Source organism: Scyliorhinus torazame, chromosome 7 (assembly GCF_047496885.1).
Source record: "Scyliorhinus torazame isolate Kashiwa2021f chromosome 7, sScyTor2.1, whole genome shotgun sequence".
Lineage (NCBI taxonomy): Eukaryota > Metazoa > Chordata > Chondrichthyes > Carcharhiniformes > Scyliorhinidae > Scyliorhinus > Scyliorhinus torazame.
In genome coordinates, this window is record NC_092713.1 from 297,342,767 (window position 1) to 297,486,945 (window position 144,179).

At 48.8% G+C, this 144,179-nt stretch overlaps 1 protein-coding gene across 1 annotated transcript; it reads left to right on the top strand.

Moving 5' to 3' along the window:
• The first annotated feature begins 48,305 nt into the window (after positions 1–48,305).
• LOC140427403 (uncharacterized) lies at positions 48,306–82,854 on the top strand. Its single transcript, XM_072512938.1, has 7 exons — positions 48,306–48,408; positions 48,717–49,049; positions 58,427–58,699; positions 66,775–66,882; positions 72,272–72,379; positions 72,468–72,511; positions 82,777–82,854. The coding sequence occupies exons 1-7, from the start codon at positions 48,306–48,308 to the stop codon at positions 82,852–82,854; spliced, it is 1,047 nt and encodes a 348-aa protein (XP_072369039.1).
• The last annotated feature ends 61,325 nt before the right edge of the window (positions 82,855–144,179 follow it).

The following is a 144,179-nucleotide window of genomic DNA, read 5'->3' on the forward strand; positions in this document are numbered from 1 at the left end:
TTTGAGGGTGACCCCATTCTGTTGGGGATATTATGTCAATAGTTTCACATATCTCCACAGATTAATCAATTTTGGTTTATTGCATGATGACATCATCAATCCCAAAGTGCAATTCAACCAAAACATTTCTGAGTGTCATTTCCGGTGGGTTTGTCAGGGTGTCTCTTGCTGTTTTTTTGGGTGAGATCCATATTGGCATTTACCCATACTTTGAAATGGTGCCCATCTCTAAGTGAGCTTGAGCATCCTCTACAACTCCCACCCAAAGGCGATGTCAACCCCTGCACAAATGGGCATTACTTCACACTCCCCTATGTGAGGACACCCCGCTATAGAGTTGATGAGGGCCCCCCATTGCAAGCCTCCCCAACCACCCTTTCAGCCCTCCCCTATTTTAAGACCCACACCCTTAACACCTCCAACCTTTATGAGGCCCCTTCATACTCGACCTTCACCCCCCACCCTTCATACCTCCACTAACCCCCCTTTCATGGGCATAGCCCCCTTCAGGCCCTGACCCTTGGCACTGCTACCCTGGAAATGTCCCTGCCAGCCTGGCAGTGCCACACAGGCACCTTTGCAGTGGCAGGTTGGCAGTGCCAAGGGGCCAGGCTGGCAGTGCCAATGTGCTGGGTGCCAGACGGAGAGCCAGGGTGTCACCCTGCCCTGTCCCTGATCACACAGGGGTCTCAAATGGCCTGGGAAATTCACCAGGTGCCGTTAGACCTGGTCCATGTTTGTGAGGACCAGTAATTAATGGTGTCAGGACCAGGCCTCACTGAGGAGGCTGTTAATTCCCAGCGCAATATGGCTCATTTAAGTATGTACATCTGGATCTCACTCAGCTTTGGTTCAGATGAATCTCGTGAGGTGTCTTAGGGGTCATGAATCTCGCAAGAGGCCTCTCGCGAGATTCACTGGTCACGTCGCGTCACCAAGTCGAGCGCATTGAGGCCTGTAATTTGCGCCCAAGGTCAGTGTAGTCATACATAAAGTCATGGTTCCACAGGGATGTAAGACAAACCCTTCCTCACTTGACATGAGAGTTACAATGAATAATGAGACAACACTCAAAACTCAAAATAAATATGAATGTTTTTACTAGATTTGAAGAATACAATGCACCAATTACAATACAGCTGTTAACAATATAGTCATTAATGATACAGCTGTTGGTCACAAATATGCACGATGACCCGATGAGAGGTCACCTCACTTTTGATCATACCCTTCAGCAGTCGATCAAACTGCCCAAATTAAGCACCAAATTATTCTTCATAATAATTTTTCTCCTTTTTTTCCCATCTGGACAGGATGTTTCCTTGACAAGATTTTACTGTCCTATCAAAATCCACCTTAAGTTACAATTGCACAGGGAGGTATCTAAATCTTCCTTCAAACTATGATATTGGAGACAGCCTTCATGGTGTTCATCTGTTTAAACTTCCTCCAGTAAATCCATCATTTGTGAACGCTACAAATATCATTAAGTTCTTTAAAAGTAAATACAACAACAGCTTCCTTGCCAGTCTTTTATATTACTGACTTCTTACAAACTGTTGCTTCAATAATTAAAGGCAGAGTTTTTTTTGCTAAAGAATATAAACAAAATATCTACTTTTCCAGTGTTAGATCTCTGCATTTCAAAAGAAAACAAACTCTGTCATTATCTATCAGCGCCACTCTCTTGCATTTTTCAATGCATATTGGACCACTTAGACCAACTGACTTAGTATTTTTTTTAAACATGTTTAATCATGTCAAGCTCTTGTCTTGGTGCTCCTCCAAAGTTCTAAATTGGCATCAAAATAAAACATAGTTTTGAAGTACATCTGTTTATTTGATTCAATCCATTTTCTGACTTTTGTGCTTTTTGCTAAAGTTTCCATAGCCTTAAAATGCTTTTACCAATGACTTATTTTTGTCTGTAATAACAAACTGCAGCTGTTAATAGGCTACTATAGTTTGAAAAGCGATTTTGACCTTCATAATATATGCTGGTCACATTCCATCAGTTTACTTGTGCACTTACATGCAGCCAACAGCATTCTGTATTTCATATTAAATTGTCGATGTTCCTTCCTGGGTTAAATACCTTCTGCAAATCTTGGGTAGAGTCTTATCGAAAGTGACAAAGTATAATTTCAAGCGTGAAAATTGGTGCGTTTCCGATCACGAACTTCCTCCATTTAGTGCAATTAGTGCTCCCCGTGTGAAACACGCTGCGCCTGACTCACCAGGCGTCTGAATCATTCGGTGCGGAGCTCAGCTGAGTACTGTAATCAAGGGGAGCTGTATTTAAATGGTTCCTCAGCACTCACCCCCAGGCAAGACTGGAGGATGGCCGAAAGGGGAGGGTGACCTAAAGAGGCTTTTGGACGGGGTGGTGTGGAGGCGATCCACCACCTCCCTGCGTGTTGGCAGCAGAACCCCAAGGAATGTGACCATCCCCACCTTGGAGGCAGTGGCATCTGCAGTTAGTGCCAGCAGCATGACCAGGAGGATAGGGATCCAATGCCGGAAGAAGATAAACTTACTCTTCGGTGGAGCAAGGGTGAATGACCACCTCAGCCCCAGCTCAGAATCCGCACCCCTCTATGAAGAAAGGGCTGTGGAGCTCACAGGAGAAGGCCAGGAACGAGCCATCATCGACAGCGAGGTTGTCCTGCGCCATTGAAGTGAGGATCCACTGAATCTCCATCCAGACGATCTGTCTCAAGTGAATTGTTAACTGTGCACACCCGTGTCCGTCCCATTCACTAAAATCATGTTCTTTGCTTTGCAGGCTCATCATTTGATGAGCTGGACCATCCAAAGACAGAGCCCCACCCCACCCTCCTCCCGTAGCGTTCAACAGCATCTCGGAGGTGAGCTCCAAGGAGGATGCCAAAAAGCTGTCACAGGTATCACCCATACCATCCACCATCACAGAGACACACACCTTGGTGGGTGAACTTAGCAGACAGACTTCTGGGTCACTATCTGGTGAGCACCACACATCTGCTGGTGCACATCAGATGGAGGTAGGAATGTCCCAGCGATCGTGCAGTCGGAGGTCTGCTGGATCCCGTGACACAGCTGTCCCCCAGCCAGATACTGTGCCTCTGGACATGTCACTAAGGGCAATTTAGCATGGCCAATCCACCTAACCTGCACGTCTTTAGACTGTGGGAGGAAACGGAGTGCCCGGAGGAAACCCACGCAGACACGGGGAGAACGTGCAGACTACGCACAGACAGTGACCCAGCGGGGAATCGAACCTGGGACCCTGGCGCTGTGAAGCCACAGTGCTAATCACTTGTGCTACCATACTCTCTGAGGCAGAGAAAGACAACACTAATAGGCACCGTGGGTACTCAGGCTTGGATTGATATTATACCTTCACACTTCAGACACTGGGCAGGCATTGCATGGCCTATTACTTAAAGTCCAATGCCCCCCCCACCCAACCCCCAGCCTGAACATTACTGTCCTGCCTTCTTCTTATGGGTGACATGCAGCCAGCCCCTTAGGCTAGCAACTTTTAGTCTTATTACTCCCTTCCCCTTAATCATGAGCCCGACCCAACCGGACAGCCAGGCCATTGGCTGCCAAAATCTGGTAGCTTCTTCTCAATTTTCTGGTGCACAGCCTGAACATTTTACAATGGTTGTGAGAAGGTCTTCATCCAAGAACCCTTGCACTGTAATCTCAGAGTGAATTCAGCTGGCTGGATTAAAGAACTCTATCAGACAAGTCTCTGAATTCTGAAATCATTCTGCTTTAAAAGAACACAATTGGAAAAAAATTGAGTTCAGCCAGACCCCAGCTGTGCAATTGTAGAACGTCTTGAGAGTTAATGGGGCATGTAATCTACTGTAAACAAACAACCTCAATGAGAACATGCAGGTTATTTAGTGAAACCACAGAGCCAATTCAAACTTAACGGGGTTTGAGATGCTTTCCCAGGAGACAAGCTACAGAATAGCGCCTTCCTCTGAGAAGGTTTAGGACAGACAGCTTGCAGGTGTTCTGCGGACTGTCAATGGGTGATAAACCTCAAAGACAGCAGGCCTCAAGGTAACAGACCCACCATGACCCCCATCATGGGGGAGAACCCCTACCTGCACAGCCTGTCTAATGCCCAGTGTCCTTGAAAGACCCCGCTCAGCATCTGGCCAATGGTTTCTGTCCCTTTCCACACTAAATGGAAAGTGGGACTCACCTCCTTCCACCCTCTCAGGGTCCCCCTTTTTTTAAGAGCAGTAGTAATTTGCACGTGAGTGACATTCTGCCGGTTGTTGGGAAGATTCAAAGAGGCAGGAACACATGACTTCAATCTCACGAATGAGATTAAAATGGATTCAAATGTGGCAGATCACGCGATGTAAGCGTGGGAGCGGCTGCGTTTTCACTCTGCTCATCCTTCAATCTTTATTTTTCTCTTTGTGCACATCTTTTTTTTCTTTTCTTAATCTGCATGGCTAGTGCAATGTACCAAGAGTTGTTAGTCGGTGTTTCAGCTTTTTTTGAGTCAAATTAAAAGGCTTTAATCCTCGTTAATTCATGGCAGCTTGAAAATCCATAGAAGATGCTTTCCATTCTAAATCCTGCACTATCATTTATGTCTATTTTCTTTGCGTGCCAGTGAAGTGATTGATTATCATAATGACTACTTCCCTTCTCGGTTATAATTCTGGATTTGACTACCTGATTAACATGATGTTGTCTGATAATAGGGTTATTTTATTTACTTGCACATAAATTAATTATTTTGTGGTGATGCCATTCCATGCACCATCAATTATCCTATATTAATCGGGTTGTATCATGTTAAACTAATTTTGTATGCGGGAGTTGTATAGTTTCTTTATCCTTTTGTATTCTTGGGTACTCTAAACTTATTTCTTTTAAAGTCAGTCATAAATATTACAGTTTCTTAAAGGGGGCAAAGCACAGGATACGGGTATGAGATCACTGCTTCTGTTTGTGAATGGTAGGACATGGTGCCTCCATGGCTGTGTCTCCATTGGATTGTGTATATTATATTTGTCGTTCCTTGAATGTCGTAAGGTTCAGGACTGCCTGTATTTACATTTAGTAAGTGACTGGCTCCCTCTGCAGGAAATCAACATAAAGTGCTTTACAACAAAAAAAAGGAACATAAAAACATAAGAGGGGCAGGAGCTTTCTCTGCCATTCAGTTAGATCCTTGGCTAACTACCTACATCAAATCTGTTTTGAACCTAATCTTTCTATCCTTTGATTTCCTTTGAGATCAAAAGCAATCTGGGCGGGATTCACCATTCCCCAATGCCGATTTTGTAATTGTCGATCGGGAGGAGAATTCCTTCTGACATCGAAATCAGGGGCGGCCATGGTTTGTTGCCGGTTTTCTATCCTCCGCCCCCTCCAAAATGGCGTCATTGCGTTGCACGCTGCATGCCATTGGAATGGCGTTGGCGCGTCACCTGAAGGCCCTCCATCAATGCTCGGCTCCCAATGGGCCGAGTGCCTGACTGAACCGGACACGTGTGGTCTCAACAGTCGGGAACCCGGCATGGTGGCTGCCGATTGTGTCCTGCAGTCAGGCAGGAGCCGTGCTGCTGGCTGGAGGGGCTTCCACGAGGGCTGGAGAACTGGTGGAGGATGGCCAAGGTGTGGCCAGGGGGGCACTATTTGGCAGGTCCGGTCCGCGCATGGCCGGCACCATGTTTTATGGTGCGACCGCGAAAGGTCGTCGCCGTGCACATGCGTGCCCACAGACCCGGCCATTCTCCAGGTGTTTATATCATGCGAGCTGGGAGTTTTACTCGGCTCGGCTGCTAGCCCTTCACCGGCCGCAGGATTGGTGAGGGGTCGGCGCCGATTTTGCCATCGTTAAACACTGCAGTTCACATGCCGGCGTCAGCACTTAGCTTCCAAAACGGTGAATCCAGCCCCCTGAGTCCTGAATCTACTCGATGGTTGAACATCTACAGTCCTATGTGGTGAAGAATTCCTACCGTGGATTGCCACCTTGCCGTGGTGGAGGTGTTTGGGTCTTAAACTCCTGGCAGGGTCACTCATGATGCTAAGGTCGGAGGGGATGAACCAGGAAAAGCACAATCCAAAACAAGTCTTCAGCAGTGGATCAGGCAAAAGATACTTGTGTGATATCAACAGTTGCGATGGCGGATGAAGGCTGCAACAGTAGGGAGATCCCCAGTTGTCAAGGTTCCCTTGCCCCTGGAACTGGATCTACCCTCTGTCAAGGATCGTGTGTCTGCTGATGTGCAATGGAAAACCCAAGATGTCCCGTACCAGTCTACCTGGAGGAAATTTTGAAAACCCACACAGACAAGCCTTGCGGCAATTGGTGAGAGGTGACGGGGACAAAGCCATGTGATCTGGAGGTCCCTAGATTCGGACCGGCACGTAGGTGGTGGAGTCTGATTCAGTCATCTCGTTCTTGGAATAGGAACAGCAGAATATTTCAGCAGCTTTCTTCATGACTAAACAGCGCCCTTCATAATAATCTTTATCGTCACAAGTAGGCTTACATTAACACTGCAATGAAGTTACTGTGAAAAGCCCCTAGTCGCCACATTCCGGCGCCTGTTCGGGTACACAGAGGGAGAATTTGGAATGTCCAATTCACCTAACAGCACGTCTTTCGGGATTTGTGGGAGGAAACCGGAGCACCCGGAGCAAACCCACGCAGACACGGGGGGAATATGCAAACTCCACACAGAAAATGTCCCTAGCCGGGAATCGAACCTGGGACCCTACAGCTGTGAAGCAACAGCGCCACCCATTGTGTTACAATGGTGCCCAGTCAGGATCCCTGAATTGTCCCTTGTAGCCAAAGTGTCCGTCTTTTAAACCAGGACTTTTGAAAAAAGATCACTGCAGCAGTCATACACACACTAACCCAGGCTTTTAATCCTTACTGCACCAAATATATATAATACAATATATCTGAAATTCCTACATTCATCATACTCCCAACTTGGAAAGGAACTGTGGGAAAGGAAGGGGTTGAAAATTGGAACTCCAACAGGGTTCTCCTGCTCATCAAATGCACGGAACACCAGTTTGTCATCAGTAACACGCTGTTCCACCAAGAACACAAATTCAAGACTTCCGAGAGACATCCACAATCAAAGCTCTGGCACATGATCGACTTCGTCATCATCCGATCCAGTGAGCAAAAGGATGCCCTCGTCACCAAAGTGATGACCAGTGCAGACAACTGCTGGAAAGACCATCGGCTCATCCACTCCTCGATGTCCATCAAACTCCACCAGAAGCAGCGGAAGATGAACAAATAGCTCAGAAAAAATATCAATGTCGAGAGGCTTCAAGAGCAAGCAAGCCAGTGAATTCCCAACACTGTCTTCACCAATATCTCCAAACGTTCAATTCTAATGGCGTGTAGGAACATTGGAAAGAACTGAAGACAGCCGTCATCTCAAGCTGTGAAGAAATCATCGATGCAAGACCAGGAAACACCAAGATTGGTTTGACGAGAAAGACCACACCAGTGGCAGTTTTAAGGCTGTCCCGGTGCACAAAACTTAAAATGAAAACCTCTCAACACCCCACTATCTACCACCGCACCCTAGTCCCCCACACAACACCCACAAGCAGGCCCTCTTGCACTGCCAAGAGACAGTTCCTGGACAGTTCCAGGGGCAGTGCCCACACAGCGCCAGGGAGCAATTACCAAGCAGTGCCAGGGAGCAGTGCTGCAGCAGAGTCAGGGCGTGGGGCCCACACAGTGCCAGGGAGCAATTACCAAGCAGTGCCAGGGAGCAGTGCTGCAGCAGAGTCAGGGCGTGGGGCCCACACAGTGCCAGGGAGCAGTGCTGGGGAGCAGTGCCAGGGAGCAATGCTTGGGAGCAGTGCCAAGGAGTAGTGCTATGGAAAAGTCAGTGAGAGTGCCCACATAGTGCCAGGGAGCAGTGCCAGGGAGCAGTGCTGGGGAAGAGTCAAGGGGCCGTGCCCCCACAGCGCCAGGGGGCAGTTTCCGAGCAGTGCCAGGACAGTTCCCAGACAGAGCCAGGGAGCAGTGCTGGGGCAGAGTGAGGGGGTAGTGTCACACAGTGCCAGGGGGAAGTTGCCAAGCAATGCCAAGGGTCGGTCACTAGCAGTGCAGGGGCATTACCAGGGAGCAATACCGGTACAGAGTCAGGGGCAGTTACCGGGAAAGTGCCAGAGGGCCGTGCCGGGGCAGAGTCAGGGGCAGTTCCCGGGAGAGCTCCAGAGGGCCGTGTCGGGGCAGGGCTTGAGGGCCGTGACGGGGCTGGGCCAGAAGGCCGTGTCGGGGAGGGCCAGAGGGCGGTACCGGGCAGGGCCCGAGGGACGTGTCGGGGCAGGGTCAGAGGGCTGTGCCAGGGTAGGGCCAGAGGGCGGTGCCGGGCAGGGCCAGTGGGCCCTGTCGGGGAGGGACAGAGGGCCGAGTCGGGGCAGGCCAGAGGGCCTTGTCGGGGTAGGGCCAGAGGGCCGTGTCGGGGCAGGGCCAGTGGGCCCTGTCGGGGCAGGGACAGAGGGCCGTGTCGGGGCAGGCTAGATGGCCTTGTCGGGCAGTTTCCGGGAAAGTGCCGGAGCAGGGGCAGAGGGCCATGTCAGGGCAGGGCCAGATGCCATGTCGGGGCAGTACCAGAGGCCGTGTCGGGGCAGGGCCAGAGGCCATGTCAGGGCAGGGCCAGGGGGCCGTGCCTGGGCAGTTCCTGGGAAAGTGCCAGGGCAGGGCCAGAGGGTGATGCCAGGCAGGGCCAGAGGGCCGTGTCGGGGCAGTGCCAGAGGCCGTGTCGGGGCAGGGCCAGGGGGCCGTGCCTGGGCAGTTCCTGGGAAAGTGCCGGGGCAGGGCCAGAGGGCGATGCCAGGGCAGGGCCAGAGGGCCGTGTCAGGGCAGTGCCAGAGGGCCGTGTCGGGGAAGGGCCAGAGGGCCGTGTCGGGGCAGAGCCATAAGCCGTGTCAGGCAGGGCCAGGGGGCGGTGCCGGGGCAGTTCCCGGGAAAGTGCCGTGGCAGGGCCAGAGGGCGATGCCGGGGCAGGGCCAGAGGGCTGTGTCAGGGCAGGGCCAGAGGGCCGTGTCGGGGCAGGGCCAGAGGGCCGTGCCAGGGCATGGCCAGAGGGCCGTGCCGTGGCAGAGTCAGGGGCAGTTCCCGGGAGACCTCCAGAGGGCCATGTCGGGGCAGGGCCTAAGGGCCATGTCGGGGCTGGGCCAGAGGGCCGTGTCAGGGAGGGCCAGAGGGCCGTGTCGGGGCAGAGTCAGGGGCAGTTCCCGGGAGAGCTCCAGAGGGCCGTGTCAGGGAGGGCCAGATGGCCGTGTCGGGGCTGGGCCATGTCGGGGAGGGCCAGAGGGCGATGCCGGGGCAGGGCCAGAGGCCGTCACGGGGCAGTGCCAGAGGCCGTGTCGGGGCAGGGCCAGAGGGCGATGCCGGGGCAGGGCCAGAGGCCATCTCGGGGCAGTGCCAGAGGCCGTGTCGGGGCAGAGCCAGAGGGCCGTGTCGGGGCAGTGCCAGTGGCCGTGTCGGGGCAGGGCCAGAGGCGGTGTCGGGGCAGGGCCAGAGGGCCGTGTCGGGGCAGTGTCAGAGGCCGTGTCGGGGCAGGGCCAGCGGGCCGTGTCGGGGCAGGGTCAGAGGCCGTGTCGGGGCAGGGCCAGAGGCTGTGTCAGGGCAGGGCCAGAGGGCCGTGTCGGGGCAGTGTCAGAGGCTGTGTCGGCGCAGGGCCAGAGGGCCGTGTCGGGGCAGGGTCAGAGGCCGTGTCGGGGCAGGGTCAGAGGCCTTGTCGGGGCAGGGCCAGAGGCCGTGTCAGGGCAGGGCCAGAGGGCCGTGTCGGGGCAGGGCCAGAGGGCCGTGTCGGAGCAGTGTCATAGGCCGTGTCGGGGCAGTGTCAGAGGCCGTGTCGGGGCAGGGTCAGAGGCCTTGTCGGGGCAGGGCCAGAGGCCGTGTCAGGGCAGGGCCAGAGGGCCGTGTCGGGGCAGGGCCAGAGGGCCATGTCGGGGCACTGCCAGAGGCCTTGTCAGGGCAGGGCCAGAGGGCCGTGCCGAGGCAGAGTCAGAGGCAGTTCCCGGGAGAGCTCCAGAGGGCCGTGTCGGGGCAGGGCCTGAGGGCAGTGTCGGGGCTGGGCCAGAAGGCCGTGTCAGGGAGGGCCAGAGGGCGGTACCGGGCAGGGCCCGAGGGACGTGTCGGGGCAGGGCGAGAGGGCTGTGCCAGTGTAGGGCCAGAGGGCGGTGCCAGGCAGGGCCAGTGGGCCCTGTCGGGGCAGGGCCAGAGGGCCGTGTCGGGGCAGGGCCAGTGGGCCCTGTCGCGGCAGGGACAGAGGGCCGTGTCGGGGCAGGCCAGAGGGCCTTGTCGGGGCAGTTCCCGGGAAAATGCCGGAGCAGGGGCAGAGGGCCATGTCAGGGCAGGGTCAGAGGCCTTGTCGGGGCAGGGCCAGAGGCCGTGTCAGGGCAGGGCCAGAGGGCCGTGTCGGGGCAGGGCCAGAGGGCCATGTCGGGGCACTGCCAGAGGCCTTGTCAGGGCAGGGCCAGAGGGCCGTGCCGAGGCAGAGTCAGAGGCAGTTCCCGGGAGAGCTCCAGAGGGCCGTGTCGGGGCAGGGCCTGAGGGCAGTGTCGGGGCTGGGCCAGAAGGCCGTGTCAGGGAGGGCCAGAGGGCGGTACCGGGCAGGGCCCGAGGGACGTGTCGGGGCAGGGCGAGAGGGCTGTGCCAGTGTAGGGCCAGAGGGCGGTGCCAGGCAGGGCCAGTGGGCCCAGTCGGGGCAGGGACAGAGGGCCGAGTCAGGGCAGGCCAGAGGGCCTTGTCGGGGTAGGGCCAGAGGGCCGTGTCGGGGCAGGGCCAGTGGGCCCTGTCGCGGCAGGGACAGAGGGCCGTGTCGGGGCAGGCCAGAGGGCCTTGTCGGGGCAGTTCCCGGGAAAGTGCCGGAGCAGGGGCAGAGGGCCATGTCAGGGCAGGGCCAGATGCCATGTCGGGGCAGTACCAGAGGCCGTGTTGGGGCAGGGCCAGAGGCCATGTCGGGGCAGGGCCAGGGGGCCGTGCCAGGGCAGTTCCTGGGAAAGTGCCGGGGCAGGGCCAGAGGGTGATTCCAGGCAAGGCCAGAGGGCCATGTCGGGGCAGTGCCAGAGGCCGTGTCGGGGCAGAGCCAGGGGGCCGTGCCGGGGCAATTCCCGGGAAAGTGCCGGGGCACGGCTAGAGGGCGATGCCAGGGCAGGGCCAGAGGGCCGTGTCAGGGCAGTGCCAGGGGGCCGTGTCGGGGAAGGGCCAGAGGGCCGTGTCGGGGCAGAGCCATAGGCCGTGTCAGGCAGGGCCAGGGGGCGGTGCCGGGGCAGTTCCCGGGAAAGTGCCGTGGCAGGGCCAGAGGGCGATGCCGGGGCAGGGCCAGAGGGCCGTGTCGGGGCAGTGCCAGAGGGCCGTGCCAAGGCAGGGTCAAAGGGCTGTGTCAGGGCATGGCCAGAGGGCCGTGTCGGGGCAGGGCCAGAGGGCTGTGTCAGGGCAGGGCCAGAGGGCCGTGTCAGGGCAGGGCCAGAGGGCCGTGTCGGGGCAGAGTCAGAGGGCTGTGTCAGGGCAGGGCCAGAGGGCCGTGTCAGGGCAGGGCCAGAGGGCCGTGTCGGGGCAGAGTCAGAGGGCCGTGTCAGGCAGGGCCAGGGGGCGGTGCCGGGGCAGTTCCCGGGAAAGTGCCGTGGCAGGGCCAGAGGGCGATGTCGGGGCAGGGCCAGAGGGCTGTGTCAGGGCAGGGCCAGAGGCCGTGTCGGGGCAGGGCCAGAGGGCCGTGTCAGGGCAGAGTCAGGGGCAGTTCCCGGGAGACCTCCAGAGGGCCATGTCGGGGCAGGGCCTAAGGGCCATGTCGGGGCTGGGCCAGAGGGCCGTGTCAGGGAGGGCCAGAGGGCCGTGTCGGGGCAGAGTCAGGGGCAGTTCCCGGGCGAGCTCCAGAGGGCCTTGTCGGGGAGGGCCAGATGGCCGTGTCGGGGCTGGGCCATGTCGGGGAGGGCCAGAGGGCGATGCCGAGGCAGGGCCAGAGGCCGTCTCGGGGCAGTGCCAGAGGCCGTGTTGGGGCAGGGCCAGAGGCCGTGTCGGGGCAGGGCCACAGGGCCGTGTCGGGGCAGGGCCAGAGGGCCGTGCCGTGGCAGAGTCAGGGGCAGCTCCCGGGAGACCTCCAGAGGGCCATGTCGGGGCAGGGCCTAAGGGCCATGTCGGGGCTGGGCCAGAGGGCCGTGTCAGGGAGGGCCAGAGGGCCGTGTCGGGGCAGAGTCAGGGGCAGTTCCCGGGCGAGCTCCAGAGGGCCTTGTCGGGGAGGGCCAGATGGCCGTGTCGGGGCTGGGCCATGTCGGGGAGGGCCAGAGGGCGATGCTGAGGCAGGGCCAGAGGCCGTCTCGGGGCAGTGCCAGAGGCCGTGTCGGGGCAGGGCCAGAGGCCGTGTCGGGGCAGGGCCACAGGGCCATGTCGGGGCAGGGCCAGAGGGCCGTGTCGGGGCAGGGCCACAGGGCCATGTCGGGGCAGGGCCAGAGGGCCGTGTCGGGGCAGGGCCACAGGGCCATGTCAGGGCAGGGCCAGAGGGCCGTGTCGGGGCAGGGCCAGCGGGCTGTGTCGGGGCAGGGCCAGAGGGCCGTGTCGGGGCAGGGCCAGAGGGCCGTGTCGGGGCAGTGCCAGAGGCCGTGTCAGGGCAGTGCCAGAGGCCGTGTCGGGGCAGGGCCAGAGGCCTTGTCGGGGCAGGGCCAGAGGGCCGTGTCGGGTCAGGTCCAGAGGGCCGTGTCAGGGCAGGGCCAGAGGGCCGTGTCGGGGCTAGGCCAGCGGGCTGTGTCGGGGCAGGGCCAGAGGGCCGTGTCGGGGCAGGGCCAGAGGGCCGTGTCGGGGCAGTGCCAGAGGCCGTGTCGGGGCAGGGCCAGAGGCCATGTCGGGGCAGGGCCAGAGGGCCGTGTCGGGGCAGGGCCAGCGGGCCGTGTCGGGGCAGGGCCAGAGGGCTGTGTCAGGGCAGAGTCAGAGGGCCGTGTCGGGGCAGGGCCAGAGGGCTGTGTCGGGGCAGGGCCAGAGGCCGTGTCGGGGCAGGGCCAGAGGCCGTGTCGGGGCAGGGCATGGGGGCCGTGCCGGAGTAGTTCCTGGGCAGTGCCAGGTCATAGAGGCCTGATAATAACATGAAAATGTATTATAAATGGAGTTCCTGACATTACATGTTGGTATTTCTGTCCTGTCACTGGTGGGGACTGAGGACAATCACGACAAGACTTCCCGCTGGCGTAAAACATAATTTGGACACTGTCATGATATTCAAACACACACATCATGATGGACACACTAACAGGCAAATCAGAGTACACAACACCACAACCAATCACAGACAAGAACACCAACCACATAAAAAGCACGAGCACGACACCTGGTGGTCAGTAGGTCTGGGGAGAAGGGAACAAGAAAGAGCTGTTAAAACATCACAAGCAGGGAACCCCCCACGTGCAGAGTGCAAAGACCAAACTGTAAATAGTAAGTTTAAATAAAGTAGCGTTGTACCATATGCAACCGTGTTGGCTCATCTGTGTGTCAGAACACCCAACACCACAGACACCTTGTAAGATTTACTGTCCCATCACCAAGCCTGCCCGAGAAGAATGGGAGTGAAAAATCCCCACCAATAGTTCCTGTGCTGCTAGAACAACAGGAGCTCTACACAAGAGGATGTAATTGATCACCTATGTATAAATACAGGAGCAACTGGTATCTGTCTAGCACCTTTAATGGAGTGTTAACAAAACATAATTTGACACTGAGCTACATTAGTGGCTCCTCCCTCCCACCCCCGGGGATAATCGTTCGATAATCCATTCACATTGGTGTGAGGTAAGGCGGGTGTGAATTATAACTGGTCTCTCACTAGTGGGGCCGGAAGACCTGCATCGCTCGGGGGAGAGGGTCATGACGGGGTAGTATTTGGCATACCCTTCGCACCCCAGGCAAAAAGGTTGGTAAGGGGCTCGTCCACGAAAAGGCAGCTACATTGTCACTTTACAGCCAATAAACCATCTCTCAGAAACAGGAAGACCCATCTCATAGAGCTGCTGGCCAATCAGATATCTGTGTGGTCACAGCAGCACCAGATGGGAGAGGCGGCCACTCCTGTGGCTGGGGACAGTTCCCAATCAGCGGGGTCAGTCTGGCAGGCCTTGGTAAGCGGGGTGAGGTGGAATGTCGTGGTTGTGGGTAAAGGGGAAGTATGACAACAGTTGGACGTGCCACCTAGGAGCACAAGCGACCCACAGGTTCCCCTTCCCAAACCCAGCCTGGGCAGCTGAAGCTGCTGCGTTAGCATTTGATGTGGGCCTCACCTTTACAGTGAGTAAAATAGTTGCGGGGCTGGGTTGAGATGCTCAATTAATCATTAATTAGACACTTGACAATCTCAGTTGGGCCAAGGGTGATCCAAAGCCTTTCACATTCTCCGTAAACGTTCATACAGGCTAGGGTGGGTGGGTAGGTGGCAGGAAGGCCATGCATTGATTTACATGAACAATCTCGGCCTTCAAATCTGCCACTGGGAGAGCATAAAATCCAGCTCCCGGTAAGGCTTAATAACCCCATTCTATAATCCAGAAAATTCCAAATTCCAGGGGCTCGATTCTCCGCTCCCGCGCCGTTTCAGAGAATCGGCTGGGTCGCCAGATTTTCCCGCGACGCTGGTCCGACGCCCTCCCGCGATTCACGGAGGCGGCCAGATTGACACAATCGCGTTTTGCGCGGCACGGTCCAGTGAATCGCCCGAGACAGCCAAAATGGCGATTCACCGGTACCCAGGCGATTCTCAATGCCGGATGGGCCGAGCGGCCTGCCCAAAACGGCAGATTCCCCCCCGGCGCCGTCCACAACTGGTCGCTGCCGGCGGGAACAGCGCGGGAACGCTGGGGGGGGGGGGGGGGGGTGGACTGCGGGGGGGGGGGGGGGAGGGGGGATCCTGCACCGGGGGGGGCCTCAAATGGGGTCTGGCCCGCGATCGATGCCCACCGATCGTCGGGCCGGCCTTTCTGAAGGAGGACCTCCTTTCTTCCGCAGCCCGTCGGACATCTTCTTGCGGGGCGGACTCGGGGGGGGGACGGCAACCACGCATGCGCGGGTTGACGCCGGCCAGCCCGTGCATGCGCTGGTGACGCCAGTTATGCGGCGTCGGCCGCGTCATGTTTGCGGCGCCGCCTTTACGCGGCGCCAAAGCCTGGCGCGCGTAAATGACGCGGCGCCCCTCCTAGCCCATTTTCGGGCCCTGAATCGGTCGGGATAGGGGCCGTTTCACGCCGTCGTGAACCTCGACGGCGTTCACGACGGCGTGAACAATCTGTCTCCATTTCAGAGAATCGCGCCCCAAATGCCTTGGCCCCAAGCATTCCGGATGGAGAAGTTTCAGTGTGACTTGAATTACAAACCTGTCTTTGTGTGGATAAGCAAAAATATAAACAATGACTGAAACAGTGTTGTTTCACACCCTGTTACTTCTGTAACAGGATTTTATATTACATGCGGGGCTAGAGTTTCCTCGCAATCTATTTAGAATGCATTTGAATGTGGTAATAGCTGTGGAGTCAGTTTGTGTTTTTTGGAGCATGGTCCACAGGTGTCTGAATCACTGCAGAAGGCTGATCGGAAGATGTTTAAATGTTGCATTTTTAAGTGACTGGCTCCCTCCGCAGGAATTTAACATAAAGTGCACCTTGAAGTGCTTTCCAACAAAAGATCTCCTGATGCAGATGGCACAGTTTACTATGTTCATCTCATACCTAGCGGACAGGTTTTTCTTGCTTCCAGCTGCAGATCTGGTGGCGGGTGGTTTTGAGAGGCACTCCCGGAGGTTTATTAATTTCTATACCATTTAGGAGCTCAAATTCTGCCAATAATCTGGTTGGTTTTCGACCAAATTCAGTAATACCGGGTCACCAACAGTGGGCAGAAAACAATCAAGGCAAATATAAAGAGACAGATTTAATCATTCTAAAATGTTGAAGTGCTAACAAATCTGGGCAGCACGGTAGCATTGTGGACAGCACAATTGCTTCACAGCTCCAGGGTCCCAGGTTCGATTCCGGCTTGGGTCAGTGTCTGTGTGGAGTCTGCACATCCTCCCCGTGTGGCGTGGGTTTCCTCCGGGTGCTCCGGTTTCCTCCCACAGTCCAAAGATGTGCAGGTTAGGTGGATTGGCCATGATAAATTGCCCTTAGTGTCCAAAATTTCCCTTAGTGTTGGGTGGGGTTACTGGGTTATGGGGATAGGATGGAGGTGTTGACCTTGGGTAGGGTGTTCTTTCCAAGAGCCGGTGCAGACTCGATGGGCCGAATGGTCTCCTTCTGCACTGTAAATTCTATGAAATCAAAAGCTGCTAAGAATGTGCCCACGATCATACTGCACGTAGGCATTCAGCATACTTACTGCTCATTTCAATGAACGCGTCTGTATGTTTCAGCAGGATGTTCCTATTCGAGAGATCCCGCACTAAAACCAAACTGTGCCTATTAAAAGCATGATGTGGAGATGCCGGCGTTGGACTGGGGTGTGCAAAGTAAGAAGTCTTACAACATCAGGTTAAAGTCCAACAGGTTTGTTTCAAACACTAGCTTTCGGAGCACTGCTCCTTCCTCACCTGATCCTCACCTGAGGAAGGAGCAGTGCTCCGAAAGCTAGTGTTTGAAACAAACCTGTTGGACTTTAACCTGGTGTTGGAAGACTTCTTACTGTATTAAAAGCAGCTTGCACCTTTTGAAGATAAGGTACATTCTGGCTACAGCAAAGGGTGGAAGTGGTGCAGGAGGAGTTCATCAGCAGGGAGCACCTTGAAAATGCACTTCTCCAGGAGCAGCACAACGTCCTGCAGACTGAGCCAAATTTAACCAACTCTTCAAACACACAGCACTTTCACAATCTCAAACAGGACCAGGAGAGAGAATCAGCAACTAATCTGCAAGATGAAGCATTAAGTAGAGCAACAGGAAACCAAATCAGGCGGGTGTGTAAACTGGGTGACCAATCCACTACCGCCCATTTTGTGTCCTGCCGAGTAGGCTACATTCTCTCTCAAGTGTTTCTGAGGAACCAGTTTCATCCTGTTTTACCCTAAAAGGCAGACCATGTTTGTGAGTATTGGCTATAATAACAGATCCAACCTCCTCCTCTTCTTCTCTTCTTAGAACCGGGGATGACTTTCTTTCACTCTGGGGTCGTGAATCCTGGAGTGATCTGCACACTTTGCCACGGGGTGGGTGGGATGCTCGGACTTTGGCCTCCATCTTGGCCAGTCAGAGATGTTCGAAACGGTTGGCACCTTCACAGATGCTTTGTCTGAGTTGGGCCAATCTCGGGCAAGTGATTCTCACAAATTGGTGGGAATGTTGCAATTTCTCAGCGAGGCTTTGAGAAACATTTCCTCTGCCTACCTGGTAACTGTCTTCCATGACAGAGTTTAGGTTAAAGAGCTTGTTTTGGGAGCCTTGTGTCAGGCATTCAAGAGATGTGTCCCATCCAACATAGCTGATTAACCATAAATAGTGCCTCAATACTGGGGATGTTGGCCTTAAGTGGACACTGTTATGATACCAGCTGACATTGCTACTGGACAAGTCAGATCCCAGAGTGGAACCTGGAAGGATAGATCCTGGACGGAATTCTCAGGTCCGCCAGCAGCGTTTCCCGGCGCGGAGCACTCCCGCCGGCATTGGGATTCTCCGTTCCTGTATCCGGCCAATGGGGTTTTCCATTGTGGCTACCCCACACCGTTAGGAACCCGAGGGCGTGGGTGTGCTGTCGGCGGATCGGAGGATCCTGCTGACAGGGAACTCCACTTTCTAACTTTTATTTTTTAGATACATGGAAGGTGGCTACTGAACAGAGAGAGTCACAAGTGTCAGCTGATGTATGTTTAGCAAAAGAATAAAACATTTATTAAGCAAGAAAAAATGATCAATAATATACTGCTCCTTTACCCCAGCTATACCTTTACAGATATATACAGATTTGTAAGAACACATGTTACAAAAAATCCATCTTAAATTCTAATGTTCACAGTAAGTGCACAATCCATGTGAACCAACAGGCAGATATCCTACGATCTGAAACTAAGTGTCAGACATAATCCAAGCACCTCTAAATTGCTCATCAGCTCCCTCCAAACGAATGTCCACTGTGGCCTCACTGGAACTCAATCTTTCCCACAAGAGTTTCCAAATTCCGCTCTCAAAGATCATGCCTTGGAATCTTCTTCCAACAATGTTTTCTTTTGGATGCCATCACTAAGGGTCCACCTTCAGGGTTTCCATTTCTCTTTCTCTGGTATTCCTCTGCTCTAGAACATCATATGCATTCAAGTTTCCTTTCAATACAGTCTCTCAGATACCCAGTCATGCCAACTGAACACCACTGCTTCACAGGCACGTAGTAAGGAGTCACGAACCTTTTGGTCACCTTGAAACTCAGAATTTTTGTAAGCTTATTGTTTTATCTTTGCTTCCTGCAGCTTTGCCTTTTAACTTGGAGCCTTTCTCTGATCCTCACTGAATAGAACCATTTTTCCACTATCCTGTTCTTTGTTCCTTTGACTTAATGGTTTTCCTGGAATACCCTTCTGTTCCATTCCCTAGTTTTTGGCATTGTTCAGTTCTTTAGTTTGTGACTAGCTTTGTGTTTCTGTGCATTGCTTTGTAACCAGGGACCCACACAGAAAAGGAAGAGCAGTTTGAGTCAGTTGGAACAAGGTGACCCAGAAAGAAGGAGAATTCCACAGACACTGACAAAGCTTTGACAAAGAGTCATCCGGACTCGAAACATTAGCTCCCTTCTCTCTCCACAGACGTTGTCTGACCTGCTGAGATTGTCCAGTATTTTCTGTTTTTGTTCCTAACAGACACTGATGTTGGAGCCCGATCCTGCCATTGAATTCGGAGGATTTTATGGAAACATAGTTGGCGATATTTCTCTTGGGCTTTAAGGTGTCAGCTGTATGTTGTCCATGCATCTGACACATCACATCACAAGCAGTACTACAGCCCTGTCGACCTGTAGATTTTCCATCCTATTGCACACATTTTCTGGTGCGGCTCGCCCCCGACGGCAGCGGGATCCTCCGTCATGCCAGCCGGCCAGTGGGGTTTCCCATTGTGGGCATCCCCACAACGTCGGGAAATCAGCGGGCGTGAGTGCGCTGCCGGTGAAACGGAGGATCCCGCCGACGGAGTATCAGGTCCCATGAGCTTTGTGCAGCATTCGAGGTGTTTGTCATCAAACACTCTTTCCCTCAGATGGCTGAAGGCTGCGTTGGCACACTGGAGGCAATGTTGAGTTTCATTGTCGATGTCTGTTCTCAATGACAGGTTTCTCCCAAAGTATGGGAAATGATCCACATTTTCCAATGTTTCACTGTGGATCTTGGTAGTGATTGGCCAGTGTTTTGCATCAGAACCAGCTGCTCGAGGACCTTTGTCTTCTGAATGTTTAGCTTAAGGCCCATTCTTTCATCTGCCCTGTGAATGTGTTGATGATACTTTGCAGCTCAGCCTCTAAGTTGACACATAAGCAACGGTTGTCAGCAGACTGCATCCTGATGACAGAGGGTGGGATGTTCTTAGTTCTGGGATAGAAGCATCGTAGGTTGAGTAGTTTCCCATTCATTCTATATAGTAGCTCTATTCTATCGAGGAACATTATAGAGATGGGTTGGAGTATTATGGCGAGGAAGATAGAAAAGAATGTTAGTGGACAACAGAGCCTTGTTTGACCCCAGTTTGCATTTGTATTGATTTTTTTGATTGATTTATTTATTGTCACATGTACCGAAGTACAGAGAAAAGTATTTTTCTGCGGCCAAGGGAACGTACACAGTACGTACATAGTAGACCATAAAAGAATAATCAACAGAGTACATTGACAAATGGTACATCAACAAACAGTGATTGGTTACAGTGTGGAACAAGGGGCCAAACAAAGCAAATACATTAGCAAGAGCAGCATCGGGTGTCGTGAATAGTGTTCTTACAGGGAACAGATCAGTCCGAGGAAGAGTCGTTGAGGAGTCTAGTAGCTGTGGGGAAGAAGCTGTTCCTATGTCTGGATGTGCGGGTCTCCAGACTTCTGTACCTCTACCTGATGGAAGGGTCTGGAAGAAGGGAAAAACCTGGGTGGGAGGGGTCTCTGATAATGCTGTCTGCCTTCCTGAGACAGCTGAAAGTATAGACAGAATCAATGTGAGGGTGGCGAGCTTGTGTGATGGGTTGGGCTGAGTTCAGCACACTCTGCAGTTTCTTACGATGTTGGGCTGAGCAGTTGCCATACCAAGCTGTAATGCAGATAGGATACTCTCTGTAGCACATCTATAGACGTTTGTGAGAGTCGTTGCAGACATGCCAAATTTCTTTAGCTTCCGTAGGAAGTAGAGACTTTGTGGGGCTTTCTTGACTGTTGCATCAAAGTGGTCTGTGGCAGATCCATTGGGAAGTCACCATGCAGCAGGTGGAGGTTGGTGATAGAGTTCTGCACTGTCAGCAGAAAGACAGGAGTCAGACTTTAGTAGATCCTGAGGAGCACTGGAGCTTTCAACGGTAGCACAGTGGTTAGCACTGTTGCTTTACAGCACCAGGGACCCGGGTTTGATTCCTGGCTTAGGTCACTGCCTGTGCGGAGTCTGCATTTTCTCCCCGTGTCTGCGTGGGTTTCCTCTGGTAACTCCAGTTTCCTCCTACAAATCCCGAAAGACGTGGTTGTTCGTTGAATTGGACATTCTGAATTCTCCCTCTGTGAACCCGAAAAGGCACCGGAATGTGGTGACTAGGAGATTTTCACAGTAAATTGCAGTGTTAATGTAAGCCTACTTGTGACACTAATAAAGATTATTATCATTACCCCTACCATGACTGTCCCACCTTCTCTCAGTGTGACACCCAGTTGCGCTGGCAAACCTTGCTCTGGACACTCACCCCCAACCACTTTGTCAGCCCCTGGACCCCAGACCTCTGCCGGGAATATTAGGGAGGTCGTGCTTCACTGCCCTCCATTCCTCCAGGCACTTACCCTTTGGCTGTGAGGGGATCCTTGGTGGTGAAGCCCTGCCGTTTACTGTTTGATTGTTTGTAGCTGCCTCTATGGTGTTGACACACCGAGAGTACAGGCACACTCTTCAAGCATCAAAGTGCACTAATCATCCTCTGAGACATTGCACCTGTGCCCTTGAGGAGGCACTTGAGCAATGACCATCTCCAATAATAGAGATGCATGCCATCACTCCTTGACATCCAATGGCATCACCATCACTGAATCCCCCACTATCAACATCCTGGGAGTTACCATTGACAGAAATTGAACTGGACTAGCCATATAAATACTACAAGAGCAAGTCGGGGGCTAGGAATCCTGCAGCAAGTACCTCACCTCCTGATTCTCTTGCTTGCCTATCACCTACAAGGCACAAGTCAGGAGTGTGATGGAATAGATAGAGGGTTAGATAGGGTGGACAGTGAGAGCCTTCTCCCGCGGATGGAAATGGCTAGCACGAGGGGACATAGCCTTAAACTGAGGGGTAATAGATATAGGACAGAGGTCAGGGGTAGGTTCTTTACGCAAAGAGTAGTGAGGCCGTGGAATGCCCTACCTGCTACAGTAGTGAACTCGCCAACATTAAGGGCATTTAAAAGTTTATTGGATAAACATATGGATGATAATGGCATAGTGTAGGTTAGATGGCTTTTGTTTCGGTGCAACATCGTGGGCCGAAGGGCCTGTACTGCGCTGTATTGTTCTATGTTCTATGTTCTAATACTCCCCACTTGCCTGGATGAGTGCAGCTCCAACAACACTCAAGAAGCTCGACACCATCCAGGACAAAGCAACCCGCTTGATTGGCACCCTTTCCACAAACATTCACTCCTTCCACATTGACGTACTGTAGCAGCAGTGTGTACCATCTCCAAAATGCACTGCAGTAACTCATCAAGCTCCTTAGACAGCACCTTCCAAACCCACAATCACTACCATCTAGAAGGACAAGATTAGCAGGTATCTGGGAACCACACTCTCTGGAGGTTCCCCTCCAAGTCCATAAGACATAGAAGCAGATTTAGGCCACTCGGTCCATCGAGTCTGCTCCGCCATTCATTCATGGCTGATATTTTTTTCATCCCAATTCTCCTGCCATCTCCCCATAACCCCTGATCCCCTTATTGATCAAAAACCTATCTATCTCTGTCTTAAAGACACTCAGTGATTTGGCCTCCACATCCTTCTGCGGCAAAGCGTTCCACAAATTCACCACCCTCTGGCGGAAGAAATTCCGCCATCTCTTTTTTAACCCAACAAGTTTGTTTCAAATCACTAGCTTTCGGAGCACGGCTCCTTCTTCATTCACCTGAGGAAGGAGCAGTGCTCCGAAAGCTAGTGATTTGAAACAAACCTGTTGGACTTTAACCTGGTGTTGTAAGACTTCTTACTGTGCTCACCCCAGTCAAATATCGGCATCTCCACATCATCTCTTTTTTAAAGGATCGTCCCTTTAATCTGAGATTATGTCCTCTGCTTCTAGTTTTTCCTACAAGGAAAACATCCTCCCCACGTCCACTCTATCCAGGCCTCGCAATATCCTTTAAGTTTCAATAAGATCCCCCCTCATCCTTTTAAACTCCAACGAGTACAGACCCAGAGTTCTCAACTGTTCCTTTCCTCACACGACAAGCTCTTCATTCCAGGGATCATTCTTGTGAATCTCCTCTGGACCCTTTCCAAGGCCAGCACATTCTTCCTCAGATACGGGGCCCAAAACTGCTCACCATCCTGACTTGGAAATATATCAAGGTTCCTTCTCTGCCACTGGGTCAAAATCCTGGAACTGTGTCTCTAACAGCACAGTGGGTGTATCGACACAACGTGAACTACAGCGGTTCAAGAAGGAAGCTCACCACCACCTTCACAAGGGCAATTAGGAATAGGCAACAAAAATTGGCTTAGCCAGCGAAGCTCACATCCCGTAATGTATTTGTTAATAAGCCCACCCAGCGACTACCCTCTGAATGTCCTCACCACCTGACTATACTGTATGGCCCCCAAAGACCTCCACTCCTAACTAATACCAGACCGCTGACCCATCCTATCCCTGTGAAAAGTCTAACAACACAAGTTTAAAGTCCAACAGGTTTGTTTAGAGTCACTGATAACTGTTGGTGACTCTCTCCTGCTGGAGTTGAAAACCACAACCCAAAGAAGTGTCACGCTGGGACAGCTTCGCAAGAGCGAGAGAGCAAAGCTCACTGTTTATACCTGACAGGTGAACTTGCCCTTATGCTGCCCCAGTTATCTTGACTGCCACCTATGAATGTACGAGTCTCTCTCTTGTAGATCTTGAAATGCCACCCGGAAGTGCCTCACAAGAGAGAGAGAAAGAGAGATCACTATTTATTCCTAACCAGTAGAACCTCTTGAGTGAGCGTTTTCGAGGTGCCCAGATTCCTTTTTTTGGTCCTGTACCCCGGAATTATGTTCTGGCAATGCTTGTGACTCACCAGAGCAGGCAATGAGAGAAAGAGAGGGAAATTACAAGGGTAATTTTAAAAATGACTAGTTTATTCAAGAAAATACAAATCACAAAAAAAACTCATATCACAGCACACAATACCCCACTACTATGGTATGGGAACAAGAAATTAAAGACTGCACAACGCAAATTCTTACTTTTACACAATTAACTTTCCAGCCAAACCACCCCAACTCAACAACCCAACCTAATTGGGCGTTTATAAAGGCTGAACAAGTATACTCACTGCTCCTGGGGCTGGTTTAAAAGACACAAAACGTCTTCTCTGCTCCTTCTTTAACACGGCTGGACCTTATAACAGTGTCTTCCTGTAGTTTTCTGTTGGCCTTAATTCTGTTGAATTCCTCTTGGGATTTTTCGCATTAGCCTTTTCTGGCAAAAATCTGTTAGTTTCTTGTAGACTGTGATGACTGATTACTGCACCTTTAATGTAATGACCCCTTTTAGACCGGGTTTGGAACCTTGGGGGACTCCGCCTCTGGCTCCACCCCCCCAGGGAGCCATATATAAGGTAATGTTCAGTGGGCAGTGTGCAGTGAGGACACTTCTCGGTAGCTGTCTGGCTCTCTGCTAATTAAAGCTTTTGTATTACCATGATGTGGAGAAGCCGGCGTTGGACTGGGGTGAGCACAGTGAGAAGTATTACAACACCAGGTTAAAGTCCAACAGGTTTGTTTCAAATACTAGCTTTCGGAGCACTGCTCCTTCCTCACCTAAGGAAGGAGCAGTGCTCCGAAAGCTAGTATTTGAAACAAACCTGTTGGACTTTAACCTGGTGTTGTAAGACTTTTTTTTGTATTACCAATCATCACTCTCGAGTTGTAATTGAGGGTATTTCATAGCCTTTTCTTCCTTGAAGTCTTTTTGTTGTAATAGCCCGAATCTCCTTTCCTCGTAGTCTGAATGAATCTTCCTGAATGAATCTCTTGAATGAATCCCCTGCAAATAATCTCTCCTCAATGAATCCTGTTATGGGCGAGGTGTTTTCAGAACCCCAAAATGTATGATGGAGTTCAACCAACCTCTCCCTTTAATGGGTTGTTGCTTTTGAAGCACACGACTTGTTCCCCAGGTGTGATATTACAATTATGGACACGTGGTTTTTAACACAAAACAATGTTTATTCCATGAACTCAACTTAACCTGTTAAATAAACATTGGATCCCATAACACCCCTTACTTCAAAGATAACCCCAAAAATAATACAACACTAAATAATCCCTCAAAATGTTCCTTCAAACATCCAAAAGGCTTCAAACCTTCAAAACAGTAACACACCAGGTCACAGTTAATATATATTTTCTGTTGGATGGCAAAGATATATCAGCTTGGTTGACTTCAGCTCCAGCACCTTGCTTTTCTTCCTGCAGCTCTCTGGAAACGCACAGACACACACAAGCTGCTCTCTCAAACTGAAACCAGTTTGCCCATGTGATATCAATAACTCTTTCAGGCCAGTTCGTTTTTCCTCTGGAAGGTAACTTCACAATTCATCCCAATTTTTAAGAACATCCTCATTTTCCAATTTAATTTGAGGTATGTCAAATCCACAGTTATCTGGATTTGGTTTGTCACTTTGAGTTAGAATCATTAAAACCTCCTTTTTCTCTCCTTCCCTTTCAAAGTACCTTTTAAGCATATTCACATGACACACTCGGTGAGTCTTCCTTCTATCTGGTGTTTTTACCACATAATTCACCTCACTTAATTTCCTTTCAATCTGATACGGTCCACAAAACCTAGCTTTTAAAGGCTCACCTACCACAGGTAACAACACTAAAACTTTATCTCCACTGGCAAAACTACGAACTTTGGATTTCTTGTCCGCTACCCGTTTCATCACATTTTGTGCAACTTTCAAATGTCTAGCCAATTCACCTGCTCCATTTAATCGTTCCCTAAAATTTGACACGTAATCCAATAGTGTAATTTCCGATTTCTCACCCGCCAATCTTTCCTTAATCAATTTAAGTGGTCCTCTTACCTCATGACCAAAAATTAGTTCAAAAGGACTAAATTTGGTAGACTCATTTGGTACATCCCTAATTGCAAACAATACGAATGGGATTCCTTTATCCCAATCCTCTGGATAATCTTGACAATACGCCCTCAACAGTGTCTTTAATGTCTGATGCCACCTTTCTAACCTGCGATTCTGGATGGTACGCAGTTGATTTAAATTGTTTTATTCCTAAGCTATCCATAACTTCTTTGAATAATTTTGAAGCAAAATTTGATCCTTGATCCGATTGAATTTCTGTGGGTAGTTCATATCTAGTAAAGAATTTAAGTAACTCCTCCACAATCCTTTTAACTGTAATATTACGTACTGGAATGGCCTCTGGAAACCTAGTAGACACATCCATTATAGTCAAAAGATATTGATTTCCACTTTTGGTTTTAGGAAGCGGTCCTACACAATCAATTAGGACACTTGTAAAAGGTTCCTCAAATGCTGGAATGGGTATTAAGGGTGCTGGTGTTATCACTGCTTGAGGATTCCCTATCACTTGACATGTGTGACATGATTGACAAAATTTAACTACATTTTTATGTAGTCCAGGCCAATAAAAATGTTTCTGGATTTTAGCTTGAGTTTTCCTTATTCCCAAATGACCTCCCACTGGTACCTCATGTGCAACTCGCAACACCTCCCTTCTATACCCTACCGACAATACTGTTTGATGAACTTCTGCCCACTTTTAATCCGCCTGCATATGTACACGTCTCCATTTTCTCATCAAGATATCACTTTTACGGTAATAACACCGTGGTATACTCAGATTCCTCTTCCATATATGCTTTCTGATATATCCGTTTTATTTCTACATCTTTCTGTTGTAACTCCGCCAATTTTCCTGAGCTAAAAATATCCACCTCATCCTCCACCTGTTCTTGTTCTTTTTCAACCATCTGATCAAAAAAGTTTCTGATAATTGCACTTCAACTTCATCTTCACTCTTTGATTTCTCCTCTTGTCTTAATCTGTGACTTTGCGACCTTGTTACTACACAATCCGGAAAAACCCCAGGATATTCGTCCTTCAGCCCTTCAGTTGTCTGATTTTCCACTGGCTTATCAACCACAGTAGGCATCACTCCCACCTGTGATCCAGCTATCTCATTACCCAAGCTAAACTGTATTCCTGGACAAGATAGTTTATCTATTACTCCTACTACCACTTCACCACTCTTCATTGGACTTTCCAACCTTACCTTGTATAATGAAACACTACTCCTCTCACCCTGAATCCACATATCAGCACCTTTTCTGGCAACATTCTTCCCAAACTACATAATTCCTCATCTCTTACCATTAAAGATTGACTAGCCCCTGTATCTCTTAAGATTGTGTCTCCTTTACCTGCTCCTACTGATACACACGAGTAAACTTTACCCACACAAGTAAATTCTTTAAATACACCTGGCACCTTCTTAACAATTACTTCTTGAACAGGCTGTACAATCATTTGCACCTCCTTCACTTCCCTTAGGCTTTCCTTTACCACTCTAACAAATCCCACTGTCTTATCCTGTTTTACCACATCAGCCTTCCCAGTGCTTTTCTTCAACCACCAACACTGTGACTTTACATGGCCTAGTTTATTACAGTGAAAACATTTGAAACTTTTCATTTCTTTTGTACCCTCCTGGATTTCTTTTTTAATCTGAGGTACACTCTCTTTACTGTCTCCCATCAGATCACCTTTACCTTTACCACTTGAGTATTTCTCATGTCCCCAGTTTCTATCCCTCACCTGCTGAAACTGATGTCGGAAACCAATCTTTGATTTATGAACTAATTCAGAATCATCTGCCATTTCTGCTGCTAATCTCACAGTTTTCACCCTCTGTTCTTCCACATGAGTTCTCACTACATCAGGAATTGAATTTTTAAACTCCTTCAAAAGTATGATTTCTCTGAGAGCTTCATACGTTTGGTCTATTTTCAAAGCCCTTATCCACCTATCAAAATTGCTCTGTTTGAGCCTTTCAAACTCCATGTATGTTTGACCAAATTCTTTCCTTAAATTTCTAAACCTTTGTCTGTAAGCTTCAGGCACTAACTCATATGCACTTAAGATGGATTTCTTCACCTCCTCATATGTTCCAGATACCTCCTCCGGTAGTGATGCAAACACAGCACCAACCCTACCTACCAGCTTTGTTTGAATCAGCTTTATCCACATGTCCTGTGCCCATTGCATTTGTTTAGCTACCTTCTCAAATGAAATGAAAAAGGCTTCTACCTCCTTCTCGTCAAACCTTGGCAATGCTTGGACATATTTAAATAGATCCCCACCACGTCTTCGACTATGACGTTCTGTCTCATTGTCCTCATCCATCTCCTCCAACTGTACGTGTCCCTTTGCGTCTGCCAATTTTAATTGATTTTCATGTTTCAGAGCCATTTTCCAAAGTTCAACCTCTCTCTCTTTTTCCCTTTCCTCTCTATCTCTTTCTTTGTTTCTTTCTTCTCTCTCCTTTTCTTTTTCCTCTCTATCTCTATCTCTTTCTTTTTCTATCATTGCATATTCAAGCCGCTTTAATTCTTTTTCATGTTCAAGTTGCTTTAATTCTTTTTCATGTTCAAATTGCTTAATTTGCAGCTGGAGCTTTGCCATATCTAATGAGCCAGAATGTATCACAGGCAAAAGTAAATGTGCAGATACCGCGTTAAGTACCTCATGTTTTCATATTTTGCTAGGCAGTGTTAACTGCAATGCTTTCGCCAAACCTAAAAGCCTGTTTTTACTCTCTGTCCGTAAGGTATCACATGTTACCGCGTCCAACCCCAAAAACTTCTGAGCCTCCGAAAGAGCCATTGTTCACAACACTCTCCCCATTTAAACTAAAATACCACACCGGAAAAGAAACAATTCTTAAAAGCCAATCCAATAGATAGACTTTTATCCCGGACGTTCCCCCAATTGTTATGGGCGAGGTGTTTGCAGAACCCCAAAATGTATCATGGAGTTCAACCAACCTCTCCCTTTAATGGATTGTTGCTTTTGAAGCACAGGGCATGTTTCCCAGGTGTGATATTTGTAGCCAATTAAAATGGCTAACTCCCGATTTAAAATGGCTAACTCCCAATTTAAAATGGCGAACGGCAAAGGTTGATGGGAAAGTCAGCCAATAGGACACAAACAAGCAGCTGCAGGTTGAGTATGTATTTACCTCTGGAAAGGCCAGACAAGATCGATACCAGCAACCATCAGCATAACAAAACACCAGCCATCTGCATATTAATGAGCAATCCCCGGGAACAATGAGCAACATTTAGAAACATAAAGCCAAACCAGACTCTTTGGCGCCAGCAGAAGCCTACACAATGGGAGGTGAACGACCACCTCAGGACCGCCCATCGATCAGGGAACCGCTCCAGCATTGGAGAAAATCGAACCAAGTGATTGGGACAAAGTCCAATCACTTGGAACCAGGTACAGGGCCCGCCCCGAAAGGCGGGAAGCCCCTGGGGACTATAAGAATCAAGCCCAAGTTCAAATCGCTCTTCTTGACCAGGTCACTCAGCAACGCGAACCAACCCTTGACAGTGACCGGTTCAGCCGCCGCCGATATCCAGTAAGTCTTACTTCAATGCTCGCTACGATATAGGCGCTCCTAGCTACCAATCTGTTCAAAGTAAACCCTCAGTTAAGAATCCAGAGGAAAAGCAGGACGACGCAGATATGCAGGCGGTAAAAACACACCAGAACCCCGCATGGGTGAATGAGGGAAAGGACAGCCCCCCACCCAAGTCACAGGATTGTTACAACTGCGGACAGTTGGGACACTTCGCAAGAGAGTGCAATGCCTCTAAAACGCCACAGAGAGCCCAGCAGACAGGCACTCTGAGGAAGAAAAAGACAGAGCCCATTCATAGCGTTAGCGTCCGTTCAGATCAGACGGACTTGACCGGAACGGACTGACGGTGTACGGGCTCCCCCAGTTGGGTCTGCGACACCCTTTGGGATAGGTCCGGACGACCGGTAGTTGCAGCAAAAATTCGGGGACAGCCCATCGAATTTCTCTGGGACACAGGAGGATCCCGCACCACCATAAATTCCTCCACCCTGTTTCAAAAAGACACGTGGCCCACTACAGCCACCATCACCCTCAGCGGCTTTACAGGCCACTCACAGCAGGGATACATCACAGCCCCTGTACCAATTCAAATTGGCACCATCACCACCAAGCACCCCGTAGTTTTAGTTGACCTGCCCCACGCAGCAGAACACATTCTGGGAATCGATTTCATGAATTCCCATAATCTTTAATTCGATCCAGTCAACCAGTGTGTCTGGAAGATGGCAAAATCCGCAAGAGCCCCCGCAGCGCTCAACATAGGAGAGTATGCAAACAAAATTAGCGCAGTAGGCGAATTTTGGTTCAACCCGACCACGCTTAGTATGGACAAGCAGGTTAGGGCAGTTCTGCAAAAGAACAGGGCAGCATTCGCGACCCACAAGCACGACTGTGGACGGATGACTGGCTCCGTACAAATAACAGGACCTGATCCTAGACCCCAAAAACAGTACGGATTTCCCCAAGAGGCAGAGGGAGAAATCTCAAAGGTCATAGAAAGCTTATTAGAGCAGGGCATACTTAGATCAGTAGCCTTCACTAATAATGCCCTGATTTGGCCAGTGAGAAAGCCCGATGGATCATGGCGACTGACCATCGATTACCGGGAACTCAACAAAATCACCCCCGCAGCAGCCCCCACAGTAGCAACAAGTCCCGAGACCATGCTCAAGCAGGGACTCAATTCCCGACTCTTTATGGTTTTGGACGTCAGTAATGGATTCTGGTCCATTCCATTGGCAAAGGCGTGCCAGTACAAATTTGCCTTCACCTTTAAAGCACAGCTGTACACGTGGACATGCCTGCCACAAGGCTTCCACAACTCCCCCTCCATTTTCCACCGACAGCTGGCAAATGGACTAGCAAAATTCTCTCGCCCCGAATGTCTGGTACAGTATGTAGACGACCTACTACTGCAGACAGACACCAAGGAAGAGCACATTGAGCTTCTGTCCAAACTCCTGGAACTCTTACACTCAATCGGTTGTAAAGTCAACCCCAAAAAGGCCCAGATTTTGGAAGAAAAAGTGATATATTTGGGAACAATTATCACACACGGTACACGCGAGATCGAGCATAAAAGGATTGACTTGATTGCTAAGTTGCCCCTTCCCCAGAACGTTTCAGCCCTCCGGTCGTTTTTAGGACTTGTTGGCTACTGCCGAAACCACATTGACGGTTTCGCCAGCAAGGCAGCACCCCTCTCAGACCTCATAAAGAAGGGAGCCCCCTGGGAATGGCTTCCGCAGCATACGGATGTTGTGGACTCTTTAAAACAGGCACTCATAGCAGCCCCCGCACTTCAAGTTCCAGAACCGCTTTCCCCTTACGCCATAGAGGTAGCGACCACAGACCGCACCCTTTCAGCCGTGCTCCTCCAGGAACGGCACGACCAGTTAAGGCCCGTAGTTTACGCCTCTTTAGATGCTGTGGAGCAGGGATTTTCAGCCTGTGAGAGGCACCTGCTCGCAGTATTCTGGGCAGTACAGTATTTTTCATATATTACCGGACTGAACCCCATCACAATTCTCACCGAGCACATCCCCACCCAACTTTTACTGGACGGACGACTCAAGGACGGTACAGTCAGCCAAATTAGAGCAGCGAGATGGACCCTTCTCTTGCAGGGACGGGACATCACTGTTAAAAGGACAAAGGCGCACACCTATTTAGCCGACAACTTACAGTACCCCGGAACCCCCCATGAATGCGAAATTATCTCTCCACACCACAATACAGTCCCCTTTATCGCTAAAACACCCCCCAGAAAGATAGGTAGTTCAACCCAGAGCCCCCAGCACACGGACATGTGTGAGCCCATAAAGATCTATGTGGATGGATCTTCCACAGTCTTGCATGGGCAGCGCATAACAGGTTGCGGTATATATGTCAAGGACGCGCAGGGACGTGCCCTTGAGGAAATATCGTTAAAACTACCCGGACACTTAGGCGCGCAGGCAGCAGAGCTCGCGGCCATCGCGTATATAGTTGAACACCCAGATTCCTTCCCCAGCCCAGCAGACATATACTTGGACAGCCTCTATGTCTGAAACAGCCTCACGGAATTTCCGCCCCTGTGGAAAGCAAGAGGATTTGTTTGCGCAGACGGAAAACCCCTCCCCTCAGCCCCATTGCTCTGTCAGATTTTAGAAAGAGCCCAGAACAGGACTTATGGGATAATCAAAGTCCGCAGTCACCATCGGTCCTCCCCCCCTGGAAATGTGAAAGCTGACGCATTGGCTAAAGCAGGTTCCAGGCATGGATATCTTTGGACACCTGTCGAAAGCGCACCAGTGAGTGCAGTTCAGGTCTCACAGACAAAGATCAAGGACCTAGTGGAGGCCCAGAAGCAGGACAGCGATCGCAGAGAGATTGTAAAAGGACAATATCCAGCGCCCTACGAGAGATTTAGAAATGCACTGGCCACACATGACGGTGTGGTGTTAAAAGACACCCTTTATGTGGTTCCTGAACAGGACAGGGATCAATTGATTTGCTTGTTCCATGACGGTCATGGACATCAGGGAATCGATCCCACTACAGCCCATCTCAAGCAGCTTTGTTGGTGGCCGAATTTGAAGGAAGATGTAAACCATTACATAGAGAATTGTCTTATCTGTGCCCAGAATAATCCGGACAGATATGCCAAAAAGGCTCAACTCAGCCACACCCGACCCGTTAATGGCCCCTGGACTAACCTCCAGATTGATTTTATAGGACCATTGCCCCCTTGCGGGAATGGCTATAAATATGTACTTGTGGTAATTGACACATTTACAAAATGGGTGGAAGCATTCCCAGCCTGCACAAACACTGCAAAAACCACAGCCAAGATTTTGACCCACCACATCTTTACAAGATGGGGACTCACCCGCAGCATTGAATCCGACCAAGGCTCCCATTTTACGGGACGTGTCCTGCAGAACGTCCTCACGATATTTGGCATCACCCAAAAATTCCACATAGCATACCACCCACAGTCGAGTGTATCGTAGAGTGCATGAATCGGACCCTAAAATCCACCCTCAGAAAAATGGTCCAGCAGATTAACACCACTTAGGACTCTGTTCTCCCTTTTGATCTGATGTTTATGTGTAACACAATTTCTACTTCCACAGGTTACACCCCACACACCCTCATGACCGGACGCCCCATGAAAGGCACAGAATATTTGTTAGGTTTGGACTTGACCAGCCCCGAAGTGACGGCCCTCACACACGAGAAAGCAGTAGAACAATTAGTGGAAAATGTTAAAATGGCTCAGCTAGCAGCCGCAGTAAAATTGGGCACAAGGAAGAAACAGAGCAAGGCTTGTTTCGACAAGAAAGTGCATGCGACTGAGTACAGTACAGGACAGCAAGTTACGCTCTCTGTATATAACCCCAGCACATTCCTGTCACCAAAATACTTGGGTCCGTACCCCATTGCGGATAAAGTAAGCCCCTCCGTTTATAAAATAAAGTACCCCAATGGTAAGACTGCGTGGTTTCATATAAACCAGCTGAAGGCATATGGAACACAGTCGAACCACGCACACCACGTCATGCTCGACGTAGCACACCACGCCCCTCCCACAGCCAACGTAACCCTACCATCCCCCAACACGTCCAGCCCAGCCACGGACTTGACCTCGACTCCACCCCCGAAATATGCACTCCGCCCCGGAATGCCCACAGACTGCAGCAGCAGAGATAGCGACTGTGATTCGGACGATAGCCACAGCACGCCTCCCTACTATCCCCATGCAACCGGACCCACACCCAGCGACTCCGACTATGATCCAAGTGATCCCTTCATGATCACTTTCCTAAATAAACCCCACCACCGAACCACACTGACGACCCTGATTTTGTCCCCACACAGCTAGACACCAATTACAGGCACCGAGATAACTCGTTCCGACTCGTCCGCAACGACGAGAGCGACCCCACCTCACACCACGCAGCCCTTTCAGCCCTAATACACTCAAGAGTTTGGCACCCGGGAGAAGAGGATGACCTTGGGTCTGACTCCCAAACCGAGAACCCCTTTGCGACCCTATTCGCAACCGAGAACTGAGGTGTCCAGATGATGTTTTAAAAGGAACCGCTTGGGTGAAGTGTTGTCCTTTCTGATTGAACCTGCAGAATGTTTTCTGTTGTTTGTAAGTTGTTAAACGTTGTATGTCCGACAGGAGAATTTTATTTTCTCACTGCCCCACGCCTATTCAGCAAAAACCTCTGAGAGCTTGCCTGCAGAGACTGGTTAAGGAACCAGACGCCCGTACATAACTGCCCTTCTGGTTCGAAGGTAGAACCACTAGGGCAGCCCCACCACGATGACTACATTCTTGCCCGTTCTTGTCGGTTGCTCAGGCAGTGGAGAAATGGCTTGGGACCCGCCCTGCCTGGGAACCCCCCCTCTGGTCAACTACGCTCGGGTAGGAGAGACACTGCATTGGTAGCCGTCCTACCCGGGGACTCCATCCAACTCTTACCCGTCGCGGCCCATACGCACCTCATTTTGGCACTTTCAGTTCAAAAAGTTTTGTTTTGTTTTAGGTAACCTTTAGGTTGCCAACCACATGCTATTTACATCCTGAAACATTTGGATGGTAAATTGCGCAGTCTGCGAGACGGCTCGCACTGGTTCATTATTGGGAAGTGTGTCTTGTCCTAAAATTCGGCTTTTGAAAAAAAAATGAGAGAGTCACACATGGTGACCAATTATAAAGGGAATAATTGGCACAAAAGGACAGACAGACTATCGTATGAGATATTAAACAAAGATAGTTACAGACACTATGCTTGTTTCCACAGAACTCCAGAAGCTCCAGGACCGGAGAAGAGAAGAAAAGGAAAGGAAAGAGACGAGCCATGAGGAATTCCTTCACATGGATTAGCATCATCGTTATGGACATTTTTTACATAGAATTTACAGTGCAGAAGGAGGCCATTCGGCCCATCGAGTCTGCACCGGCTCTTGGAAAGAGAACCCTACCCAAGGTCAACACCTACACCCTTTCCCCATAACCCAGTAACCCCACCCAACACTAAGGGCAATTTTGGACACGAAGGGCAATTTATCATGGCCAATCCACCTAACCTGCACATCTTTGGACTGTGGGAGGAAACCGGAGCACCCGGAGGAAACCCACGCACACACGGGGAGGATGTGCAGACTCCGCACAGACAGTTACCCAAGCCGGAATCGAACCTGGGACCCTGGAGCTGTGAAGCAATTCTGCTATCCACAATGCTACCGTGCTGCCCAATGCGATTGGTTGCGAATGAACGTGAGTCCCATGACTTCAAGCCCCCCTGCCGTTAATGTTTCACTTCCCTGCAGTACCCAGAGCCCAGTCACCAGCGACACCACATCATCTTGGTGTGCCAGGTTTATAACCTGGTACTCTGTGTCCTATGTAATAGAAATCTTACTGGTATTAGCGATACTCTGCTGCATAGTGCAGACTAAGGGTGTACGGAAATGGAGAAGGAGAGCCTACCGCGCTCAAACCCCGGTGTATAGGATCAGATCCCCTATTTTCAGATACGACCAGACCCCTGACCCCCGCGATCTATAATAAAGAGCATTCACTTGTGTTTATTGTAAATAAAGAAATGTAAAGAACTGTTCATGAACAATTTGTACGATCCTGAGCTTGACAGCCAAGCCAGGAAAACTGATGTATAGACTATGATTTTGTTGTATGGTTGAGGAAATTAGGATAATGAAATGTTTAAGTGAGTGTCGTGTATTAAGAATAGTTAGAGGTTCCCAGTGTATTGTTTTGTAATGCATGTCCCTGTTTGACATAGCGCCCTTAGAATTGTTAGTTAAAAATCTTTTGCATAGCTATGGTCAGTGCAGGGGCCATGAAGGAAGTGTCCCCCCAGGTCAGGGAATGGAAAGCAACATAGTTATGTGATCCTTCACCCTTCGCGTTAGGATCACAAGGAGGGATTGTAGCCAGTTAAAATGGCTAACTCCCGATTTAAAATGGCTAACTCCAGATTTAAAATGGCGAACGGCAAAGGCTGATGGGAAAGTCTGCCAACAGGACACAAATGGGCAGCTGCAGGTTGAGTGTGTATTTACCTCTGGAAAGACCAGACAAGATCGATACCAGCAACCATCAGCATAACAAAACACCAGCCATCTGCATATTAATGAGCAATCCCCAGGAACAATGAGCAACATTTAGACACATAAAGCAAATCCAGACTCTTTGGCGCCAGCAGAAGCCTACACAATGGGAGGTGAACGACCACCTCAGGACCGCCCATCGATCAGGGAACCGCTCCAGCATTGGAGAAAATCGAACCGTCCAATCACTTGAAACCAGGTACAGGGTCCGCCCCGAAAGGCGGGCAGCCCCTGGGGACTATAAGAGTCAAGCCCAAGTTCAAATTGTTCTTCTTGACCGGGTCACTCAGCAACGCGAACCAACCCTTGACAGTGACCGGTTCAGCTGCCGCCGATATCCAGTAAGTCTTCCTTCAATGCTCGCTACGAGATAGGTGCTCCTAGCTACCAATCTGTACCAACTTTGAATACCGCAGGCTCAGAACCCGAACGAAAGGCCATTCGTTTCCCTGACCTGGTGGGCCAGTTCCAAGTTAAGTATTGGCCTGTTAGCTGTAGAAGTAGCTTAGACGTAGAATTTGTACATGAGTAGTGATTACTGTGTATAATAAATGTGCTTTGATTTAAATCTTACTAAGCGGTGTATTGGATTATTGATCATTACTCGGACTTGAACCACGTGGCGGTATCATAAAGATATCTGGCGACTCAAGAGCAAAGGTGATAAAACAGAGCAATTAAACTAAGGCAAAAGTTAGCAACATATTACAATTATGGACACGTGGTTTTTAACACAAAACAATGTTTATTCCATGAACTCAACTTAACCTGTTACATAAACATTGGATCCCATAACACCCCTTACTTCAAAGATAACCCCCAAAATAATACAACACTAAATAATCCCTCAAAATGTTCCTTCAAATATCCAAAAGGCTTGAAACCTTCAAAACAGTAACACACCAGGTCACAGTTAATATATATTTTCTGTTGGATGGCAAAGATATATCAGCTTGGTTGACTTCAGCTTGAGTACCTTGCTTTTCTTCCTGCAGCTCTCTGGAAACACACAGACACACACAAGCTGCTTTCTCAAACTGAAACCAAAAGCAGAAGTGAACTCAGCTCCCCCCCCCCCCCCCCGTGACATCACTTCAGTAATATGATCAGCTTCATCTGTTAAAGGTACATTGCTTAAACATCTAGTACTTAAAGGTACTCTCACATGACAATCTACTGCAAAGAATCTCTCCTCAATGTATCTCCTGCAAAGAATCTCTCCTGAAAGAATTCTCGAAATTCTGTCCTGAGTTCAATATTTTAAAGGTAAAAACCTGAATGGAGTTGGGCTGGCCCCTCCCACCGGTAAGTTTCAGGACAAAGGTGCCCTAATTGTCTACAGGATGAAACTGATATGATCAGTTCCATCACAAAGGTCCCAAAACGTTTTAGGAGACATTCTGGTCGGGATTCTCCGGGAATCGGCGGGGCAGGCAAAAACGGCGCAGTGGAGTGGCAGGAACCACTCCAGCGTCGGGCCGCCCCAAAGGTGCGGAATCCTCTGCACCTTCAGCGGCTAGGCCGGCGCTGGAGTGGTTTGCGCCCCGCCGGTCAGTGTGGAAGGCCTTTAGCGCCGGGGCTGAAGAGACTCCGGCGTGGGTCCGCGCATGCGTGGGAGCATCAGCGGCTGCTGACATCATCTCCGTGCATGCGCAGGGGGGGTTCACCTTCGCGCCGGCCACCACGAAGGCTTACATGGCCGGCGCGTAGGAATAGAGTGCCTCCACAGCACAGGCCGGCCTGCGGATCGGTGGGCCCCAATCGCGGGCCAGGCCACCTTGGGAGCACCCCCCGGGGTCAGATCGGCCCGTGCCCCCCCGAGGACCCCGGAGCCCGCCCACGGTGCCAGGTCCCGCCGGTAAGGGATCAACTCTAATTTACGCCGGCGGGACCTGCATAGACCGGGCGGGACTTCGGCCCATCGTGGGCAGGTGAATCGCCGGGGGGGGCGCCGACCAATGCGGCGCGATTTCCGCCCCCGCCAAAACTCCTGCACCGGAGAATTCGGCAGCCGGCGGGGGCGGGATTCAAACCGCCCCCCGGCATTCTCCAACCCGGCGGGGGGGTCAGAGAATCCCGCCCCTGATTTTCTGCAAATTGTTTCAAGGCAATTGCTGGGAACTATTAAATGTTTTCCCATTAGCTGGGCAAAACTCATTTCCATACTCACTGTCTCTCCCACAGTTGATCAGGGCTATCGAGACCCTTCTGCATAATTTTCAGTTAGATTTGGCATGACTAATGGCTCCTTTTGTCACGTACTAGATGGATCTGAGGGAGATGTGTATTCTGGCGCGTCATTCTCCGACCCCCCGCCGGGTCGGAGAATGGCCGTTGGCCGCCGTGAATCCCGCCCCCGCCCCCGCCGAAGTCTCCGCTCCCGGAGATTGGGCGGGGGCGGGAATCCGGCCATGCCGGTTGGCGGGACCCCCCGCTGGATTCTCTGGCCCGGATGGGCCGAAGTCCCGCCCAGGAATTGCCTGTCCCGCCGACGTAAATCAAACCTGGTATTTACCGGCGGGACCAGGCGGCGTGGGCGGGCTCCGGGGTCCTGGGGGGGGGGCGCGGGGCGATCTGACCCCGGGGGGTGCCCCCACGGTGGCCTGGCCCGCGATCGGGGCCCACCGATCCGCGGGCGGGCCTGTGCCATGGGGGCACTCTTTCCCTTCCACCTCCGCTACGGCCTCCACCATGGCGGAGGCGGAAGAGACTCTCCCCACTGCGCATGCGCGGGAAACTGACAGCGGCCGCTGACGCTCCCGCGCATGCGCTGGGAAACTGACAGCGGCCGCTGACACTCCCGCGCATGCGCTGCATTTCCACGCCAGCTGGCGGGGAAACAAACGCCATTTCCGCCGTTGGGGGAGAATTTCGCCCCTGATGTCTGTCCCTTTGCAGCCCTTTTGCTGGACTCTTTTAAGAAAGTCTCTGCCCCTTTTTCCTTAAAAATGTCAGTGAGCCTTGTACAATTTTGTCCAGGTGATTTTGCCCAGCTGATGGATTGCTGTATCTTACAGCAGTGATGTGCCAAAGAACAGGGGGCGAAATTCTCCCCCAACGGCGGGATGTCCGCCGACTGGCGCCAAAGCCGGCGCCAATCAGACGGGCATCGCGCCGGCCCAAAGGTGCGGAATGCTCCGCATCTTTGGCGGCCTAGCCCCAACATTGAGGGGCTAGGCCGACGCCGGAGGGATTTCCGCCCCGTCAGCTGGTGGAAATGGCGTTTGTTTCCCCACCAGCTGGTGCGGAAATGCGGCGCATGCGCGGGAGCGTCAGCGGCCGCTGTCAGTTTCCCGCGCATGCGCAGTGGGGAGAGTCTCTTCCGCCTCCGCCATGGTGGAGGCCGTAGCGGAGGCGGAAGGGAAAGAGTGCCCCCATGGCACAGGCCCGCCCGCGGATCGGTGGGCCCCGATCGCGGGCCAGGCCACCGTGGGGGCACCCCCCGGGGTCAGATCGCCCCGCGCCCCCCCCCCCCAGGACCCCGGAGACCGCCCACGCCGCCTGGTCCCGCCGGTAAATACCAGGTTTGATTTACGCCGGCGGGACAGGCAATTTCTGGGCGGGACTTCGGCCCATCCGGGCCGGAGAATCCAGCAGGGGGTCCCGCCAACCGGCGTGGCCGGATTCCCGCCCCCGCCCAATCTCCGGGAGCGGAGACTTCGGCGGGGGCGGGATTCACGGCGGCCAACGGCCATTCTCCGACCCGGCGGGGGGTCGGAGAATGACGCCCATTGTATCAGACCACTAGTCCATCAGCCAATTGGAGGGCAGAAAGCAATATGCTTGATGAGGCTGCGGTATTTTGAGTTGAAGGTGCGATCATTTCTAAGTATAAGTCACAAGAATACATAACACCATTTGTGTTGCTGTCGTTATGTTGCTCGTTTTAGCCTTAGTTTATTTGCTCTAATTCTGTCACCTTTGCTCATGAGTCGCCAGGTATCTTTCTGATACCGCCACATGGTTCAAGTCCAAGTAATGATTAATAATGCAACACACCGCTTAGTAAGAGTTAAATCAACACTCATTTATTATATACAGCAATTAATACTTATACAATAATTCTACTTTTAGACTACTACCTACCACTAACAGGCCAAAAGTTAACTTTGGAAATGGCCCACCAGGTCAGGGAAACAAATGGCCTTTCGAATTGGTTCTGAGCCTGCGGGAATCAAAAGCTGGTACAAGTCGATAGTCAGGAGTGCCTATCTGGTAGCGATCGCTGGAGTAAAACTTACGGTCTCTTGTAGAAGGGTCTCGAAGGTTGCGAGCAGGTGAAGAAGGGTCGAATTGAACTTGGCCCCTATTCTTATAGTCCCCAGGGGCTTCCCGCCTCTCGGGGCGGACTTTGTACCTGGTTCCAAGTGATTGGACTTGGTACCAATCACTTGGTTCGATATGCTCCAATACTGGAATGATTCCTTGATCGGGGGGTCGTCGTTTACCTTTCTTTGTGTCCACTCCTGCTGGCGCCGAAAGGTCTGGGTCGGCTTTATGTTGCTAATTTGTAGCAATTGTTCCCGGGGATGGCTGATTAAAATGCAGATTGCTGGGTTGTTGTGATGTTGGTGGCTGCAGGTATCGGGCTGGACTGACTTTCCCAGAGGCGAATACACTGTTTTACCTGCAGCTGTCCGTTTGAGTCCTGTTTGGCTGATTTTCCCATCAGCCTCTTCCGTTCGCCATTTTAAATCGGGGTTTGACCATTCTAATTGGGAGTCAGCCATTTTACATGGCTACAGTTAGTTAGAAGGTGCAGAGAGCAATTAGCCTGTATATGTCAACAAGGGCAATGGGATTCTTGAACAGACTTGACCATCAATCTTCTCCCAGCAATGGAATTTTTAGGACACTTAGAATATCAGCATGGTAGCATTGTGGATAGCACAATTGCTTCACAGCTACAAGGTCCAAGTTCGATTCTGGCTTGGGTCACTGTCTGTGCGGAGTCTGCACATCCTCCTCGTGTGTGCGTGGGTTTCCTCCGGGTGCTCCCGTTTCCTCCCACAGTCCAAAGATGTGCAGGTTAGGTGGATTGGCCATGATAAATTGCCCTTAGTGTCCAAAATTGCCCTTAGTGTTGGGTGGGGTTACTGGGTTATGTTGATAGGATGGAGGTGTTGACCTTGGGTAGGGTGCTCTTTCCAAGAGCCGGTGCAGACTCGATGGGCCGAATGGCCTCCTTCTGCACTGTAAATTCTATGAATAAGATGCTCGACTGGAGAGTTTGAGCCAGTGTCATTTTTAGAAAGCGATTCTGATGTGGTGAACTAATAAGGAAGCAACATATTAGAATCCAACTGTGCGTTTTTTGTACCAGTTAAATCACAATTCCAGCACACGAAGAGGCAAAGTCTCTTTTCACAATGCTGAGAGGGCTGATGATAAGTTTCATTTTTCTGCTCCATGGATGTGTTCACACACAAGGTAAGTAGTGGCCAATGATTTTAGAACAAATATGTAGATAGATTGGAGAAGCTCACTTCTCTTCTGTAACTCATTCTGTATCTTTTTCTGAAAGGAATCAGCGGTTTAGTTGCAGCATGGATATTGGGAGGTATGGTGGTACAGTGGTTAGCACTGCTGCCTCATAGCGCCAGGGGACAGGGTTCAATTCTGTCCTTGGGTGACTGTCTGTGTGGAGTTTGCATATTCTCCCCGTGTCTGCGTGGGTTTGCTCCCACAGTCCGAAGATGTGCAGGTTATGTGGATTGGCTGTGCTAAATTGCCCCTTCGTGTCCAAAGGTTAGGTGGGGTTGTAGGGTTATGGGTGGGAATTGGACCATTGTACGGTACAGACTTGATGGGTCGATTGGCCTCTTTTTGCACTGTAGGGATTCTATGAAAGTGGGACTGAAGACTTCAGAGGTAGATGTTGGTGTCATTTTAATACAGTCTGAATTGAGAGTTAAAGCAATTATGAACAACTCGTACAACTGTCAAGACAAAGAAATCCTCATAGGAGATGGTGCAAAATCCTGGACTGGTTTCACTGTTAAAAGTGGAGCAGGAGATTTCTTTAAAAGGGCCATTTGGAAAACCTGGGTGTTGGAATGCAAACTGCTGGGGGAAGATATTATTGTGAGAAGATTTTAAAGTGTGTTTTTGGGAGTGGAGTTTGGAAACTCTTACATGACAATCATCTGAGGCAATTCTGAAGAGAAATCCACAAACATTCACTTGGGGTTCAGAGTGGAGAGTGTTGGTTACGCACTGTCATCTTGTGTGTTTAAAATAGACACTGTGTTGATTAAGTGGACCAATTAACGTTGAATAGTGCTGCCGGCCTCGCTGGGCCGAGCCCTGGGAAGCTCACGGCAATTCACGCTCGCTACTACACATCGAAATCTTTCCGGAGAATCGTACCTTCGATATGAAAAGCTGCCCCCATTTTGGAAGAATTGAAAAAGAGAGCACAGATTTCAGATAATTGGCAAAAGTGGCAATGGAGATATGAGGAGAAATCTTTTTTCTCAGCAATTGTTTATGATCTGGAATGCACTGCCTGAGAATGTGGCAGATTCAATTGGGGAATTTGATTATTAGACAAAAATAAAGAATGTGAAGGGCTATGGGGCGAAGGCACTAGATAGATTGCTCATCACGAGAGCCAGTGCAAACTCAATGAGCCAAATGCGGTAATAACTCTGTGATTTTTGCAAATCCCTTTCTGTATTCCAACTGAAAGACTGTGCTGACAATTTGTTACATCAATGAATGATTTTGCGGCTCCATTCAAACTTAAGGACACAGAAAATCAGTTCCGATCAGTTAAAAAGCATTGGACTAACTGAAACCTTTTATTAGTTTTGATTTTTCCTCAAATTGTAGTTTTAATAAATGATTTGTTCTGTGAGTAAATTGCATCCCCTAAAGTATTTTCCTTTCTCTCAGAAGATCCTATCACGATTTACCTACCAGTGGAAAAAATGGACCTTGTTCTTAATGGATCGGATATTCCTGCCCAAGGCACCATTTTATGGGATTGGACTCCACACTGTGGGGAATTCAACACAAGCACATTGGTCAAAATGAAGGCAGAAAAACAAGGCTGGAGGGCTGAGTGGGACAGTGAATATATGAAGAACAATGGAACAAAATGGCACCAGATAAATGCCTCGCTCGACCTTAAAATTGAAAATGCTGCATTTGCAGCAGCAGGACTGTTTACCTGCAGACAGACAGAACCCAAGGAGAAAGTACTGAAACAGTATGAAATATTTGCTATCAAAGGTGGGTAGAATATGGTACGAGAACTGGACACGACAGCCTTTAGCCATTAATATACAATAATAGCGTTTCCATATTTCCACGTTTCCTTCTGTTATTCCCTGTTGCCAGCCAATCTTTACAGAGGTCCACTGTCTCTAACACTGATAGCCTTAACAATCATTAAGGTGTTTGGATACTATCTATATCTGTCTTCAGAATTTTTGATTTTAGGTTCTTCTTTAAGGCTAGGCAAAAAATGTAGCTGTTAATATTTTGATATAAACACATCACCATTCCAATGTTTAGTTCACATCCTACTTTGAGTGAATTCCTGCCAAAACAATAGTTTCAGATGCCAGTTTGATTTCTACCAAGGCATGTAAAGTCATGTGAGAAATTAAAGATTTATTTCATATTGTCACGGGATTATATACCTGAAAGTGCATGTGTTCAAGATCAAAGGTGTCAATAATTTAAAATATTCACACAACGAGCCACAATTCTTGCAGTATTTAGATGAAGCTGTCAAGATGTGGCAGGCCACCACACTGAGCCCTCCTTTATTTCCCCTTAACCCCCATGACGCACCCCTCCTACCTCTGCCCCAGGGCCATGGGTGTCAGAGGAGGATGTCCGCAGGCCATCGTGCGGAAGGGCACAATGCTGGTCTGGCAGCAATGGGCATAGTTTATTTAACCTTTTTTTTAACATCTTCAGTGGGTACTTCCACTTTGAGTCACCCTCATGGACTCCCTTCTACCAAAGCAGCACCCACTCCTCCCAGTGTTGCTGCCTGCTGCACAAAACTTGGGCCTCCTGTCTGTGCAGCTCTCCCGCTATAATAATAATAAGGATAATCGCTTATTGTCACAAGTAGGCTTCGAAGACGTTCCTGTGAAAAGCCCCTGGTTGCCACATTCCGGCACCTGTTCGGGGAGGCCGGTATGGGATTTGAACCCGCGCTGCTGGCCTTGTTCTGCATTATAAGCCAGCTGTTTAGCCCACTGTGCTAAACCAGCCCCAGACTGGGCAGCTCTCTCACTATACTGGGCAGCTCTCTCACTATACTGGGCAGCTCACCTGCTATACTGGGCAGCCCTCCCGCTATACTGGGCCCTCTCTTACTGTACTGGGCAGCTCTCCCGCTGTACTGGGCAGCTCTCCTGCTATACTGGGCCGCTCTCCCGCTATACTAGGCAACTCTCCTGCTGGACTGGGCAGCTCACCCGCTATCCTGTGCAGCTCACTCGCTATACTGGGCAGCTCTCCTGCTGTACTGGGAAGCTCACCCGCTGTACTGGGAAGCTCATCCGCTATACTGGACAGCTCATCCACTATACTGGGCAGCTCTCCCTCTATACGAAGCATCCCTCATAAACCATCAGAGTTTGGACCTGGAAATTGTTTGGTCCCTCATTTAAAAACTAAGGTTCTGCCCATTATTTCTGGAAATATTGACACAAGAAACATTTGCACCATTGACTGAGCGCTGTATTAAAATACCTTTTTCGGGTAGGTATGATGAATTCATATTATTTGTTGGAGCTTCAAATTACATGTGTTTAGATCAGATTCTGCATGATATATAATGAGTCTCTGTCGATAATGGGCTGCACATCTAACATCAAGGAAGAATTGGATTGATAATTGAGAGAGTGTGTAGGTAAGAGGCATCAATGTGTGGGCCCGGCCAGATGAGCTGCAGAGTCTTTCTGAGGCATTATTTTCCTTTGCTATTATAAAGTATTCATTATTTAACCAAGATTAGATAAGATTAACATATTAAGCAATAAACCTAATATCAACATCACTGGCTGTAATTCTAATTGATTCCTGTCCCTTTTTGCTATATTGTTCCCTGTGCCTTTTTCATCTTTTCCATATGCAGTTGAGCGAGATCCCCGGTACCAGTGGAAAGGTGGTGATACCTCTCTCAGCTGTACCATCTCCAGACTCTCAGAGACTGTCAGTCTTCAATGGAAAACCAGAGAATTTTCTCCGCAAAATCGGAGAAACAACACTGATCAGATCCAACTGAATAACACTGTCTATCTGATAGTGCAGGATGTGCAAGACGAGGATGTTGAACGATATGCATGTGAAATACAAGATAATGGAAGAACTGTTCTGTCTATTCCTATAGAATTATACTTGAGTCACTGTAAGTACAAAGTTTTCCTTGCAGTAAATATTGATTATTGATATATCATTGCATCAATGAGTTTCAGAAACTTACTTTAAGTGAGCATGGTCACAATATGACATACATGCCAAAACCAACAAACAAACTTATATAACCCCACCTGCAGTTTTTCCTTCTGTGATTGGTTCAGAAATGTTGCTTAGTACAGACCAATCTGGATTCAGCTTTTATGGCAGGAGGTTTGAATGGGCTGAATGGTCTTCCACCTGACAAATTACAGGATAACAGGAAGAGCAGAATGAAGTTACTGCTACTGTGCTGGGGGTGGTGATAATTCTGGTGATGTTGGAGTTGATGCTGATGTTTGTTCTGGTGTTGATGTGCTGATGCTGGTGTCGGCCTTTGGTGTTTATTCTGCTATTGATGTTAATTCTCATCTCCATGCTTTTGCTGGTTCTGGTGCTAATATAAGTGCCAATCTGGTGTGCTGGTCTTGGTGGTGACATTGGTGCTGCAGTTGGCACTGGTCTTGGTGGTGATGTTGGTTCTGCTGTTGGCGCTGATCTTGGTGATGATGTTGATCCTGCTGTTGGTTCTGGTCTTGGTGATGATGTTGGCCCTGCAGTTGGAGCCGGTCTTGGTGGTAACATTGGTCAGGCAGTTGATGCTGGTCTTGGTGGTGATGTTGGTCCTGCAGTTGGTGCTGGTCTTGGTGGTGATGTTGGTCCTGCTGTTGGTGTTGGTCTTGGTGGTATCGTTAGTCCTCCAGTTGCAGCTGGTCTTGGTGGTAATGTTGGTTCTGCAGTTGGTGCTGGTCTTGGTGGTATCGTTAGTCCTGCAGTTGGAGCTGGTCTTGGTGGTATCGTTAGTCCTGCAGTTGGTGCTGGTTTCGGTGGTGATGTTGGTTCTGCAGTTGGTGCTGGTCTTGATGATGATGTTGGCCCTGCAGTTGGAGCTGGTCTTGGTGGTGATGTTGGTACTACAGTTGGTGCTGGTCTTGGTAGTGACATTGGTCCTGCATTTGGTGCTGGTCTTGGTGGTGATGTTGGTTCTGCAGTTGGTGCTTGTCTTGGTGGTGATGTTGATTCTGCAGTTTGAGCTGGTCTTGGTGATGTTGGTCCTGCAGTTGATGCTGGTCTAGGTGGTGACATTGGTCCTGCAGTTTGAGCTGGTCTTGGTGGTGATGTTGGTCCTGCAGTTGATGCTGGTCGAGGTGGTGACATTGGTCCTGCAGTTTGAGCTGGTCTTGGTGGTGATGTTGGTCCTGCAGTTGGAGCTGGTCTTGGTGGTGATGTTGGTCCTGCAGTTGATGCTAGTCTTGGTGGTGACATTGGTCCTGCAGTTGGAGCTGGTCTTGGTGGTGATGTTGGTCCTGCAGTTGATGCTGGTCTAGGTGGTGACATTGGTCCTGCAGTTTGAGCTGGTCTTGGTGGTGATGTTGGTCCTGCAGTTGGAGCTGGTCTTGGTGGTGATGTTGGTCCTGCAGTTGATGCTGGTCTTGGTGGTGATGTTGGTCCTGCTGTTGGCGTTGGTCTTGGTGGTATCGTTAGTCCTCCAGTTGCAGCTGGTCTTGGTGGTAATGTTGGTTCTGCAGTTGGTGCTGGCCTTGGTGGTATCGTTAGTCCTGCCATTGGCGCTGGTCTTGGTGGTGATATTGGTCCTGCAGTTGATGCTAGTCTTGGTGGTGATGATGGTCCTGCCATTGGCGCTGGTCTTGGTGGTGATGTTGGTCCTGCAGTTGGAGCTGGTCTTGGTGGTAACATTGGTCAGGCAGTTGATGCTGGTCTTGGTGGTGATGTTGGTCCTGCAGTTGGTGCTGGTCTTGGTGGTGACATTGGTCAGGCAGTTGGAGCTGGTCTTGGTGGTGATGTTGGTCCTGCAGTTGGAGCTGGTCTTGGTGGTGACATTGGTCCTGCTGTTGGAACTGACCTTGGTGGTGATGTTGGTCCTGCAGTTCATGCTGGGCTTGGTGGTGATGGTCCTGCAGTTGCAACTGGTCTTGGTGGTGATATTGGTCCTACTGTTGGAACGGGTCTTGGTGGTGACGTTGATCCTGCTGTTGGAGCTGGTGTTGGTCGTGATGTTGGTTCTGCAGTTGGAGCTGGTCTTGATGGTGATGTTGGTCCTGCAGTTTGAGCTGCTGTTGGTCGTGATGTTGGTTCTGCAGTTGATGCTGGTCTTGGTGGTGATGTTAGTCAGGCAGTTGATGCTGGTCTTGGTGGTGATGTTGGTCCTACAGTTGGAGCCGGTCTTGGTGGTGACATTGGTCAGGCAGTTGATGCTGGTCTTGGTGGTATTGTTGGTCCTGCAGTTGGCGCTGTTCTTGGTAGTGATGTTGGTTCTGCGGTTGGAGCTGGTCTTGGTGGTGATGTTAGTCCTACAGTTGGCGCTGGTTTGGATGATGTTAGTCCTGCTGTTGGAGCTGGTCTTGGTAGTATCGTTAGTCTGCTGTTGGAGTTGAAATGAAGTGAAATGAAATAAAATGAGTTGGTCTTGGTGGTGATGTTGGTCCTGCAGTTAGTGCTGTTCTTGGTGGGGATGTTGGTCCTGCAGTTGATGCTGGTCTTGATGGTGACATTGGTCCTGCATTTGGAGCTGGTCCTTTGGTGATGTTGGTTCTGCAGTTGGAGCTGGTCTTGGTGGTGATGTTGGTCCTGAAGTTGATACTGGTCTTGCTGGTGACATTGGTCCTGCAGTTGGCGCTGGTCTTGGTGGTGATATTGGTCCTGCTGTTGGAACTGACCTTGGTGGTGATGTTGGTCCTGCAGTTCATGCTGGGCTTGGTGGTGATGGTCCTGCAGTTGCAACTGGTCTTGGTGGTGATATTGGTCCTACTGTTGGAACGGGTCTTGGTGGTGACGTTGATCCTGCAGTTGGAGCTGGTCTTGATGGTGACGTTGGTCCTGCAGTTTGAGCTGCTGTTGGTCGTGATGTTGGTTCTGCAGTTGGAGCTGGTCTTGGTGGTGATGTTGGTCCTGCAGTTGGAGCTGGTGATGTTGTTCATGCTAATGTTCTTTTGGTGCGCAGGGTAGTGATTAATGTTTCATTCTGTTTTTGGAGTTCGTTGAAATACCAATCTGATGGTTGTTTCAGATGAGGTTCTGTTTTGGAAGATAAGATGGATTAGTCTACCAGGCCAGGGTAAGATGAACAAATAGATAAGTGAGATGCAGAGTCTCTGTGTGCAATGTTATTAGTTACATCTATAATGCTTCCCTTTACAACTGTTTACAGAGTATGTCTTCTGCTATCCGAGCTATTGCTCTTTCTAAGTGTTGGCTCAGGAAAACGTTTGATCCTATGCTCACTAACGGGTGCCTTATAGGATTCTGCATGTCATGTATTTTTTTGCGTTAGGCCATGTAATGGCCCTGAAATTAATGCCATCATTTAATGAGCCAAAATCTTTACAATGGACAGAGATCAAGGCCCAAGCCTATTGTGGACTGGTTCCCTCTCTTCTCTTGCCATTTGCACTTGTTCCTTCTAACTTATCTTGGTTGTTTCACCAGGTGTTCCATCCCTCCTATCTATGATTTTTTGAGACATCCTTGAAACAATGGTGTTGTTTACATGGTAATGATAACTGGTGATTGCTGCCCCCAAGATCCTTGTTTCTATCATTCCTTATCTATCTCTTTACTTCAGCTGGATTTGGTAAGCAGTATACAAGTTACTGGCCAATATTTGACCATGGTTTAATTGACCTGAGTTGTAAATCTAAGTCCAAGCAAAATGTGTCCACGTGGTATTGGAGAAACGACAGTCAGATAGCACGAATAAGGCTTGTATCATCAGCTGACAAGAAGGATGAAAGGAATACAAATAACTTAGACATTCAGAATCGAATCCGCCTGAAAAACTTTGATGGGATGAGCTTTCCTCTACAAATTTCTCCAGCGCAATTTGAAGATGCAGGAAATTATGAATGTACCATGGACACAATGCACCTGGTGAAAATTGAATTGATAACCATGCAAGGTATGTGCAAGAATTTAAAGGCTATGGGGATGAAATTATTCACAGGTTCCCTCAGTTTTCTCAGGTATCTCTGGTGGGGGATTGGCAGAATAAAGCCCCATGGAAATAGCAGAATGGGCATTTCTGTTGTTTCGGGGGAATGCTCCTGGGATCTTATTAGTTATAGCAGGAGAAGAAAGATTTGCAATTATAGAACACTTTTAAGACCACTGAATGTTTAAAGTGCGTTACAGCCAATCAAGTTCTCTTGGAAGGCAAGTAATTTCTGTGATGCAGGAAGCGTGAAAGCCAATTAGTGCAAACCTTCACAATCAGGAATGTGATAAAAATCACGGGCTGGATTCTCTGATTCCCCAACCTCGTGGTTCTCAGTGGCGTGCAGTTTGCTAGAGAAGGGATTCTCGCTTCCCGTCGCTTGTCAACGTAATTTCCCATTCAAGTCACCTCACACCGACGGGCAACACGGTAGTGATGTGTTGGGTAGGCTGGGTCGATGTGGACTGCACTTGATGCAGTGTAGCGAGAGACAGACCTCCAACACTTGATAAGATGCAACACGATTTTATTTAACATCCAAACTATTATACATGTTCAACTGTGGGTTGACACTATGCTGATTTGACTGGAGACCTGATACTAGCCTAACCAGACTTACTAGCTACCACATGGTGTTTTCACTGGCCAGCTCACGAAATCTGACTGTCTCAGAGGCTGGATCCCGAGAGCGGGAAACCTAGTGCCCTCTGGCTTTATAGTGGTCGTATCCTGTCTGGTGATTGGCTGCTCTGTTCTGTGTGCTTACTGGTCCTCCTGTGTGTCAATCACTACCTGTCTGCACTCCATTATATACATAGATGTATATTATGACATCTCACCCCCTTTTTTTTATTGTTTGTGTTTAGATAATAAATATTAAGGTGCATGTGCGTGTGGATGTGTATATGTGTGTGGCTATGTACAGAATGTGCTAAAATGAACTTATGTACATAGACGACACAAAGGTTGGTGGAATTGCGGATAGCGATGAGGACTGTCTGAGGATACAGCAGGATTTAGATTGTCTGGAGACTTGGGCGGAGAGATGGCAGATGGAGTTTAACCTGGACAAATGTGAGGTAATGCATTTTGGAAGGGCTAATGCAGGTAGGGAATATACAGTGAATGGTAGAACCCTCAGGAGTATTGAAAGTCAAAGAGATCTAGGAGTACAGGTCCACAGATCACTGAAAGGGGCTACACAGGTGGAGAAGGTAGTCAAGAAGGCATACGGCATGCTTGCCTTCATTGGCCGGGGCATTGAGTATAAGAATTGGCAAGTCATGTTGCAGCTGTATAGAACCTTAGTTAGGCCACACTTGGAGTATAGTGTTCAATTCTGGTCGCCACACTACCAGAAGGATGTGGAGGCTTTAGAGAGGGTGCAGAAGAGATTTACCAGAATGTTGCCTGGTATGGAGGGCATAAGCTATGAGGAGCGATTGAATAAACTCGGTTTGTTCTCACTGGAACGAAGGAGGTTGAGGGGCGACCTGATAGAGGTATACAAAATTATGAGGGGCATAGACAGAGTGGATAGTCAGAGGCTTTTCCCCAGGGTAGAGGGGTCAATTACTAGGGGGCATAGGTTTAAGGTGAGAGGGGCAAAGTTTAGAGTAGATGTACGAGGCAAGTTTTTTACGCAGAGGGTAGTGGGTGCCTGGAACTCACTACCGGAGGAGGTAGTGGAGGCAGGGACGATAGGGACATTTAAGGGGCATCTTGACAAATATATGAATAGGATGGGAATAGAAGGATACGGACCCAGGAAGTGTAGAAGATTGTAGTTTAGTCGGGCAGTATGGTCGGCACGGGCTTGGAGGGCCGAAGGGCCTGTTCCTGTGCTGTACATTTCTTTGTTCTTTGTTCTTTGAAGGTGTCGCTAGTGCAGATATAGGGCAGATGAAATGGTAAAAATGATATTTACAGAGGTCAAAACGATAAGGTAACAAAATTGTGCAAAAGTTCAGTCTATAAGTTTATTCTTTGTGGCGGGCGACAAATTCTGGTTGACCGCCTCAAGGATGGATCAAGGGCCGCCTGCACTTGGATAGACGGGATTGCCACCAATGCGGTGGTCGCAGAGGTCGGCAGGATTGCTGGTAGATCGGTGGCCTCGTGGTAGGGCACATCCGGAGGAAGCATTGTGTGAGGCGGAACATCATGGTTAGGTGGCGGGCGTGGAACTCTGCGCAGCGCCCATCTGTTGCATCGTAGGAAGGAGCCATCAGCCATGTGGACGAGGAACGATCTCGGGGCCACTTACTTGACCACCACAGCTGTGGCGGACCAGCCGCCGTCAGGCAACTGCACACGAACACGATCAGTTGGGACCAGCTCGGGGAGATCCGTGGCATGAGCATCGTATGCTGATTTCTGTTGGGCAGGAGACTGCTGCATCTTTTGTATGACCGTGAGGTGGTTAGGGTCTGGAACATGGATGGCTGGAACTGTGGTTCGCAGAGTGCGATTCATGAGCATCTGCACGGGAGACAACCCAGTGGACAGCGGGGTTGCTCTGTATGTCAGCAGCGCAAGATTGAAGTCGGAGCCTGAGTCTGCAGCCTTGCATAGTAATCTCTTGACGATATGGACCCCTTTTTCGGCCTTCCCGTTTGACTGCGGGTAGTGGGGGCTGGAGGTTACGTGACGGAAGTTGTATAGGTCGGACAGTTTCACCACTTCTGGGTAATTTGAAAAGTAGTCGACCAGGAGGACATAGTCACGCCCCTATGCGTGGATAAGGTCGGCATCGACTTTGGACGATGGGGAGGTCATGTTGCTGCAGAGTTTCTTTGGGTTGAGCTGGCTGAAATTTCTTACATGTGGGGCAGTTGAGGACGGTGTTGGCAACGCCCTGGCTGATGCCCGGCCAATAGACTGCCTCCCGAGCTCTGTGCCACATTTCTCGACCCCCAGGTGACCCTCATGGAGTTCGCCGAGCACCATAGCTCGCATGCTCTGCGGAATCACAATCCTATCGAGCTTTATGAGGATGCCGTCCACCACCATCAGGTCGTCCTTGACGTTGTAAAACTGGGGACACTGTCCCTTCTGCCAGCCATTCGTGAGGTGCTGTATCACACGCTGCAGCAGAGGATCCTTGGCTGTTTCCTCACCAATTTGGATGACATTCTCATCAGAGGCCGGAAGGTTGGAGGCACACAATTGCACCTGCACATCGATTTGGCAGACAAAGTCAGTTTGTTCACATGGTGTGGTGATAGACCTGGAAAGGGCATCTGCAACAATGAGTTCTTTGCCTGGCGTGTAGACAAGTTCAAAGTCGTAGCGGCGTAGCTTGAGAAGGATACGTTGTAACTGAGGCATTATGTCATTTAAATCCTTCTGGATTATGTGGACTAATGGCCTGTGGTCCGTCTCAACTGTGAATTTTGGGAGGCCATACACATAGTTGTGAAATTTGTCGATTCCCGTTAGGAGGCCCAGGTATCCCTTCTCAATCTGAGCGTAGCGTTGCTCAGTGGGCATCATGGCACTGGAGGCATACGCAACTGGGGCCCATGAGGAGGAGTCATCCCGTTGGAGGAGCACCACCCCAATATCGTCCTGGCTCGCGTCAGTGGATATTTTGGTCTCCTTGGTAGGGTCGAAGAACGCCAGAACCGGGGCTGTGGTGAGTTTTGCCCTCAGCTCACGCCATTCGTTCTCATGAGCGGGCAGCCACTGGAATTCCGTCGACTTTTTGATGAGATGGCGGGGGGCTGTGGTGTTGGATGCTATGTTGGGAATGAACCTCCCGAGGATGTTGACCATCCCTAGGAAGCGGAGTACCGCCTTCTTGTCCTCTGGGGTCTTCATGGCATTGATCGCCGAGACCTTGTCAGCATCTGGTCGCACGCCTTGCTGTGAGATGTGGTCACCAAGGAATTTGATTTCTGATTGACCGAACAAGCACTTGGCTCTGTTGAGTCGGAGGCCATGCTCATGGATTCTGTGGAATATCTGCTTGAGGCGATCGATGTGTTCTTGAGGAGTTGTGGACCAGATTATGACATTGTCAACATACACGCGCACCCCCTCGATTCCCTCCAGCATCTGTTCCATGATACGGTGAAATACCTCTGAGGCAGAGATGATGCCAAAAGGCATCCGGTGTAGTAGTAGCGACCGAACGGGGTATTGAATTTGCACAGCTTGCGACTGGATGCATCCAGCTGTATTTGCCAGAACTCCTTGGAGGTGTCCAGCTTCGTAAAGAATTTGGCATGATCCATCTCGTTGGTCAACTCTTCTCGTTTTGGGATCGGGTAATGTTCTCTCATGGTGTTGCGGTTTAGATCCTTGGGGTCGATGAAGATTCGAAGCTTCCCTGATGGCTTCTTGACGCAGACCATGGAGCTGACCCAGTCCGTGGGTTCTGTGACCTTTGATATGATGCCCTGGTCCTGGAGGTGCTGTAACTGCTGCTTCAGGCGGTCCTTGAGGGGTGCCGGCACCCGACGTGGTGCGTGGATCACAGGGGTGGCGTTTGGTTTGAGCAGGACTCTGTATCGGTATGGGAGTGTGCCCATTCCGTCGAACACGCTGTGGTACTGCGTGATGATGTCATCAATTTCAGCCTGGATGGTCTCATCAGGTGAGGCCGTCGCCCGGGAGGGTGACATGGTGTGGACTCGCTGAACCAGGTTCAGGGGTTTGCAGGCCCGAGCACCGAGCAGGGATGCTCTGTCAGGTCCCACAATCTCAAATCACAGTGTCGCTTTAAATGACTTATTGGAAGCTCCGAGTTGGCATGAGCCACTGGCAGCTATGGCATTGCCATTGTAGTCAAGGAGCTGGCAGGCCGGTGGAAGAATGCTTGGTCTGACGTGGATGGTGTCGAGATCGGATTTTGAGATGAGGTTCGCTGATGCGCCGGTGTCCAGTTTTAACCGGATGCGAGCCTTGTTGACTGTGAGGACAGCACACCACTCGTCGTCGGGATCAACGCTAAGGATCGGGAGGTGCTTCACTGTCTTGGAGAAAGGCAGCTCATGCTTCATAATGATGCCCACCCGTTCTGGTGATTTGAGGCACTCAGCATCAGGATCTGTTGGGCTGCTGGGGTCGGAGTTTGGCATGGCCTGCTGTATTGAAAGGACGCTTCTGCGCCGTGGCTGGGATCGCTGGATGCTGGCAGTGGAGCAGATCTGCAAAGGACTGCGTAGTGGCCAAGCTTGCCACACTGTAGACACCGTTGTGATTGTGCTGGACATTGCTGCTTTAAATGGGCGGAGCCACAATTCGGACACGTCATTACGTCAGCGCGTTCCGTGCGCCATCGCGCATGCGCAGTGCGGTCGAACGATGTACGCACCTGCGCAGTCTGGTCGTCGGTCTCGCCGTCCGCTCGGTCGTGGCGCACATGCGCAGTGGCCCGGGACAAGCGCGCGAAATGGCCACTCTCGTCAATACTTAGGCCCTGCATTTGTGCGATGGCCTGCATCCGTTCCGCCTCGTGGGAGGTTAGCGTTGCCGTTTCTGCAGCCCTGATGTGGGAGTACCGATTGTTAGCATGTTCGTGGAGAACCAATGTTTCGATGCCGATGATGAGGGTGAGCTGCTTGACTTTCATGAGCTGCTGGCGAAGGGAATCGGAGTGGACCCCGAAAACGATCTGATCCCGGATCATGGAATCAGTGGTCGAATCATAGTTACATGACTGCGCGAGGATGCGGAGGTGGGTCAGAAAGGATTGAAAAGGTTCACCCTTACCCTGAAGCCTCTGCTGGAAAACGTACCGTTCAAACCTCTCATTCACCTCAATGTCGCAGTGGCTGTCGAACTTCAGCAGGACTGTTTTAAATTTTGTCTTGCCTTCGCCTTCAGCGAATGTAAGGGAGTTGTAGATGTGGATGGCGTGGTCTCCGGCTGTGGAGAGGAATAGTGCAATCTTCCTGGCGTCCGATGTGGCCTCGAGGTCGGTGGCTTCGAGATAGAGTTAGAACTTTTTATGATGTTGATTGTGGTCTAAATATTGGCCAGTACACTGGGGACAACTCCTCTCTGCTTCTTTGAAATAGTGTCACGGGTTTCTTTAGGTCCACCAGTCCAGCTAGACTGTGGCCTCATTTCAATGCCTCATCTAAATGATGGAACCTCTGACAGTGCAGCTCTCCCTCAGTAAGCACTGGAGTGTCAACATTGGTTTGTGCGCCCAGGTGCAGGAGAAGCTATTCAGATAGAGCCTTCTGACTCAGGGCATTTCCGACAACTGAACAGCAGTTGACACTAGTGTTTGTGGGATCGCATGGAATTTCAACCACAGAGTAATTGACATAGGCCTGAGTTAGTGAATATATGAAATACATATATTCCTAATATTTGAACATAGATAAAAGCAGCCACACATGGAATTACACAAGTGACAATGCACTCCGGTGTGCTGGCCTTTTCATTCAGCTTTAGAATCCAACATGCCCTCTGTTCTAATATTTTTAATTTCTGATTTCACATACTGTTGTGACCAAGTTCATTTAAATGTCAAAATTGTTTAAATTGTGCATTTAAAAAAAGTCTTTATCTGTAAAGCATAATTTTTAATATATATTTGAAACCTATTCTAGGGCATCTTCTAGAAATGCAGTTCTAGAATGTCAGGGGCAGGGTGGGGGTGGAAGGTACCTGCATAAGAAGGAATTAGTAAGATTCGCAGCTTTGTGCCTACTCCCTGTTTCTAGTCTGTACTTACACTGATTTACAACAGAATCTTACAGCAGAGCACACTATGTCTACTGGGGCTCTGCTGAGGGGTTGGAAGGTAGCCAATTAATCTCATTGCTCTGCTTTTTCCCACTAACCCTGCAGATCTTTGCTTACAAATTATTTCCCATAGAACACCCTTTTGAAAGTTTTACTAAATCTGTTTCCCCCCAACTTTTCAGGCAGTATATTCCAGATCATCACAACTTCCAGAGCAAAACAATCCATTGACTTTAAATCTGAGCTCTGATTAGCGACCCTCCTGTCAATGAAAAAATGTTTCCTCTGATTTACTGTAAACCACTCAGAATTTCGACCGACCTGTATTCAAACTTCTCTGAAAGAGGGAAAACCTAGTTTCTCTGCTTTCTTAGTAACTGAACTCTTTTATTCCATCATGGTAAATGTCTTTGTCATCCTCTCAAAGGTCCTAACACACTTCCTAAAATGTGATTCATAGAATTACACGACAAAAACAAACTGAGAACCAAAATTATTTGTGACAGTGTGCATTCCAACAAGGCCTCAAATGTGTGGACACGGCCCCAATGCAGCAGTCAGTGGGACCCAGGCTGCATCTTGCCAGTGGCAGCTTGGCTGTCACTGGGGCTGCCTTGGCCACCACCAACCCCTTCCAAGAACTACTGGCTGATCATAGCAGCTTGGCAGCTCCACCAGAACAGAGGCTTCTGCTGGTGCTGCGCCTGGGGGAGGAGGATGCAGCGATGTTTGTGCACCAGCACAATGAGGTAAGTGGGGCCGAGGGTCACGGGACCAGTCTTCGATTTTGACAGCTTCCTTCCTCTGCCTCCAACCCATCCTCAGAGGGCTGGTAACATCCAGCCCTTAGCTTCAGTTAGCAATTCAGAAACTACACCTCAGAATACATTTGCTGCCTTAATCAATAATCAACTCTTTGCATATGGCAATTGAGGCTGCTAATTGCTGGTAAGCAGGCATTCCATAAATGGGAAATCCTATAGTTTATTATATTACAGCAGTTGTATGAGCCCTTCTCTCAACAAAAGTTGGCTAGAGAGTCATGTTGAATGCTATCAACCTTTGAAATTGGTTAAACACAGATTGATTTTTTTCATTCACTTTGAATTTTTTATTTTCCCTTTCCATTTGTGGATTCTTTGTTTTGATGTATATCTTTATGTTGGTATCATGATCAAATGTTGCCTTTTTTCCCTTTTCTTAAAATCTCCCCCGCACTTTGCATCCTTTTCTTGTCAAAATGTCATGGTGAACAGATCCAAAATCCAACTGGAATTAGGAAGAGAAGGAACCTAGGTCATGATCCACCAGCTGCGTTGCACTCTTGCCCGTGCGCGGTGCGGCTGGTGAATGCCGGGAGAGCCCTCTTGTGGGCTTTGCAGACGTTTGCATGCCTCGTGGAATTCACCCAAGTCCGGCGAGACATCACAGTCAGGATCCATCCACAAAGGGCGTGGCCAATCAGGGGCTGGTTTAGCTCAGTGAGCTAGATAGTTGGTTTGAGATGTCGAACAAGGCCAGCATCGCGGGTTCAATTCCCGTACCAGCTTACCCGAACAGGTGCCGAAATGTGGCGACTAGGGGCTTTTCACTGTAACTTCATACTTGTGACAATAAAAGATTATTATTATTATGGGTGTCCTCACTTTGGGGGTAGTGCCCATGTGTGGGGGGTGTAATTGCCTATGGGTGGGGAGTGTGGGGGACACACAAGATCATTTGGAGATCGGGGCACCCTTTTGAAATGGTGGCCTGATCTCTGAGTTCAGCTCCCCAGTGCTAAAATGGGCTAAACCAGTGAGAAATTCCCCAGGGCCCAAAAAGTGACTAAGTGTCATTTGAATAGTGGTGGAAACTCCCTGAAAAACTCACCTCAAATGAAAGTATAAATGTTTTGAGAGAATTGCATCCATAAGGCAGCTTCAGACAAATGAAATTGGTGCCCGTAAGAGTTAAACCACCCACGCTCAAACACACTTTTATATGTCGTAAGAGCAATGAGATCACATTAACCAGACCTTCAAAGACCCACATCTACAATCTGCTTATTTGAAATGAAGGGAACAATTCTGGAATTATTTAGGAAACAGACTAAAGGATCTATCTTGGCATAGCAATGTGATGAACTGAACCTGCCCATCCTCAACTACCAAGTGAATTTCTTGGAAACAAAGAGACTGGGCTTTCTTTTCCTGTCCACCCCGAGAGTGAAAATTCCCGCCCGAGGTTAACAGGCCTTTCAAAGGTCCATCAAATTGTCCATCCCGCCCATGATAATTCCCGTGGTGGACAGGACTGGGAAATTTACACCTTAGAACAGAGCAGATTTGCCCTATGCTGTACGGTCACATGAATTGGATTGAAATTCTTCAACTCTGTGAAACTGTAGCATTGATAGCTGCAGCCTGCAATTGTGGTCAGCAGTGTTTCCATTCTACAATGTTAGATTTTGAACTGATTGCAAGTAGGTGCTAAAGGCTGCACTGTTGAGGTCCAGGGCCACAAAATTACAAATTCCCAATATCTCATTGCTTTAGAGCTATGAAACATTCTTTAAATGAGGTAAAGTGAAAATTGTATGGCTAAAATATTGTAAAATCTTTCATTACTGTAAATACAACTTTCTTTTGTTCCAGTGTCAGCAATCCCCTCTCACCCTTTGACTGAAGGAGACAGTGTCAGTCTTGCATGTTCCATTTCTCAAGTCAGTAACTCAACAAGGCTCGTTTGGATGGATAATGGCAGGAATATTCTTGTTAAAGAAAAAACATTTAATCTCTCTGGAGAGGGAAAGTACAGCCTGTCACTGTTTATTCCGAAAATTGGACAGCATAACAGAAGGTGGACGTGCCTTGTATTTAACAGATCCATGTTAAAAATTCACATTGTGTACAGGCTCGCAGTTAATGGTAAGAGTCATTTTTATTGTAAAAGGCACAAAAGTCTTGGTAAATTTAATGTCATGTCATGCACACACAATTCATCAATACTTCATATGCCTTGTTTATGTGCCAATTGCTATCCAGCTGTAGCTGTTGCACAATTGCACAAAATAATGCTATTTCACACGTTCAGGTTTTGTCACTTTGCAAAGGCCCTTAATGTTCTTCGCAACAACATTTCCATTCTTTGAACTCCTGCCAATACCTTACTTCCTAGGGCAGCAGTGGGTTAGCCCTGCTGCCTCACGGCGCCGAGGTCCCAGGTTCGATCCCGGCTCTGGGTCACTGTCCGTGTGGAGCTTTTACATTCTCCCCGTGTTTGCATGGGTTTTGCCCCCAGGACCCAAAGATGTGCAGGCTAGGTGGATTGGCCACGCTAAATTGTCCCTTAATTGGAAAAAATGAATTGGGTACTCTAAATTTATTTTTTTTAAAGGAAAAAAAATACTTTACTTCCTGTTGCATTCATTGCAGTCTTGTGTAATTAGTTTAGCTGAAAAATGGAAGGGTGCCATAGAGAAGGATCTTTCAAATACAGACTCATTTGCTGAAATGATTGCAGATTTTTCTGAATCAGCTGTGGGTTTATTAGCACAGAGGCCAACTCCAATCTGCGACTTCTTGCATATTCTCGCATAATTGCCAGATATAACCACGTGCCTATGTGAAGTCAAATTGTGTGAGCTGCAGTTGTAGCGATATTGGGTCACAAAATAGACAAATATGGAGGTCTTAGGCTTAGGTTAGCACTGGAATGCTCATCTCCGAGTCAGGAAGATCGAGAGTTTATGGTCTCACTTCATATAATTCACACCGACACTTCAGTGCAACTGAGTGAGTGAGTAAGTTGCCGTCTTTAGGGTGAGACATTAGGTGGTGTAATGTTCTTGTTGGATGGCCTGATTTATGTTACCAGAACACTTGTAGCTAAAGCTATAAATGATTTATTAACATTAACTGTGGATAAACTTTGTACAAAACAACGAATGAATAACAGTAAGATGTCTGGCAACCTCTCTCTTCCAGCTTCCTCCAGCCAGTCTGAGGGGTCACCTGACTCTAACATTCACTTATATACTAGTGAGAATCCCAGTGGTCAGTCGATGAAGTACAACACAACCATGATATCCCTGCAGGCTGCACGGTAGCACAGTGGTTAGCACTGTTGCTTCACAGAGCCAGGGACGCAGGTTTGATTTCTGTCTTCGGTGAATGTCTGTGCGGAGTCTGCATGTTCTCCTCGTATCTGTGTGGGTTTCCTGTGTTTTCATTGTTAATGTAAACTACTCGCGACACTGATAACATTATTATATTAAACCAAGGACACACGGATGGCTGCCACAGATCCCGTGAAGAACGGCAAAGAAGTTCTCCCTGCTGTTGTTGTTGCTCATCCTGCACTTAGTGGTGCCCAAGACAGGCTTTCATCAGTTCCCACAGTGAGGTTTTTCGTGGAACAGGTCACAAGCCTGTTGCCAGAGGCTTTTAGCTATAGAGATGTCACTCTGCATCAGGCATGGCTGACTAGCAGTCTCTCCCTTTCTTACCCTCTGCCATTGATGCGTTGAAAGGATTTGGCAGGCTGTTTCTTGACGAGTCTGTGAGTTTCTTGACGGCCGATGCCGGATGATCCGTCCGGTTTCATTCCAGCCTTATCAAGGGTGACATGAACAAAATGACTCACTGCCACTGAAAGATTTTCAAGGCCCATCAAACTTAATTTAGAATTAAATTAATTCACGAACAATGTAACCTTCCCGCAATATATCCACAATAAGATAATGTTAGCCACTTGCATCCTAAACATTCAATAGCAGATAGGGTACATTTACAAAGCAATCACAGCATTGGTGCTGGAGGTTTTTTCTGAAAATATTGATGGGAGATGGTCATCACTGGCAAGGCCAGAAATGATTGCCCTGTACTAATCATAGAATCATAAAATCCCTGCAGTGGAGAAGGAGGCTATTCGGCCCATCAAGACTGCACCGACCCTCTGAAAGAGCACCCTAACCTTGGCCTAATCCCCTACTCCATCCCTGTAACCCCACCTAGGGATAATTTAGCATATCCAATCCATCTACCATGCACATTCTTACCAACTTTTACAGGTGCACCATAGAAAGCATCCTATCTGGCAGCATCATAGCCTGGTATGGCAACTGCTCGGCCCAAGATCGTAAGAAACTTCAGAGAGTCATGAACACCGCCAGGTCCATCATGCAAACCCACCTCCCAACCATTGACTCTGTCTACAACTCCCGCTACCTTCGGAAAGCGGGCAGCATAATGGAAGACCCCTCCCACCCGGCTTACTCACTCTTCCAACTTCTTCTATTGGGCAGGAGATGCAAAAGTCTGAGAACACGCATGAACAGATTCAATAACAGCTTCTTTCCCGCTGTCACCAGACTCCTAGACGACCCACTGGTGAACTGATCTGATTAGTACTACCCTCTTGTATGCTTCACCCGGTATCTATGTATTTACATTGTGTCCTTGTGTTGCCCTATTACGTATTTTCTTTTCATGTACTAAATGATCTGTTTGAGCTGCACGCAGAAAAATACTTTTCACTGTACCTCGGTACATATGACAATAAACAAATCCAAATCCAAATTCAAACCAAACCTGGAAACAAACCTCAAAAATCTGACCCTCATCAATAACTCGACAGGCCTGGGATGCCAGCAAACCACCAGTGGAACCGTGTGGCAACACAAATCCAAACATGGCGGACCCAGCAGAGTTGTCAACGCCATCTCAGGCTTGAATGGAGAGGCTGATAGAGTTCATCTCAACAGAATTTCAGAAACATAAGAGGGCAGTAAAAGAGGACCTAATGTCGGCGATGGAGACTGCAATCGAGGCTGCACTGGCAAACATATTCATTCATAAGACCACAAGACCATATGACATCGGAGCAGAATTAGGCCACTCGGCCCATCGAGTCTGCTCTGCCATTCAATCATGGCTGATCTTTTCTCATCCCCATTCTCCTGCCTTCTCCCCATAACCATGATCCCCTCAAAGGAACGGCAGGTCAAGAATTGAGGTGGATGGCACGAGGTCATGGATATATATGAACGGTACAATATATATGAATGGCCAGCAAGGTAGCACAGTGATTAGCACTGTTGCTTCACAGCACTAGGGACCAGGGTCCGATTCCTGGCCTGGGTCACTGTCTGTGGGGAGTCTGCACGTTCTCCCGTGTCTGCGTGGGTTTGCTCCATTGACCCCGTGTATTTCGCTCTGGCATTTGAGCCACTGGCTATTGCATTCAGATCAGCGAAGAGGTGGGCGGGTATTCAGGGAGAAGACAGGGAGTACAGAGTCTCTCTCTATGCAGAGGACCTGCTGCTCTACATCTTGAACCCCCTGTACAGCATGGGAAAGATAATGGAACTCCTGAGGAAGTTCGGGGCCATCTCGGTATACAAATTGAACCTGAGTAAGAGTGAAATCTTCCTGGTAATACCCCAAAGGGGAGGAGCAGAACTGGGAGCGCTGCTGTTCAAACTGGCCCAAACCAAGTTTAGATACTTGGGGATCCAGATAGCCCACAACTGCACCTGGCTTCACAAGTGGAACCTATCTAGCCCAGTGGAGGAGGTGAAGAGGGACCTGTGGAGGTGGGGAGAGTGCAGATGATAAAGATGAACCTCCTGCCAACATTCCTATTTGTGTTCAGATCGCTCCCAAAGATCTTCCTTCCTTGGAAGATCTTCCTTCCCAAATCCTTTATCGCCAGGGTAGGCAATCTGCTCTCAACCTTCATGTGGGTGGTGTTGTTGAAAACTCACCACTATTCTTAGAATTTCCCCTATACCAAAAAGGGTTGATATTCTAAATGGGGAACAGGGATTCTCACTCCCCGACTCTGATGCGAGCTTCAGTGGGTGCTATTCAGGTCAAACTATATTTTCAAGTTATCCCCCGGTATAACCCATACCTTCACAGAAGAATTTTACCCACTTACCCCTTAGTATCATTGATATCCTGGGTCCTGCATTGCTAAGTAAGTAAAGTAGGCTAATAACCACTGTTTCAGGTTAAAACTTTTAAGTTATTTTCTTTTTTTTTCTTTTTAAAAGATGCAATCACTGTCTTTACAGAAATGTAAAAAGGTCTTGCTTCTGGATCCTTCTGGTTGGTTGAAGGGACCATCAGGCCCAACCTGACAATCAATCTTCTTTTTAAAATCTGGTTTTCTTTAGATGTATTCGCTGGTGAACTCGGTTGCTATGTTCTATCTTTCCCATGTACCGAGCTGTGAGAGCTGGCTCTGCTAGCTGTTTCTGAGTTGACTCTGAGCTGACTCTGCCTCCTCTTTAAATTCTAGTCTTCCTTAGATGTATTAGCTGTTTTAGCTCGGCTGCTATGTCTTATCTTTCCCATGACCGAGCTGACTGTAAGCTGACTCTGCTTGATTCTCTTGTTCCTTCTCTGCTTCTCCGCCTCTCTCCCTCTCTCTGAGTTCTGGTGGTTCCTGCTCTGGTCTCTCTGTTTATATTCTCTTTTTAACAGTTATTAAGTTTTTATGACTTTATTGTAAAGTAACTTTTATTTCACTTTGATTGTAAAAAGTATCTTTGATCTAACCATTCTAATACAACTAAGTATTCATTTTGACATGACCTCACCTCTCAGGTCTCTGATTATATTGTTTCCTTTGTGATGTTCAAAGTTCCTTTGTGATATTCAAAAATGCTTTGGTTTCAAGAGGGGTGTGAATTTTGGTTCCTGGCTTTTCTATAGTTTTACTTTCCAATTGTGTCCTCAGCTCATAATTTTGACTTTGATTTTGGCTCCAAATTATGTTTCTCGTAGACTGATAGTCTCCAGTTTTCTTTAATTTACTTGGTGTTAGCAGAATTTCACACCTAGAATTGTCACTAAATTCAACTGAACCTCATCCTTTCCTTTCCAGCTGCTTACTAAGATAGTTAATTTCAATGAAGGTGTGAACCATCGTTTTTAGCTTCAAACAAAAATCCTTTTTGGGAGAAAGAATCTACATGTTATAATCCTGCTCTTTGCAGCTGCTGTCAACCCTTCGTGGGATCTTTCCCTACATTCTCTCATGTTTCTTAAATCAGGTATTGCCAGACTTCCATGTTTCAAATGACACATTTTTCCATATTATCAATTACAGTGGGCAAGAACTCCAGGATCCGTAAATCTGTCCTGCAAAAAGGGCGCTGCTCAGGGGGTCTGTCACTGTCAAATTCTTCTACACTACTACTGGACAGCAAACGTAGTAAGGGTGCGGGTTTGGCTAGGGGGGCCAGGGCAGACTGCATGCAGGTTGAAGAGGGTTCATGTGTAGGGACGTCCCTGTGGCCACTGGTCATTGCTGCACTTCCATTCTTCCAGGCCAAGTACTCAACGGGCTCAGTGGTGTTAGCATCACTGAAAGCTTGGAACCAACTAAAGCACCAGTTCAAGCTGAGAGACATGTCCGTCTCAGCCCCATTTATAATAATAATAGGCTCATCCTGGCCAGAATGGATGCCACATATAAGACTTGGAGAAGGGAAGAAGGGGTGTTGAGTTTCAGGGACATGTACATTGATGGCAGAGTGGCAACCCTGGCGGAACTAACAGAAAAGTTCCAACTCCCGAAAGGGAGCGAGTTCCGATGCCTCCAGATACTGGACATCCTCCGTAAGTAGGACCCGGCTTTCCCCCAGTTACCCAGGCACAGCCTGCTCGACTGCCTAATATCACTGGATGAGTTGGGGGAGGGAAAACTTGCAGACATATACGGATGACTGCTAGAGGAAGTCTGGACGAAACAAGAGAGTAATGGAAAGAGGAACTCAGCTGCAAGCTGTTGCTTATTTACTCGCTATAAATATGGCAGTCAATAAGGTTGCCCTTCCTTTGTCTAGGTATTGATATTATATTGCTTTCAGAGTCGCCAGGTATCAAATGATGCCACCACAAGGCTCAACCGGGTATCGATCAAAGACCCAACAACCAGTTAGTTAGTTCAAGTTCAATAATACTTTATTTACACACAAGATTAACTTATACATGAAACATAAACCCTACGAGCTAAATTACATCTAACTCTGTGACAACCGTATTTAACTTCAGGCACCCGGTTTAGGTCAGAGGAACAGTGGCCTTTGTTCAAATCTGGATCTGCTGGGTCTGAATCATAGAATTTACAGTGCAGAAGGAGGCCATTCAGCCCATCGAGTCTGCACCGGCTCTTGGAAAGAGCACCCTACCCAAGGTCAACACCTCCACCCTATCCCCATAACCCAGTAACCCCACCCAACACTAAGGACAATTTTGGACACTAAGGGCAATTTATCATGGCCAATCCACCTAACCTGCACATCTTTGGACTGGAGAAGTAACTGCGGTTCAGCTGGGCTCATCCATCTGGTAGCGAGCGTTGAACTTGGACTTGCTTCTGGTCGTGGTGCTGCAGTTGGAGATGGACGTTGCCGGAGCACCAGGTCCAAAAGAAATCGAACACATGGCAGTGTCTCTCTTTATCCTGGGGGGGGGGTTTTGCGCTCTTTTGGACAGTCCTTAGGTTTGGACCCAATAATTCGGCAGACTTCGATCACTGCCTTCGATCCGAGCCAATAAAGGGGTGGATGCCTTGATGGCTGGGTGTGTCCTAAGCGGTCATTGACGTTGCTGTTTAAGCTTCCTGAGTAAAGGGAGTGGCACCGACAGCCCATAAAATTAATTTTAAAAAGTAATCCTTCTGATAAAAGCTCTAAAGTAATATCTACACTAATCTCTGCAACACTTGGTATTTACATAACACAGTGGGGACCTGTTAATCATAGAACATAGAATCCTTACAGTGCAGAAGGAGGCCATTCAGCCCATTGAGTGGGCATCGACCCTCTGAAAGAGCACCCTAACTAGCCCCAATCCCTCACCCTATCCCCGTAACCCCATCGAGGGGCAATTTTAGAGTAACCAATCCATCTAACCTGCACATCTTTTGACTGTGGGAGGAAACCAGAGCACCCGGAGGAAACCCAAGCATACACGGGAAGAATGTGCAGATTTCACACAGTCACCCGAGGTTGGAATCGAACCTGGGTCTCTGGTGCTCTGAGGCAGCAGTGCGGACCCACTATGCCACCATGCCGCCCTGGCATCACGCCAGTCAATTGACAATTCATCCCAGGAGCGTTCTCGTTGTTAACTGACGGATGGCTCTATGAATTTATCCAGAGTGTAACTCTACCATATAGGCAAGGAAAGCACTGAGTTTGATCCCTGGTCCTCTGTGCTGAATTGGCTTAGCTAGGCTGAGGTGATGAACACAAGGCTTCAGCTATTAACAGTTGAGTTGGAGAGGCAACCCTTAACTAGAGTATGTTGCCCAGATTGCTATTCGCCGCCTATTCTTGCTGCACACACGTGTTAGGGAATGTTAGCTTCCCAAAGGCAAGGCATCTATCTCCTCAACCTTACAAAGAACAATGGCTATTTCGTTCAGGCAACATTGGGCGGGATTCTCTGTCCCGGCAGCCCCCGGTGCGGCGCGCTCCCGCTGGCAGCCAGCCAATGGGGTTTCCCATTGTGGCCATCCCACGCCGTCTGGAAACCCGTGGGCGTGGATACGCTGTCAGCGAAGCGGAGGATCCTGCCGACGGAGAATCCCGCAGATTGTGAAGGCTGTGCCCATGGAATATTATAAAATTTAACATTCAGGAGAGAGGAGAAAATTGCCCAGGAACTAGATAACATTTCATGTGCCAATTTGAAACTATTTAATTCCAAAGTGATTAGCTCTGGTGGGAATTTGAGTTTTTTTTGTCAGTCTATTTTAAACAAAAACTATCACTTTTGATGGAAAATAGTTTACTTTCTCCTCTTGTGAAAACATGTACAGGTTTTTGTAACAAACCGTTTGGTAGAAGACCTGAAGATGGATTTTTACCAGCGCAATGATTAGAGCAGATAGTGAAAATAATTTGGACCGATTAAATTGAGTTTAGTGTTAACGAATTGTTTTGTAATATTTGCATTTTTGAAAATATTTTGATTCTTTTCAGAGCGGAATAAAAATGCTGATCTGAACTATATTTTCATTCCTGTCGTTTGGGTGCTTCTGTGTCTCAGTGCGTTAATAATGAGCTGCCTCAGGAAGATCAATTCAACAGGTAAGAGAACAAGGTGACAATACGTGTCAAGCACTGATACCAGACAGAATTATGATGTTCACATTAAGGACAATGCACCATTACTTGCTCTTGCACTGACCAGTCCACCTGACTTCGGTATTATTAAGCAATTGCACTGGAACATTTGCCAAGTGGAAGAGGTGGAGCTGCCATGCAATGCGAAGGAAAAAGATAACTCCAGGATCAGACTTCATGCTAGCTTTACTGAAAAGAACAGAGAAGCCGATTTGGAGGATTGAGTAGTTAAGAGAGATATTAATCTGATGTGTGAGCAATTGATGAATGTATTGGGATTCCTATCAGGCAGTTTCCAAATCGTGCTGGATAGGATGGTGAGGTCCACTACCGACATGTGTGTCTTGATAGACTGCAGCCAGCCACGGGATGTTTGGTCACTTCAATGACCCTGACCTTTTAAATCTCACTGCTTCCCCCCCCAAACCCACCTTTTGCAGAAGAGGTTGTAACAATTATGACAATTATTACAGTTAGTTATCGGCTAGGATAGGAAAGAGAAGAGTTGGTGGTTTTACTTGGATCATTGATCTCCTAGAATCTGCCCTCTCAGATTCTGGATGCAGTCTTTAGCAGAGACAGTTATGATTTCATCTTTCATGACAACACTTTTGTTCTTTGATGACTGTCTTGAACCCATTGCATGTTCTGGTTGCAGACAACAAGCTGCCCTGCCAGAGGCAAAGTTGTGACATTCGCACCTGATATTCTAATATTCCATGCCCTTAAATATTCTATGAACCAATAAACCCACAACAGCACCATCCTCCTATCTTTCAGCCACAAGTGGGTGGCAGTGAGGTCGGTGAAAGAGCTCTTTTTTCAGGCATTATAGGGACTCACACCAGGGTGAGAAATCGATCCTTTGATAAACCAGTAAAACTACCATGTTATCTGTGTACAGATGTCCCTGAAGTGGCTGGTAAATTTACAAAATTAGTTAATATAAACATGAGGGCTGGATTCTCTGTTTTTGGGACTATGTCCCCACGCCGTCACCAAAACTGTGGACTTTCACACCTGCAGGGGGCTAGCAGGGACCCAACATAAAACTAGCAGCTTTTGCTGCAGATATGGGCCCCCGCACTTCCGGGTTGGAGGCCATGCTCCATGGCGGACACAGACTGCGGAGCTAGACACTAAAAATAGACCCCCAATCGACTGTGCACCCGACCCGGCCTGCCTGCACAAACATTGTCGGGCTGCGTATAAGGCCCCCTGCCCTCCGATCAGCCCACCCCCGACCAGGGTGGCCATGGCCTGAGTCTGCAGCTGCCACGCTAGTATCCCGACCGGCAGGACCACATTAGATCCAAGTACACCGCTTTAATCAGGGAACCAGCGCCGGTCCTGATTACGTGTGGGGAAATGGATTCTCCGCCCCAGCGCCGGCCTCGATTTTGGCATCGGGGTGCGGAGAATCCAGGCCCAGTATTTTCATTTGGGGAGATGCTGTTTGGTTCTAAGATGGAAGGACTGAGACATATGTTGGGCATAATATTGACCCAGGGAACCACGATTGTTTAACTAAAGTTCACTGTCAAACAACACCAGTTGCTGAAATCTGTTGGACCCCTCCTACTTTCTTGAATTCGCTATATCATCAATATCCCCTTCCTCATCATGTTGAATGGCTGGTTGTCCCAGTAGTGCAAATCTATGCAGCGTAAAGCAATCCATAATCTGCAGGTTATACTTCCTGAGCTATACTGTCCCACCACGTGAATCCTTGTCAGTGGGCGGAATGCTGGCACAGTGGTTTAGCACTGCTGCCTCACAGCGCCAGGGACCCGGGTTCATTTCCAGCCTTGGGTGACTGTCTCTGTGGAGTTTTCAGATTCTCCCCGTGCCTCCCGTGGGGTTCTCTCCCACACTCCAAAGGTGTGCAGGTTAGGTGGATTGGCCATACTAAATTGTCTCTTAATGCCCAAAGATGTGCAGGTTAGGTGAGGTTAAGGTTATAGGACGGGGTAGTGGGCCTCGGTAGTGTTTTTGAAAACTCACCACTATTCTTAGAATTCCCCCTATACCAAAAATGGCCGACATTCTAAATGGTGATCAGCGATTCTCACTCCCCGACTCTGATGCAGGCTTCAGTGGGTGCTATTCAGGTCAAACTATGTTTTCAAGTTATCCCCTGGTATAACCCATACTATCACCGAAGATTTCATCTACTTACCACTTAGTAGCATCGATCCTGGGTCCCGCATTGCTAAGTAAGTAAAGTAGACTTTGGAATAACCACTATTTCAGGTTAAATTAAGTTATTTTATTATTATATTTTTTCTTTTAAAAGCTGCAATTACTGTCTTTACAGAAAGGTAAAAAGATCTTGCTTCTGGATCCTTCTGGTTGGTTGAAGGGACCTTCAGGCCCAACTTGACAATCAATCTTCTTTTTAAAATCAGGGGCGAAATTCTCCCCCAACGGCGGGATGTCCGCCGACTGGCGCCAAAGCCGGCGCCAATTAGACGGGCATCGCGCCGGCCCAAAGGTGCGGAAGGCTCCGCATCTTTGGCGGCCTAGCCCCAACATTGAGGGGCTAGGCCGACGCCGGAGGGATTTCCGTCCCGCCAGCTGGCGGAAATGGCGTTTGTTTCCCCGCCAGCTGGCGCGGAAATGCGGCGCATGCGCGGGAGCGTCAGCGGCCTCTGTCAGTTTCCCAGCACATGCGCGGGAGCGTCAGCGGCCGCTGTCAGTTTCCCACGCATGCGCAGTGGGGAGAGTCTCTTCCGCCTCCGCCATGGTGGAGGCCGTAGCGGAGGCGGAAGGGAAAGAGTGCCCCCGCGGCACAGGCCCGCCCGCGGATCGGTGGGCCCCGATCGCGGGCCAGGCCACCGTGGGGGCACCCCCGGGGTCAGATCGCCCCGCGCCCCCCCCAGGACCCCGGAGCCCGCCCACGCCGCCTGGTCCCGCCGGTAAATACCAGGTTTGATTTACGCCGGCGGGACAGGCAATTCCTGGGCGGGACTTCGGTCCATCCGGGCAACTGGCACGGCCGGATTCCCGCCCCCGCCCAATCTCCGGGAGCGGAGACTTCGGCGGGGGCGGCGGCGGGATTCACGGCGGCCAGCGGCCATTCTCCGACCCGGTGGGGGGTCGGAGAATGATGCCCCTGGTCTTCTTTAGATGTATTCGCTGATTAACTCGGTTGCTGTGTCCTATCTTTCACATGTACCGAGCTATGAGAACTGACTCTGCTGGCTATCTCTGAGCTGACTCTGAGCTGAATATGTCTACTCTTTAAATTCTAGTCTTCCTTAGATGTATTAGCTATTTTAGCTCGGCTGTTCTGCCCTGTCTTTTTCCCATGGCGGAGCTGACTGTAATCTGACTCTGAGCTGCTTCTCTTGTTCCTTCTCTGCTTCTCTCTCTCTCCCTCTGAGTTCCTGTTCTCGTTCTGGTAGTTCCTGTCCTGGTCTCTGGGTTTATATATTTTTCTAACAGTTAGCTAGTTTTTATGACTTTATTGTAAAGTAACTTATTTCACTTTGATTGTAAAAAGTATCTTTGATCTAAACCTTCTAATCCAACAAAGTATTCATTTTGACATGATTTCATCTCATACATCTGATTATTTGTTTCCTTTGTGATGTTCAAAATGCTTTGGCTTCAATAGAGGTGTGAATTTTGGCTTGGTTCCTGTCATTTCTATAGTCTTATTTTCGAATTGTGTCCTCAGCTCATAATTTTGACCTTGATTTTGGCTTTGAATTATGTTTCTCGTGGACTGATAGTCTCCAGTTTTCTTTAATTTACCTGTGTTGCTACCTTTTGGTTGGTTCAATTGGCTCTGTTTTATAACCTTTGCTCTCGAGTCGCCAGGTATCTTTATGATACCGCCACGAGGTTCAAGTTCAAGTAATGATCAATGACTCAATACACCAATTAGTAAGATTCAAATCAAAGCACATTTATTATACACAGTAAATCGCTACTCATGCATAAATTCTACTTTCTAAGCTACTTCTACATCTAACAGGCCTATACTTAGCTTCGGACTGGCCCACCAGGTCAGGGGAACAAATGGCCTTTCGTTCGGGTTCTGAGTCTGCGGGATTCGAAGTTGGTATGGACTGGTAGCTATGAGCGTCTATCTCGTAGCGAGCGTTGACTTAAGACTTACTGGATCTCGGCGGCAGCTGCACCGGTCACTGTCAAGGTTGGTTCGCGTTGCTGAGTGACGTGGTCAAGAAGGATGATTTGAACTTGGGGGCTTAACTTTATAGTCCCCTGGGGCTTCCTGCCTTTCGGGGCGGACCCTGTACCTGGTTCCAAATGATTGGACTTCGTTCCAATCGCTTGGTTCGATTTCTCCAATACTGGAGCGGTTCTCTGATCAATGGGCAGTCTTGAGGTGTCCGTTAACCTCTTTTGTGTTGGCTCCTGCTGGCGCCGGGGAGTTTGTCCTTTGTTTATCCCAAATGTTTCGATTGTACCTGGGGATCGCTCATTAGTATGTAGATGGCTGCTACATTATTATGCAGATGGCTGCTTGTATCGATGCTGTCTGGGCTTTTGCAGAGTTTAATACACAGTAACTTGCGCCTGCTAGTTTCTGCCTGTGTTGGCTGAATTTCCCTGCAGCCTTTGCTGTTCTCCATTTTACGTCGGGAGTTGGCCAACCCAGGTGGCTACACCTGGTATTAGCAAAATTTCACACCTGGAACCTCATCTTTTCATTTCCAGCTGCTCACTAAGGTAGTTACTTTCAATGAAGGTGTGAGCCATTGTTTTTGGCTTCATTCAAAACCTGTTTGTCTTGTTTGCTAAGCCTGCTTGACCAAGGATATCTGCATTTTACAATCCTGCTCTTTGCAGCTGCTGCTAACCCTTTGTGGGATCTTGCCCTGTATTCTCTCATGTTTCTCTCAGACCAGATATTGCCAGACTTCCATGTTTCAAATGACACATCTTTACACATTTTCAATAACAGTAGGGTGCTCTTTAAGACGGTTGATGCAGACTGAATGGCCTCCTTCTGCACTGTAGGGGTTTTATGGTTCCAAGGGTTTGCTTTATTGGGGCTCTAAAGCTGACTGTAGCAGATTTTAATGCCTGTGTTCCTAAGCGGATATGTCAAGGGCAGAAAAGATAACACTCATATTCATTCCACCTTACGAAGGTTCATATAACCAAGTAGGGGATAACATGAGGCTAAACTCTGTGTAAATCCTCTCCAGTTCCACCTGAAGTAGGCCCATCACAGGAAAAGTACAAAGAAACAAAATACTCAAAAAGAATTAACAAGCCTCACAACATGAACCAAAAACTGATGTTGGTATAAAAAAGAACTTAAGGATTTTCTTAAACCGTTATGTAACTCTCAAATTCATTCAATCCTTCTCCATAGCCACTGACGATCGAAGAGAAATAACCTTCAGAAACATTATTTCAAACTCCGAGCAAAACTCAGAAGAAATTCATTATGCTTCTGTTATTTTTCAACAGAGGAGCCCAGGTAATTAAAATGTTATATTTTGACAGCAACATTTTGATAATTTCCTTCCATACATTAACTTCACTATTTAATTGTACTTCTATCAAAGATCCTGCCCTCGATGAACAATCTGACCTGCAGTCTTCAGTAGATGTAAGTAGATAAGTATACATGTCAAATTTAATGTAATGACTTAATTAAAGTTTTAGAATAAATCTTTGACACAATGAAAGAGTGAATCTATCTAATGTCTTGTTTTCATATTCACTCAGAATCGAGGAGCTTCAGAAGGAAATAAATCATCCATAATCTATGGAACAGTATTAAGTAGAACACCCTAATTTGCATACGGATAATTGGAGGAAGAAAGGATGGAAGAGAAAACTTTTTTTTGCCAGAGTGTGGTTGTTTATAGAATTAGATGTATATGTTTGGGATTGCGCCCACTGCTTACAGTGACGCACGACAGAAAATAAGCACAACTTATGTGGATTGGCCATGATCAATGCGTGGAGTTATGAGGATAGGGCAGTGGGTCCAGGCAGAGTACTCTTCCAGAGGGTCGGTGCAGACTGACTGAATGGCCTCCTTCTACACTCTAGGGATCCTATTCTATGGATCTTTACGGAATATCCAAGTTCAGAAATTTTTCAGCTCTGACAACGAGTCATCTGGACTCGAAGTGTGAGCTCTGTCCTCTCTACACAGAAGCTGTCAGACCTGCTGAGATTGTGCAGCATTTTGTGTTTTTGTTTAAGAAATGTTGTCATTCTCAAATCTATAAAATATATATTTGGAATGGAATTAAAACTTGTAACATTGTTTGTGGTGATATACTATTTTCTGTAGATTTATGTTGTATCAGGTAGAATATTAGTATGTAACAGAAGACAGGCACCCGTACCCTTTTACAGCACTGTTATAATGCAATAATGTGAACACCCACACGGTGGTAATGTGGACCCTTTAAGGGGCAATGCTTCACAGGCCACGTGACCTGACCTGAGCCTATGGAGGCGGAGCGAGCAATGGTTAGCCTATCAGGTGTTTAGGCGCAGGCCTAGCTGTTGCGGTTTGGGAAGAGTAAACTTGTGAATTAAGGGAATTAATTCCCAAGTGGCTGTTTAGCACAGGGCTAAATTGCTGGCTTTGAAAGCAGACCAAGGCAGGCCAGCAGCACGGTTCAATTCCCGTACCGGCCTCCCTGAACAGGCGCCAGAATGTGGCGACTAGGGGCTTTTCACAATAACTTCATTTGAAGTCTACTTGTGACAATAAGCAAATTTCATTCATTTTCAATTAGACCTGTGTTGTGCTGTTCTGTATATAAGATCTTCTTAGTTAAATAAAACACCATTGTGATTTAACACTGTCCGCCACTTGCCTTGCAATACAACACGCACCAATATGACAAACATGAGAAATGGTTTATCCAGACACCATTTGACACTGGTGACCCTCAGAGAACACTCCTCATCTGCACTAAAATGATCTAAACCCCACCCCCCCACACAATTATTGCAAAAATTATTGCTGTAAAAACTCATCAAAGATTCATCATGAAATACTTTCCCAGTACTGAGTCTGTGAAGGTATTCTGTCGATGATTTCTGTGTTGTATCATTATGATACTATGGTGTATTTTCTCTGATTGTCACCATCTTACGTGGGAGGTAATAGGAAGCTTGATCACCAGGGCCATCTAACTACACAATCCGCTCCTGTGATGGACTCATTTTGCTTGGTGACTCCTAATCCTCACCCCTCGCCAAATACTGAGGTATTCCACAATACTGTAATGAACCAAAATTCTACCGACATGCTCTGGAGCTGAATCCCCCAGTACGGCTTTGACTTTCACTTTAGGTTTAAGCCATGACTCACTGGTGGCTTTTTAAAAATAAATTTAGAGTGCCCAATTTGTTTTTTCCAATTAAGGGCCAATTTAGCATGGTTAATCCACCTAACCTGCCCATCTCTTTGGGTTGTGGGAGTGCAATCCACGCCGACTCAGAGAGAATGTGCAAACTCCACACAGACAGTGACCCAGAGTCGGGATTGAACCTGGGACCTCGGCACCGTGAGGTGACAGTGCTAACCACTGAGCCATTGTGCTGCCTAACACTTGTGGCTTTTTAACCTGTGAGTCAGAATGTTGTGAGTTTGAATCCCATGCCACAAAACCAAGAGTAAAATCTGGGCTGACATTCCAGTGCAGTAGGATTGCGACACTATTGGAAGTGGTGGCTATGAGCAGAATCCGAGAATTGCAGAGTGACGTTACACAAACTAATGGCATACCTCCATGATGCCTGAGTCAGTTCTTTGAAAGAGATATCCAATTCAGCCTTTCCCTATCGACTGGCATTTTTTATGCATTTCAAGTATTTATCTGATTTTCTTTAGATAATTATTCTAAAATCTGTTTCTATACCCTTTCAGGCAGTTTACTCCAGGGGTGGTATTCTCCAATAATGGGGCTATGTCCCCACGCCTGTGAAAAAAAGCGCGCAAATCACTCTGGACTCACCTGGAGAAAGTCCAGGGTGATTTTCCGATTTGCAGGGGGCTAGCAGGGCCCCGGAGTAGTCCTCGCAGATCTGGCTGCTGATACGTGACACCGCACTTCCAGTCGGGGGTCCGCGCATGCGTACGGCGGCGGCCTGCGTTGGCAGCCCCGCGCGACATGGCTGACTCACACCGCGGACTGGCACCAAGAAGATAGGCCCCCCCCACATTGCACGCGCCCGCGGATAAGTGGCCCCCGATCGGTAACCTGGCTGTCCTGGAGGCCCCCCCCCGTGACTGATCCCCCCGCCCCCCCACAGGGCGGCTGCGGACTGAGTCCGCAGCTGCCACGCCAAGTTCCCAATGGGTAGAACCATGAAAGAACCACGTCATCAGGAACGCGGCCAGCTGCACTCGGCAAATCGCCGCGGGGGCCTCTTTCAATGGCCCCCGACCGGCGCCACATCGACCGCGCGCGCGTGACTGGCGGCGATTCTCCAGGGACCGTGGGAGCGTCGCCGGACCCGATCTCGGGTTTGACACCCATTCTCCGCCCACACGCTAATCGCGATTTTGACACGGAATCGCGGAGAATCCCGCCCCAGATCCTCATAATTCACTGAGCGAAAATTATTTTTTTACACATCACCTCTGGATCTTTTACCGATTACCTTAAATCTATGATTTCTGTTTTTTCGATAATTCAGTCACGGGATATCACTGGCAAGGTCAGCAATTGTTGACCTTGAGAGGGTGGTGGTGAAAACACCTCCTTGAACCACTGTAGTGTCTGTGCTGAAGTTACTTTGCCCGTGCTGTTAAGTTTCAGGATTTTGAATCAGTGACAGTAAAATTCCAGCAATTTAGTTTCAAACCATCATTGTTTGCAGTTTGAAGGGGATGTTGGACGTGGTATTCCAATGGAGTTGCTTCCCTTCCTAGGTGTCAGAGGGGGTTTGGGTGGTGCTTTGGAAGAAATGTTGTGAGGGGTGAGAGGAGACACATGGAGCATCAACACTGCAATACACCTGGAACACTGAGGGCTTGTTTCTGTGTTGTAAATAACTGGTTACAGTTTATAACTTTCTCATTTAGAAATTGACTTTGTTATCTCACAAACTACAATGAGAAATTACTGACCCGAATGATATACTTCAATAATTACATAATTATAGATTGTTTCAGGTTACCATTGAATTGCGTAGAAAGTAAAATGTTTAACAGCAGAGGCTCCGAGGAGATTCTCAGAACGATGTTTTGAGTTACTGATATAAATATTGAGGAGCACATTGATCATTTGCAAAATAAATTTGAGTATTTTTTTCCCACCACACTAACAACTTACATTTCAGATTACACATTGTAAAACATCACAAAATGCTTCACAGGAATAGGGCGGATTCAGCCACTGCGTTGTGCCCGGCTGAAATCCGGGCATGTTGGGTGAATAGCAGGAGAGGGCAAAATTGCGATTCACCTGACCCACTACCGATGGCAAGTTCCGATCTCACTCGAAAATGGCGAGACTCTCATTCAGCCTAATTTGCATTCATTTCAAACTCATTGACAAGGCCTTTTACACATATGTGAGAAATATGAGAATGTCTAGAGCGAGGGTAGGTCCGATCAAGGACAGTAGCGGGAGATTGTGTATGGAGTCTGAAGAGATAGGAGAGGTCTTGAACGAGTACTTTTCTTCTGTATTTACAAATGAGAGGGGCCATATTGTTGGAGAGGACAGTGTGAAACAGACTGGTAAGCTCGAGGAAATACTTGATAGGAAGGAAGATGTGTTGGGCATTTTGAAAAACTTGAGGATAGACAAGTCCCCCGTGCCTGACGGGATATATCCAAGGAGTCTATGGGAAGCAAGAGATGAAATTGCAGAGCCGTTGGCAATGATCTTTTCGTCCTCACTGTCAACAGGGGTGGTACCAGGGGATTGGAGAGTGGCGAATGTCGTGCCCCTGTTCAAAAAAGGGAATAGGGATAACCCTGGGAATTACAGGCCAGTTAGTCTTACTTCGGTGGTAGGCAAAGTCATGGAAAGGGTACTGAAGGATAGGATTTCTGAGCATCTGGAAAGACACTGCTTGATTAGGGATAGTCAGCACGGATTTGTGAGGGGTAGGTCTTGCCTTACAAGTCTTATTGAATTCTTTGAGGAGGTGACCAAGCATGTGGATGAAGGTAAAGCAGTGGATGTAGTGTACATGGATTTTACTAAGGCATTTGATAAGGTTCCCCATGGTAGACTTCTGCAGAAAGTAAGGAGGCATGGGATAGTGGGAAATTTGGCCAGTTGGATAACGAACTGGCTAACCGATAGAAGTCAGAGAGTGGTGGTAGATGGCAAATATTCAGCCTGGATCCCAGTTACCAGTGGCGTACCGCAGGGATCAGTTCTGGGTCCTCTGCTATTTGTGATTTTCATTAATGACTTGGATGAGGGAGTTGAAGGGTGGGTCAGTAAATTTGCAGATGATACGAAGATTGGTGGAGTTGTGGATAGTGAGGAGGGCTGTTGTCGGCTGCAAAGAGACATAGATAGGATGCAGAGCTGGGCTGAGAAGTGGCAGATGTAGTTTAACCCTGAAAAGTGTGAGGTTGTCCATTTTGGAAGGACAAATATGAATGCGGAATACAGGGTTAACGGTAGAGTTCTTGGCAATGTGGAGGAGCAGAGAGATCTTGGGGTCTATGTTCGTACATCTTTGAAAGTTGCCACTCAAGTGGATAGAGCTGTAAAGAAGACCTATGGTGTGCTAGCGTTCATTAACAGAGGGATTGAATTTAAGAGCCGTGAGGTGATGATGCAGCTGTACAAAACTTTGGGAAGGCCACATTTGGAGTACTGTGTCCAGTTCTGGTCACCTCATTTTAGGAAGGATGTGGAAGCTTTGGAAAAGGTGCAAATGAGATTTACCAGGATGTTGCCTGGAATGGAGAGTAGGTCTTACGAGGAAAGGTTGTGGGTGCTAGGCCTTTTCTCATTAGAACGGAGAAGGATGAGGGGCGACTTGATAGAGGTTTATAAGATGATCAGGGGATTAGATAGAGTAGACAGTCAGAGACTTGTTCCCCGGGTGGAACAAACCATTACAAGGGGACATAAATTTAAGGTGAATGGTGGAAGATATAGGGGGGATGTCAGAGGTAGGTTCTTTACCCAGAGAGTAGTGGGGGCATGGAATGCACTGCCTGTGGAAGTAGTTGAGTCGGAAACATTAGGGACCTTCAAGCAGCTATTGGATAGGTACATGGATTACGGTAAAATGATATAGTGTAGATTTATTTGTTCTTAAGGGCAGCACGGTAGCATTGTGGATAGCACAAGTGCTTCACAGCTCCAGGGTCCCAGGTTCGATTCCGGCTTGGGTCACTGTCTGTGCGGAGTCTGCACGTCCTCCCCGTGTCTGCGTGGGTTTCCTCCGGGTGCTCCGGTTTCCGGGTGCTCCGGTTTCGTCCCACAGTCCAAAGATGTGCAGGTTAGGTGGATTAGCCATGATAAATTGCCCTTAGTGTCCAAAATTGCCCTTCGTGTTGGGTGGAGGTGTTGACTGTGGGTAGGGTGCTCTTTCCAAGAGCTGGTGCAGACTCAATGGGCCGAATGGCCTCCTTCTGCACTGTAAATTCAATGATAATCTATGATTAATCTAGGACAAAGGTTCGGCACAACATCGTGGGCCGAGGGGCCTGTTCTGTGCTGTATTTTTCTATGTTCTAAGATTGAAATCAAGTGCAGTGGCCTCCGGGAATAACCGACTCGCCAGCAGGAAGTTGCACAGGGTGTTGTTCAGTGCTCCTTTTCAAATACAGTAAGAAGTCTTACAACACCAGGTTAAAAGTCCAACAGGTTTGTTTCAAATCACTAGCTTTCGGGGCACTGCTCCTTCCTCAGGTGAATGAAGAAGTATGTTCCAGAAACATATATATAGACAAAGTCAAAGATGCAAGACAATGCTTTGAATGCGAGCATTTGCAGGTAATTAAGTCTTTACAGATCCAGAGATAGGGGTAACCCCAATGGATGAACGGAAATCGCACGACAATCACCAGGCAGGAATGTTCCCTTCCAGTTGGGGAACACTTCAGCAGTCAAGGGCATTCAGCCTCTGATCTCCAGGTAAGCGTTCTCCAAGGCGGCCTTCAGGATGCGCGACATCTCAAAATCGCCGAGCAGATAGCCAAGTTCCGCACACATGAATACGGCCTCAACCGGGACCTTGGATTCATGTCGCATTACATTCACCCCCACCATCTGGCCTGGGCTTGCAAAATCCTACCAACTGTCCTGGCTTGAGACAATTCACACCTCTTTAACCTGGGGTTATCCCTATCTCTGGATCTGTAAAGACTCAATTACCTGCAAATGTTTGCATTCAAAGGGTGAGAGCGACATGCCCAGACTTCCTTGGCACAGGTTGGCTTGGCAGTGCCAACCTGCACCGGGCACTGTACTAGGGGCAGGCCCTTGTGGGAGGTCCATTGCTGGGTGGGGAAGGGGATATCCGTTAATGTGTGGTGGAGAGGGGAAGGGAAAGTGGGCTCTAAATAGGAATTGGCAGGTACGGGGAGGGGAGCAGCAGACTTTGAGAGGCAGCAGACATTGAGGGGAATGTTGGTGATTCTTCTGCAGTGGTGGTGGACAGTTGCCCTCGATGATTGTCCGGGGGAGAGGTGGCGTTTCTTCCATGGTGAGGTTTGGGGGTCGTTCAGTATAGTTCTGATCAGGGAATTCCTTAAAGATGGTGCCCTGATCTCTGTGGAGCCGGTTGTCATCTCAATCAGCCTTGACAGAAATCTTTGGATCCTCGCTGTCTTCAGGGGATGTCCCGGAGGACTGGAGAATAGCCAATGTTGTTCCTCTGTTTAAGAAGGGTGGCAGGGATAATCCCGGGAACTACAGGCCGGTGAGCCTTACTTCAGTGGTAGGGAAATTACTGGAGAGAATTCTTCGAGACAGGATCTACTCCCATTTGGAAGCAAATGGACGTATTAGTGAGAGGCAGCACGGTTTTGTGAAGGGGAGGTCGTGTCTCACTAACTTGATCGAGTTTTTCGAGGAGGTCACTAAGATGATTGATGCAGGTAGGGCAGTAGATGTTGTCTATATGGACTTCAGTAAGGCCTTTGACAAGGTCCCTCATGGTAGACTAGTACAAAAGGTGAAGTCACACGGGATCAGGGGTGAACTGGCAAGGTGGATACAGAACTGGCTAGGCCATAGAAGGCAGAGGGTAGCAATGGAGGGATGCTTTTCTAATTGGAGGGCTGTGACCAGTGGTGTTCCACAGGGATCAGTGCTGGGACCTTTGCTCTTTGTAGTATATATAAATGATTTGGAGGAAAATGTAACTGGTCTGATTAGTAAGTTTGCAGACGACACAAAGGTTGGTGGAATTGCGGATAGCGATGAGGACTGTCTGAGGATACAGCAGGATTTAGATTGTCTGGAGACTTGGGCGGAGAGATGGCAGATGGAGTTTAACCTGGACAAATGTGAGGTAATGCATTTTGGAAGGGCTAATGCAGGTAGGGAATATACAGTGAATGGTAGAACCCTCAGGAGTATTGAAAGTCAAAGAGATCTAGGAGTACAGGTCCACAGATCACTGAAAGGGGCTACACAGGTGGAGAAGGTAGTCAAGAAGGCATACGGCATGCTTGCCTTCATTGGCCGGGGCATTGAGTATAAGAATTGGCAAGTCATGTTGCAGCTGTATAGAACCTTAGTTAGGCCACACTTGGAGTATAGTGTTCAATTCTGGTCGCCACACTACCAGAAGGATGTGGAGGCTTTAGAGAGGGTGCAGAAGAGATTTACCAGAATGTTGCCTGGTATGGAGGGCATAAGCTATGAGGAGCGATTGAATAAACTCGGTTTGTTCTCACTGGAACGAAGGAGGTTGAGGGGCGACCTGATAGAGGTATACAAAATTATGAGGGGCATAGACAGAGTGGATAGTCAGAGGCTTTTCCCCAGGGTAGAGGGGTCAATTACTAGGGGGCATAGGTTTAAGGTGAGAGGGGCAAAGTTTAGAGTAGATGTACGAGGCAAGTTTTTTACGCAGAGGGTAGTGGGTGCCTGGAACTCACTACCGGAGGAGGTAGTGGAGGCAGGGACGATAGGGACATTTAAGGGGCATCTTGACAAATATATGAATAGGATGGGAATAGAAGGATACGGACCCAGGAAGTGTAGAAGATTGTAGTTTAGTCGGGCAGTATGGTCGGCACGGGCTTGGAGGGCCGAAGGGCCTGTTCCTGTGCTGTACATTTCTTTGTTTCTTTGTTCTTTGTTCAATCAGACCCCACCCTGCTAGAGTGACAGTGTAAACCCCGCCACTTACTTTTTTTCTTCAAAGAGGCTTAAGATTTGGAGAGAAACCTGCGACAGGATTCTCCGGTTTGCCAGCTGGGTTTTCTTGGGCGGTGTGACTCGGCAGCAGTGGGATTCTCTGTCCCCGCCACCTACCAATGAGGTTTCCCATTTTGGCGACCCCACATCGCTAGGAATCCCGCAGGCATGGGTGTGCTGCCAGCACAATGGAGAATCCTGCCAGTGGAGAATCCTGCCCATGATCTGTTTTGTCTGAGCCTGGCACTTTGCCAAATTCTGGTAAGATTCCAGTCAATATCTACCTCAACATGGGAGGAAAAGAGGAAAGATGAGAAAACTTGCAAAACAATTGGATAAAAACAATTGTACCATATCTTCCTGGCAATAATATTGAGGAAGGTACAATTATCACCGATAATGCTTCCTCAGTAATAGCTCTACTATCGGAGCAGGCGCACACTAGCATGGTATGTAACTGTTACCCCGATGCATTGCTATCCAAATATCCAATCTCAATTAATCTTTCAAAAGATCTGGGAAAAGTGGGAGGGTGAAGGGCTACAGCAGCAACAACTGGGGCAGCATGGTAGCATTGTGGATAACACAATTGCTTCACAGCTCCAGGGTCCCAGGTTCGATTCCGGCTTGGGTCACTGTCTGTGCAGAGTCTGCACATCCTCCCCGTGTGTGCGTGGGTTTCCTCTGGGTGCTCCGGTTTCCTCACACAGTCCAAAGATGTGCAGGTTAGGTGGATTGGCCATGATAAATTGCCCTTAGTGTCCAAAATTGCCCTTAGTGTTGGGTGGGGTTACTGGGTTATGGGGATAGGGTGGAGGTGTTGACCTTGGGTAGCGTGCTCTTTCCAAGAGCTGGTGCAGACTTGATGGGCCGAATGGCCTCCTTCTGCACTGTAAATTCTATGATAACTCATCCCGTCTACCACCAGCATCTTGCGGCAGGCTGGAGTCGACCTTAAGTACAGACCCTGAACTAGCCAATTGTCAACATTGTGTCAGGTGGGAAATGGTGCAAATGGGATAGCAAAAGAAAAAGGCACGGATTGTGGTATTGGAAAACAATGAAGTTAAACTTCTTCGTGATTACTTGTATAAATAAATGTGTTCATACAATAAATATATTGGTAAATTTACATTGCTGACTTTGAGTGCAGGTCAAGAGGTTACAGAAATTAATGAGGCCTTTGTAATGAGAGTGGCCTCCTCTTATTGTTATTCAGTTCAACAGAAAATGATACAATACCATCCCAAAACAATAACAATAGGCTAAATTCTATTCACTATTCACGACGCCCTATGCTGCTCTTGCTCATGTATTTGCTTTGTTTGCCGCCTTGTTCCGCACTGTAACCAATCACTGTTTGTCGATGTACCATTTGTTAGTGTACTCTGTTAATTATTCTTTTTGCCTACTCTGTTTCCTCGGCTGCAGAAAAGTACTTTTCCCTGTACTTTGGTACGTGTGACAATAAATCAAATTTTTTAAAATCAATAAATGGTCTCCTGTTCTGTATTATGCTGTATTAACTCATTGAGTTTATTTCCACCAGACAATGCGAAGAGCATACCTTATCATTGATTTAGAGGGTGATTTTCCTGGTCTTAACGTCAAAATGGTTCCTGAATGATGGGCACCTGATACAGAAATGATGGGTGTAAATTCTGTGCTCCTGTTTTAAACGTGTGCAGCATTGCAGCTGTATTTCTTATATGGTTTTCAGATAGTTGCCCTTGATCTTAGTTGGCTAATATAAAAGACATGTGACTGAGTTTGGTAGTCCTGTGCACTCGTGATTCCTAACTCAATTACTGGCTGCAATTCAGAGGCAAACTTACTCCAAACAGGAAGCCTAGAACTACAGCTTCCAGAGTTGTAAAATTTACATTTGTCAATGGAAAACGAGTTATTTCTGCTCCGTTCCCAATCTGACTTTACATGGACAAGGACTACTGCGGTGGGAGTTTGTGGGGCTGGATTTTCCACCTCTTCAGTGAACATTCTGCATTTGCACCCCCCCCCCCCCCCCCCCCCCACACACACACACACACACCCCACACCAACAGCCTCTCCCCAGCAGTAGGCTGCTCTGATACCATTTAAGCTCTGAGGAGTGTTAATTGGCTGGAGGTGAAAATTCAGCCCCTATCTGATGAGGACATCAAATTTTCTGAGGGTTCACCACCCCCATGCCACTTTCCAACTATATAATCCATTACATCTCTATCCCCTGTCCAGTTCTGAAAAAGAGTCATATGGCAGTTAACACTGTGTTTCTCTCTCCACAGTGCTGCCAGACCTCCTGAACTTATCCAGCATTGGCTGTTTTTATTTCACATTTCCAGCAGCCAAAGTATTTGGCCTTTATTTGGGACATTTGGGGCAGCACGGTGGCACAAGTGAATAGCACTGTGGCTTCGCAGCACCAGGGTCCCTGGTTCGATTCCCCACTGGGTCAATGTTTGTGCGGAGTTTGCACGTTCTCCCCGTGTCTGCGTTGGTTTCCTCCGGGTGCTCTGGTTTCCTCTCACAGTCCATAACGTGCAGGTTAGGTGGATTGGCCATGATAAATTGGCCTTAGTGACCAAAAAAGGTTAGGAGGGGTGGTTGGGTTACGGGGATAGGGTGGAAGTGAGGGATTAAATGGGTTGGTGCAGAGTCGATGGACCGAATGGCCTCCTTCTGCACTGTATGTTCTCTGTTCTATGTTTATCGAAGGGCTGTTGATCAACCTGCTTGGCTGATAGCTTTCTGGTCCTAGATGGCACTACCAGCAGCAGCACAACTGGAACTACATTAGATCCAAAAAAAGAGAAGCCAGGAGCTCGGTGACAGTTAATTTGGGGGATTTCTTGGCAGACCCTGAGTGGAGGTCCTGGGGTGACTGGTGTGGGCTGGGGGTAACTGTGAGAGGGAAAATCTTGGAGGGCCCTCTGTTTGGAAAAGAGGTGCATAAAGGAGGCATCCATGTTTTGTTTGGCCCAAGGTCCAAGCAGGTTTACCAGCAGCGCTCTCCAATCATCAGCGATCTCTTCCTACCAACCAAAAATAGTGACCTGACAGGAAATGGCCACTAATTGGCCACGTAATGTATTCAATTGGTGCGAGTGTGGATGGGCCACACAAGGTCTCATCCGTTGCCTGATAACTCATGGGCAGGTATAAGCGGCAGGAAAGGCACCCATTAAATGTTATAAGCCTCCTCCCTCCTTCCCTCCCTCAGCTCCAACCCGTCTATCCTCTCCCATCCCTCTCCCCGCTCCATCACCTCCCCTCTGCCTCCCCTTCCTCATCCTTTCCCTTCCTCCCTCCTTCCCTCTCTCCCTCCAAAGCGATATTGGTCAAATATGTGTCAGATCCGAATGATAGGCAGAGTGATGTCAAGGGTCAAATTTTCCATTGCTATCCAACATAGCGACATTGAGTGTAAGGAAATATACTGAGTTACTGGAAACAGTGAGGCGGAGGGGTTATAATGATTAAGAGATTCTTTACAGAAGTGTAATGGAGCCCAAAGTTGTAACAGTAAAGGGCAGGATTCAACCACCATGTTGTGCCCGGCGCAGATCCAGTTGCGGCAGGTGAATAGTGGGAAAGGCCAAAGTTGCGATTCGTGCTGGGCAGGAACCATTTTGTAATTCCCTTGGCCCGCTCCTGATGGTGACCTCCGGATCATGCCCAAAAATGGTGAGAAGGTCATTAAGCCTAATTTTCATTCATTTAAACCTCATTACGAGATTGAAGTCGAATGCAGCGGCCTCCTGGGAATTACCCGACTCCCCAGCGGGAAGTTACGTAGTCGTCGTTTAGTACTCGATTTTAAAAACCTGAAGCTGATGCAATGGCTCCTGAGGGGAAGTGAGGAGGTGAGTAGCCATTTCCATTATCCGGCATACAGCTCAAAGGCACCTGCATCTTTGAGGTATTCAAGCCTTCTTTAAATATTGTGGAGACCCATAACAGGGACAACCACGGCTGCAGCCTGTATGTCCTACCAAACACTTACAGGACAGAGACTTGCTGTGGCTTCTATCCTGAAATTGAATTTCACTCCCTTTGACTGTGAGCAGCCTCAGACTTCACAGCTGAAGGCTATTGTTAATAAGGAATTGGCCTTGTTAGTTGTGAGAACACTTCACAGCTGTAGGTTGTGTTTGCTGCTTGCTCCTGCTGGTGGCTGCAGATGCCTGGAAGCTATTGTTGCTGTTTTCTTCCTTTTCTGTAACCAGAAAGAAGGACAATTTGTTCTAAGATACCTGGGTCCGGGAACACCGGGCTCAGGGGGGGCGTATGAGTCCAGAAGGCAATCCGGTTTGAAGTAAGAAGGCGCTGTTGGACCTGGCATGCAACATTGATCTGAATGGGCCACCTGATGACACCATTGAAGAAATGCTTTTGCAGGTTGCTGATGCTTTTGTTGCTGGTGTGGTGAGTGCTGCATGGAACTGGCACGTCATCATGGGTTAAACATGCTGGAAGTCACGGGTGTTCAACTGCAGCTTGAGCGACAGTGGAATATGTGGATACCAATTTTTGGTTGCGGTGAGATTGGGCTGTGTGGGAGGACCTGCACAGCTACGGCTCCTGGACGGAGACTGGCACTGATACATGGAACAAGTAGCACATTGATGCACAGATCATTTCTATGACAAAGATCTGGACATCATAACAGATTCTCAGACTTACCCTTCAAGGGCAGCATGGTAGCACAGTGATTAGCACTGTAGCTTCACAGTGCCAGGGTCCCAGGTTCGATTCCTGGCTTGGGCCACTGTCTGTGCGGAGTCTGTTTTTTCTCCCCGTGTTTGCGTGGGTTTCTTCCGGGTGTTCCAGTTTCCTCCTTCAAGTCCCGAAAGATATGCTGCTAGGTCATTTGAACATTCTGAATTCTCCCTCTGTGTACCCGAACAGGTGTCGGAATGTGGCGACTAGGGACTTTTCACAGTAACTTCATTGCAGTGTTAATGTAAGCCTCCTTGTGACAATAAAGATTATTATTATTATTATTCATTTATGTTGAGGAAGTTATGAGGGTTGATACCATGGACAGGATTCTCCGTTGCCCGAAGCCGATATTGTAATCGGCGATCGGGGGGAGAATTCCTTTTTACGACTGATTCGGAGATAGTGCCTGTTTTTGGATACTCTGCCCCCTACAAAACAGCGTGATCGGGAGTGTGGCACATGCCGTTGGGACGGACTCAGCACGTCACCTGAAAGCCCTCTCCTAATACTCCGCCCCTGATGGGCCGAGTTCCAAACGGCACAGATCACTTGCGCTCTGAGTTTTCGTCAACCTCGCATGGTGGCTGCGGATTCTGTCCAATGCCGCCACAGTCGGGGAGGGGGAGCCGTGCTGCTGGCCGGTGGGGACTTCAGCGAGGGCTGGGGGAATTAGTGGGGTGTGGTCCAGAGTGGCGAGGGGGGTTCCAAGGAGGGCACTGTCTGGCAGGTCCTGTCCACCCGCGGCCAGCATCATGTTGTACGGTGCGCGCGGACCCGCCGGTGGTCTCTTCGGAATTCTCCTCTGAGGTGGACTCTTGGGGGTGGGCATGGTAATGCCTCCAGATGGCCCGGCCTCATCAAATGGTGATCCTGCGAGACAATGGACATGTAGTCAGTTAGAAGGAAGGGTCATTTTGTTTGACTGAGCAACTCACTCGAGACAGGTCATCTGGGTGAAGAGGCAGTGGATCTGCACCTCATTGTCGGTGACTGCTCTCTTCTCGGACAACCCCATGATCTCCAGGACTCATTCCTCATAGGGGACGAGGACTCAGACCTCTCGCATTCCACCCTCCATCTTGGGCCTTTCTTATTATGGGCTATCTTCTCCCGTGTGGTCAAAGAGAGGGCTTCGTGAGCTGCACGCTTGACGGGTCAGGGGCACTATAGCAGGTGGCACATGTGGGCACCGCACCTGGGCATGAAAGGGTTGTGTTGGTGGATGCCAGGGGGTTCCGAGCAACAAGTACGAAGATCGGATGTGGGGAGGGTGTGAGGTGTCAGCTAATAAATTGGGAGGGGAGGTTGCTTGGGAATTTGAAGAGTGGCAGGTGGACTTGATGCCAGGAGAGAGGTAATAACTCACTCTTGCAGCTCGTTGGGGGTCATTAGTCTTCTTCCGACATTGGCTGCAGTCCTCCTTGTCATTCTGCCCGCACTGACAGCCACTGCCACTGCCTCCCAGGTGGCATTGCCCACCCTGCTGCTGGTCCTTCAACACCCTCGGGCGAACAGAGTGCCCACCTCTCATCCATTGTGTCGAGAAGCCTTATGAGGTCGGCATTCCCAAAACAAGGAGCAGGTCTACGCTTTGCTATGCTTGTGTGTTGACTGAGAGTGAGTGGTGAGGGAGAGTTTAAAAGCAGCTCTTCCTTTTTATCAGCGAGTTGCTGAGGCGCAAGTCGGGCGAATGAGATGGTAAGACAACAGTAATGCCGAGAATCTCGTGTGGGCTCATTTATGGCATGAGGTGCCATTGAATATGGGCCATAATCTCACCAATGCGGCCGTCGCGAAACACCCCACCAAACGCACCAATAATGAGATTGAAATTTTTTCCATTGACTCGCGCCCAGATATTCCTCTTCAGCTTCTCTCCATTGTGCGGTTTGACTTTGATTTGCACAGCTATGTTGTGAACCTTCCGTAATATGGAGTGTAATAGAATATTTCAAAAAAAGCTATCATACAAAAAAATCAGTGAGTGATAAGAACTTTCGATGGAGGTTGGAAAGTTTTCATCTTTGAAACTTACTGTTAACCTTCAGATAATGTGGAATGAAAATCTTGGGGGTGTTTTGATGAAACAAAACACATGTCCAGTTCCTGCTGCCTCTCTCAGCTTTCTGAATAATCAGCTGGAACAAATCCTCTCCCTGCTCCCCTTCCTTCAATGTTTTCTCGACAACAGTTTTCCCATCACTGCTGATCCAAACAAGTCTCATTGATCCAGTGACATCAGAGACAGAGCAGGTCAGGGTAACGGTGTCTCCCTCACTCACTGCATCAGATGGTTCAGCTGTGACTGTGTGAAAAAGAAAATCATTTAGATTTTAAACAATGACTTGATCATTGAAAACAACAGCAACATTCTGTCTCCTACCTTTAACTGTGATCAGTGTGATTGTCACCATTTTAGATGTTCCCAGAGAACATGTGTAAACTCCAGCATCTTCAAACAGGACAGGGACAATCCTCACTCTGAAGTTCTTGCTATTAAAATTTGTCTCTGTGGGGAATAGTCGATCCCCAAAGTCAGTCCTGTTTACATTGATGGGCTGAGATTTGTAAGTAGAAGCGATTTCTTTCTCTTGATTCTGAAAATAACGTGACGACCACGTCCATTTAGTTTTATTATATTCAGAAATAACGTCACAAATCAGGTCGAGTTCACTGTGATTTGTCCTTGACCGATAAAGTGTGTATTTAATATTGTGTAAATCTGTAACAGAGAGAAAGGAGAAAAAATGTTACATTTTTATAGCTGCTGACATACGCATGTTCTGAATTTCCACAGGAACACATCTCACTCTCTTGGCATAAGTCAGCTTGGAAGGCAGCATTGAGACAGGGAAATTGGCTGGGATCTGGATACGCTGGTTGTTTATCCAGACTGACTACTGTTTAACACTCGGATGTGGAACAACATCCACTTGCCTCAAACGTGACCCCATCAAAGTGAAATAACATAGGAACATTTGAACATAAACAATTGGAGCAGCATAGGCCAATTGGTCCCTCATGTTTGCTCTGCCATTCAATAAGAACACAGCAGACCTTTTTGGGCGGGTTCTCCGGCCACATTACGCTCAAGCGAGAGCACAACGCGGCCGGAGAATCCCGGGAGAGGCCTGCAGCGAGCCTCCAGGCAACTTACGTGCCTCACGGGATTCATCGAAGTGTCGGAGTCAGAACGCCGCCCTAAATGGGCGTTACCAAACACCGCTCCCGGAGGTAGGTCATAAGTCTACTTACGATCTACCAGCCCAGGATCCACCGGCCTCCCTCAATTCTCCGGCCTCCCCGGGGAGGCTGCAGCCGAGCGCCGATCAGTGTTGATCCACTCAAATGTGGACCAAGGCGGAACAGCACCCAGGGGGTTTCCCGGGCCATCAGAGACCTTTGGTTGGTCAGTTTGAGTGCAGGATGGACCCCTGGCCCTCCCTCTGGAATGTGGGCACCTTGGCACTGCCACCCTAGCACTGCCAAGCCAGCAGGCACACTGCATGGGTGCCAAGGTGGCACTGCCAAGGGCTAGGTGGTGGGTGGGGCCATGCCCATGAAATGAGGGTGTTAGAAGGGTGGGGCACTGCAGGTAAATAGGGGCCTCTGGGAGGTTGGAGCGGTGATGGGTGTGGTCCTAGAAGTCAGGGGATGCTGTAAGGGGCTTGGGGAGGCCTGAAGAGGGGGGAGTCCCAGGGACCCCATAGCGGGTGTCCTCACTTGGGGGGGTATGGGGGGTGACATTTCCCATGGATAGGGTGGAGGACCCACAAGCTCACTTAGAGGTTGGGGCACCCTTTCAAAATGGCGGCCTGCTCTCTGAGTTCAGCTCCCCAGCGCTAAAAAAATTCAAAGGGCACGATTCTCTGGAAAAATTTCCAAGTGCTGTAGTAAATGGGAATAGCGAGGCCAGCAACGCTATTCAACGTTAGTTGGTCCACTTAACGAGGCCTCACGGGCTTCCCACCCCGAATGCCGGCTGATTCGCTTGGACGGCCCCCCGCTAACAAGGTCGAGCAGCACTTAAGCTGCACTTGCTGAGCCAGCTCACAATAATGGCACCCAGGAGACCAGCCCCAAGATTCGGGAATGCTGACCTGTGGAGGCTCCTGGACGCAGTGGAGACCATGAGGGATGTCCTTTTCCCCCTAGGGTCCTGGAGGATGAGCCACAAGGCAGCCAGTGCTACCTGACATGAGGTGGCAGCAGCAGTCAGCTTGGGCAGTGTGACCAGGCAGACTGGCCTCCAATGTCGAAGAAGGTCAACAATCAACTCTGGGCAGCAGGTGGGAGTAGACACCAACGTCCCAAACCCCCCAACCCCCCAAAGGAACATCGCCCCCAGGCGACCCCAACCCTCCTTTCAACCCCCCCTCCCCTTCAGCACTCCCTCCATCCACCCCTTCAACCCTCTCTACACCCCAACCCTCCCTTATCACCCGCCCCAAAAACTATGAACCACGCGTGTGGCTAACGATCTCCTCTCTGTATCCCCCCAGGCAAAACTCTCCCATAATCGGAGGGAGAGGGCCCAGACTGACGGCGGTGCCAGACGTGAGAATAATCATCTCCTTCGAGGAGCGGGCCCTGGAGGTGACTGGTGTGTGCCGAGGACAGGGCGGTCACACACGAGGAGGCTGGTGGACGCCAGAGGTGAGACTCTACCCAGAGGACTTGTCAAACCTGAGTAATGATTGCCTTACTGACTGACCCACCCCTCCCACTGACCACGTGTCCATTCTCCCACAGGTCCTCGAGCCGACCCTGCCGGCCAATCCCGGGTGGCCCCCTCTCCTGACACCTCGGAGAACACCTCGGAGGAGAGCTCCGGCACAGCTGTTATCCCCACCCTCCACCTCGGGAAATATTAGTGGTTAAGCTTCTGGGGTACAGTCTGGTGAGCACCACGCTGCTGCTGATGTACATCTGGTGGAGGCAGGAACCGCCAGGCGAGCCTGCATTTGGAGGTCGGCTGAATCCCTGGATCCAGCTGGGTCCCAGCCTGATGCTGGCACAGAGTTACCTGGGGCTGGTGGGGATGAGAGGGATTATAGGGACCAACCTGGATGTTCAGAGGGAGATGTCAACATCACTCCAGCAGATCCGTAGCCGATTGGAGGAGTCCCAGAAGACTGAGTGGCACCGAGGCCAACACTGCTAGGGTGACGACCACAGTGAAAAGCCTGGTGCACGACATTGGCACCATGAGTGAAGGTGTCCAAGGCAGTCACTCGCTGACAACCATGGCTGAGGGTCTTGGCAGTATATCTGCCTCACTGGGGGATGTCACCCAGTACCAGGTCGACCTTGATGAGGTTCTGTGGGACATGTCCTGCTCTCAGATAGGAATGGCCGAGGCACTGCGGAGCTTGTCCCAGTCACAGTGAGCATGGCTGAGGCACTGCAGAGCATGGCCCGGTCTCTGGGGGATGTGTCCCAGTCACTGAGGAGCATCGCCGAGGGCGTCGACACGATGGTGCGGACCATGGGGAACCACCAGGGCTGGCAGAGTCAGATGATGCAGTGGCATCAGGGTTCAAACCAGCTGCCCCTCCATCCCAAGGTGAACCCCAGGGACCTATGAGTACCGACCAGGAGAAGGGGGCGCTGAGTGCCAACCCGGGCCCGTCCCATGGGGCGGTGACTATGGCCACGAGCACTTACAAGTTCCACCCCCATGATGAGGCTGTCTCTCTCTCAGCTTTCTGAATGATCAGTCTCAATGATTTCTCTTCCCTATTCCGTCTATTCAATGTTTTCTCGACAACAGTTTCCCCATCACTGCTGATCCAAACAAGTCTCATTGATCCAGTGACATCAGAGACAGAGCAGGTCAGGGTAACGGTGTCTCCCTCACTCACTGCATCGGATGGTTCAGCTGTGACTGTGTAAACAAGAAAATCATTTAGATTTTAAACAACAACTTGATCATTGAAAACAACAGCAAGATTCTGTCTCCCACCTTTAACTGTGATGAGTGTGATTGTTTCCAGATGACATGTGTAAACGCCAGCATCTTCAAACAGGACAGGGACAATCCTCACATTGAGGTTCTTGCCATTAAAATGTGTCACTGTGGAGACCAGTCGATCCCCAAAGTCAGTCCTGTTCACATTGATGGGCTGAGATCTTGATGCAGATGCTATTACTTTCTCCTGAGTACGATGATGATGTGATCTCCATTTCCATGCAGTGTTGGAATAATAAGAATAATCAAAACAAATCAGATCGAGTTCACTGCGATCAGTGCCTGATCGATAAAGAGTGTAACTCTTCCCAAATAAATCTGTAATAGAGAGAGAGTTAGAACAATGTGTTAGAGGTTTCCAATTGTGTACTAATAGAGAAAAGTAAAAATAATGAAGGGTGCTAAATATATGAAAATATTTTGTGTTTTGATCATCATAAGATGCAACAGGTGATTAAGAAGGCGAATGGAATTTTGTCCTTCATTGCTAGAGGGATGGAGTTTAAGACTAGAGAGGTTATGCTGCAATTGTATAAGGTGTTAGTGAGGCCACATCTGGAGTATTGTGCTCAGTTTTGGTCTCCTTACTTGAGAAAGGACGTACTGGCACTGGAGGGTGTGCAGAGGAGATTCACTAGGTTAATCCCAGAGCTGAAGGGGTTGGATTACGAGGAGAGGTTGAGTTGACTGGGACTGTACTCGTTGGAATTTAGAAGGATGAGGGGGATCTTATGGAAACATATAAAATTATGAAGGGAATAGACAGGATAGATGCGGGCAGGTTGTTTCCACTGGCGGGTGAAAGCAGAACTAGGGGGCATGGCCTCAAAATAAGGGGAAGTAGATATAGGACTGAGTTTAGGAGGAACTTCTTCACCCAAAGGGTTGTGAATCTATGGAATTCCTTGCCCAGTGAAGCAGTAGAGGCTCCTTCATTAAATGCTTTTAAGATAAAGATAGATAGTTTTTTGAAGAATAAAGGGATTAAGGGTTATGGTGTTCAGGCCGGAAAGTGGAGCTGAGTCCACAAAAGATCAGCCATGATCTCATTGAATGGTGGAGCAGGCTCGAGGGGCCAGATGGCCTACTCCTGCTTCTCGTTCTTATGTTCTTATAACTTTGTTTCATCTCATTTTAGTCAAGGATATGAAGTGCTTAAACATTATAAACTTGAATGAATTTGATGTGCAAAAACAATAGAATTTTCAAAAATAATAATATCTTTCTGAGTTTAAAAAAAAATAAATCTAGAGTACCCAATTCATTTTTTCAATTGAGGGGCTATTTAGCGTGGTCAATCCACCTACCCTGCCCATCTTGGGGTTGTGCGGGTGAGACCCACGCAAACACGGGGGGAATGTGCAAACTCCAGACGGACAGTGACCCAGATCCGGGATCAAACCTGGGACCTTGCTGCCATGAGGCAAGCAGTGCTAACCACTGTGCACTCTGCTGCCCTAATCTTTGAGTTTTAATATGATTTTTTATCGTAATGAATGTCACCATTAATTCACACACCCAAATATTATGAGGGTTTGCCGACAGCATCAGGTCCTGCTGATGGGGCTGTAGTGCGAGTAAAATTATACAATGGCCCAAATTTTGTTTCCTTCAGGCAAGTGGAATCCACATTTCTGTGGAATAATTATGTTCAAATGGCCACATGCAGAATATGATGAAATCTGATCACTTCTGCCTCCCTAATGTAAGGTGGGCAGATTCCTGCTCCAAGAGCCTGACCCACTTTAACGCAATCCAGAAAACAAGGTGCTGCTGTTTGAGCTGCTGCCAAATTGTAGGGGTGGGATTCTTCATCAGCCGACGGCGAAATCGGGAAAGCAATTGGGCGGAGAATTGGTTCCGATGCGAAAATACGGCGGGCCCAGATTTGACGCCGAATCGCAATACTCCATCTCCTCAACAGCGGCATCAATACATTCCGGAACGCAGGTACAGTAAACACCGTTTGCATATCATTAGCGGGCCAGTCCCGGTATTCTCCAGGGCCTCCACGATTCCCCACCTCCGATGGGCTGAATTCCAGACGGCAAGGTTCACTTGTGCTTTTCAAAATCGTCACACTGATGTCATGGCTAATGAGGGAGAGAGAGGAGGTAGGACATGGGGTGGCTCGACCATTGGGCTGCTGGGCGAGTCACTGGCTGGGGTGGGGACACCCTGTCGCGAGTGGGGGGGGGCAATGGGCCGTGTCGCCGGGGCGACCCCACAGGGGTCTGGGGTGGTGCCCAGGCACAGACCGCCATTACCGCAGTCTGCAAAGCAGCCATCTTGCAGCTCACCCCACTGACCACCAACCTTGGTTCTGCAGAGTAACACTGGCCGTATGGGTGACCCATGTCCCCATCCCATCACGCCTACACCCACATTCCACCATACCCCACCACCCAACCGGCCACCACCCACCGGAGGGGCATCGGACAAACCACCCAGGGCAACTTCCACTGGAGCCCCTACGGGGGTGCCAGGTGGGGGCCGCGGAGCATAACGCTGGCAAGGGCATCAGCAGCTGGCGGCACCCCTGGCAGCAGGGTGGGCACCAAGGCCATAGTCTCCACGGTGCTGGGTTCTAACTGGGCCAGGGGTGCGGGGCAGACGCTGCTGTGCCAATCAGGGCCGAACGCTGTAGCCCGGTGGACCTGGATGGGCACGGGGGTACACGCAATGCTAACATGTTGGCCTTTCACCCCTGTAGATAATGTATATGGAATACAACCAGCAATGGTGGCCTTCCTGCTAGTCACCGCAGCCCTGGGGGTTGCCCTGCGGCTGTACGAGCTGGCGCTGCTCGAGGAGGAGGGAGCAGCAGCAGTGAAGTGTGCAGCTGCAGAGCGGGCAGCAGTTGAGTGTGCCCCAGAGGAACAGGAGGTAGATGCGCAGGATGGAGAGCCAAGGAGTAGGTACAAAGGAGAGCCAAGGAGTAGGTACAAAAGAGGGGACAGTTTAAAAGGTTGCGCCGTGGGTGAGGTAAGTACTGCTTAACCACTTCCTTACCTTGCAGGTCAGCTGTTCGGGAGAGAGAGGGAGCCGGGACCTTGGAAACAGCGCGGGAGTTTCAAAAATCGCGGGAGCTGCGAGGCAGAGGGGACAGTTTAAAAGGTCGCGCCGTGGGTGAGGTAAGTACTGCTTAACCACTTCCTTACCTTGCAGGTCAGCTGTTCGGGAGAGAGATCAGTTTCGGGAGCAGGCCTATTGGCTGACTATAAATCAGGAAGGATACAAAGGGTGTGGCTGAAGTGCCTATAGAAACAGAGTGCTGGAGGCAAACAGAGTGTATCTGAGTTTGGGTAAGGCTGAGTTCGGGTAAGAGGGGAGTGACAAAAAAAAAAAAAAAAAAAAAAATTAATTAAGTAAATTAATTAACTAGTTAAGGGAATTTGGTGCTCACCTGAAGGAGGTGCAGAGAAGCAGAGCTGTGAGGGAGTCTCTGGAGCAATTACATCACAGCCAGCAGGTAAGTGATTGGCTTGTAACTGGTAAGTGATTTCTCTCTCTTTGACTTTCTCTTAGCTGTGTAGTGTAGTTCAAATTTAACTTCAGGTTGAAGTCATGGCAGGAGAGCTCAGACCCGTGTCATGCTCCTCTTGTGAGATGTGGCAAGTCAGGGACCCTTCTGGTGTCCCTGACTCCTTCATCTGCAAGAAGTGTGTCCAACTGCAGCTCCTGTTAGACCGCTTGACGGCTCTGGAGCTGCGGATGGACTCACTTTGGAGCATCCGCGATGCTGAGGAAGTTGTGGATAGCACATTCAGTGAGTTGGTCACACCGCAGATTAAAATTACTGAGGCAGATAGGGAAAGGGTGACCAACAGACAGAGGAAGAGTAGGAAGGCAGTGCAGGGATCCCCTGCGGTCATCTCCCTCCAAAACAGATTTACCGTTTTGGAAACTGTTGGGGGAGATGGCTCACCAGGGGAAGGTGGCAGCAGCCAGGTTCATGGCACCATGGCTGGCTCTGCTGCACAGAAGGGCGGGAAAAAGAGTGGCAGAGCTATAGTGATAGGGGATTCAATTGTAAGGGGAATAGACAGGCGTTTCTGCGGACGCAAACGAGAATCCAGGTTGGTATGTTGCCTCCCTGGTGCAAGGGTCAAGGATGTCTCGGAGCGGCTGCAGGGCATTCTGGAGGGGGAGGGTGAACAGCCAGCTGTCGTGGTGCATATAGGCACCAACGATATAGGTAAAAAACGGGATGAGGTCCTACAAGCTGAATTTAGGGAGTTAGGAGTTAAACTAAAAAGTAGGACCTCAAAGGTAGTAATCTCAGGATTGCTACCAGTGCCACGTGATAGTCAGAGTAGGAATGACAGGATAGCTAGGATGAATACGTGGCTTGAGAGATGGTGCAAGAGGGAGGGTTGCAAATTCCTGGGACATTGGGACCGGTTCTGGGGGAGGTGGGACCTGTACAAATCGGACGGTCTGCATCTGGGTGGGACCGGAACCAATGTTCTCGGGGGGGTGTTTGCTAGTGCCGTTGGGGAGGGTTTAAACTAATGTGCCAGGGGGATGGGAACCGATGTAGGAAGTCAGTGGGGACAGAAACAAAAGGCAGGAAGGGAGAGTGTGTAAAGCATGACCAGAGAAAGCAGGGCAGAGAGCAAGGAAGGTCTACATTAAACTGCATTTATTTCAATGCAAGGGGCCTGACGGGCAAAGCGGATGAACTCAGGGCATGGACGGGCACATGGGACTGGGATATTATAGCTATGACTGAAACATGGCTAAGGGAGGGGCAGGACTGGCAGCTCAATGTTCCGGGGTACAGATGCTATAAAAAGGATAGAACAGGAGGTAAGAGAGGAGGGGGAGTGGCGTTTTTGATTAGGGAGAACATCACGGCAGTACTTAGAGGGGATATATCCGAGGGTTCGCCCACTGAGTCTATATGGGTGGAACTGAAAAATAAGAAGGGAGAAATCACCTTGGTCGGACTGTACTACAGGCCCCCAAATAGTCAGCGGGAAATTGAGGAGCAAATATGTAAGGAGATTACAGATAGCTGCAAGAATAATAGGGTGGTAGTAGTAGGGGACTTTAACTTTCCCAACATTGACTGGGACAGCCATAGCATTAGGGGCTTGGATGGAGGGAAATTTGTTGAGTGTATTCAGGAGGAATTTCTCATTCAGTATGTGGATGGACCGACTAGAGAGGGGGCAAAACTTGACCTCGTCTTGGGAAATAAGGAAGGGCAAGTGGCAGAAGTGCTAGTGAGGGATCACTTTGGGACAAGTGACCATAATTCCATTAGTTTTAAGATGGCTATGGAGAATGATAGGTCTGGCCCAAGAGTTAAAATTCTTAATTGGGGCAAGGCCAATTTTGATGGTATCAGACAGGAACTTGCAGAGGTAGATTGGGGGAGACTATTGGCAGGCAAAGGGACGGCTGGTAAATGGGAGGCTTTTAAAAATGTGTTAACCAGGGTGCAGGGTAAGCACATTCCCTTTAGAGTGAAGGGCAAGGCTGGTAGAAGTAGGGAACCCTGGATGACTCGAGATATTGAGACTCTGGTCAAAAAGAAGGAGGCATATGACGTACATAAGCAACTGGGATCAAGTGGATCCCTTGAAGAGTATAGAGATTGTCGAAATAGAGTTAAGAGGGAAATCAGGAGGGCAAAAAGGGGACATGAAATTGCTTTGGCAAATAATGCAAGGGAGAATCCAAAGAGATTCTACAGATACATAAAGGGGAAAAGAGTAACTCGGGACAGAGTCGGGCCTCTTAAGGATCAACAAGGACATCTATGTGCAGAGCTACAAGAGTTGGGTGAGATCCTGAATGAATATTTCTCATCGGTATTCACGGTGGAGAAAGGCATGGATGTTAGGAAACTAAGGGAAATAAATAGTGATGCCTTGAGAAGTGTGCATATTACAGAGGAGGAGGTGCTGGAAGTCTTAAAGCGCATCAAGGTAGATAAATCCCCGGGACCTGATGAAATGTATCCCAGGATGTTGTGGGAGGCTAGGGAGGAAATTGCGGGTCCCCTAACCGAGATATTTGAATCATCGGCAGCCACAGGTGAGGTGCCTGAAGATTGGAGAGTGGCGAATGTTGTGCCCTTGTTTAAGAAGGGCAGCAGGGAAAAGCCTGGGAACTACAGACCGGTGAGCCTAACGTCTGTAGTAGGTAAGTTGCTAGAAGGTATTCTGACAGACAGGATCTACAAGCATTTAGAGAGGCAAGGACTGATTCGGGGCAGTCAGCATGGCTTTGTGCGTGGAAAATCATGTCTCACAAATTTGATTGAGTTTTTTGAGGGAGTGACCAAGAAGGTAGATGAGGGTAGTGCAGTAGACGTTGTCTACATGGACTTTAGCAAAGCCTTTGACAAGGTACCGCATAGAGAATCATAGAATCATAGAAGTTTACAGCATGGAAACAGGCCCTTCGGCCCAACCAGTCCATGCCGTCCAGTTTTTTACCATTAAGCTAGTCCCAGTTGCCCGCACTTGGCCCATAACCCTCTATACCCATCTTACCCATGTAACTATCTAAATGCTTTTTGAAAGACACAATTGTACCCGCTTCTACTACTACCTCTGGCAGCCCATTCCAGACACTCACTACCCTCTGAGTGAAGAAATTGCCCCTCTGGGCCCTTCTGAATCTCTCCCCTCTCACCTTAAACCTTTGCCCTCTAGTTTTAGACTCCCCTACCTTTGGGAAAAGATGTTGACTATCTACCTTATCTATGCCCCTCATTATTTTATAGACCTCTATAAGATCACCCCTAAGCCTCCTACGCTCCAGGGAAAAAAGTCCCAGTCTATCCAGCCTCTCCTTATAACTCAAACCATCAAGTCCCGGCAACATCCTAGTACATCTTTTCTGCACTCTTTCTAGTTTAATAATATCCTTTCTATAATAGGGTGACCAGAACTGCACACAGTATTCCAAGTGTGGCCGTACCAATGTCTTGTACAACTGCAACAAGACGTCCCAACTCCTATATTCAATGTTCTGACCAATGAAACCAAGCATGCCGAATGCCTTCTTCACCACCCTGTCCACCTGCGACTCCACCTTCAAGGAGCTATGAACCTGTACTCCTAGATCTCTTTGTTCTATAACTCTCCCCAACGCCATACCATTAACTGAGTAGGTCCTGCCCTGATTCGATCTGCCAAAATGCATCACCTCACATTTATCTAAATTAAACTCCATCTGCCATTCGTCGGCCCACTGGCCTAATTGATCAAGATCCCGTTGCAATCCTAGATAACCTTCTTCACTATCCACTGTGCCACCAATCTTGGTGTCATCTGCAAACTTACTAACCATGCCTCCTAAATTCTCATCCAAATCATTAATATAAATCACAAATAACAGTGGACCCAGCACCGATCCCTGAGGCACACCACTGGTCACAGGCCTCCAGTTTGAAAAACAACTCTCTGCCTTCTGTCGTCCAGCCAATTTTGAATCCAATTGGCAACCTCACCCTGGATCCCGTGAGCTTTAACCTTCTGCAACAACCTACCATGCGGTACCTTGTCAAAGGCTTTGCTAAAGTCCATGTAGACAACGTCTACTGCACTACCCTCATCTACCTTCTTGGTCACTCCCTCAAAAAACTCAATCAAATTTGTGAGACATGATTTTCCACGCACAAATTCCATGATTTTCCATGCTGACTGCCCCGAATCAGTCCTTGCCTCTCTAAATGCTTGTAGATCCTGTCTGTCAGAATACCTTCTAGCAACTTACCTACTACAGACGTTAGGCTCACCGGTCTGTAGTTCCCAGGCTTTTCCCTGCTGCCCTTCTTAAATAAGGGCACAACATTCGCCACTCTCCAATCTTCAGGCACCTCACCTGTGGCTGCCGATGATTCAAATATCTCGGTTAGGGGACCCGCAATTTCCTCCCTAGCCTCCCACAACATCCTGGGATACATTTCATCAGGTCCCGGGGATTTATCTACCTTGATGCGCTTTAAGACTTCCAGCACCTCCTCCTCTGTAATATGCACACTTCTCAAGACATCACTATTTATTTCCCTTAGTTTCCTAACATCCATGCCTTTCTCCACCGTGAATACCGATGAGAAATATTCATTCAGGATCTCACCCAACTCTTGTGGCTCTGCACATAGATGCCCTTGTTGATCCTTAAGAGGCCCGACTCTGTCCCGAGTTACTCTTTTCCCCTTTATGTATCTGTAGAATCTCTTTGGATTCTCCCTTGCATTATTTGCCAAAGCAATTTCATGTCCCCTTTTTGCCCTCCTGATTTCCCTCTTAACTCTATTTCGACAATCTCTATACTCTTCAAGTGATCCACTTGATCCCAGTTGCTTATGTACGTCATATGCCTCCTTCTTCTTTTTGACCAGAGTCTCAATATCTCGAGTCATCCAGGGTTCCCTACTTCTACCAGCCTTGCCCTTCACTCTAAAGGGAATGTGCTTACCCTGCACCCTGGTTAACACATTTTTAAAAGCCTCCCATTTACCAGCCGTCCCTTTGTCTGCCAATAGTCTCCCCCAATCTACCTCTGCAAGTTCCTGTCTGATACCATCAAAATTGGCCTTGCCCCAATTAAGAATTTTAACTCTTGGGCCAGACCTATCATTCTCCATAGCCATCTTAAAACTAATGGAATTATGGTCACTTGTCCCAAAGTGATCCCTCACTAGCACTTCTATCACTTGCCCTTCCTTATTTCCCAAGACGAGGTCAAGTTTTGCCCCCTCTCTAGTCGGTCCATCCACATACTGAATGAGAAATTCCTCCTGAATACACTCAACAAATTTCCCTCCATCCAAGCCCCTAATGCTATGGCTGTCCCAGTCAATGTTGGGAAAGTTAAAGTCCCCTACTACTACCACCCTATTATTCTTGCAGCTATCTGTAATCTCCTGACATATTTGCTCCTCAATTTCCCGCTGACTATTTGGGGGCCTGTAGTACAGTCCTACCAAGGTGATCTCTCCCTTCTTATTTTTCAGTTCCACCCATATAGACTCAGTGGGCGAACCCTCGGATATATCCCCTCTAAGTACTGCCGTGATGTTCTCCCTAATCAAAAACGCCACTCCCCCTCCTCTCTTACCTCCTGTTCTATCCTTTCTATAGCATCTGTACCCCGGAACATTGAGCTGCCAGTCCTGCCCCTCCCTTAGCCATGTTTCAGTCATAGCTATAATATCCCAGTCCCATGCCCGTCCATGCCCTGAGTTCATCCGCTTTGCCCGTCAGGCCCCTTGCATTGAAATAAATGCAGTTTAATGTAGACCTTCCTTGCATGGTAGGTTGTTGCAGAAGGTTAAAGCTCACGGGATCCAGGGTGAGGTTGCCAATTGGATTCAAAATTGGCTGGACGACAGAAGGCAGAGGGTGGTTGTAGAGGGTTGTTTTTCAAACTGGAGGCCTGTGACCAGTGGTGTGCCTCAGGGATCGGTGCTGGGTCCACTGTTATTTGTGATTTATATTAATGATTTGGATGAGAATTTAGGAGGCATGGTTAGTAAGTTTGCAGATGACACCAAGATTGGTGGCACAGTGGATAGTGAAGAAGGTTATCTAGGATTGCAACGGGATCTTGATCAATTAGGCCAGTGGGCCGACGAATGGCAGATGGAGTTTAATTTAGATAAATGCGAGGTGATGCATTTTGGCAGATCGAATCAGGCCAGGACCTACTCAGTTAATGGTATGGCGTTGGGGAGAGTTATAGAACAAAGAGATCTAGGAGTACAGGTTCATAGCTCCTTGAAGGTGGAGTCGCAGGTGGACAGGGTGGTGAAGAAGGCATTCGGCATGCTTGGTTTCATTGGTCAGAACATTGAATACAGGAGTTGGGACGTCTTGTTGAAGTTGTACAAGACATTGGTACGGCCACACTTGGAATACTGTGTGCAGTTCTGGTCACCCTATTATAGAAAGGATATTATTAAACTAGAAAGAGTGCAGAAAAGATTTACTAGGATGTTGCCAGGACTTGATGGTTTGAGTTATAAGGAGAGGCTGGATAGACTGGGACTTTTTTCCCTGGAGCGTAGGAGGCTTAGGGGTGATCTTATAGAGGTCTATAAAATAATGAGGGGCATAGATAAGGTAGATAGTCAACATCTTTTCCCAAAGGTAGGGGAGTCTAAAACTAGAGGGCATAGGTTTAAGGTGAGAGGGGAGAGATTCAGAAGGGCCCAGAGGGGCAATTTCTTCACTCAGAGGGTAGTGAGTGTCTGGAATGGGCTGCCAGAGGTAGTAGTAGAGGCGGGTACAATTGTGTCTTTTAAAAAGCATTTAGATAGTTATATGGGTAAGATGGGTATAGAGGGTTATGGGCCAAGTGCGGGCAACTGGGACTAGCTTAATGGTAAAAACTGGGCGGCATGGACTGGTTGGGCCGAAGGGCCTGTTTCCATGCTGTAAACTTCTATGATTCTATGATTCTATGATTATGTACCTGCAGCTCCTGTCATTCGAGGACATGCCGGACCCGGCATACCATTGAAGACTCTGGCTGAGTAGGGAGACAGTGCGACATATCTGCTGGATCATGGAGCACCTGGAATGGGGGAGGACACCCGTTCCCAGTGACTGTCAAGGTGCCATTAACTTTTACGCCACTGGGTCCTTCCAGGGGCCAAATGGGGACCTGTCTGGGATCACACAGAGCTGGTGCACAGGTTCATCTGCGCCGTAACAGAAGCCCCATATACCCAGTCAGCACCATGCACCTATGTCAATGTGGACCAAGTCCAGCAGGATTCCCGGGCAGCGGGGTTCGCCGTGATTGACGGGATGACCCGGGTCCAGGGCTGATCAACGTGCTGCATGTCCCCGACGAGCACCTGCAGATGACAGGCGCTCTACACAAACCAAAAGGGGTTCCACTCGATGAGCATGCAGCTGGTGTGTGACCATCAGATGTGCATCATGCACGTCTGCACTTGATACCCGGGCAGTGTGCACGACACCTTCACCCTGGCACATTCGACGGTTCCTGACATGTTTGAGATGCCCCCTCCGCAGGCTGAGGGGTTGGCTCCTGGGAAACAGGGCTTATCCACTGGGGTCATGGCTGATGACGCCTATCCGGAGGCCACAGACCAACACGGTCACCCGCTACAACAACACCAAAGCAGCGACCAGGGGTGTTTGAGCGGTGCTTCAGCTTCCCGAGGATGTAGTTCAGGTGCCTGGTCAGCTCTGGAGGAGCCCTCCAGTATGACACTGAGAGGGTCACCCGCATCGTGGTGGCCTGCTGTGTCCTCCACAACATCACGTAGCAGAGGGGCGATGTGCTGGAGGAGGAGGATGAACACCAGTCCTTGTCGCACGAGGAGGATGCGGGGGAGGGCGAGGATGGGTAGGACATGGGGCCCAGGCAGGCACAGAAGGCCGCACGACTTGTGCAGCACGGCCCATGCGCATGGACACTCTGATCGCCTTACTGAATGGCGTGGGTGGGGGGGAGAGGATAACTACCCAGGGGCACGGATACCACATCCCCCCACCCCCTCCAATCCCCCCATCCTCACGGCCACGCCCCCCACCCACACACACACACATCTGCAGCCCCCTCCATGATACATACCTGCTGCACAACAGCATGCGAGTCCTGGGTTGTCAGTAACCCTGGGTCTAGTCCATAGGATGGCAGATTCTGGTCCATAGGATGAAGGATGACGTCAACCTGCTCTACAATGAGCTCTGGCTCCCCATTGTATGACAACATTGGACTCCTGCTCACGGTCGCACTTTCCACCATCCACCTGGGTGATCCCTGGTCATTCCATCACACAGTCCCATCGGATCCCTGAGGTGACAGTGTTGAGGACGGTCGCAGGATGGAGGGGAAGATGGGGTGCTGGAAGGTGGGGAGCCCAGGCCACCGACAATGTCCCTCCATTCCACCCCCACCTCTGCACCCCCTCTCTGGCCAGCCTAGACCAGCACCCCCTCACACCCATCTGACAAAGCACTGAGGCACTTTGCGACAGTGTTAACAGGTGTTTAATGTGCACAAGTATTTACAGATAAGTGGCCTATCCCCCACAACTAAACTGTGTCCTGCACCCATGCCATCTTAACTGGTATGTAGCTTTCTGGCCTTACCACTGCATCTAGATGTATCCTCAGGTAGATGATAATAATAATAATCTTTATTGCCACAAGTAGGCTTACATTAACACTGCAATGAAGTTACCGTGAAAAGCCTCTAGTCGCCACATGGAGAATTCAGAATGTTTAATTCATCTAACAGCACGAACTTTCGGAACTTGTGGGAGGAATCCGGACCACCCGGAGGAAACCTACGCAGACACGGGGAGAACATGCAGACTCTGCACAGACAGTGACCCAAGCCAAGAGTCGAACCTGGGACCCTGGCGCTATGAAGCAACAGTACTAACCACTGTGCTACCGTGCTGCCGGTATGGGTGGGGGTGGTGATGGGGGGGGGGCGATGTTTGATTTGATGACCATCGTGCTGTGTTGGCCTGGGTGGCACACATGGTCGGCACCACCTCCTGCTCCTGCACACAGTTGGAATCCTCCAACTGCACCTGCAGGTACTGAATGCTTGCCGACAACCCTTCATGTAGTCCCTGTTTCTGTGACTGCATCTCCGATCTGGCGGTTGGCCCGCCATCCACCCGTCCACCCCCTCGCGAGTTCCTACTTCCACCTGATGTACCGGATCAGATCTGTGGTGCGCACCTGATAGTGTCCCAGGAGCCTCTTCACTAAAGTGCCCAACCGAAGTGAGTTTGTCTGGGATGGTGGAGGGTGTTGGAGACGGCTGAGACAGGAGATCAGTGTCAGCCCCGCACTCAAGCTCCGGGGTGTCTTGGGTCTCTTGCCGATGGCTGTCGTCCGTGCTGCTCTCCTTATCGCTGGTTGGCACACAAGGGGGCTCCGGCTGTGGTGCTGACTGGGGGCGCGGACACCAGATGGACCCACCCCACCACTAGCAGATTTTGCAACACACAATACAAGACACATGATTAAACCGCGCGCCGGGTGTGATTGTGAGGGTGGGGGTGAGGGTAGTGTGGAGGTGGTGATGGGGGAGGGGCAGTTGATACATATGGCATGGGGCAGGTCCGGCAGTCCCTCTCCAGTTTTCTGCTCCTGGCGGTGATGGTCGATCTTGGGGGGGGGGGGGGGGGGGGGGGGGACACAGAAAACAACAGTGTTCGACAGTCCGACACATGCAACCAGGGGGTGGGTAACTGGTGGCCTCAGTGACCAAGGCACCTGGACATGATGTGCGTGGAGAGTGAAGTCTGTACATGCGGCTGCAGCTTGTCAGCCTCCGGAGTGTCAATCGCGAAACCGGCGAGTCCCACACGGTTTCCCATTGGAAGTGATCATGTTCCACGTGGTGCCAGTGTTAGCCATTTAACAATCGCTGAATCGGTCCCGGTGCGGCGCCAATTTGCTGTCGTGGAATTCCACAAATCCTGCCCTGGCGTCAACACTTAGTCTCAGGAACAGAGAGGCCCGCCCTAGGTTTCTTCACAGTGAATGCCTGCATCCTCTTACACTTAATATTTTACACAGGATTTATATCTGTACAATTCCTGCTTGATATTTCTTTCTTTATCTCCATTTCTCATATCGGGCAACATGGTAGCACAAATGATTAGCACTGTGGCTTCACAGTGCCAGGGTCCCAGGTTCGATTCCCTGCTGGGTCACTGTCTGTGCGGAGTCTACTCGTTCTCCCCGTGTCTGTGTGGGTTTCCTCCGGGTGCTCCGTTATCTCCCACAGTCCAAAGACGTGCAGGTTAGGTGGATTGACGATGATAAATTGCCCTTGGCGATCAAAAAAGGTTAGGAGGGGTTATTGGGTTACGGGGATGGGGTGGAAGAGAGGGCTTAAGTGGGTCGGTGCAGACTCGATGGGCCTCCTTCTGCACTGTATGTTCTATGTCCACCACAACTTTCCAATTTTCTCAGCCAGATTAACCCAAAATCATTTTATTTGTTCCTGCAATACACTCGCCAGCTGACAGAATTGGAATGTTGGGAATCCTTTACTTATTGTCCAGGGAGAAATCATGAATGGGTAATAATAAATGAGCTGCACCATTTACATCTCACAAAGATGACTTTGCACATATTACCCGTCCACAATCTATTCCACACTAAATCCTCCGGGTCCATCCTCACTGAGACACTGGCTCCCTGTCCCTCAATAAATCATATCTCAAATCCTCATCATTATCATCAATAAATCAGTCCACAGCCTCACTCCAATTTACCTCGACAACTTCCTGCAGGATGATCTCCTTTCACATTCCCTGTCTGCCTCTCACTGTTCCCTCCCTCTATTCCATCATTCGTGGCAAAAACCTTCAGATTCCTCAGCTTAATCTCCAGAGCTCGCTCCTTAAACTCCTCCACCTCTTGATGCTTTACACAGACTAAAGTCCTCGGTCTTTATGCAAGATTTCAGTCACAATTCTTACTAAAACTGACTTCACAGAGTCATTCGGCTTGATTCTCCGATCCTGCTAAGTCCGCAGGATCCGCCTGGTCTTACGCCCAGAAAGTCGGCGCTGCCCCCGCACCGATCCTCCACCCGGTGGGGCGCTAACAGTCGCGCAGCGTAATTCTCCTGGCTTTACCAGCGGATACGGCCTCAGAATGGCCGGGTCCGTGGCCGCGCATGCGCACAGCGGCGGCGGCGGCCTGTAGTGGCTGCGCCGTGTAACATGGCGCCGGCCGCGCATGGACCCGGCCTGCCAAAAACTGCCCAGCTGTAACCAGCCTCGCCACCCCCGGACCACCCCCACCATAGTCTTGTATGTTTTGGCTTTTCAAGTGTTCATCTAAATGTTTCTTAATGTTCTGAATGTTCCTGCCTGTGCCACCCTTTCTGACAGTGATTCCAGATTCCCTCCCTCTGCTGGGTGAAACACACATGCTGTTCCCTACACACATGCTGTTCCCTACACACATGCTGTTCCCTACACACATGCTGTTCCCGGGCACTGGAAATGTCCCAGTCTTCCCAAATGGAGCAAGAGGAGAAAACCAATGCTTTGAGCTCTCTGCCATGTCTTACCTCTTTAATTCAACCTTTATAAGATGTTTGATATTAGATTAAATTCAATTCTCTATGGCCCTTATTTCGTTGCCTTTGTTAGTACCAATTGTAATCCTTACAGTTTATAAACCACCAAAGTATTTTCAACTATAAGTGATAAAAGTTGTAAAGACTTACCAATCTTACCCACTACTTACCAATCTGCTCTATCCCTTATAGCCTCAGCTGCAGCAAGGTAGGAACAGTCTCTGAAGATTTAAAAGTTACAAAGCAAGCAGAAAAAGTAAAGAGCAAAGAGCACTTCTTTCCGCTCTGCACCACATTTCCACTCTGTTCCAAATTCCCAAGTTCAAAGCTCACTCTGAATGTGGCCTCTCCAATTACTGAGTGCACTTTGAAGCCCGTTCTTAAATAGGGCTGGGATGGTCTGAGATGACTCAGATGACTAACACATCAGTTAAATTTCAAAAAGTTATCAGCTCCTAATCAGGCTTCAGGTGATGGATGGATAATGGGCACTTAGTTATCTGAGTGGCAAAGCTTCTTATTAACCTTTTAACTGGTTACTAAACTTATAAAATAGGGGAGGGGGAAAGACTTACCAATTCAATTCCAACTCTGTTTCAAATTCCCAAGTTTAAAACTCACTCTGGCTGTGCCTCATTCCGGATACGAGTTCTCCCACTGCTCATGCACAAAGCTCACCGAGGGTGAGATCCAGATCACAACGTCTTGTAAGGCTCAGATGAGAGGCCTTTTGGAGTGAGAATCTGCCCATCATCCAGTACTGGCATGCCAGCCTACGCTCTGGCCACTAATTGGCCAATTGAAGGGAAATCACTGCTGGGTGACTTTTCACATGCAGGATTGTGAACCATGTTTGACTCAAGCAATGATGTCCCAACCCAAAACCCAATATACTGAATCATGTGATCCCTACAATCTCTCATCATTAAACCTGAAATTATTGATGGAAAATCAGTCCTTTTCTTTACTTTGTTCCACTCACCTTTGATCCCAAATACTTCATAATGTTTCAAATTATTTCTTGGCTGCGTTTGACTCAAGATGAACGATCCTGCAAATTTAATCATGGGATTTCTAATTCTCAGATTAATGGTATTTGGATTCCATTCCATCTTACTGAACAACTCGCTGTTTGTAAATTGCTCACTCCACTTTGCATTCTCCCAGCCCCAACTGTGTCTCTGAATAGTAACCAGTTGCTGTATTGTTTGTCCGGAGTGTGGTTTCCATTCCCAGACAACGGGACCATCTCCAGGATTGTCTGCTCCGTTTAATGAAATCTCATCTCCCTCATCCAAAAAATAAATATGAATTGGGTTCCCTGTTAGAATGAAAAAAGATACAAATTTTAACAGAAGATCTCAAGTTCTCAATCCAATGTCTGTAATATTTAACAGAAGCTGCACGTCTGAAATAAAAACTGAACATGCTGGAAAGAAACAACAGGTCGGGCAGTATCTGTGGAGAGAAAAGGAGAGCTAATGTTTCGAGTCTGATCTGACTCTTTTCGAAACTGAGCAGAGATAGGAATGTGATGGGTTTTGTGATGACTTGAGATCACAAAGTGGATCATCGAATGTATTGTTTAAAAGAAGGAACTTCTTTATATCAATGAATAACAAAGGTCATCAATAACGGTGACTCAGCCAAGCAGTAGTAACAGTAATAACGCTGAAAACAGGAGCTTTAGTAAAACATGTCTTGCGTACATGCCATTCCGTTAAAGACTGAAAAGAACCTGCAAAAGCTTGCACAGGCTCAGAACCCCGAACAAACGCCAGTAAAACAATTACGTAGGACAAAGACTTGTAAGGATACTCTGCACTCTAAATGACACTCTGTAACTCTTCTCCCCTTTAAATGTCAATGCCCATCAGGATAAAAATACAGTGAAAGTAATGTCTCAACTGTACAAAAGTCTGTCAGGGACTTTGTGGTTGTGTTGCGACCTGTCCAATACCACAAATGAATCTTGTAACAATTAATCTGGAATTGTAGGTGAAGAGGTAGATTGAGAATTTGCACCTGAACGTTTTTCTTCCACTCCCCCAGCAGAGTCAACTGGCAAACCTGGAAACACAGGATTTACTTCCTCATGAACACCCACAGCAGCATTACCTTCTGCCCTGTTATCTGTAAGGTTGCCGGCTCCGAAACCTTTCCTGACTCTGAGTCATAACATAATTGAATATGGTCTTGGTATCTGTGAACAAGTTTTCTGTGTTGCAGTCTCACGACCCAAGATACTGGACCACTTTGGTTTTAAATTATTCCCGGAAACCAATTCTGGTTACTACCAAATTTCCTCCGACATATTCCTCTGGCACATTTCTTGGCTCTGGAGCTTCCTTATTGGCTCGGTTATTTTGCTCTCCACAGGAAGCAAGCCTGCTCAGTAATTCTGTGGCCTACTTTCTCCACTCTGTGCCTGGAGAATGCACTTGCTCCACTTCAGATGCAGTCCTGTCTTTGAAAACCTTTGTAAAATCGATATAGATTGCAGAGGAGCTCCTCATCTGTCTTCTTTGCAGTTAAGATGTCATTCAAGTCGACTGTAAACTGAGGAATACCTTGCAACAGGTTGGGCATTGTCCTTTGAATGATCGCTGGACTGCAGGATATGCCAAAAAAACAATTATTGTACTTGAATAATCCTTTCTGCGTGTTGATTGTTACGTGCTGATTTGAATCTTCCTCTAACAAGAGATGCTGATGTACCTGGCTCATGTCTAGTCTTGAAAAGCTCTTGCCTCCCGCAAGTGTTGCAAACAAATCTTCCACTGTAGGCAATGGATGAGCATCTAACTTGGAAACGCGATGAATGGTGAATTTGTAGTCACCACATATCTGGACCGTACCATCATTTTTAAGGACAGGAATGATTGGAGCTGCCCAACGAGGAAACTGATTAGGTCAATGATTCCAAGCCTTTGCAGTGGTTCCAACTCCTCCTCCACTTTCCTTCTCATGGCATAAGGCACTGTCCTGGGCTTGGAAAAGAGAGGAGTACCCTGAAGATCTACGCACAACTTCACAGTAGCAAAACGCGATGTACCTAGTTCATCCTTGAACAAGCCTGGATACTTCTTGACAGCATCCTTGGTCACCCTCTTGTGCTTAATCTCACCCCATTTCGATGGAATTTTGCTGAGAAAGTCATGCCCTAGCAAACTCAGCCCTTTCCCTTTGACGACAAGAAGGGGTTTCCTTGATTCTTGATTATGAGACCCAAAATGGACTTCCAATGCTCGAGCATAGGCCTGGATTCTCCAGTGCATTTCCAAAGATAAGACTCTGCCGGATTACAGCTAGCACTTGGTTATAGTCCCATGTCAATTTATAGGTCTCTTCACTAATCACAGATGCAGAGGCTCCAGTGTCCACCTCCATCTTGAGTTGCATACCACTGACACCGCTGTCGTAAAAATAGACTCTGCTCGCCTCATTCCGTTAAACATGCCGTAGGTTTGCTCTTCAGTCTGTTTTGAGCTGATGCGTAGCTGATTGAGGCTTCCTCGAATTAAAATTTTATAACTCAATCTTCACCTTGCTCTTCATACCCCTGCATTTCTTCACTAAATTCCACTTCTTGGTGTACAGGTGACAAGCAACATCCATAAATTTGCAATAATTCACAAAGCGTAGTCCCTCCCCACAGGTAAAACACTCAACTTCTTTCAGCTTTTAGCTTGAAACCTCTTTCATCATTTGATGCAATGTCCCTGCCTGGGCACCAATATTAGCCTTCTAATCTGCAACTGCTCCTAATGCCACTGTGCATGAGGAGCAGGAGCAGATCAGGTCCCTTCCAGCCTGCTCCACCATTCAATAACATCATGGCCGATCATATTGTAACCCGAACTCCACATTCCTGACTACCCCTAATAACCTTTCACCCTCTTGTTAATCAAAAATTCATCAAGCTCTACCTTAAAAATAATCAAAGACTCTGCTTCCACTGCCTTTTGAGGAAGAGAGTTCCAAACACTCACATCCTTTTAAGAGAAAAGGGCAGAATCCTCCGTCCCGCCACGCCACATTTCTGCCCCGACCAGCCGACAGGATTCTCCATTGCGCCGGCCGGTCAATGGGGTTTCCCATTGTGGGGCAGCCCCATGCCGTCGGGAGAATCCCCCGTGCGCTGGCAAAACGGAGAATCACGCCGGCGGAGAATCCTGCCCAAGATTTCTCCTAATCTCTGTCTTAAATGATTGACCCCTTGGGCAGGATTCAGCGAATTGGCCCGACACTGGCGCCAAGAACGGCGTGAACCACTCCGGCGTCGGGCCAACCGGAAGTTGCGGAATCCTCCGCTCTTCCGGGGTTTAGGCCGGTGGCAGAGGGGTTGGCGCTGCGCCAACCGGCGCCAAAGTGCCAGCGCAGGTTAGCGCGTGCGCAGAACCACCGCCGTGGTTCCGAGCATGTGCAGACCGGCCGGTGTATTCTTGCACATGCTGTTAAGAAAAATGCAAAAGATGTAATTTGAAACATGAAGGTATGATGATAAAACCCAAGGAACATGAGAAAAAGCAAAATAATAGAAAAGATCCTTTCAACGTAAATGTAATAAAATGCTAAAAAATGATATAACAGAAGGCCCTCGAAGAGTTAACTGCAGACAAAAGTTCTTTAGAATGCAGACAGCCATTATCACACAGGTCTTGAGATAACAAAGCAGCTCATGCTGTAACTTGATACCTTTAGTTCAAGTCGGAGAAATTTTTATAAAAGTTAAGTTTCAAGTTACATAAAGGGAATGAGTTTTCTACCCTTTAATAGAAGGTAATTAGTTTAGCAAGCAATTGATTGGAATTGCCAGAATCTTAGGTTTGAATTATTTGAAATAAAATTTATTTCTGAATGACAGAAACTTAATGACACCAGTTAAATGTGGAAATCTGGAGAGAACAGTTGATTTTAATATGGGACAATTCACCGCAGCTAACTGCTTCTGTTCAAAAAGCAGTCAACACTTTTTTATAAAATTGTAAAATGGGAAGAATATAACTTGAAACATTTAGGAATACAAGAAAGTACAATGCTTAAAAATGATTAGGGATTGAAAGGCGGGAATTCCATAGAATAATTAGCAGGAAGCCTCCCTGCCAGTGATCTGACAAACTAAGGTCAAGCTTAACATTAAAGCATTAACATGTTAGACATTACGAAAACTAGATGTAGAATCAAATGGACAAAAAAAATATTGGGTTAAGGAGTAGAAGACAATACTTTAAAATAATGCCATGTAATCAGCAAGGCTGTTAGAAGGGTGATATATACCCTGAATCGCTCCCAGCCAGGCACTCACTCTCAGCTCACAGAGTGATCTCGGTCATGGAACGACCAGAACACGAAAACCGAGCAGAACCATAAAACAACCGGGAGAAAACCAACAGGTAAAGAAGAGAGATTGTCAAGGAGGCCCAGGAAGGTCTGATCAGCCAATCATGAAAATCCAGAAGCAAGATCTTTTTACTTTTCTGTAAAGACAGTGGTGTTATCTTTTGAAAGAAAAAAATAATAAGAAAATAACAAAGTTTTAACCTGAAACAGTGGTTATTACAAAGTCTACTTTATTTACTTAGCAACGCAGGACCCAGGTTCGGTGCTACTAAGTGGTAAGTAGATTAAATCTTCTGTGAAGATATGGGTTATGCCGGGGTATAACTTGAAACACTAGTTTGACCCAAATAGCACCCACCTAAGTCTGCATAGGAGTCAGGGAGTGAGAATCCCTGTTCACCGTTTAGGATACCGTGACCCTTTTTCGGTATAGGGGGAATTCTAAGAATAGTGATGAGTTTTTTACTTCATTATGCGCAGGGGGTGTCTTCACCGCGCCGGCCATGGCGGACCCTTATAGAGACCGGCGCGGGAGGAAGGAGCGCCCCCACGGCACAGGCCCGCCCTCAGATTGGTGGGCCCCGATCGTGGGCCAGATCACCGTGGGGACCGCCTCGGGGCCGGATCCCCCCCGTGCCCCCCCCCAGGACCGCACCAGCCAGCCTACCAGCCGGCAGGTTTGGCTGAAAATGGACGGCTGCTCGGCCAATTGGGGCCCGGAAAATTGCCGGGGGGGCCGCTGCCAACGGCCCCCGACCAGCGCGGCATGATCCCCGCCCCCGCCCGAAAACCGGCACTGGAGAATACGGCAGCCGGCGTCGGAGCAGGATTTACGCCGCCCCCCCTCTGGGGATTCTGCGACCCGGCGGGGGTTCGGAGAAGCCCGCCCCACATTTTTAAATAGTGACTCCTGGTTCTAGATTCTCTGACAAGAGGTAACATCTTCTCCACATCCACCCTGTCAATCCTCAAACATTAAATTATGTTGCATCTTATTCTTCCAAACTCAAGTGGAATCAGGCATAGTGTGGCATTCTCCGGCCACGCTCGCTTGGTGACCAGAGAACACCCCCCCCCCCCCCCGCCCCTCCGCCCCCCCCCCCCCCCCCCCCCACCCGCCCGCCGCCCCGAGGTCAATGGATTTTTCCACTGTCGGCGTCTCGCCCCCAGGGTTCTTGCAGCGGGCGGGGCAGAAAAATCCAGCCCATAACCTCTCCAACATTTGCTCAGAAGACAACAGGTGTTTTCTGTATCCACTCTTCACTGTGTTTGAAATGTGACAGAGGAACCAGCTCTTGGTTATTTCAGATGTTTTGCCTCATCAGTGTAGTTGATAACCATGGCTGTGATGATGACAAATGTACTTGAATACTTCCAAATGGCCTCTGGTGGTGACATTGGTGCCATCATTCAGTCAATAGCTCATCATTCACTGGACTAGATCGCCACCTTCCAATCATAGACTCATAGACTCATAGAGTCATACAACACAGAAAAGGCCCTTCGGCACATCGTGTGCGCCAGTCAAAAAACAAACGCAGAACTAATCTAATCCCTTTTCCAGCACTTGGCCCATAGCCTTGTATGCCTAGGGATTGCAAGTGCACATCTGTCTTGATTTGATTTGATTTCTGATGAATAAGTTTGCAGAAGACACAAAGGTTGGTGGAATTGCGGATAGCGATGAGGACTGTCAGAGGATACAGCAGGATTTAGATCGTTTGGAGACTTGGGCGGAGAGATGGCAGATGGAGTTTAATCCGGACAAATGTGAGGTAATGCATTTTGGAAGGTCGAATGCAGGTAGGGAATATACAGTGAATGGTAGAACCCTCAAGAGTATTGAAAGTCAGAGAGATCTAGGTGTACAGGTCCACAGGTCACTGAAAGGGGCAACACAGGTGGCGAAGGTAGTCAAGAAGGCATAAGGCATGCTTGCCTTCATTGGCCGGGGCATTGAGTATAAAAATTGGCAAGTCATGTTGCAGCTGTACAGAACCTTAGTTAGGTCACACTTGGAGTATGGTGTTCAATTCTGGTCGCCACACTACCAGAAGGATGTGGAGGCTTTAGAGAGGGTGCAGAAGAGATTTACCAGGATGTTGCCTGGTATGGAGGGCAATAGCTATGAGGAGAGGTTGAATAAACTCGGTTTGTTCTCATTGGAACAACGGATGTTGAGGGGGCGACCTGACAGAGATCTACAAAATTATGAGGGGCATAGACAGAGTGGATAGTCAGAGACTTTTTCCCAGGGTAGAGGGGTCAATTACTAGGGGGCATAGGTTTAAGGTGCAAGGGGCAAGGTTTAGAGGAGATGTACGAGGCAAGTATTTTTACACAGAGGGTAGTGGGTGCCTGGAACTTGCTGCCAGAGAAGGTGGTGGAAGCAGGGACGATAGTGACAAAGAACAAAGAAAGAACAAGGAAAAATTACAGCACAGGAACAGGCCCTTCGGCCCTCCAAGCCTGCGCTGATCCAGATCCTGGCAGGATTCTCCCCTACACGGCGGGCCGGGGGAATCCGGCGTAATGGAGTGGCGTGAACCACTCCGGCGTCGGGCCGCATCTTTAGGGGCCAAGTCCTCACCTTGAGGGGCTAGGCCCGCACCGGAGTGATTTCCGCCCCGCCGGCTGGCGGGAAAGGCCTTTGGCGCCACGCCAGCCAGCGCCGAAAGGGCTTCGCCGGGCGACGCATGCGCGGGAGCGTCAGCGGCCACTCACGGCATCCTGCGCATGCGCAGTGGAGGGGGTCTCTTCCGCCTCCGCCATAGTGAAGTCCATGGCAAAGGCGGAAGAAAAAGAGTGCCCCCTCAGGACCCCGGAGCCCGCCCGCGCCGTCTGCTCCTGCCGGTAAGGTAGGTGGTTCAATCCACGCCGGCTGGCGAGGGTTGACGTCGTCGGGACTTCGGCCCATTGCGGGCCGGTGAATTCCCGCCCTCGCCGATTCTCTGGTAGCGGAGAACAAAGAAAAATTACAAACTTAAGGGGCATCTTGACAAATACATGAATAGGATGGGAATAGAGGGATATGGACCCCGGAATTGTAAAAGATTTTAGTTTAGAAGGGAAGCATGGTTGGCGCAGGCTTGGAGGGCCGAAGGGCCTGTTCCTGTGCTGTACGTTTCTTTGTTCTTTGTTCTTTGTTGATTTGACTTGATTTATTGTCACATGTACCAAAGTGCAGTAAAAAGTATTTTTCTGCGGCCGAGGAACGTACACAGTACGTACATAGTAGACACAAGAATAATCAACAGAGGACATTGACAATTGGTACATTGACAAAACAGTGATTGGTTACAGTGCGGAACAAAGGACTAAACAAAGCAAATTTATGAGCAAAAGCAGCTTGGGCGTCGTGAATAGTGTTCTTACAGGGAACAGATCAGACCAAGGGGGAGTCATTGAGGAGTCTTGTAGCTGTGGGGAAGATGCTGTTCCTATGTCTGGATGTGCGAGTCTTCAGTCTTCTGTACCTTCTGCCTGAGTGGGAGGGGTCTCTGATAATGCTGTCTGCCTTCCTGAGGCAGCGAGAGGTGTGTACAGAATCAATGTGGGGGTGGCAGGTTTGTGTGATGCGTTGGGTTGAGCTCACCACAATCAGCAATTTCTTGCGATCTTGGACCAAGCAGTTGCCATACCAGGCTCGTAGGGGGACATGTGTCCCGTCGATCACCCCCTGGACCTGGGGAATCCCGACGAGGATGGCGAACCCCACAGCCCGGGCAACCTGGATGGCTTGGTCGATATTCAGGATGGTGTATTGTGCCACTGGGGCCTTTGTTATGACGCAGATGCACCTGTGCGCCGAGGTCTGGGGGATCCTCAACAGGTCCCCACTTGGTGCCTGGAAAGACCCTGAGGCGTAAAGGTTTAGGGCAGCTGTCATCTTGACGGCCACCGGGCATCGGGTGTCCTTCCCATACCCCAGTCGTTCCAGGGGCGCCATGATGCGCAGACGTGCCGCACGGTTGCCCTGCTCAGCCAGAATCTTCGACGAGATGCCCCGTCCGGCAGGCCCTTCAATGACAGGCACTGCTGGTACACACAGGGCCTGATATGGCTACTCCTTCCCACCTCCTCTTTGGCTTGTTGGGCGGCTGGCTCTCCATCCTTACCCAGAACCCAGGACCTGGCGCTGTGAGGCAGCAGTGCTGAATATTTCCATTACTATTGGGCGTGATTCTGCATCCTGCAACGCTCGAATAACGAGACATGATTGGGCAGAGCACCGCGTGTGAGCCGGAAACTGTGGCCAGTGCTGCACGGAATGCCAAGCTCGGTGCCTCAACAATGGCGTCAATGCATTCTCCTCCCATGTACAGGAAGTGCCATTGGAATATAATTCACCGGCCCGACCCGGTATTCTCCGGGACTTCCAGAATACTCTGCCTCTGTCTGGAGGGATTACTGATGGCGAGGTTCACTTGTGGTTTTAAATATTGGGAACAAGCATCGTGGCTGTTGACGGACAGAGAGGAGATAGGTCATTTTCCTAGAGGAGTGACTGTGGGCTTCCGGTCTAGCCGCTAGCATGCTTGCTGGCTGGCTGTGGAGGGGTTTGTGCACCAGGGCCGGGGAGGGAGTAGCGGAGGACAAGCAAGGGATAGGCTGTGGGTTACAGTGGCCCCCCCAGGGACCGGAATGTCCAGGCGCGCACTGCCATTTCCCTGGCCTGCAAGGCAGCCATCTTGCTGCACATCCCACTGATCGCCCACCGTGGCCCTTGGTTGCGCAGAGTGACACCTGCCATTTGGATGCCCTCACCCACCACCCCAGAGCCCACCCCCCTCCACCCCACAACTGAGCGCCACCCGCTGGTGGGACATCACATGAACCACTCAAGGGGTGTGCTCACAGGAGCTCCTATAGGAGGGCAATAGCCAGGGGCCGCAGAGCGTAGCTCTGGCATGGGTAGGGCCAGCCATCGGTATCCCTGCTAGCAGTGATGCGTGCCAAGCACCAACGGGGCCAGGTGTGCAGTGCGAAGGGTACAGTGCCGGGGGACCGGCCGGGGGTGGGTGTGGGGGTGGGGGAAGAGATGGGGGTGGAGGGGGGATGCAGGGCAGGGGCTGCAGTGCAGGCCAGGGCTACCATGTAGCCCATGGGCCCTTGTTGGGCATGGGTGTATGCACCATGCTAACATGTCATTCACTCCCTGCAGACAATGGATATTGGAATCCAACCAGGAATAATGGCTTTCATCCTGGCCACTGCAGTCCTGGAGGATGTACTGAGGCTGTATGAGCAGGAGCTGCTCAAGGAGGAGCCTGCAACAGTGGAGCCTGCTCCAGAGGAACAGGAGCCAGCCAGTGAGGATGAAGAGCCAGCCACCCAACAGGCCAAGGGGGAAGTGGGAAGGAGGCGTCACATCAGGCCTCGTGCGTACCGGCAGCGGCTGTCATTGGAGGACCTGCCGGACAAGGCATGCCATCGAAGTCTCCGGCTCAGCAGGTGGACAGTGCAACATATCTGCTGGTCATGGTGCACCTGGCACCATGGGGTTATGGGGGAGGACACCCTCTCCTGGTGGCCGGCAAGGCGATGGTCGCTCTGAACCTTTATTCCACGGAATACTTCCAGGCGTCAAATGGCGACCTGTCTGGGATCTCGCAGAGCTCGGTGCACAGGTGCATCCGCGCTGTCACGGAGGCCCTATATGCCCAGTCGGCACAATATGTCAAATTCAATGTGGACTGATTCCACCAGGATGCCGGGCAGCGGGGTTCGCCGTCATTGCCGGGATGCCCCACGTCCAGGGGGAGGTCATCAGGATTCATGTCGCCCTATGGGCTCTGGCCCATGCGAGGCTGGTCTTTACAAACCAAAAGGTGTTCCATTTGATGAATGTATAGCTGTGTGTGACCATGAGCTGTACATCATGCGTGTCTGCACCCGATACCCGGGCTGTGTGCACAACACCTTCATCCAGGCACACTTGTCAGTTCCTGACACTTTCGAGGCTTAGCCCTGGGTGAGGGATTGGCTCATGGACGACAAGGGTTATCCTCTGCAGTGGTGGCTATTGACGCCTCTCTTGACTCCATGCAGCGACCAGGGCCATGATCGAATGGTGCTTCGGCATCCTGAAGATGTGGTTCAGGTGCCTGGACCAGTCTGGTGGTGCCCTTCAGTATGGTGCTCGGAGAGGCTCACACAGCGTGGTGGTCTGCTGCGTTCTCCACAGCATCGTGTAGCAGAGGGGCAACATGCTGGAGGAGGGGGATGAACACCAGGCCTCATCCGACGAGGAGAATCCTGGACCGGAGCCGGCATGGGAGGCCACGCAAAGTGTGTACCAGGGCCGGCGCTCTCGGATCACCAATTAGGTGGAATGGTCAATGGCACAAACATCACATCACGATGGGGTGTGGCCCTGGGTTGGCACTAACAGCGGGTCTGGTCCATGGGATGGAGGATGATGATGACCTGCTCTACCATGAGCTCAGGTGCTCCATGTTGTTTGACAACGTCTGACACCTGCTCACAGTAGCACTATCCACCCCCCACCTGGGTGACCCCTGCATGCGAGCTGCCCATTCCATCACACAGTCCCACCGAACACATGGGTTGGCAGAATGTTGGGGTTGCGAGGGGGGGAGGAGCAGGGTACCGGGACGCTGTGCGGTGTCCGACCTTGGGGCCCATGCACAACTCTAATGTCCGCCCACCTCCCTCCCCCCAGCGCCGTCTCTGCAGCTAGGGCAGCCTAGCTCAGCCCATCCCTAACACCCTTCTGAAAGAGCGCCGAGGCAGTTTGGAACTTGGTGCGAGATGTTTATTTTCAACATAACAGGTGAACATCTCGATAACGGTTTGTGCCCTAGCCCCTAACTCTCCCCTGCGTCCTGCATGTGTGCCATCTTTACTGGTGTCTATCTCTCTGGCCTTACGGGCTCTAACATAACGTCTAGGTGGATCCCCAGGTTGTGCATCAGGAGTGAAGGCTGCCTGCTGTGATTCCTGCTCTGTGACATAGGTCCCCTTTGGTGGTCGTCCTCTGGAGAGACCAGGCCTGGATGGGCCCCGCACTCGGGTCTCCCAGGTGGCGTACTGCTGCCCTGTTCTGCCTCTGCCCATCGGATGCGCCAGGGACAGGAGTGGGAGAATCCAAAGTACTGTGGTGTCCTGCAGGGCCACTCCCATCTTGGCCTAGCTCTCCATGCTCATGGCCATGGAGCACAGTCACTAGGCCACCTCACACTGGGACTGTGCCAAATCCCTCTGGGACTGGCTCAGGTCAGCCAGTGCCGGGCAATGCCGTTGCCACCCACAGCCATGATCCATTGTGATTTGGTCAAGCTCTGGACCGCTGCAATGCCGAGGTTGCCCTGGTACATAGCTGCCTGTGACAGGTCAGCCTTGGCATGTGACTCGGCCACCACCCACACAGAGTGCCCTAGACATTGGATATCCTGACCTATGGCCGATACCTTCACCCCCAAGGTTGGGGTGGCACACATGGTCGGCACCACCTCTTGCTCCTGCAGGCGGTTGGACTCCTCCAACTGCACCTGCAGGCACTGAATGGTTGCTGACAGCCCTTCATGTAGTCCCTGGCTCTGCTGCTGCATCTCCATTATCGATAGTACCGCTTTTTATAGAAACCCGAGACCTGACTGGATGGCAGTTGTCTCGTGGGTTGGGTCACCCTCCGACCATCTTCCCCCTTAGCGGATTCTACCTCCATCTGATGTACAGCTGGACACCTGTGGTGCGCACCAGATAGTTCCCCAGGAGCCTCCTCACCAGAAAGTGCTCAGTGTGAGGCAGTTGGACATGTGCAACACAGGGGTGGGCAGCTGGTGGACTTTGTGAACAGGGCACCCGGTCAATGCAGGCGGTTTGGTTGCTGGCATGGGTAGGGTTCGGTCGTCCTCCAGGTGGGAGGAGGGGCTGGTGTTCAGTGTGTGGGATGGGTATTGGTGCCAGGGGCATGGTGCTGACTACTGACCCAATCTGCCCTGAGGAGGTCATGCAGCTTCTTCCTGCGCTGCTGTCTGGTTCTGAAGGTGGGGCCCATGGTGCTCTCGGCTTCTGCTACCTGCCCCCAGGCAAAGTTTACGGCGGCGGCTTGCAGCCTCCTTCCCACCCCGTGTATAGAGTGCCCTGCCTCTCCTCCTCAGCGTCCAACGGGGTCTCAAGCTTTGCATCCGTGAACCAGTGTGCCGCTCTTCATGCTGCCATCTTGTTGGCTGCGATGAGTGTGTGTGGGAAGTGGAATGCTGATATGCGGCTGCCTTTCAAGTGCCAATCCCGACCCGATCGAATCAGACATCGTTTTGCATTGGAATCGATCGAGTTCCACATGGCGCCACTGTTGCCCATTAACAGATCCTGAATTTCTCCAGGACCGGCACCAATTTGGTTGTCGTAGAAGTCCACCAATTCAATCTCGGCATCAACACTTCGGGCTGGATTCTCCGTTTCAGTGGCTAAGTGCTGATGCCATCGGCTGTGTGATCTTTAAAGACAAAAATATCTGCGTGAAACCCTCACTGAGTCCAGGATCGGCGAGGGGTTAGCACCAGTGCCGGGTGAACCTCCCGGCCTCCGTGCCGAAAACGGCCGGAGAATGGCCGGGTCCCTGGCAGCGCAAGCGCATGGCTGACGACCTGTAGTAGTGGTCGCGCCTTACAACATGGTACCGGCCGTGCGCGGATCCGACCTGCCATCCGCGAAACCACAGCCCACCCCCTGGCCACTCCCTGGCTACCCCCTGGCCATCCCACAAGCCCTCACGGAAGCCCCACCGGCCAGTGGCACGGATCCCAGCCAAGTGTGGCGGCGCTGGGCACAGTCTGCAGCCGCCACGTTGGGTTCGCGCTGAGGCCACAGGTGTCCTCGTGGAACTCGGCCCATCGCGGGAGGGTTGGCCAATGACATGCCAATGCCATTGCAACAACACGAGGCACACAACTTGATGGCGCCAGTTCAGAGGGGGCGGAGCGTGGCTGACCAGCGTCAAACCGGCACCTGCACCAGCCCCGAATTTGGCATCTGATTCGATTCTCAGCTCGATCACGATATCGTAATCGGGCAACGGAGAATCCCGCTCTTAGTCTCTGAAACAGAGAACCCCGCAAATTAACTATTATTGCAGAGCCCGAAACAATAAAGAATTTTCAATTATTCCCCATTTTAGAAACTTTAATTCATTTTTAAATATTGTTGTACATTTGACAGGATTCTGTAATCCATGTAAGCTATTAACCGTTGAATGATTAAATATCAAATATATTGATTGCAGACAGTTACACGGAGTGAGTGAGACACTTTGAAATGTGACAGTGGGATAAATGATGGCAAAATCGTGAACAGCGATCGGACGGAGAATGGCTCCTGACGCCGAAATCGGGGTAGGCGCTGGTTTGATGGTGGGCCACAAAATGAAATGAAAATCGCTTATTGTCACAAGTAGGCTTCAAATGAAGTTACTGTGAAAAACCCCTAGTCGCCACATTCCGGCGCCTGTTCGGGGAGGCTGGTACGGGAATTAAACCCTCGATGCTGGCCTGCCTTGGTCTGCTTTAAAAGCCAGCTATTTAGCCCTGTACCCCTCCGCCCCTACAAATCGGCATCAGCGGGCCCACCCACGATGCTCCGTGTATAATGGGCCGAGTTCCTGCCAGCGCGGGACATGTGTGATCTCAATGGTCGTGAGCCTGGTATGGGGACTATTGGGAGAGAGAAAGAGGGCATGCGGTCAGTGTCCAGCACCGTCACACTCTGATTAGAGCCGTGCCGCTGGCCCGGGGGCTTCTGCCAGGGCTGGGGAGTAGTGGGGGTGGCCAGGAGGTGGGCTGTGTGGTTGGGGTGGACGGGTATGCGGTCTAGCACAACCGGCGCCATTTGTTCCAGTGCGATTGGTGCGTGTGTGGGGGGGGATGTCGACAGCTTGTCAGCCCTGTGCATGTCCAGCACGGACCTGGTGATTCTCCAACCGTTTCCTGCGTGTATCTCACTCGGCACAGTTGCTCGCTCCTCACCAGTAGCGGAATCGGTGCAGGTGTGGCGCTGACTTTTTCATCGTAAAATACCACAGATCCTCCGTTGGCGTCAGCACTTAGACGCAGGAGCGAAGAATACAGCCCATTACTTCCTTTCAGGATAATAGATATGTGAATTCATTAAACAGAATATCTGGAATTCTCCGTTTGGGGAGACGAAGATTTGCCGCTGGATCTGAAGAACGTGCTATTCACACTTCTGTTGGAGCGCTATTCATAAAGTGAGTCAGGAGGTGTAAATGGACCAGCACAAATTCTACCAGCGTGAATTCTGAGCAATTCCCAGCCCAATGGGCGTTCTAACTGCTGGGGCCTGAGTTAGCGCTAAAGAACCTGACAGCTGGAATTATTTTTATGCACTCTACTTACCACAAACTCACTACAGCCACGAAGATGGCTCACAGAAAACCTGCCCCACCATGGTCGGGGGTTCGAGGTGGGTCCACAACTCCATGCTGACGAGGAACGGAAGGGCACCCTCTTAACCAAAGTAGACCACAGACTGAAGCCTGCCCTCCTGAACGGCGCCTGCGAGGTGGTGGCAAAGGCAGTCGGTGTTGCCAGCTTCACCAGGAGGAAACGGCTGGTGATCCGGAGGGGGATCACTGGTGAGGCAGGGGACCAGGGAGGGCTCCAACGGCTACAGTGCAGGTTTCCTCTGGTTGGGGTAAGTTCTGCTATTCCACTGCTTTCTCTGCAGTGGGGCAGCACTTCTGAGGAGTGCCAAAACTTGGTGAGCCTCTGATTGAGCTTGGCCATGCCCATCCCCTTGATGAAAGAGCTGGGATATGAGGGTGTCCAGAGGAGCGGCCTTGGTGGATTCCCAGAAGACACGAGGCTCCCTGAGCATCCAAAGGACACAGGCAGCACTCAGCAATGTGAGCAGCCAGGAGCTTGTAAATAGCACCAAAGGGTGTGTTTGAAAGACAGACCGCAGCAATGGTGGTCTGAGCCAGGCCACCACTTTATTGCAGCACCGATCCCGATTTCACGATTCTCTGCATCATGGACTGCAATGCCGGCGTCTGCCGACGGAGATTCCAGCCCACGGTCTGATTTCCTGGTCACGCCCGCTCTGGAAATTCCTGCCCAAAGTCAACAGGCCTTTAAATGGTCTGCCAAATTTTCCATCTCACCCACTACGATTCCCGCAGTGAGCAGAACTGAAATATTTAGCCCATGGACTTCCGATGTACCTGCTGCCCTTGTGTTTCTCGGTGTGGAGGGTGCAGATTTTGGAGGTGCTGAGATAAAGATTCATTGAGCTTGTTGTTGACCACGTTACAGCAACTATGTGCTGGTGGTGGAAGAGGATTCATGTTTAAGGTATTGGATGGGATTCCAATCAAACGGGGCAATTTGTCCAGCATAGCCAAGCTTTTTGACTTTTGTTGCGAATGTACCCATCCACCAGGTGAAGAATATTCCATCACTCCCCTGACTTTGGCCATGTGGCCAGGGGCAAAGTTATTGAGGAAGCGCTTACCACAGTGTACGCTGCCTTTGCCCTTCTCCAACAATCACAACATTTATATCATAGAATCATAGAATTTACAGTGCAGAAGGAGGCCATTCGGCCCATCAAGTCTGCACCGGCTCTTGGAAAGAGCACCCCACCCAAGGTCAACACCTCCACCCTATCCCCATAACCCAGTAACCAAACCCAACACTAAGGCCAATTTTGGACACTAAGGGCAATTTATCATGGCCAATCCACCTAACCTGCACATCTTTGAACTGTGGGAGGAAACCGGAGCACCCGGAGGAAACCCACGCACACACGGGGAGGATGTGCAGACTCCGCACAGACAGTGACCCAAGCCGGAATCGAACCTGGGACCCTGGAGCTGTGAAGTAATTGTGCTATCCACAATGCTACTGTGATGCCCACATATGGTTGGTAAAATTAAGTTTCTGGTCAATAGTGGTCCCCAGAGCGTAATCATAATCTTTATTACTGTCACAAGTCGGCTTACATTAACACTGCAATGAAGTTACTGTGAAAAGCCCCGAGTCGCCACTCTAATCGCCTGTTTGGGTACACTGAGGGAGAATTCAGAATGTCCAATTCACCTAACAAGCACGTCTTTTGGGACTTGTGGGAGGAAACCGGAGCACCTGGAGAAAACTCACGCAGACACGGGGAGAACGTGCAGACTCCGCACAGACAATGACCCAAGCCGGGAATTGAACCCGATCCCTACCGCTGTGAAGCAACAGTGCTAACCACTGTGCTACTGGAATTGATGGTGGGTGTTGGGGTGAGGATAATTCTGTTGAAAGCTTATTATTCTAAGATTTGTATGAGTGCATAAATGTTAATTGCTATTGTTTAATTCTCTAATTTATATAAAATTCATGCCTTGTCTGATCCGTTGCATTTAACTACAAACTTTTGGTGGAGAAATCTTCTATTAATTTATGTTTTACCAATTCTTTCTATAATCCATACTTAAATTTCTCTCTATTTTCCAAACTGAATTGTTTTATTTGAATTTAAAACTCTAATGGCTGGATTTTACAGGGCATCACGCTCTCCATATCCCCATCCTAAAATTCAGAGCCTACCACATTGAGGCTTGGGTCACTGTCTGTGCGGAGTCTGCACGTTCTCCCCCTGTCTGTGTAGATTTCCTCCGGGTGCTCCGGTTTCCTCCCCCAAGTCCCGAACGACGTGCTGTTCGGTAATTTGGACATTTTGAATTCTCCTGCAGTGTACCCGAACAGGTGCCAGAATGTGGCGACTAGGGGCTTTTCACAGTAACTTCATTGCAGTGTAAGCCTACTTATCAGACAATAATGAATATTATTATTAAAAACATTGTTCACTGACCCACAGCAATTAAACGCTGGAAGAACCGTTCATTGTCTTGGGGCGAAACGTTTGTTCCTATATCAGGTTGAAGTCCCAACTTATGGAGCTATCAGCCAGCAGGTCCTCTGCTATCTGTAGTCTCAGCTGCCCTAGTCCTGTGGGGGGGAAAGCCCGGCCACTTGGCATGTTCCCCCCGATTGCCCCCCTCCTCCGGCCCTGACAGGGCCTGCCCACCCCAGCCAGCTCGGCCAGTGTCCGGCCCGGCAGCCTGCAGTCGCCCCTCTCTGTGTCCTACCTCCTCTTTCTTTCTCCCTCAGTCGCCGGTTTCACGATTTTTGAAGGCACAAGTGAATCGTGCCATCGGGAACTCGGCCCATCGGAAAGGAGAATCGCGGAGGCCCTGGGTCAGGCACGCTATTGATATGCAAACGGTGTTTACTGTACGTGCATTCCGGTACGCATTGACACCGCTGTCAAGGTGACGGGGAATCACGATTTGTCATTGAATCAGCGCCCGCCACAATTTTGGCATCGGAGCCTATTCTCTGCCCACTTGCGTTTCGCGATTTCGGCAGCAGCAAACGGAGATCCCTGCCCCTGATCTACTGTTCAGATAGCTAAATGGATTCTCATTAATCAGTGCAACCTTCTCTAAAAGTTTCATTATTCTGTCCTTATTTATAGATTTCAGGAATTCCGCCATTACAGAAGTGAAACTAACACACCTACAATTTCCTGGGTTTCTCTCTCCAATATCGAAAATAACAGTCACATTTGCAATTTCCAATCAAAAGGGAAAAATGTTAAATTGAAATCTCACCTGATTCCTCTGTACCTAAAGGTGGAAATCATAAAGGTCTTGGGGATTTGTCAGTCTTTAATGTCTTTATCATTTGTAATGCTACTTTGTTGTTTCTGTCAATGTTATTCCCTTCCAATCCTTGATTTGTTATTAGTTTTCATGGAATTTCAGGTATATTACCCTATTCGTGTGCTGAGGAGAATTACACAAAGGAATTATGCAGCAAGTCTACCACTTCCTTATTTTTCATTGGCATTTAACCCACATCTATTTTTAAGGACCCTCATCGCCCTTGACCAAACGTTATTATCAAATACAGGCCCAGATCTTCCAATCTCCAGATAGTCAGAGATTGGACATAATGCAGAAGCTGTGCAACAGGATCCTTCAAAGTCCAACACAAGGACACTGTGGGAATTGCCCTGGATTCCTCCTCATTCCCCCAGAATCCTCTGAAAAGTCTCCAACTCTGCGTTAGAGTCAGAGATTTTGGACGGTTCCGACTTCCTGTACTTAATAGATATCCAACAATAATTAGACAGGAAAAAACATAACCAAACATCTGGCTTACTAGACAACTGACTCAATCCCCCCTCCATCAATCCCCCTGACTCTCAAAATACCTCCAAATCCCTGATATCCCCTGTTGTAAGCCTGAACCCTCACCTCCCCCCGGCCCGCCACCCCAACTAACCCAAATCCCTCTCTTTACCCTGACACAATGTGACTAGTGCCCGCTACCAGAATGCCTCCTCTTCTCCAAACTGCCTGACACCTCCCCCACTCCCCTCCCCTGACCCAACCTGATGTGACCAAATCTACCTTCCTCAACTAGTTGGCCTACATGCGACTCCAAATTGTTACAGCCGCATGAGAAGGTTTAGAAATTACTCCCCTCAGTTACCACTCCAGTTCATAGAGTTTACAGTGCAGAAGGAGGCCATTCAGCCTATCGAGTCTGCACCAGCCCTTGGAAAGTGCGCCCAACTTAAGCTCACGCCTCCGCCCTATCCCCGTAACCCCACCTAACCTTTTGGACATGAAGGGGCAATTTAGCACCTAACATGCACATCTTTGGACTGTGGGAGGAATCTGGAGCACCCGGAGGAAACCCACGCAGACATGGAGAGAAAGTGCAAACTCCACACAGACAGTCACCCAAGGATGAAATTGAACCCAGGACCCTGTAGCTCTGAGGCAGCAGTGCTAAACACTGTGCCACCGTGCTGCCCAGTCTTGCTGCAATAGGGTTTTGTGAAAGGCTTAGAAAGCTGAAGGAAATTTCTTAATGTCTGTCCCACATGGCCCATCAAACCTGCTCCACTGTTCAGTATGATCATGGCTGACGTTTGTACCTGAGGTTCAATTTGATGGACCTTCGCTGTCTCTGTGCTGAATTTTCAAACGATAAGAGATGGGTCTTAACTTGAGAGAAGAGAGCTCCTACTGCTCCATTGGAAGAATTTCCAGACTATTACCTGCTTCTGTTAGTTAATAAGATAAAGGTAAGGGAACATTTATCTCTGGCGCACTTATTATTCATGAATAAATCTGGTGCACCCTGGCCTGTTGATTCTGGATAATATTACAACATCACAGTGTGAGGGAAGGATAACCACTCAGCTGACACCCTCACCGAAAGGAGATGGAGGGAGTGTCTTTATTGGGCATCCAGCCTAGATGTGGAGGATGTCAAGCGGGAGGTTGGGAAAAACAAATTATGGGCAGCATGGTGGCACAGTGGTTAGCACTGTGGCCTCAAAGCGCTGGGAACCTGGGTTCAATTCTGGCCTTGGATGATTGTGTGGAGCCAGCACGTTCCCCCAATGTCTGCGTCGGATTCCTCCGGGTGCTCCAGCTTCCTCCCACTGTTCAACGATGTGCAGGTTTGGTGGATTAGCTATGATAAAATCACCCTGAATGTCCAGGGACGTGTAAATTAGGTGGGATTACGGGGATAGGGCAGGGGCGTGGGCCTTGGTAGGATGGTCTTTCAGAGGGTCGGAGCAGACCCAATGGGCCAAACGGCCTCTTTCTGCAGTGTTAGTGCTCTATGATTCTATGGTTCAATGGATTTCCCATTGTAACCACCCCACACAGCTGGGAAACCAATGGGCAGGAGTGCGTTGCCGGCACAGAACAACCCGAGAATACAGAACATATCGTTGTAATTGAGATTATATCTAAACCATTAAAATAACTGACTGAAACGGATTGCTAGTTTTGAGTTCAAAGTGACTTTATTTCAAATCTTTTTATCGCTAAAAACATCTGACTCCATTTGTGACATTGATGGCTTTTGCTCAGAAATTTTGACATGACTTCAGATTATTGCAGGTTTTATTTTAAAATAGCCCAAGTAATAATGAAAGGGAAGCTGTGTGAAAACGGCAACAGCTGCCTAAACGAAAGAAGGAACAAGATAGTGAATGTTCCCTTTGGGCTATGCCGAATTCTTGCCAGTGATCAATTTTTACTGGAAATGATTGAGGAAGACACGTGCCTTGCCCTAAGAGTTTACATTGAGTAACTGGCAATTTTGGTTAGAACGGGTAGTTTGGGTTAAATTATGAATATAAAGCTGGAGGAACTGGGTGGAACTATGAAGCCTGAGATGAACAGGAACAGGCTCCCCGCATGGTGACTCCTCAACCTGCTGCTGTTACATACCAGTGGCAGTGGCATGAGGTCCTTAATTGGGAATTAATTGCATCAATTGGCATGCGCCCATGAGCAAAGTCCCTGCACCACACCACCACCACCACCACTCTCTCCCCACTGCTGCTGGGATTTATGGCTACTGCCTCCAAAGTCATAAGGATGGGACAGAAGGGGGCCATTAAATTCTGCCCAGAGTTGTAAATTATCCTGGTTTTGCAGTGATGTTATTAGTAGAACTGTCAAGATTTGTCACTATTACTTAACTTGTCTATATCTCTACATTGCCTCTTTGTGTCCTCCTCGCATGGACATGGAGCTTTGTATTGTCAGCGAACTTAGATACATTAATCTCTACCTCTTCATCTAAATCATTATTATGGATTGTAAATAGCTGAGGCCCCTGCACCGATCTTTAGGATACTTCCACCACTGAGGCAGTAGCAGCAGTAACATGAAAGCAAAATACTGCACCTGCTAGAATCTGAAACAAAAAGTTTTGATAAACTCAGCAGGCCTGGCAGCATCTGTGGAGAGAGAAACAGAGTTAATGGGTGGAATCTTCTGATATTTTTACAATGTTCCAGTTTCAGTGAGAACTCCAGAGAGAATCCCGCTGGTCTCGTCGGTGAAAAATCACATTGTATCTTCAGACCCTTTTGAAAAAGAATTTCCTCAAGTTTCATGTCGGGTTAATTGTGGGCTGACTTGTTCGTGCCGGCATCACATGATCTCAGCAATCAGGGAGCACCTTTTATACGCCTCACCAGCACTCCTCAGCACTTTTCCAAATCCTCTTGGGTGGATGGCAGCCAAGAGAACAGCCCCACGATTCTCTGAGGGACCCCTGACGAACATGCTGGATAATAATAATATTTATTAGTGTCACAAATAGGCTAACATTAACACGGCAATTAAGTTACTGTGAAAAGCCCTAGTCGCCACACTGCAGCGCCTGTTCAGGTGCAATGAGGGAGAATTCAGAATGTCCATTTCACCTGACAAGCACGTCTTTCGGTAACTTGTGGGAGGAAACTGGAGCGCCCGGAGGAAACCCACACAGACACGGGGAGAACGTGCAGACTCCACACAGACAGTGACCCAACAGGGAATCGAACCTTGGACCCTGGCGCTGTGAAGCAACAGTGCTACCCACTGTGCCACCATGCCACCGATGGGTGAAGCAGAGGTGGGACATTCTCTACCCACGCTAGACCACAGAAGACGGCCAGCCGGAAGGCGACCAACCCCTCGTGGGAGGCAATGGCAGCCCTGGTAAGCGGCAGCTCCCTGCACAGGCAGACAGGAATCCCATTCAGGAAGAAGGTGAATGACCTCCTTCTTGCAGCCAGGGTTATTTGATACCATGCACCCACTCACACATGCATCACACTTTGGGAGCTCACTCACAGCCACCTCACTGGGTCCCACCCTCGCCCTCCCACACCCCTCCTTTTTGCCCCAGCAGATCCTCTCCTCATCACACCCAGCACCCACTCACCCATCACGTATACCAGACATCAATACCATCTGATCCAGCACACGTCCTGCCTACACTACCCCCTCTGCCTCATTGCTGGACAAGTTTGAGTACGATCAGCAGGAGCGGGCACAGCTGGACAGGGTGATGTCCAAGCTGAAGACCTATCTCCATTCAAGGAGGGAGTCCTTGAGCTGGCAAGGGAGGACCAGGACCGCACTTGTGCTGAAGGTGAGGTGAAGGAAAAGAGTCAAAAGTGAAAATTTCCAGCAAATCCAGCTGATGCGCCGACAAGTTATGTTTTTGGTATTGTTATGCCCCTGCCATGCACTAATGCCATCTCGCTCCTCTTACTGGTCAATCAGACGACCAGCCCGGCCCATTCTCTCTGCCTCTGGAAACAACAGACCCGAGCAGCTTGAAAGTCAATGTCCCGGAGAATAACATCAAAGCGTCATCACCGCTGTTTCACCAATGCAGATCCTCATTATGCTGGCCGTTAAGGTTTCTGGGTCACTCCCTGGTGAGCACCTCACAGCTGAGGACCCACAGCAGGCGGAGGCAGCGCTGTCCCAGGGACACAACACTCAAGAGGAAAGCTGGAGCCCAGGACTCCGCTGAGCCCCTAGCCAGATGTAGTGCCCCAGGGTTTGGTCGTCCTTCAGCTATGGAGCTATAAAGGCAGAGTCAAGACTGTCAGGAAGGGATGTCAGTGACCCTTCTCAGGCTGCAAGGTTGGCTGCAGGGGTCCCATCGCATCCTGTCCGAGGAGATGATGCTGGCACCCCGAGGCAACCAGGCAAACACTGCAAGGGTGGCGTCTGCAGTGGGGACCTTGGTGCAGGACGTACACTCCATGGTGAGAGATGTCCACTACATGCCCCAGGCCATGCACTCCATGTTGAGGGGATGAACTGCGTAGAGCAGGGCACTTGTGGGCATTCACAAAGTCAGGGCCAGAGGATAGTGGGGCCTCTGGATCTCATTCCAACTTCCCCTCTATCCTAAGGAGGAGCTCAGAGGCCACTGGGTACCCACAGGGAGTTGTATCATCAGGAGACCCTGGGGTGTGTCCAACCCATCTGATACTGCCCCACCTTTGAGCGATGCACCTGCAGCCAAGGAGGATGGCACTATAACAACTATGCTGCATGAAAGTAGGCCGATGCCTTCAAGGTCTTGGGCCTCCAGGGGATTCCCGCTAAGGTTATCGAAAGCAACAGTGCATGGCAGGCACAGGGCCATCTCCAGTCAGCTGTGAATCCTGGAGAAACACCTAGTTGTAACGGTAGCGTTAGGAAGATAAAGACAGTAAAGAAGATATTTACAGTATAGGCACACATGTTCGCATGATAAGATGGTGAACACTGAAGTATCAACCATTTTATGTATTTAATGTCATGTTATTCACACTCCCTATGCCTCCCCTCTCATTTTATCACTGCCTGCACTGCCATCCTCCACATCTAGGCTAGATTCCCAAAGGTGACACTTCCTCCACCTCCTTTCAGTGAGGATGCCAGATGAGTGGCTGTCCTTCGCTCACACTGTGATGACGTAATGATGTTGGTGTAATCCTGGTAATCAGGCGTACACACCGCCCCATCAGCAGAAATTGGTCCAGCGCTTCGTAGCCCTCAGATCACCCTGTTTAGTGGCAGTCTGCATGCAGCATTCTGTCAGGCAGATCTCCAGTTCTTCAGATTCCACCCGCCCCCCCGACACCAGAGCATCTCAAGGGTGGTGGGCAGGACAGGGTAGCTTGGCAATGCCAGCGACACTGGTAAGTTGTCCGGGACCATCCGGCTCCAAGCCCTCCAGAGGATGTCCACCAAGGGCATCAAAGGCTACAGGGTGCGGAAGGCAGCAGGGGTCACACCAGCATCTTGGGGTCACACCTTGACATAGCACTAGACCAAGGAAGATTGAGAAGAGTGAGGAGCACTGAGTGGGCACAGATGAGGTCACTGTACGTAGCAAGGGGTAATGGAAATCTGTCACAGTGAAATGTTCACTGTTAACAGTGGTCCAAGATCAAAGTCCCCCGATGCAGATTCTGTTATGTGGATGAGTGTGAGTGTGCTGTCAGCAGAAGGACAGGAGTCAGACTTAATCAGACCATAAGGAGCACCAGTTTTCTTCACAGCAAGTGGTCATCATGCCCTTACCTTGTCTAGTGATCCACAGACAATGTTAATCCAGGCCCATCACCCTGCAGTGATATTCTAAAGACCATTGGAGGGGGGGGGGGAACAGGGTGCTCGGGGAAGGGGTGGTATGATGGGGGGGGAGACGGGGGGGGGGGGGTAGAGCTGACAGACACACAGCCTCATCTCATACGAATCTTGAGACTATGAGGGCCTCCTTGGTCCTCGTGGGATGTCGGCCCCTTGCCACTGGCTGTCCTCTGTCCTCCACTTCCTCCTCAGGCCCATTCTCGAGCCCTTCCTGCCCTTCCTCCATTTTCTCCTCAGACAAGGCCACATGATCATTCTCCTCCTCCTCTCCCCATCCAACATGTCGCCTTGCTGCTGTGCGAGGGCACACCAGACCATCACAAACTGGAAGACCCTCTGGGGGGTGTAGTATAGAACCCCGCCAGAGTGGTCGAGGCAGCGGAACTGCATTTTGAGAAGCCTATGCACCGTTCCAGCTGTGTGGTGCTTACCAGATTGTACACCAGAAGCCTGTCTGCTAATGTCGCCAACTGAGGTGTGTGTCTCTGCGCTGCTGAACGGTGCGGGTGATAGCTGTGAGACATTGCCAGTGGTCTCCTCAGAGCCCTCCTCTGAGGTGGTCTCTCGGGTGGCAGGAGTGGCAGCGACTCCAGATGGGCCAGCCTCATCAGATGATGAAACTGCGAGACAATGGACATGGGTTAAGTGAAAGGGAAGTATATTTGTCTAGGACAATCTCCAGGGCCCGTTCCTCATAGCGGGTGAGGATTCTGCACCCCTGTCTTGGCCCATTTCCTCTGATTTTGGGCTATCTTCTCCTGTGGAGACGAAGAGAGGACATTATGAGCCACATGCTTGTTGGGTCAGGGGCCTATAGCAGATAGCATGTGACGGCACTGTGCCTAGATGAAGCATTGTGATGGTCAGTGCCAGGGGGTTCAGAGGAACAAGATTGAAGGTTAAATTCTGGAAAGGTGTGAGGTGTCAGTGTAGGAATCTTGTATTTGAAAGAATGTTAACTCCTGCCTGACTCGCCAAAATGTAGGAATCTTTAATTGATGGGATCTTAACGTGCCGAACTACGCCAAGTTGGGGGAAGCTTAGTTGATGAATCAAAGTCCTGGCACAATACGACAAGTTGTAAGATTTGTAATATTTCTGGACTATGCCAAGTTGTTCGATTCCTTGTATTTTTCGACTGTGTAAAGTTGAAGGAATTTATATTATCTTTGCTATTCGGTTACCAGTAGCACTTTGCGAATACTGGGACTCAGCAGAAACTTCAGTTCAAACTTCTCATGTGCCAAAAAGAATTGTTTTATTTGTAGTCGCTTGATTACAATTTGAAAGTCATTTAAAAGGCAATTCGTAGACAATTCGAAGCTTTCAGAGAATTACAGACATTATCTTTTTTGCTTAGGCAGACAGCTCGAAAGTAACTTTTAAAAGGTCAAAGTTTGGCAATGAAACATGAAGAGAGAAAGAGAGCTAATCTTCAGCTAAACTCAAACTCAAAGTCAAAAGTGCACTCCATCACTGACACAGACTGACAGACTGACAGAACCCCCAAAAGACATCTCTAACATGGACTATTAAGGACAAAACTGACTAAACTAACAGAAAGACAACACAACACAAAGACAGAAATTAAGGACAGACAACACAAAAGACAACACTAACTAACAGAAAGACAGCACCCTAAAATGGCGGGCAGAAACTTTTCAGTTATACACTTTCATATCTGTCTTAAGTCATCTAATCACACCCCAATATAATCCTAATTGGTTTGGGTTAGACTCAAACACATTTGATTTGATGGCAAGCCGTCCATCTTCAATGTGCAACATTAGCTTTTCTGACCTAGCTGTTATCTGCATTCTGAACAATGGTGCCTTCATGTTGCTGTGGTATTCAGTCCTTGTCCTTGACAATTAGCACAAGCAGTGTCAAATTGTCTTGCAACTGTGCTGTTTTAATGTCACACTGACTTTGAAAATATGCATTTGCCAGAACAACGGACCTCAGTAAAAGTGAATTATGCTGTATAAATGGGTATTTAAAACTGGGGCTCAATATTTATGCTTAAACAGCTATCTTTTACCTATACTAGTTGTATTCGAAATACCTGGCTTCTACAGTCGGCCCTTTGATAAATCGAAAAATTAAGTGAGATATATCAGAAAAGATTAAATACATCATTAATGTGATAGGATAGGTAAAAGTGCAAAGAATAACTCGTTCATATTGTCATTACAGTTTTAAACAATAGAATGGACACTTAACATTGCAACAGGCATTTCAAAATAATTATTATAATTAATAAATTAATCAAATTTGATCACATTGGTATGTTGTGTAAATGATGAATACAGCTACACAGGAGAATAGGATTATTCTTATTGTGGACATTCCAGTGTGTCCAAACCACCCACAAATTTTATCCCAAAGAGAGATAAATTGGGGTGGATCAAGTTTTTTGATTTCTTTTTGGATCTGTATTGCCAACTCTTTAACTTCTTTCGAGTTATCTGGAATGAAAGTGCAACACTCTGCACCAATCAGGGCGCAGGTGCCACCTTTTTCAGCTAGCACACAGTCCAGTGCCATTCGATTTTGTAATACTACAGTTAACATTTTACAGATCTTAACATTGATATACTGATTGAAAATTGATATCATGATTGCATAATTCAGCAATAAACAATTAATAATAACTTCATGTATACAAATAAAATGATTATACAATAAAAGTTGAACATATGATCTAGTAATAAATGGTAAAATGATTATCAAAATTGATGTCAAGTCTTTGACATCTTCTGGATTATACACAAAAGCTTGTTGAAAGGGTTAATTTTCTTGCAGAGACAAAAAGAGGCGTATAGCTTGGAATGATGCCATTCGCATCTTTAAACTTTTGTCTTGTCACTCAAATGGACTGGGAGTAAAAGTTGGATTGCTGCCAAATTCCCGTTATCAAATGTCTTTGAACGATCTGTTCTTTTGGCTTTTAATCAAAGATTGTTGTTTTTTTTTAAAAAAACAGCTTCCACATTGTTTGAAGTTTTAATTTCCAGGCTAATTTTAAACATTTATTTTAAAATATCAAATACAATAACTTATTAAATATATAACTGAACCAATCTTGTGCTGTATCTTGATTTTCTGTTGATGAATTTGTCGATTCTGTTAAAGGAAACACAGCTAACAAGATATGTTAATTTCTTTAACTTAATAAAGCAACGTTCAGAATAATGACAGTTTTCTTAAGTTGACAGTTCTTGGCAACTTTTTAGCGATACATTGAGGTTTATTTAGCTGCTTTGATGGCAGCCGTTCTGTTCTGAGTAAGTTCCCTTTTTCCTTTGGAAATTTTCTGTCTCAAGTAGACATCATCTTTCTGGGCAATTTGTGCTTTGTGAAAGCTAGCTTTGTGACTATTAGTACTGAGGTGGTTCAAGACCACCTGTAAGTCTTTGTCATGATCATCTTTATTGATGGAGGTTATCAGAACATCATCTTCATATTGGATAATGGTGGAAGGCCGAACAGGCAGTTGCCTGAGATGATTCTATAAAGCCATGTGGTAAACAGTTGGACTATTATGATACTGTTGTTGATTAACTGTAAAAGCAAACCATGGTTGTAGTTGCTTAGCCAGTGGTGCTGACCAGAAGCCATACTGGGTGTGTCTTGTTGGTACGTGTTACATAGTTGACCACGAGGTGGAAATGTATTGTAGTGAACATTGTCTACTTCATTATCATCTCTCGAATCCATCCGTTGTTTTTGATCGCATTTTGCCATCCAGTGTCCTACTCTACCACAGAAAAGACATTGTGGTATTTTCTTACATGATTTTAATGGAGCAAGGGTACATGTTTGCTCTGGCGCTGGTGGTGAAATTGTAGTTACTGCTGATATTCCTGCAGGTGCTGCAACAGCCGCCGCTGGAGCAGCAGGTAACATGGGCTGGATTTGAGCAATAGGCTGCATTTGAGCAGCTGCAGTGTTAAAAGTTGCCTGATTGTGCAAACCACGATCTATCTGAATGCATCGGTCAACTATGTCTCGGTATGTGCCAGCTGTGGCCCAAGCTGGTAAAACCAAATTCAAGGCAGCAGAAACTCCAGGTTTAACATCGGCTATAAAAGCCGTTTTTAATGGACTTAACGTGCTTGCATCCCATGTGTCATTTTCCTGGTCGAGTGTCATCCCTGAATATTCCATCCAAGTACGTAAAAATCTTTCCTCAAAATCCTGAATATCTTCATTATTTTTTTGAATGCAAGATGTGATCTTAGACCAATTGGTCCTTGGGGGGCGAAATTTTAATAGCCAATTCTTGATTGCTAGCCAACCAGCTTCTAAATTTTGCAAATCGTCTCCAAGGGCAACTTCTACTTCATTTCTAAGGGTTGAACTTACACGAGTACCTAGCATGATAGTCAGAATTTGTACTCCATCAAATGGGTGGAGACTGTAAATGGCTTGTAATCTGTGAATTCCATCCCATGTGGTCATACCATCCTTTTTAGGGTGTGGAAGACCTTTGGACCATTCGTCAATTTTCAAAGGATCAATTTGTTCATAAACCCATTGGTGGTCAAATATGTTTCCAGTGATAGTTTCACCATCTTCTTCTATTTTTTTGCTTCCAACTCTAACCCGTTTGCGTTTTAAAGGGGCTAGTCGAATTACTTTAGTATTTTGTATTGTAGGAACACTATCTTCGTCTGATTCATCCGACAGAGAAAATGATTTATTTTTAACAATTGATCTCGGCTGTGCAATTGCCGATTGTGCCACTAGGTGGGGTGCTTGGGCTGCTTTCTGAGTTTGTTCAATTTTCTGCACAGAAAGCCTGTTTGTCAAAGAATTGCAGTGTTCAGTTACGTTGTTTATATCTCTTTCGAAAAAACATCTTTCTTTCATTAACTTGCAATTTTCAAGTTCAATTCACTCAGTTTTTAATTGCAATTGTCAGTATTTTGACTCCACTTCAAAGACTTGATTTTGGAATTCTGTTATTTGAAACGATAACTGCTGGAGTTCAGAGGTTTTGTTTTGCAAATCTGTTTTAATTTCATCATAATGCTCAAGTTTGGATTTTGCAACTCGCAATTCTGTTTTAATTTCATCATAATGCTCAAGCTTGGATTTTGCAACTCGCAATTCTGTTTTAATTTCATCATAATGCTCAAGGTTGGATTTTGCAACTCGCAATTCTGTTTTAATTTCATCATAATACTCAAGTTTGGATTTTGCATCTTGCAATTCTTCAACAACTGCAATTAGTTGGTTTTTAGTGGACCTATACTCATCATCACTTCGCTCAGTATTGTATTGCAACTGTTGGTATTTTGACTCCACTTTAAAAACTTGATTTTGAAATTCTCCGATTTGAACAGATAACTGCTGGAGTTCAGAGGTTTTATTTTGCAAATCTGTTCTAATTTCATCATAATGCTCAAGTTTGAATTTTGCAACTTGCAAATCTGTTTTAATTTCATCATAATGCTCAAGTTTGGATTTTGCATCTTGCAATTCTTCAACAACTGCAATTAGTTGGTCTTTAGTGGACTGAAGCTGATGATCACTTTTATTTTTAATAATGATCTTTTGCTGACTGTGTATCTGTCCCGTAATTACCAGGGACCATTTTACACGTTCTGCACCATGTAACCGTGTGCATTTTCCCCATGCTCTCTTGATATTATTGAAGGACCACTGTCCTCTGGGGATATCATACTTTGATTCAATTTTTTTTGAGGTTTCACATAGGTTAAATTGTCTACGAGTGAAAGATTTACAATCCCCCAACATATCTTCAACAGAAACATTTGGTATTCCAGTACCCCCCTTGGATGTAGTGGGGAGTAATTTTCTGCCTGCTAAATGCTCTGAATCTACACTTTGATTTGGATCAGCCATAAATCTTCTTGATCACTGACTGCCGTGACTATTTTTTCAGTCCCGTTTTATTTTAGTTTCAACGACCGACACCTGATTGATTTAACACAGTCTATTAAAAAATTTCTTTTCAAGGGTCGAAGTACTGATTGATGCGGCTTTAAGACTTTTAATGGGTGAAAAAGATATTTCTTACCCTAGTCTAGCCGTGGGTTCCGGCTGTCTTCTGGGCCTCCTCCAATTATCTCCGAAGCTTCCCGAAGGTTCCGGACCTCCGCCGATTATCGTCAAAGCTTTCCGTCGTCACCTGGGCCTCCGAAGGTCGTCCTCAGTACTCCCCCCCCCCCCCCAGCTGCTGACTACGCCAAAATGTAGGAATCTTGTATTTGAAAGAATGTTAACTCCTGCCTGACTCGCCAAAATGTAGGAATCTTTAATTGATGGGATCTTAACCTGCCAAACTACGCCAAGTTGGGGGAAGCTTAGTTGATGAATCAAAGTCCTGGCGCAATACGACAAGTTGTAAGATTTGTAATATTTCTGGACTATGCCAAGTTGTTCGATTCCTTGTATTATTCGACTGTGTAAAGTTGAAGGAATTTATATTATCTTTGCTATTCGGTTACCAGTAGCACTTTGCGAATACTGGGACTCAGCAGAAACTTCAGTTCAAACTTCTCAGGTGCCAAAAAGAATTGTTTTATTTGTAGTCGCTTGATTACAATTTGAAAGTCATTTAAAAGGCAATTCGTAGACAATTCGAAGCTTTCAGAGAATTACAGACATTATCTTTTTTGCTTAGGCAGACAGCTCGAAAGTAACTTTTAAAAGGTCAAAGTTTGGCAATGAAACATGAAGAGAGAAAGAGAGCTAATCTTCAGCTAAACTCAAACTCAAAGTCAAAAGTGCACTCCATCACTGACACAGACTGACAGAACCCCCAAAAGACATCTCTAACATGGACTATTAAGGACAAAACTGACTAAACTAACAGAAAGACAACACAACACAAAGACAGAAATTAAGGACAGACAACACAAAAGACAACACTAACTAACAGAAAGACAGCACCCTAAAATGGCGGGCGGAAACTTTTCAGTTATACACTTTCATATCTGTCTTAAGTCATCTAATATAATCACCCCAATATAATCCTAATTGGTTTGGGTTAGACTCAAACACATTTGATTTGATGGCAAGCCGTCCATCTTCAATGTGCAACATTAGCTTTTCTGACCTAGCTGTTATCTGCATTCTGAACAATGGTGCCTTCATGTTGCTGTGGTATTCAGTCCTTGTCCTTGACAATTAGCACAAGCAGTGTCAAATTGTCTTGCAACTGTGCTGTTTTAATGTCACACTGACTTTGGAAATATGCATTTGCCAGAACAACGGACCTCAGTAAAAGTGAATTATGCTGTATAAATGGGTATTTAAAACTGGGGCTCAATATTTATGCTTAAACAGCTATCTTTTACCGATACTAGTTGTATTCGAAATACCTGGCTTCTACAGTCAGCCTATAGATTGGTGTGGCTGTGGGGTAGATGGTGTTGGGGAATTGAATGGTGGCAGGCAGGACTGATGTCAGGAGAGAGGTGAGAACGTATTCTTGCAGCTTGTAGGGGGTCATTCATCTTTTGCGACATTGGACTATGGTCGCCCTGGTCATGCTGCCTGTAGTGACTGCACCTGCCACTGCCACTGCATCCCAGGTGGCATTACTTACCCTGCAGCAGGTTCTCCGACCCCCTCCGGGGTACATGGTGCCCCACCTCTCATCGACTGCATCGAGAAGCCTGGCCAGGTTGGCATCCCCAAAGTGTGAAGCAAGTCTTTGCATTGCCGACCTCGTGTCTTGACTGGGAGTGATTGCAGAGGGAGCGTTCAAAAGTATTTCCCCCTTGTTAGCAGCGATCAGCTGCTGAGGCATGAGTCGGGGAATCAGATGGCTGGGAACTCAGTTTTGGCGAGTTTCACATGGCGGCTTGCTTTTCTGTACTGAGTGCAGGTGAATACAGATATGATAACCACATTACAGCTGGTGCAAAACATCCTGCCAAACACGCCTAAAATGACACTCAGGGCGGGATTTACTGACCAACCCACCGCATGTTTTTCAGCGGCAGAGACGGCTCGCCAACGGGACATACCGGTACCACTGTTGTCAACAGAACTTCCTATTGACAGGGCCCCTTGTCGCCGGGAAACCCATGTGCCGATGTGAACAGCCGGCAAATCTTGCCCATCGGCATTTTTCAGGTGAATCGCAGCCATAGTTTCCAGCAAGCCTAAGTGAGCCACGTGGACCAGGCTGATGATTCAGTCTAAGTATTAGTGCACTTGGGGTTGTTCAGTAAGTGCTGTCCAATTACAGAATCACATCAAGTGATAGACATTATCATAGAATCATTGAATCCCTGCGTGCAGAAGGAGGCCATTTGGCCCATCAAGTTTGCACTGATCTCCGAAGGAGCACCCCACCCAGGCTCACATCCTATCCCCATAACGCATCTAACCTTTTGGACACTAAGGGGAAATTTAGCATGGCCAATCCACCTAAGCTGAACATCTTTGGACTGTGGGAAGAAACCAGAGCCCACGGAGAAAACATGCAGACATGGGACAAACATGCAAACACTACATAGACAGTCACCCAAGGTCTGAAATGAAGCCAGGTTCCTGATGCAATGAGACAGCAGTGCTAACCACTGTGCCACTGTGCCACCCCATATGTTCTGAGTTTTTCCCCCGGTTCAGTCCTCTGCTGGTGGTGGCATCAAGGGTCGCGCCTGTGTCAGCGGGTGGATGCAGAAGGACCAAAATAACTTATTTGCATCCTATTAGTGGTCTGGACACCGGTTACTCCAAGCTTCTGTGATTCTCCGGCCCTCTGGGCTGGGATTCACATGGGCGTGGATTGGTACAAGTATTTTCCAGCGTGGCCATGATGCCATTCGTGGAGGGCCATGGGGGTAAGTATTAAAGATAGGTGCCTACAAAGTCCATCAGAGGGCCACCCTCCTCCTCACAATGCAAATCCTGCGGACTCAACCACCCAGCCCCCTCACCAGCTCCCCCACCAGATCACACGCTAGAGACCCCCACCAGAGGCCCCATCAGATCCCCACAGAGACCCCCACCAGAGGCCCCATCAGACCCCCCACCGGAGACCTCCATCAGAGATGCTCACCAGACTCCCCACCAGAGATTCCCAACAGACCCCATCAGAGACCACCACCAGAGACACCCACCAGAGACCCCACCAGAGATCCCCAACAGACCCCACCAGAGACCCGCATAACAGAGACTTCCCATAACAGAGACCCACCCATAACAGAGACCACCCCAACTAGACTGCCTGGAAGTTAAAGAGAAGTCCAAGCAGGAACCGGGAAAAACTCATTGCTTTTTCACTCAACGTCCCTCACACCTGCTGCCTCAGACAGATGTACAGAAAGTAGCAGCTCTAACCTCATGGAAAGTGAAAACCACAAGTCTTTAAACCACCTCAGAAACTAACCACAATGCCTATAAACATCTCAGAGTTAAGTGCTTTCACTTCCTCTTTTACTCAGCATAAAGCACTGAACTGCTTTTGATGTCGTCATGAGCTGTTAATCATAGCCAAATGTTCATAAACATTGCAGTTAGCTTCACAAAAGGGCCACTTGAGATCCATTCAAGCATGAAGGAAAAGGAAAATAAACAATCCAGACATCTGGCTGTCTGGAAGCTGTCAATTACAGGCTACTAAACACTATTTCCCTCTCAAGTGAATGGAAATCTTGAAGATCAAAGGATTATCATAGAATTTACAGTGCAGAAGGAGGCCATTCGGCCCATCGAGTCTGCACCGATTGGGGTAAAGTTCCTGCTCTGGGGGGTTCCTGTTGTAGGGGTCCTGTGATATGGTGAAGTTCCCTGTTATGGGGGGTCCTCTGCTATGGGTGTGTTCTCTGCCGTGGGGGTGTCTCTGCTAAGGGGGGGTCCTTATTATATGGGGTCCCCGTTATGGGAGGTTCTCTTGTATCAGGGATTCCCTGTTATAGGGGGGTCTCTGGTATAGGTCTCTGATTGGGGATCTCTGGTGGAGGTTGGTGGGAGGGCTCAGGTCACCATCATGTGAGTGTTCTGTGTGGGTGGGGGTGGGTGACCCATCAATTCCCATGGTGGGAGAGGAGGAAGGATGCCCTTTCTTGTTGCGGGGGGAAAGATTTGTGTTGCCGGACCTCGCTATCAGACCACCTGCTCAAAATGGTGGCCCGATAGCATGATTCACAACAGAATCCCTTACAATCCCCGCCATGCCTAAATACTTACGATCCCCGCCATGCACTGAATCGCCTCTGGGCGTCGCACCCAGCATGAAACAGAAATGATTCAGGTCCAGAGGGAGAGTAAAGTCTCCCGAGCAGAGAATCCAGCCCATTATCTCAGCACCTCCCTTGTGAAGCCCCCTCAGAAACTTATATGTTTCAATTAGATGACTCTTTCTCCTTCCAAACCTCAATGAGTAAACACATAACTTGCTCAACCCCTCCTCAAAGTGGGACTTATCAAGCTCTAAAATATTTAGTGATATGTAGCAAAAGAACCCACTCAGGAACCTGTTATGTTAAATGATATTGGATGATTTCAAATGGCAAAACCCATGGTAAATCAGAGAATCTGCTGTTTTGTGATGAAGGAAGTGTTGTGCCATGAAGTGGTAGAGCTGAAATTCTGTGGCCCCAGCCCAGCTATAGAACAGGGGCAAAATCACTGCATCAGATTTCAGCTGAGCAAGAGAATCTCATTCTGGGAGACCCAGTCAGTAAATGGAGTGTGATACTGGAGGAAATTATATAACCAGCAATCACCTCATCATAAATCAGTTTTGAATAATTACAGAAAGAAAGTAGAAAATATCAAAGATAAAGATGCTCAACTGTGGACCAGCTAAATTGCAGTGCTTTAAGAAGGGGAGCTAGCACAGATACATTGGAAAATGCAATTGCAGAGTAACATTAAGGGCATTCAGGGAAGAGATGGGTCAGATACAAACATGGGAAATGGCTTTGGAGGGAATCGGCTGAGTGCCTGAAGCTAATAAAACCTGGAGGAGAGAATAAAAATTATTTAATACAGAAAAGGGGGGGGGGGGTTATTGCAAATGCCAGCAACAAGGTTCAGTTACTAATCTATAATAGTTAATATTTAATAATAATAATCTTTATCGTCACAAGTAGGCTTACATTAACACTGCAATGATGTTACTGTGAAAATCCCCTAGTCGCCACATTCCAGCGCCTGTTCGGGTACACAGAGGAAGAATTCAGAATGTCCAATTCACCCAACAGCACATCTTTCAGGACTTGTGGGAGGAAACTGGAGCACCCGGAGGAAACCCACGCAGACACAGGGAGACCGTGCAGACTCCACATAGACAGTGATCGAAGCCGGGAATCAAACCTGCGACCCTGAAGCTCTGAAGCAACAGTGCTACCCACTGTGCTACCGTGCTGCCCATTTCAAGACAAAAGAGATTTGGGCTCTTCAGGATAGCTAATCAGCCTTGCTACCTGGATACAAGGCCCAAGTGATTCACATTGTCAAGGAAATGGCTTTGGGAGCAGAAGGATTTCTAAGATAGCCCTAAAAACATATAGATACAGTTAATCTGCCAGAATTTGGGAAATGGGTGGGGGCAGGTAGAGGCAAAAGATCCCTTTTATTCCCCATTCAGGAATGCAGGTGGGAGTTCACACTCAGATTGGAAAAATCAAATTTGTAGGTAGTTGAAATGAGGCTGGAACATTTACCTAGCTTTAACAGAAGGGGGAGGTCTTCAGGAAAACTTTCACCGTGTATGACAGCTCTGAAGTTAAAAGATTCCAGACTAGGAAAATAACGATCAGAAGTAAATCCTTTGGACTGATTTTGTGAGTATTGAATGTCTAATAAAGGGCAGTGTTCTGTATGCCTGTCAAATGTGCTAAAAATAAGAAGGACGCTA

Bases quoted from the DNA above. Each gene is read 5' to 3' on its own strand.
- LOC140427403 (XM_072512938.1), top strand. From the start codon at position 48,306: ATGTCTTCTGCTATCCGAGCTATTGCTCTTTCTAAGTGTTGGCTCAGG. The intron at 66,883-72,271 runs GTAAGAGAACAA...CCTTCTCCATAG, and splicing joins CAGGAAGATCAATTCAACAG to CCACTGACGATCGAAGAGAA. The intron at 72,380-72,467 runs GTAATTAAAATG...CTTCTATCAAAG, and splicing joins TTTTCAACAGAGGAGCCCAG to ATCCTGCCCTCGATGAACAA.